We start from the raw sequence: 140,070 nt of genomic DNA, 5'->3' as shown, positions 1-140,070 counted from the left end.
AATTTTGTTTAAAAATAGTTCAATCAGTATCAGAAACATCCGTAACAGAATTGCTAAAAACAGCTTCTATTTTAAAAAGAACTCCAAAACAAAGATTGAACTAAAATCTCTCAGTGAAGATTTTCTCATGAAATAAGTGTTGTCTATACCATTGTTCCGCATATAACAATATAATAAATAAGGACGACTTATACCTCAGAAGGCTGCTAGATATAGGGGTGTGCAAAAACCGAATCAAATTGAATAACCGAATAGAACTGACAAATTCGGTGCCATTCAGTTTGATTTTATAAAACAATCTGGCTTTTCGATATAGTTTGGTTTTGAAAGTAAAAGATATTCAATTCCCTTTAGGTACAAACTAAAGACAATATCGAAAAGCCAGACTTTCGGTTTGAAATATTTTAAAATTTTATAAATTTCATTTGATTCAATTAAAGAAAAGGTTGAATGGGGTCAAAAAGAACTTTTTCGACTTTTTAGAAATATATCCAAACCTTTCAAAAGTTGTAAACCTATCCAAATTTGACAAATTGTTTGTAAATCTATCAATTTTTCCAAATTTGATTTAATTGTGTCTACGATTACAATAGATAGCATTTGAGCGCGTGAATTTTATTTAAAATTAAAGAGAAAAAAATTGTCAATTGGGATGCCACATAGATTGGATATATCAATTTTGAGAAATATCAAATCGATTTTAAAAAATGGATAGATTTCGAACGAAATAGCCAAATTGTAATAGATTTGTAACGTTTGAAAGGTTTTGATATATTTCTAAAAAATCAAAAGGGTTTGGTTTTCTAATACTAAAAATAAAATTTCAGAATTTCGGTTCGGATCGGATCGGTTTGAGCTGAATATGCACTCCTAGATATAATAAGTTCATATTGAAATACATACTAGACCTAGTAAATAACATTCAGTCTATTCAAATCACAATATCTATAGATATAAAAAAAGAGTGAATTTGGTAGAGAAGATGAAATTAACCTGGAGTTTTTCCCAAGTGTCGAAAACAGTAAGCGGGCCGTGTTCTTTGACAATGTCAAAAATTGCTCTTGTTATTGTCTGCGTCTGCTCTGGTGGCGATTTCAGCTCTATTGGTTTCATTTTTGGCTTTGGTTTTGTTGAGAAGTATCTAATCGCAGCTTTAAACATGTTGAAGGATATTGGCAGGAACTGCCGTCGGTGGTTTCCGGAAATGCTAAACTGGAATTTCAGTCACAAGCACAGTGGTTATGAATTCTCTGTTTATTTTCCCCAATTTGGATTTATAACGACATGCCGTTTAGTATTTATCTGAAATATAGTCTGAAACAATAAAATCATTTGATTATTGATAATGTCATTCATTCTAGATAGGGGTGAACCGAGCTGCCAGTGAGCAGTTCGATGTTCGGCTCATAAGAGCTCAGTTCGTGTTTGTTCGTATTGTAAACGAACCGAGCTCGAACTTGATTTTATGTTCGTTAATTTAAATGAGTCGAATATGAACATAGTGGGTTCTGCTCGTTTAAGTTCACGAACAATTCTATTAGTGGTTCCTGAACAAGCTCAAAGAAAGAGTTCACAAACAAGTTAGTGAACGAGTTTGAATAAGAGTTCGTGAACAAACTTGTTTATAAACTCGGTCAGGTGTTCGCAAACTGACCGGTAAATAAATTATTTTATACAAATATCCTATATTATTATAAAATTACATAGGTTTAATAAAACTATAATTTTAATGTAATACATCAAAATTATGTAATTTTGATATAAAAAATTGACGTAGTTTTGTGCTTGCGAATTTTATATGTTTTAGTTGTTAAACGAACGGGCTCGTGAATGGACTCTCGATTGAGCTTATTTGGTACTTATTGAGCTTGTTCGTGAGCTCGTTCGCGAGCTTGTTCATTTAACAGTTAAACGAACGAACACGAGCCGAACATGAACACTATAAATCTAAATGAACAAAACATGAACACCCTGTTTAAAGTTCGAATGAACATGAACTAAATGAACCGAGTATGAACACTCTAAAACTCGGCTCAACTCGATTCATTTACACCCCTAATTTTAGAGCGTCCCAGATCTCATCATAAAGGACACAATAATTTAACTCGATTGTGGGTTCAAATTCCCTCATAAGCACTCTTCCATTTTCAATTATCATTTTTAACTCGATTAATTAAATAAAAAAAATAAGTATCACCAGTTTATGCCAGTGATAAAATTATTAGTTTAATTTTCTCAAAAATTAAATAAATTGTTAGTTTTGATAAAATGATAAGATAATTTAGTTTTTTTGGCGTTTTTTTCTATCATTTTCGAAGTCTACATTTTGTTTGCTGCAGCAACTTGATTTCAGTTTTTCAGAAAACAGTTTTATGTTTCCTTTTTATGTTAACATTTTTCTACTTATGAAACTAGTCCTTGGTAGGTAATGCTTTCTCTTATTTTGAGGGCTCTAAAGTGAGTTGATACATTTTATTATATGGTGTAATTATTTGAGGAGCCAAACATCAACTTGATTCTCTCTATTCAAATAATCCTATACAAATCATTCAATACAAGAATGTATTTTCTGAATTACATGAAGACATTAAGCAAACAGAAAATCCATGAGTATTTGAACCCGAATATTCAGAAAAAAGTAGAATATATAATGGCAGCAAGCACTAGTTTGACTTGGGGAGGTGGTAATTTAGTGGGAGTGGGTTATGAAGCTTAACTTTCAAAATTGGTACCCAACAAAAGTTCCTCATACTCTGAACATAACATCTTCTAAAAGTACAATCAAGAATCAACATAATGCATTTCATACCTTGCATGCAAGCTTCTCCAGTTTCTCTTGCTCAATTTTCTGCAATGTTAAAACAACTAGAAATCGTTACAAAAACAATGAAATAAAAGCAAATGCACACTCACAAGAGAAGTGCCACATGGCAGTTATGCATGATTTCGGCAGACAAACCAAAAATAATACAAGTATATGCACATCTTGACAGATGCTATATCGCATGCCACCAGTGAGAACGACGTACAATAGCTCGAATATCATGGAAAAGTTTGTGATCGAACTTATATACATCACAATAAACAAGGTCTATTAGGAGACCATAATGATAGAACCACCGTCCGACTCTTTAGTTTCTGTGACGCGCACTGATCCTATAGATGAAAAAAATATAAAGAATTGAAGCACACGCCAATACTAATATCTAATTTTGATCTAAATATGTAAGTCTGTCTCTACTTCTCCTCCACATATTACAAATGAGACTTCATGCTAGCAGAAATAACACCTGCAGCATACATAGTTTCTGTGCAAAAACACTAAGAAGAAGAAAGAGAGATTCGTGCAATCATAACCAAGTTGAATGAAATAATTTTGGCTTACCACAGACATAAAAACTACTAGCATCTCTATCATTAGGTTTCTTAATATTGACCAAAAAAACAACAAAAAATCCCGTCCATGGGCAGATAGCCAGATATTATTACTAGAGTGATTACAAATAAACTGTTATTTTCTTTACCATGGTAGCACAAGCATAATTAGCAGATGATATATCTAAAACAATGCCAGTTCGAAGGATTAAAATCTCGCATCTCAGAACTCATAAACATCAAAAGTTAAAGTAAAATTGTAATAAATGTAGCTGAAACTACTTCTATTACCTTGATGTAAATATTTTCAGCAGCTTTCTCCTCCTCACTAAGCATCCGGCCACCACTTGAGAACCTTCTAGAAACATATCTAACAGCCATCCTTGTCGCCATGGTCAAACAGAAATAATAATCACTGGAAAAAAAACAATCATCAATAATTAAAATTAGAGATTAATTAAATCTTATGATTTGTATCACCTAACATGCAAACTCCGATTTCAGCAGCAAATAGTTTTTTTTTATTTGCTTACTCATTTTATCAACAATAAAACCTAAAATGAGCACAATAAAAGCGTGAAAAAGAGACAGAAAATCGTAAAATTATTGCTAATTAGAAGTAAGAATCAAAAAAACCAGCAAATGTGAAATTAAAGAGCAAAGCATTGGAGATTGAAATCGCTTACCGAGTGAAATTGACGAAGGAGAAATAAACGCAGTGAATGAGATTTTAAGAGAAAGAACGGGGAGAGAGTGAGGTTTCTTGATGGGCCCTCAATGGGTCCAGCCCAACTGACTATTCAAGTCCATATTAAAACTCTGCCGAGTTTTCTTCTTCTTCTTCATCATCTCTTCTCCAAACCCTAAACCACCCGAGCCTTCCTCCTCCGACGGTTGCCCCAGCTGCAGCCACCTCAGTTTAGCTAAAAGAATATGGTAACCTATCAAATTATTTTCTCTTTATTCATTCACTTTCCGAGAAAAAAATAATTAACTAACGTTTATTGAAATTTTTATTTTTTGTTGCAGGCACCAAAGAAGGAGAAGGCCCCACCTCCGTCGTCGAAGCCAGCAAAATCCGGTGGAGGGAAGCAGAAGAAGAAGGTGACATTTTTTAACCTAAGTTCTTATTTATTTATTTAGTTTAAGTGGATTTAGTTTATGGTGTAGTTAACTAAGCATTAATTTCTTTTCTGAATGAATGTGTAGAAATGGAGCAAGGGTAAGCAAAAGGAGAAGGTGAACAACAGTGTTTTGTTTGACCAAGCTACTTATGACAAGCTTCTCTCGGAAGTTCCTAAGTTCAAGCTCATCACTCCTTCTATCTTGTCTGATAGATTGAGGGTAATTATGTCAACTTTATCATATCTTCATTAGCCATTATCATAATGAGTGGAATAGAACTACAAATCCAATCCCGGATGGTCGAAGTATTAGTTAATTATAAGACGGGGACTTCTATACTTTATTTTGTTAGTTTGATGAACTTTGCAGAAATTTCATCCTTCAGTCCCATGTTGAAATTTGTTTAATGGCTGAGTAGAATTTGGGGTGTAATGTGCCCATGTTGTCATTAATTCGTATTCTTATGTTGTTTAGTTACTTGAGACATGGAGAAATTATACTTGAAATTTTGTGCATGATGATTTATTATATTGTTCAGGGAGATATATTAAAGTATTAAATCCAAATAGAATTGAGAAAGTATAATAGGAATGCTTGCTCATTGATTTCCTTATTTTATTCGAGTTGAGTGCGTGTAGCTAAATGTGGGAGAAAAGAAAATACCACACCGCAAGAAAGTTCAGATTAAATAGTTTCAATTCTCGTTTCTCTTTGTTTTATTTTCTGTCCAATTTGGGGAGATTTGGAGGAAAATTATATCCATTTTTCCTTTCTTCAGAGTTTGCTTTTTCCTTACTAGAAATGGTGATTGTCCATCCATTCCTTTCTAATCTTCTTCTTCTCCTAACTTCTGGTTAAATAGGCATTTACCTTATGAAGCTTGATTTCTTTAAACATCGCATATATGTCCTGTGATTGCTCACAGCACAGCCGCTGCATATGTACAGCCAATAGATGCTAAGTATGCTAACTTTTTTGACTGTTTCTACGATAACGATTCATAGTTTTTCTCGTCCACGATCTGCTTATAAGTATAGACAGATAGTGTTTGGTGGATAATTTGATTATATAGGATAAATTGATGTGTTGTAATAATCTCTCTCTTGCAACAGGTGGTGCATTGGCAGTCGAGAAACTTTGATTTTGATTATGTGTGTAGACAAATTGTTATTTTACATTTTACTCATGGAGTTTTTTTTTTTTTTCCTCTTGTTTTCTACAGATCAACGGATCTCTGGCTCGCCATGCAATCAAGGATTTAATGGCAAGAGGCTCTATCAGGATGATATCTGCTCATGCTAGTCAGCTGATCTACACCAGAGCCACCTATACTTAGAATGAAATTAATTAGTCAGCATTTTCTTACCATCCATAGGGTCTTTGCTACCGTATGGTAACTGCATTTTGTTCTTTATTTTATTAATTCTTCCTTTTGAGGTTTTTGAATGGAGAATTCGAAGTTTTTGCTGCCAACTCAATCGAGATATTACAATATGTTTCATCCTGCAGCTTCCCTCTTCGTAGGGTGTTTTATTCACTTTTTACTGTAGAATTTAATACCGATCTGCAATTTGTTAACGGAATTTTTCAAATCCCGATTCTTTTGATTTTCCAGTTTTATCAAAGCGTAAAGTGTACGCATCTGCTCCCAAAAAAAAAAGTTTACAATGCTAATAATTTGCCCCATCTTTTATCATTGAACCTCCTGATTCCTTGTTAAAATGGAATAGGGAGAATCAAGTTTTGTAAAATGTTTGGCTCCTCAAAAAATTGCACAATATTATAGAAGGCTTAACCCATATAGAGGTCCTTGTACTTTACACATTTTTTTCCGTAGGTCCTTATACTTTATTTTTGTATTATTTGGTCCCTCTACTTACCTATTTTTGATTTTCAGGTCCTTTATGAGTATTTTCTAGTCCTTTTGTGTGGCTGGAGGAAACAAAAATTGTAAGTAGAGGGACTGGAGGAAACAAAAATTGTAAGTAGAGGGACTGGAAAAAACTCACAAAGGACCTGGAAATCAAAAATAGATAAGTAGAGGGACTAGATAATATAAAAATGAAGTATAAGGACCTACAGAAAAAAAAGTGTAAAGTAGAGGGATCTTTATATGGGTTTGGCCATTATAGAATGTGTCAACTCTCACTTTAGAGCTCTCAAAATAAGAGAGCATTACCTACCACTAGTTGTATAACTAGAAAAATGTTAACATAAACAAAAAGGATTAACACATCTATAGGTTCCTTAATTTTATATTTTTAATTTATTTGGTCTTTAAACTTCCATTTGAGTATATTTGGTCTATTAATTTTATATTTTTTAATTTATCTGGTTCTTGAAGTTTAAATTTTTTAATTTATTTTGTTTTTGAACTTCTATCCTTTTGAGGACCTGAGGAAGCAAAAAAATGAAAATTCAGGGACCAAATAAGATCAAATAGAAGTTCAGGAATCAAATAAATTAAAAATGTAAAATTTAGAGATCAAATAAGACTTTATACAAGTTTAGAGGCTGGATAAATTAAAAAAAAAGTTCAAGAATTTTAAAATATGTTAATCCTAAAAAAAAATTAAACTTTTTTTTTTGTGGTAATTTCCTGAAATACATGTTTCGGTAACTTATTTACATTTTTACTTGTCAAATTTGGACTTTTCTTTTCTGGCTTTTTTATTTATGAAAAAATATCTTTTTTTTTTAATTTCACAAACACCTTCTTCGGTTTCCAGTTTTGGTTTTCGGTTTTTTCGGTTCAGTCGACCGAACCGACCGATTGCACAGCCATAGGTTATCATTAAGTGAAGTTTAGGGGTTTAGCGGGAAAAAATTTATTTAAGAGGTCTTAGTTAGTAGAATGCTTAAGTTGGAGTGTCATAGGTGATTATAAGCCCTAGAATAATAACATTAGCAATAATCAATACGCCTAATTTACTAGGCACCACATGTAAAAATCATCATTTTACCTTTTAGTTAAAAAAAATCTTAACTAAAAAAATCAGCGTTTTTTTTTCAATTTTTTTTAAACAATAAACGTAAAAATGCAAAACCGATCACTTATCCGAGGTTTCCGTCCTCTATTTCGGCATTTTTATTATAAATCGTTATATTCGTCCTTCAGGTTTTGAATGAGTTGAGAGGATTTGATTTTTAATTTTTTAATTTGAAATAGAGTTAAGGGTATTTAGGTAATAATAAGGGTGGTGTCTAATAATTTAGGGGTGGTGTTTAGTAGTACACTAATCAAATGATTTTATTATTTCAGACTACAATATTTCAGATAAATACTAAAAGGCTTGTCGTCATAAATCGAAATTGGGGAAAATAAACAGAAGATTATTAGCACTGTGTTTTGACTGATCGCTAGTTTAGCATTCCCGGCCGCCACAGACGGAAGCTCCGGGTAATATTCTTCAATATGTATATGTTTAAAGCTGCGGTTAAATACTTTTCAACAAAACCAAAGCCAAAAATGAAACCAATAGAGCTGAAATCGCCACCAGAGCAGACGCAGACAATAACAAGAGCAATCTTCGACATCGTCAAAGAACACGGCCCACTTACTGTTTCCGACACTTGGGAAAAACTCCAGGCATCTTCTCTACCAAATTCACTGTTTTTTATTGTTAAAGTTTGTGTTTTTTAGCTTTATTCTCGTGTTTATATCTATAAAGATTGTGATTTGAATAGATTGAGTGCTGATTTACTAGGTCTGGTATGTATTTAAATATGAAGCACGGTTATAATTTATTGTATCTGCTGTATGCTGCTATGTGATTGTGTCTTTGTAGTTTTCATTTTATGTGATGCTACTGTGTACATAGGTGCTTAGATATGCTATCTGCTATTAACTTTATGCTGCATCGAAACGGCAACGGAAACGGACACCGGGAAGTTGCGGCCAATACCCTTCAATATGTTTTTAGCAAAATTTTGATAGTATGTGAATTATGGGTGTTTCTGATATTGATTGAATTATTTCTCAACGAAATTTCAGCAAGTTGGCCTGAGAGAATTGAACGGAAAAAACCATATGAAAATAGTATTGAGATGGATGAGACAAAGACAGAAGCTGAGACTTATATGCAATCACATAGGGCCTCACAAGCAATTTCTTTACACAACTTGGTTCACAAAACCCACCTTCAAGAATGCTAAAGCCAAGAATTATCCTTCATCGCCAAAGTTCCCTTGAGATTGTAGAATTTCTACTGCCCTGAGGAGCTTGTACAGCATAGGAAGAATGATCTTTTACGGGCAGTCTGTTAGAATTATGGAAGCACTTATGCGGAACAAGAGCGAGCTGCTTCACGGGACTTTTTTATTATGCCAATGGAGCAGGTACAGTTTGCTTGGTTATCTGCCTGTCGTCCAGTTTTGTTCAAACTTGAAAATAATGGAATCTGTCTAGCTCTCGGAGGTGAAGAGTCCTCGCTTTCTTTTCTTAGGAAGGTGAGTTCCAACGTTGTTAAAATATGTACATAACTGAATATATGTTTGTCTTGTCTTGTCTGCACCGGTTGATCATATGTAGATGAGTTCCACATAAGCCAGTGCACCATAAGGTTAGAATTTAGACAAAATTAAAATCAATGCAATAATTTATTTGCTAATCATTGTGCAGTTCTAGAGTTTTATAATTATTTTTTAACTTTAAATAGTTTAGAATAGAATGAATGTGAGGAAGTATAAACATCTGTTTGTTTCTTTTAGAAAATAAGCCTATTGCTATTTGTTGCTGAGACAAAAGCTGTTTACTAATTTTGGATTCCTATAGCATCAAAAGTTGAATATTAGCAAGCGTTTATTCAAGTGCCGTAACTATGTGGTATGCTGCTTAGTATTTATTTTTCTAAGTGACATGAGCTAATAGAATGATTGAAATTAAATTGCTCAAGTTTTTATATATTTTTCCAAGTGACATGAGCTAACAGAATGACTGAAATTAAATTATGTTCAGTAATGTCTTATTACATACATAGATATATCATTTTCTTGTAAGAGCTGTAGTATAAATTTGTGCTTGGAAATTTTTCCGAGCGATCAATACTCTCGTCTCGTGTCGACGGATGAACCCAAGTTAATTAAAGGAGCTAAGATATCTTGCCCCTCCTGGCGTCATAGTTAATGGGGGGAAGACATTTTTTCTTTCAATTGTGGTCTCATTTTACCACAACATTCTCCTGTGCTGAGATGTTATAACCTTAAAGTTACACAACTGCAGCAAAGCAAAGTTGAAAAGTGTCGCTGGTTAGTTAAAAAAAAACGTCGGTTACTTGATTGTTGAAAAATAACTCAAAACATTAGGGCTGCAAATATAATCAAATTAATTGATCGAATCAAACTGAAATTTAATTTGGTTTGTGTTTCGATTAGTTCTGTTCAACTTTGATCTTGAGTTCCCGTCAAAAAGAGTAGTTGAGGCTATCATAGTCTTCGTTCATCGAGTTCATTTATTTGGGATCATATCCCGAATAAAGAACCTATTCAATGACTTTGGCACTGGATGTTCCCAAAATAAAATGGGTGCTCTCGGGTCGGCTGAATTTAATAATAGAAGGTAAGGTCTGTGCTTGCTTCTAGGCTTCTTTCTTCTAGTCGAGGTGAAAGCTTTCAGAGAGCTGAGTCGTACCCTCTTCACAAGAGTTTGTGAAAGACTCTATTTCCAAGTGGATCTTGAAGAAAGTTTAGATAGACTTGATCCCCTCGCCTACTTCCATGCTCTCTCTATTCGGTCTCTTTTCTTGTAGTCAAATGCCTAATGTTACACTTAGTTTGCTTAGATTTGATTCGGTGATCGAAACAATTAATTGTTGAATCACTTGATCCAAAATGTAAAAACCTGATGCATTATTATTTGCAGAAGGTTTAATCACTCAAGAACGTCCTGTTTTTTAATTTATTCTTTTCGTTTATGAGCCAAATAATTTTAATCTATTTTTTAATTTTCAGTTTCACTTGTAGTTGTTTGTTTAAATTGGAATATAAAAAATTCCATATATATCATTCATATTGCTTAGCATTTGAATTTATGATGATAAAAATATAAATTGGAACAGAAGTAAAAAAGAAGGGACGTTTGAACTTTTTTCAGTTCAATTTGTACAAATGGCTTCGTTGAAACTGAATTTTAAAAAATGGGCTAAAATTTAAAAAAAAAAGCTTAATGCCTTAAAAAAATCCCGAACTTTCATTCCCTTTTCAATCCTACCCTGACGTTGAAAAATTGTCAATTTTACCCAGTTTGCATTTTTTCATTTAAATTGTACCCTAAAGTATAAAATTGACCTTTATTTATTTGATAAAACTTCAATAATATTTTTTAAAAATAGTCAATTTAATATAAAAAGTTAATCTAATGAAAAAAGAGTCAATTTAGATAATTTTTGCCAAATAAAAAACGATTAATTTTATGCTTTAGGGTACAATTGAAATGAAAAAAATGCAAAATAGGGTAAAATTGACAGATTTGCAACGTCAGGATATGATTGAAAAGGGAATGAAATGTCAGAGTTTTTTAAGACATTAAGCCAAAAAAAAATCATAAACAAAAACAGTAGAAAAGATGGAGTATTTTTTATGATTAGGAGGAATAAAGACCAAAGTTTTGTATATTAAACAGTTTTTTACAACAGATTTGTGCTGACCCGTTTGCAAAGTAAGTCTGTCTCCATGGTAAAATGGCCTGCCCGCAATGTAGCAGTACTACTAACTTCAGCAAATCGGAACTACATCTGAAATTTTATCAAATAAAAATGAAGTAAAAAGAAGAGAGCAAACATTCTTTCAAAATGTATTGTGATTGTTGAGAACTGTCTATTTGAAGGCACAACACAAGACTGTAGCTGTTACGGTCTTAATGAGGCAGACAATCCTTTGATTGAGTTATTACAAAATTTGAAGAGTTCGTATCCACATCCTAATGAATATGTGGATACGAACTCTCCAAACGTGTCAGTATGATACTTGGAGGAAAAAGAAGGGTTATAAAATACTTTTTCGTTTTTTAAATTTTTATAAAAGTTGTGGCATGTGTCTTCCGTTTTCATCTCGCTTCATCTTCTCTTAGGGTTTATAACTCATTTTGAATTTTTGATAGTGTATCAAATACAAGTCATGATTACTCTTTTCTCTCTATTTAGCTCTTATTTAAGCCTTCTCTTCTTTATTTTTAAGGATTTTACTCTTTTTCAATTTTTTTTCCTATTTCTACTCTTTCGGCCATTGTCGGCTTATAAAAATCAATTTTTCTTAAATAAAATTAGCTTGATAGAAAGCAATAATATAAGACTAATTAAAACATAGTATAAACTAATTACTGTAAAAAAATAAAGGACACGTCAGTTTTTAGTGGTTCAACAACCGCTTACATCTCATCTTTGAGTATTCCACTATGAGTTCTTATTTCAGGCTAGAAACAAAATCTTTGAAATACAACACTAAAAACTATCCTATTTAACATGAATTTCCCTACTTTGATTTTTTCAAGAACCGGAAACTTTACAACTAGCAAACCCACAAATCAAAGAATTATTGTCCGGTAAGCGAAGTAGAAAAAGTATCACCTAAATATTTACAAAACCTTTCACAAACAGATTGTTCTTTTAGTGCATCTCATATGGTATCCAGGCGTAGAGGAACCATACCAATCCATAAAAGAACCTCACTAGTATATATATGCTAGTAGGTATTATGAGTTTAAAAAAATACTAATGAATGAAGCTCAATAAACCAATGAATAAATGATTCAGTATAAAACTCTCACTTGTAGATTTTCTCTCAAAATGTCACTTAAAAGAATAGACAAAAAGTTGTAATCTTTATAAACCAATAGGATATTTTCTCAAAAGATTATGTTCAATCCACGTTTACTGTGCTACAAGATAAACCAAAACATTTTAATAACATTTCAAAAATGAGGCTAATAATCACCCATGGCCCCTTAACTTTGGGGATACGGGCGCTAAACCCCCTATTGTTTAAAAACGGGCGCTAAACCCCCTGATCTTTGTGGCGGCGCTCACAAAAGCCCTTTTGCTTCAAATATGACGAAAATACCCCTGGCGCCGTTTTTTCAGTCAATTGTCATTCTTAAAAAAAAAATCTGACACTGTCATATCATCTGACACGTCAGAAATATACCTTAAAAATTTCAAAAACCTAAAATACCCTCAATTTAATTTAGAAAAAGACAAAATAAATAAATCAACCCAATCTAAATTAAAAGATGAACCCAACACCCGACCGGACCACACCCACCCGACCACCCGACCACCACCGAAAAATTTTCCGGTCATCTTCTCTATTGAAGATGACCGGAAAATTTTTCCGGCCATCTTCCGAATCTGTTCCTCAAGAACAGATCCGTCGCGGATCTGTTCTTGAGGAACAGATCGTGCGATCTGTTCCTCAAGAGGAACAGATCTGCTGATCCGTTCCTTTTGGTGACCGGAAAATTTTCCGGTCATCATTCACTCGGAGAAGATGACCGGAAAATTTTCCGGTGGTGGTCGGGTGGCGGCGATGGTTAGATCAGTGATGGGTTGGTTTTGAATGGGTGGTTGGGTTTTGAATGAGTGGTTGGGTTTTTTTATTTTATCAGATATTATATTTAGGGGTGTTTTGGGTATTTTTTTTTTTTTTTGTCTTTTGATGACGTGTCAACTGACACTTGGTGCTGTCAATTTTTTTTTTCTGTTTTAAAAGACAGCCGCCAAACAAAAGACGGCGACAGTGGTATTTTCGTTCAAAAGGGCTTTTGTGAGCGCCGCCACAAAGATCAAGGGGTTTAGCGCCCGTTTTTAAACATCAGGGGGTTTAGCGCCCGTACCCCCAAAGTTAAGGGGCCATGAGTGATTATTAGTCCAAAAATGAATAGGAGAAGAAACCATGAGGAAAAACTGTTATTAATTTTTTTGTTAAAAATAGTTTCTTGTTGTTTTGGGTTTTTCTTCCCTTTGTCATTTTTCTCCTTAATGATTGTATTTTTGCTGCTGCTTTTTCTATTTACAAACCTTCTAAATTTTTCAGGTTTTATCATTCTTTCAAGAGTTAATAACATATAAAACAACCATCTTTACACGAAACTTCAAAAATAACACGACCTTTAAAACGTGTCAATTCAGTGCATCACATTTTATTTTATTTTTTCAAAAACAGCATGAGCACATTTTTAGATAAAATCTCGCTGACTTGAATACCCAGGGAGTGCCACGTGTATTGCCACGTCGGCAAAAATGCCACTAAAAATACCGATGTTTTTGAAAATAAATGAAAGGTGGTGTCCTGAATTAACACGTTTTAAAAAGTCGTGTTATTTTTGAGATTTCATATATAGATGGTAATTTTATTATGTAATTAGCCCTTCTTTCAATCTCTATTTTCAAATCCTATGCATTCTTAAGTGTCATGTTTTTGCTAGTCATGAAACTCGCAAAATCTCTTGGTGGCCTACTTTTATATAGGTGACCAGTTCATATTCATGGCATTTTTTTTATCCACATCGAGCCTCGTTCATGTGGTGAGAATGGTGTGTAACGCCTTTTCTCGTATTTTTGATACGACCGATATCTCTAATTGCGCTCTTAGCAGGAGTGCATTTCTTCATTCTTCAGGCGATGCTTCTTATTCACCTCTCTTGTTTACTTCCTTAGCTTTAGATACTTTATCTTGGATAGCTCTGTCCTTTATCGAGCTCACAATACTTTTAAACGATGCCCGTAAGTTTGAGGATGTAGCTGGCTTATACATCCACAGCTTGTCAAATAACTTGCCTGACCTAATTCCCTTCATAAAGGCTTTTAGCGGTTTGGCCTAGTATATTGGTTAAATACCTGGCTAAAAACTTGTTAAAAGTACAGTTTTTAATTGAACCTGGTTTAACCATTGAACCATTTTGGCACAGTGCTGATAATAATGCACATGATAGCTTTTAGCAGGTTGAGTAGCCTCATGGTTCATAAATCAAGAGACATTGTCTCTCGACTTACAACGTTCGCAAAATGGAAGCTTCATGTTAGAGGGGATGGTTTCCGCCATTATTTCTACTGTTAGGAGGGCGATCTGTTAGCTTCAGCTCTTTTATGTCTAGCCTTGCCTTGAATTTCTTCAATGAGCATGTTATTTTTTTTTTTCAATTCTTCTCTGCCTCATACATTGCTTTCCTTCTGTGGAAAAATTCAAACTCTCCTTTTTCCTTTGGGTTCTTCACCGTTGCAGTTTTCTTAAATGCCTAGAAGATACAACCTGATTTAGTTTTGCCGGAGGTACTCTCTTTGTATGCCTGCTTTTCTAGTGTTTCTCCTTCACTAATAGGCTCGTTGCATATTCGGATTTTGAGTGTTGTTCTTTTTGTTGTTTGTTGGTTACCTCTATATTGATCCAGAATCATCTTGTTCTCTTATTCTGATCTTGGGGTGGAATCACATATTCTTATCTTTAGATGTTGATGCTTTCCAGGTACGGACTAATGGCGTTTTTGGCCTCATAAGCCATCTAATCCAAATTCATCTGGAATTGTTATATCACCTTCATCAAGGCTTTACACTACATGGCGAGAAAACTATTACCGGAGCAAGTTTGTCGGATTCCTCAAGGAACGAAAAATCAATCGGATTTTTAACTGTGGTCTACTCAGTTTTATGATTACGGTGAGTGTCGGTATTGAAATTAATACATGAGTTGACGGCAACAGTCATGTTCTCTTTCAAACTAGAAGATCCAACACCAATTGGCAATTATGCTAGTGGGTGGATCAAGGCGGTGTCCTTTCAAATGCTTCGATCGACTGGTCATTATTCTGGATGATCCCATCAAAGCTTATGATCTTTCAATAGAGTTTGTTGGTTCACAATAAGCTTCCAATCGTAGCTTGGCAAACGTTTCCATAATAGATGGAGTCTAACTTCTTGACGAGGACCTTCAAAACAATGAGGTTAGAACATTAATCAGAGGATGGTTGACTAATAATTACTCCAATGGTAGTCAGACCAGACGTTACTCGCACCTTAAGAGCTTGTAGAATTATAATGATATTGTGTTCTAAATAAGCATACCTTAAACTTTTTATGTACTAGTAAGTCTAGAGCATACACCAGTAATAGCCTATGGCTAAGGCGTTTCCAAATACCGCATGAGATCGTGAGTTGCAACTAACATCTAACAATTAAGACTCTAATAATTGAAACCTTATCTATGTAAAAAAAAAAAATCTAAAGTAGAGCCTAAATACGAAGAGAAACTTACAGAAGTATATAATAATATAGTTTACTTTACATAAATGCTAACAAACTCCATTTTTACGCGTGTACCAAAAAATATGAAAAGTTTACATTTGTGCTCTACCAATAATATATTGACAGTTCATTTTATAAATAAGTATGGGTACATGCTGACGCGCTCAACATGTGTCAGTTCGCTGACGCACGTGTCAGCCTCACTCTTCTTATTTTCTTTGCCAGCTCCCTCTTTCTATTCACATGCTTGTTTTGTTGTTTTTGGCATAATCTACTAGCCTATTAGGTCTCAAAATAATAGTAAAAATAAATTCTTATAATCTTTCCTCTATTTTTAATTTACTTTATTTATTTTATTATTCAACATATAAATATTTTTTATTTCATTTATTTGATAAATATTTATTCAAATAATTTCAAATTTAAATTATTTGAAAACAATATCGTTAAAATATAATAATTATTGATAAATAAATAAAATAATAATTATTATAAATTTTCATTTTATAAAATTATTGAAATCTGATTTTGTTTTTAAAAAATAGATAAAAAAACTTAATATATATATATATATATGTATGTATGTATGTATGTACATACATATATATACATACATACATACATACATACATATATATATATATACATACATACATACATACATATATATTTGATGTGTGTATATAACATTATATAAAATGAACAAATATACATATTTAATAATTATTGATCTTTATAAAATAGACAAATTATGTATATATGATGCATTGATCATACATTATAAATTAAAAAAGATGTATTTACCATATATAAATAGTGTATCAATGATGTCTCCGTAAAAAAAGGTTACAAAATGTCTCAATCACGTTTCATAAATTAATATATAAAAGATGTATATAATATTTTAATATATATTAATTTTTCTATCTGTTACGCATTAAAAGATATTATATTTATATTTCAAAATAAATTTATAGTGTTTTTCATATTAGAAGTATTATGTGTAACATGATTTAAAACATATAAATTATATAAAAAAGATGTATCTAACATGTATTATAATTTGACACTTATTTATTTTAAACAAAATAAACATGTACAAAATTGATTATTTTATATAAACAAATAACATTTTAAAGATAATAAAAATATATGTAGAAAGACATTCCATGAACATCTTTTGTATGTATATCTAAAAAGGTATGTATATCTTAAGTCAGAATGTATCATATTCTCAAAAAAATGTATCATTTATGTATCAAAGACGTATCTAACATGAATTATAATTTGACAATTATTTATTTAAAAAAAAAATTTGTAAACAACATTTAAAGCAGCTAAAAAGTATTCATAGCATATATAAAATTAAAATATTTGTGGTATATGCTTATAAAATGTTTGCATTATATATTGAAGATGTATATAATTTGTATTATAACTTCACACTTTTGTTTTTAGAAAATATATACATATACATTTTAATTATTTCATATAAAGGAAATCAAATACAAAAAAAAACAATTCAAATATATTTTAAAACATATTATATATTTTTTATAAAATTAAATATATAGTCGAAAAAGATTTATCTAAAATATTTGTAAAATGTATCAATGATGTATCCGAAATGTATTTGATGTATATCATATATTTATCAGAGATGTATGAATGATGTATTCGAAATGTATTTGATGTGTATCATAAATTTATTGGAGATGAATCAGATATCATTTATTTATCAGAGATGTATTTCGACCTATGAACTTCTAAGGAAAACATCCCAATAAGTGGTGATACGCGTAACGCGTGTACGATATGAAATAATATAAAACAATTCGGGTAGTCATGACTCAATTCCATGAGTTGAGATCGGCGATAGAGAATCGGCTTCGAAAACCGTAACAATCCTAAATCCTCTATAAATTTTTTCCTTTTCAAATCGTATGTATATAAAAAATACTCCCTCCGTCCCAAAAGAATTGTCCAATTTGAAAAAAAAAACTGTCATAAAACTCTTGTCCACTTTTAAAAAGTAACTAATTTTAACACTCAATTTTCCTATATCACTCTTATTTAAAATCCATCAATGAGTAAATTGAAAGTAAATTGCAAGTAAACCCTATATTATATAGTGCTATGACAAGAAAAGTAAAGAAAATTTTACAAAATACATAAACAACACTCCCTCCATTTTTTTTAGTTGTCCATCTAGAAAAAATTACACATACCAAGACAATGCTCATTTTGTCTTAAATTAAAAAGAAAAATACTAATATAACCCCACTAGTTAATAAATGCTTTCTAAAGTAAAATGTAGAGTCATTTATTAGGCATGAGTAAATTTGAAAAATAAAGATTAAAATCATCTTGAATCTTTAAATGGACAACTATTGGTGGAAAAATACATTTGCCTAAAGTGATAACTAAAAAAAATGAAGCAAGTAATTGTTTTTCTTAAACTGCGTGATAAAATCAAAGTGCACAACTCGATTGGGACGGAAGGAGTACATTTTTAGAAACTCTTTTAAATACATAACAATAGTTATAGAAATCATATTCTAAAAATTCGTTACTACGTGCATAAATTAATATTTTAAAAAGATATATTAAAAATTAAGATTTCATTGTAAATAAAATAATTAAATCAATTATTAATTTATATTAAAAATCATTTATATTACTTCTATTATCTAAGTAATTTATTAATTCTAATCTATACATTTAATTTATTTTTAATATACTGAACTTTTTATATTCCAAAATAAAAATTAAATTAATAATTTTTTTTATTTTTTTTTGCATTTCTATAATATATTTACTATCAACATCCCAATATATACTAAAATTTAATTCTTAAATTATTAATTTATGAAGTATATAAGTATATTATTAATTATTATCATTATAATAAAAAAATAAAAGGTATGTAATAATGTGGTCCCAACAAAAAAAGGAAAGTACTTTGATTTGACATTACTATGATAAAAAGAAAGAATGATTATTATTACCTCTTTTTTTCCCGCCTAATTAAGCCTCGGACAAAGATAAATATTTGTCATTTGTCACTGACGCATTGACGCGCGTCAGATAAGTCAAATGTACCAACTATAATAAAGACATGTGGCGTTATTTCATTGGATACATAAAGTGTGTAAAGCCAAAAAGGTATGCCCTGAAAAGATTTTAAATACTTAGCATTACTGAAAAGATTATCCGTTTTTTGTATTATTCCGTAATTTTTCCAAATACGAATACGTTTCCAAACCCATTTTTTCCAATCTTATTTTATAGAGTATTTATAGTTCGGGTAAGATACCATCATGTCTTCCAAGTTAATAGAAGCGTCTTTAAATAATCATTATCCTTTTCACATTGGACCTCCTTCCAGATAACCATTAGGACATTGAATCCTTATTCGGATAAGATCAAGCTTTTCTAAACCAAGCTGAACTCTATGGCAAATCTTAAGTAGTCCGGCAAAAGTTGGGCAAAACCTTGAGATTTGGTCTTCAATCCGGACTTCTTTAGGAGTCGGTTTCTATTATATGGATGACAGGTTTCGAATCTCAAGATCCGGTATCCATTACGAGCCAGCAGTGGAGAAATGACAGCCTAAGTATTCTAAGAATGCAAACTAACTGAACTTATTATCCAGTGTCCTACTGCCCTTAGTCAAAAAAATTAATTTCGGTTTCAAATGATAGAAAACGGAGGAAACAGGAAAGACATCTTAAAGGAGAAATTTAAAAAGGTCAATAGCATGGAGAATACGAAGAATGAATAAAAAACGATATACGTATTAATATATACTTGCCCTTAACTACATAACCCAGAAAGATAGGGCAAAACTAAAAGAATTGAATGAGCAAAAGCAAAACAAATATGCCCATCTCTCAATAAGAGAGACAAAATTGCAGAAGAGGGCGAAAGAAAACATACATTTGCTTCAAGCAAAGAGCTAACTATGGTTTTACTAGAACCTGCATTCTAAATTTGCAATTTTGTAGATCTCAAAAATACATTTGACCTGTCAGTGGTTTTGTCAGCAATTCCAATTGTGTGGTGTTTTCAAGAAACATGATGCCCGTTCTTCTGTTGCCGTGAAGATGGTAGACTTTGTGAACCACTGCATACTACTTCTTCCTTTGATCGTTTATTCGGAATAGATTGTGGCAATCTGAAAGTTGAAAAACAACCAGATTTATAAAATGAAAGCAACCAAGACAATTATTGATTTCAATATAAAATTGGCTAAACCCGTTTTAAGGTCCTTAAACTTTTATTTTTTGGTTCATCAAGTCCTTCAACTTTTATTTGGCTTTCTCAAATCCTTAAACTTTCATTTTTTGGTTCATTAGGTCCCTCAACTTCTATTTGACTTTCTCGGGTCCTTAAACTTTTGTTTTTTTGGTTCTTTAGGTCCTTAAACGTTAAGGACCCAATGAACCAAAAAATAAACAATTAGGGACTTGAGAAAGGCAAATAAAAGTAGGACCTGATGAACCAGAAAATAAAAGTTTAAGGACCCGAAGAAGTCAAATAGAAGTTAAGGGACCTCATGAACCAAAAATGTAAAGTTTAGGGACCTCAAAATAGGTTTAGCCTATAAAATTCTGCACAATTCACACCATAATATAGGTCTCGGAAACAAGCTGGAAAATATAATAATTTATAAGATGTCTTGGTACGTTATGACCTTGGACACCAATCCAAAAATAATAATTAACCCGCACTAATAAAAAAAATAAGATGTCTGACAGAAAATTCACACTATCCAAAAATTCCAAAACCGTCTAATATCAACAAACTGTTTTAAGACCTTCGATTTAAATGCAATAAATGAGATAGTACTCATTAATTGCTGAGAAGAGCAGAATGAAACAAAAAATGAAAAGAACCTTTCTTGTTACCTAGGGGAGTTGGCACGTTTCCGCTGTCGCTGATTCATGGAGCTTGAAGAAGTGATTCCAGGTTCAATTTCTGTGTCCTGTAAATCATTTTTGAACCATGCAACAGATTAAAACTCTAGCATTTCATGCAAATACAGCTTCTGGTATCCTACAGATCTAGAGAAAAAAAGGGGGTGTAACAAATTTCTCTTTCAAATATACATGTTTTGTATAATTCTCCCAATTTCATTCTAGGTAATTAAACAAAATAAATTTGCAAAGTACTAAAAACTAACATGACAAACCAACTCTTGCAGAAAGATAAAAAGAAAAAAGAAAGTGCTAATTCAACATAGGAATACTTGGATAATGGGTAGAAACTAGGGTCTGACCACCAAGTCCTTACCTTTAAAACAGGAATAAATGGAGACTGCATAGCGCAGCAATAGCAGACATGAAGCCAGCTCACTCCCTTCACTATTTAGCTTCCACATCTTGGTGCATTGCAAAATCCACAAAAGGAGTGGTTTCTCTCCGGATAACCACTACCCCTCAACGGGAAATTTCTTGCCCACATACCCGTTATCCAAGCATCACCTATGTTTTTGAACAAATAAATCAAATTAAGTAATGAGAGCATCATCAAAATATCCCCACCTCAGGAGAACGTTCTTTAGTTAATCCATCTTCTGATACTGCTTCACTTGATTCGGGATGGACAATGTCCCATAGGAATCCATTCTCATTCCCGCAGGTCAGCTTATCGAAATCATGGTCAACTGCTCCAGAATTAGGTGGAATATATGACACATACTTATCTGCAAACAAATATGTTGAACATCAACAAACATGTTTCATTTCAAACTACACACAGAACAATAAACCATTTCTCTTCAATGTATACATAGAGAAGGTCATGAATAATGCCAGAAAATAAACTGAAGAAAAATCTTACCTGCCAAGCAGCGAAGTGCATTATCAGCTGCTTGCTGATGTGCATCCTTCCTAGTCTTGCCCATCCCAACACCTATCTTTTCACCCGTGAACAGAACCTTCATTCATTTAAGTAAAAAGTGAGATTATTGAAGAGTAGAATAGCACAGTAATCCAAGCTACAGGCAAAGGGGGCAGAGAAACATGGATGCCATTTATAGCAGATGTCGACAAAAAATAAATTGAAAAGAGAAACAATTATTTTACAAAATGTGGTCTTCCTTTGGTCAAATTTAAATGCAGAAGTAAGCAGCAGTCCTACAATTAATCGTCAATCATATCGATACAACAAACAAGACCGTAGTTCCATCACATGGTATCATCTGACTACGACATTATAAACAACAAAATCATGCCAAAACAAATTCGATAACAATAAGTAAAAAGAACAAGATTTTAGGAAATCATTCTAGCCATAAAGTCTGAATGTGAAACGCATGGACAAAATTGTCCAGCTAACAAACAAAGATGGTATGACTCCCGACTCTAAAACTCGCAAATCACAAGTTGCATTAGTAACTTTTAATAACTATACAAAAATAATTACATTACTTTGGGCAATTAAAACTTGGTCATTATCTAATCCATGCAAAATGAGCATTTCACAAGTTTAAGCACCAAGCTCACAAGAAAATATACGATATTCAGCAACAGATAGAGATATTTAGAGCATTCTATAATGTAATTAAAAAATGATTACCAAGCCAAAATTGTAGAGAATTAACAATTGGAGGCGAAAAAATATTGTAGAAATATAGCATCAAAAGCATTTTCTACTGACCTCGACAGAAAATTGCAAATCCTTACTGGTGCTTACAACAGACCTAAACTCAACCTGCAGCCAGCAAAACCATTGATAAACCTCAGAAAAAAAAACACAAGGAATCATTATCAAGGCCTTGACCATAATTACCTTTGAGTTACATCTTCGTCCAATTTCTTGAAGAGCTCCAATAGACAATGGGGATGGCAGAAGATTCAATTTTAAAGCTTCAGTTTGAGACTCTCTGCTATTAGAGGAAACAAGATTCTGCGGGACACCAACATCTACAAGAAATTGGAGCAAACAATTAGCATGGAAGTTGGTATCTACTGCCCAATAAAATGCCTCACAGTATTTTAAGGATTTTTTCATATTTCAATTTCAGTAAAGTGCCATTTAAGAAGTTGTACAGACGAAAGAGTTCATCAACGACAGAGCCATCAAATGAAAGCGTTTAAACACACCCCTCAATAGTTTTAGTTAATTTTATGCTCCCTTCGAACTCTTCATTCGTTCAATCAGGCCTTCTAAATTCTCATATTAATTGAGATTAAGTCCTTCCACAGTTTGATCACAATCAATCCAATTGAACTGACATGGCCATCCAAAAATCTTTCCACTAGGGACTTGATTGGCTAGACTGATGCTGGATTAAGAACCTTACATAAGAGGGTTTGCACTTGGCTTAAGAGATCATTGTGACAGCAGCTGGCTTACTGGTAGGACTGCTGTTTCCTCTTCATCTATATTTGGTGTTTTCAAGCAGGTGGCTAACTGTCTTTCTACTGCTTTCAAATGACAGCAGCTATTGCACCCCTGGTCCCTTGATCATTCAGGTAACACTTGTTACGTGTACTTTCTCTTACTTAATATTCCTACTGCTCTCCTCTCCTCTCCTCTCTTGCTATCCATTCTCTCATTTGTCTCAGTTATCCACCTATTATTTATTTACTTACACTTGTTTTCTTTTATCTCTCTTGTTTAGTCATTCTTTCTCCCTCTGTCTAGCCATCTCTCTCTCTCTACGATATTTTGACAAATCTCATTCTCACTTTAGCAAACTCTACATTTGTTATTAAGCTGACTACTCTATTTCAATTTAAAAATAAAAACAAATATATTAGTTGAAAGTTATTCATGTAAGACCAGGTTTATATATTTGGACTACTGAACCACATACACAAAATAAATATCTGAGAAATGTAGTGGATGCTGCAACTATCAAACTATTCCATCCATCCCATAATTACAAGTCCTATTTGCCATTTTCGTCCCAAATCATAGTCCATTTTAGCATAATTATTTTTTTTCTTTCCTATTATACCCTCATTTTAATATAAAATATTCACTACAGCACCATTTCTCGAAAAAAGACTTCATCCATGCAACCTTAGCACCATAAATGATTGCACCAACGTACTAATCCAGTTGTCTGGGTTTTGAAATGAAAAATACCATAGTAACTGACAGCTCCATACCTGCTAAATTGCTTCCAGGAAGAAGATTTTGTTTCTGCAAGTCATGTCCAGCAAATACCTGCATTCGGCAAAATCTCACTAATTTATCATGCTCAAAGAAATCTATCAACTTTGAATCTAAAAACTATTTTCCAATTAAATCAACTGGCTTCTAAAAAAACCTCTTCATTCTTCATTTGAGGAGCCTGCAAGACAGAACCTGTGGAACTAGATGCTGTGCTATGAGCAAATGGATTAACATGTGTTCTCAGCTTATCAGATTTCAGTGAATCGCTTTCCTGAGAAAATCCTGAAGATCGAAGGTTTATTTGTGCTCTGCTGGTATCCTCTTCCACCAACCAGCCTCCTTGTGGCTGTATAGATGATGATGACGGCAATGGCGCGGGTACCCTGGCCAGAAGAGGAGGTTGACCTGAAGTTTGATTCCTTAAATCTCGTCTCACAGGAGGACCAAGCAAACTAGGTTCTGAAAGACAAATATACTGATTATTAAAACCTTTAACAAATTATTATAATATCACATATAAAGCCATCAACGTCAAGAATGAGTAAAGAAAATCTCATTATTCATACTTTGTGAAGGAATTAGTGGAGTGGAAAATACTGCTGGTCCAACAACATTTGGAAGTATGGCGACAGGCGGCTGGATGATTTCAGATCTCAACTCGGGGCTATTTGTCATGGAATGACTAGCTGAATCAGTACCATTCTTCTCATCCTGATGCACATACAAATTAAGGACAGCACAATAGATATATTAAATTTCTATTAATGCAGAAAATGTAACAGAGACAGAAAACATTTAAAACTTCTAAGCAAAGGTATAATATGTTTTTTTGTCCACCAATTAGTTAGAAGCAGAAGATGAAATAACATTTAGCCTTTATGACTCCCCAAACAAAGTAAGTGAGCCTTTAGTGATTAGGATCCAGTGCATAAACTTACATATTGGTTGTTCAGCCTCCGCTCAACTTCAGCACCACTCATTCCTTCATTAAAATGACCATTACCATTGGGTACAAAACCAGCATCCTACATGTCAGAAACACAAACTGTATAAAAATTTATATTTGTATGTGTATATATATGTATGTATGTATGTATACGTGTGTGTGAGTGTGTGTCGCGCGCGTGTGTATGTATATATATATATATGTATGTATATAAAAAGCATGACCTATATTATTGAAGGAGAAGATACCTCAGACATCATGTAATTGCTCACATCTGGAGCAGGAGGCAATGTAACAACCTCATCTTCATAAAAGACTCCAGAGATCCTTCGTAATAAACTCTCATCAAACTCCCTACAAAATATAAAGCATCAGAAATAAGAAAGCAATAAGGGAAAATAAATTATATATTTTTAGATAAACAATTTGATCTAAGGAAGTTGAAAGCACTTACTTGAAAAAACAACCTCTGACGTTGCATGCAACATTTCTCGCCACACAGAGGACTGGGACAGCATTTGCTGTCTGCACATACAATAGAGAGAGAGAAAAAAATAAATGGAGAATCTTGAAAGAAAAATAAATATAAAAAAACGAGTCAATTAATAAGTTCACGCATGCTAAATTCCATAATTCCCGCACCTCTGCTTGAGGAGCATAGTAAGGTGTGAAAGCTGGAACTACATGAACTCGCGGTTGATCCTTGTCTTCCCAAACCTTTGACCTATCATCAATTACCATTGCCATTTTTGGATGGCACGTGCCATCTTGAAAGACATTTGTCAAAGATTTCCTGGAACCTGTCAGAAACAGTAGAAGAAGTTAAATTTGGCATCAAGTAGAAAGAAAATGGGTGACATGATCCAATAGCAAAACTAAAAAAAAAACTTCTCTTGACTGCAGGTTGTTTAATGTGTTATACAAATTCAAATTGATAACTTCTTTGATGATCAACCAGACACTTCCGTATAAGAAAATAAATGAACTAGAGGATACCAAAACCTAATTTCAGCAAATTAACTCATAATAAATATCTAATTTCATTTTGATAATGAACAGTATAATATAATATAAAACAAAAATCAAATAATATTCAAAATTGTATATATTCTTCACTTGCCTGATTTAACACAAACAACACGATCCTGCAGTTGCTTTGACTCTATCAAGTGCGACCCTGGGTCAAGAAGCCTCCACATTTCAAAGGCATAATCTCTTTCAGCCATCGTACAGACATAAACTTCAAATCTTTTGCGTCCTTTGGCAGTTAAATAACTTCGTAAATCCTCCCAGGCAGGCCTCAACCTCACAAGCACACTAGTATCACGAATCTATACAAAGAAATGAGCAATAAACATAAGAAATCCACATGCACATGGCTAACAATTAGTTAAGTGGAATATAGCTGTTCAACTTGTTGAGATAAAGCCATTGAAAACGAGCAAGAACTTAAGGAATTCAGTGTCTTTGCGAGTATAAGCCTACAAAGCTAAAATATGTTAAGGAGAAACAAACGCAATAGACAAGGCTCTTTATGATCCAAAGTAACTCTGTCAAAGTCAATGATCAAGCACCTACAATAACTTCCAAGATCAATTTTAGAGCTACCCACAAACATGCAAAACTTACCTGCTCAACAAGTTTATAACAAAAACGAAAAATGTACGACTTATAAACTGCCTACTCTAGAAATTTATAGCCCGGCACAGATCAAAAGAGCAAATGGAATCCTGCAAAAAAACCACCTTACTTTGAAAAGTCAGCAAAAAGAAGCCAACACAGGCCAGAAATCACTAATTAGTCTTATTAAATCTTGACACTTTTATGGTTATTCTAAGGGTTAATGTTAAAAAAAGTCACGAACTTTACACGTTTTCTCATTTTAATCACGCAGTTTAAATTTTCTTATTTTCATGCACAAAGTACCTTTTTTCTCAAATTCATTCATTGGTGTGAAATGACCTCCACATCAGCAAATTACACCAATGTAGTCGTGACACCTCAGCAACGTGTATGAATTTGAGAAACAGCGGTAGTTCGTGCATGAAAATGAGAAAATTTAAACTGCGTGATTAAAATGAGAAAACGTGTAAAGTTGGTGAATTTTTATGACATTAACCCTTATTCTAATATATTCAAGGACATGTATCCACTCTCTAGGACATAAAAACAAATCAGAAAAATGGGAAACATTGTTGCATGGTTCAAAGCAAGCTACATGGCACTGTATCAGCACAAGATTATGTGGCACTATATCAGCACATGTTGCCAGATTTTGATTTTATTTTGACCAGATGTTAAAATTGGAGAAAGAAAATCAAAATACAGAGTTCAATTTTAAAAGAACTGGATTTAATTGAATGTTCAGGATTTTTCTCAGCATTTCGGCCAAAAAAAATGATGAGTTTCTGTAGCTGAGAATGTTTGACTAACTACCCAGAGCTGTCTGAAGTATATAATGCTAATTTAACATTATAAAATGATAGAAATCCATAACCAGATATCCGATTAAGATGCAAATTGCAAGGGGAGGATGTAGCCTCTTCTAATAACACTAGGTTGTTAAAGTAAGTGTAGGACAATGATCAAACTAAACACTTTTATTCACTTAAGTAAAGATGAAATCAAGTGACAGTAACACTATAACAAACAGCTCAAAAATTAAAGAATTTTAAGGTATACAATGTAATTCATGCTACAACTCGTAATTCTTTCTAAGAATTGTTCTTAGACACACCCAACCTTAAATTTTCATTTCACTAGAATACCTTTCAGGTAATCAGACTACTAATGCTATCATTAAAGTTTCCACAAAAGGAATCAAATGCAAAAAAATCACAAGCAAACATAAATAAGTCGATCTGTACCTCGGGATTGATACGAGTGAGAACAATGTTTTTATCTTGCAATCTAATCACAGGTCTAGCACGTCTCTCCTGAGTTTCAGACGATAACGGAACCTCCTCAAATTGAACTTTCAACATTTTCCCATTATCCATAACATAATCACTCTCAGTATACTGCTTCAACAACATCCTATCATCCATATACCTTTTCAACTCAGCCGACATTCCAGAAATCCGCATAGGATCAGTCTCGCGAGCAATCCAAGCCCTAATAGCCTCAATTCTATCTTCAAAAGACTTCATAGTATTGGCAACAATTAAAGTCTCATCAAGATCAAACACAATAGACAAACACCGCAAATTAAGCATTCCTAAACACGAATCGTAAAGACCTAAAGGTACAGGAAAGCACCAAAAACACGGAAACTTCTTCTGCTTACTCGGCATTGCTACTAAATGTATCTCCTCGTTTCCAATCAACACCACCGCAGTCTGCAATCAACAAAATCAAACATACTTCAAATATTTAATTAAATAAGCTCAAATTATAAACAAAAAAACATCGAAAATCGCGATAAAATCGACCTTTGATTCGTAAAAGCAACACGAGTGAAGTTTGATTAAATTCGGCTGTTCAATTGGAAATGACGATTCGAGTTTACATCTAACGGAATAAGAAGAAATCGTCTGTAAAATTGAAAGCGGCGGACACCGCTCGCCGCTTTGAGAAATCCGATGGATTCGTATCTCGTTGTTTGGGAACTGGAAATTCATGTCCGTTGCAGGAATAACATCTAATTCTCCTAATAATAGGTCTCCGTCGAACACCTTGGATTTAAACCCTAACCGGTTCATTTCCGTCAGAGGAATTTGAATCAAGAACGCCGGAAAATTTCGGAGAGAAAAAAGAATTGCAGCGGAAGATTTAAGAGATGATGAAATGTGAAGAAATTTAAGTGTGTTTTTTTTTTGCTTGTTTTATTTCTGGCGTTTTAACATCACTCGCTCGCTGCTCTTCTTTTTCTCTTTCTTGTTTTTTTTTTTTTCTCCCTCGCTATTTGGTCTGAGGTTTTAAATGGGGAGGTGGGGGTGGGTATTTATAGGCGGAGTGGTGGTGGAGGAATTGCCATTGAATTTGGTATGATTTACTAAAATACCTGATCGTATGGATTATTTGGTTTGGACAAGGAGGAGATGAGATGTAGGCCATTCCGTCGTCCGCGTGGCGGTTGATGCTGTGAAGGAAAGGAGGGGGAGCAGCTTTGAGCCGCATCAGCCTTACCCGATTTTTGTTTGAACAAAGGGTCAACGCCCCTCCTGAACTTGTGACACGGGGTCAGCTAACCCAATTTATACTTTTTTGAACAACTAACCGCGAAACTCTTCATTTTTAATCGAATAACCCCATAATTTATATTTTTATTTTAAAAAATAAATTTAAGATAGTTATATCGCAACAATTAGAGAAGTATTTCATTACTTTTTTACATCACTCATCTCCGATTTTGTATTTTACGCGTTTTAAAAATACAATTATGGGGTTATTTGACCCAAAAATAAAAAGTTTCGGGGTTAATTGCTCAAAAAAGTATAAATTAGGTTAGATGACCCTGTGTCACAAGTTGGGACACGTTGACCCTTTGTTCATTTTTGTTTTTTCCTTTTATGAAATATCGGCAAAACAAATCCTAACGTTTCACTTTTTTTTCGATTTAAGCTTAACGTTTAAAATTTTACGAAACAAAATATATTCTTTTAAATTTTTGCTAATTATAGTTTAAGCCGTTTTTCAGCTATCATTTGCTTATGTGGCAGCCATATTATTGATATATTAAATCTCAACCTTTAAAATTTTGCAAATAAAATTCCAAAGTTTCGTATTTTTACAACTTTTAGCCTAAAAAGATGACAAATTGGCTGGAATTAAAATTTAGGCTACAATTTACAAAAATTGAAAAGGTTAAGATTTGTTTCGTAAAGTTTTAAACGTTAAACTTAAATCGCTAAAAAATGAAACTTTGGGATTTGTTTCGCCAATATCCTTTTTATTAAAAGTTAAGCTATATTAAAAAGAACAATAAATAAAGTAATCAAAATACAAAATACAAATGAGCTATTGCTACAATAATATAAATGTTTAACGGCAATTTTTTAGGTAGTGAATTTTGTTCTTTCCCACCAGCGCTCATCTTTTCAATTGTCAAAAAGATTAAAAATCAAAAATCTGTTGAATTTTATAAAAAAATAAACAATTTAAAATTATAGAAAAGCATTTGAACGGTGAAATATCCAAATAAATTTGTCCAGATAACAAACTTGTGGTCCTCTTGTTGGATTCAAGTTAGTTAAAATCTGTGTGCAATTGTAAAATTTGAAGGATTAAAACATGAATTAGTCGTAACTAGTATATACAAATCCAAAGAAATTGTGATTTAAGTATAAAAAAATTGGAATAATTATAATATTTTAGAAGTTTTTTGGCCAATTTGCAAGTTTGACTGACTAAATTGACTATACACAAATCCATAGGGTCTTATAAATTCTTTTTAACACTTTTAAACACCAAAAACAACTTTTAGCCACTTTTTATGTGGCATACCTTATTAATTCTGAATTTTAACTAATAAATCAATAAGATAAATATAAAAATTAATCCTAATCCTAAGGGGTTCCTATTGCTTCCTCTGTAAAGAAGACTCATGACCTTCGCGATAAGAAAAGACAAGGGTCTGCCAAGCATTTGAGAAAGAACCGGGTTGCATGTCCCAACACTACTAGAGATTGGTTGGAGCAACACGTGGATAATTTGATTGTAACCTCTCCCGAAGTTTCGTCTTTGTTCTCTCAATTCGTTTAGTTTTCTCGGGATATGGAGGCTTGGAAAGGTTTTCCATATGATGATGTTTGTGACAAGATCGACTATTTGTTACAGGTTTGTCATGAGTCATATCTCATCTCCTTTATTTGACTTGCTTTATCTTGGTTTCTAACTCCTGGCCTATTCTTTTCCTGCTAGCTTATGCAAGGGAATGTTCTGGTTCGTTATCGGAGGAATGAGATGGCGTTGGTGACGCAGAAGCATGGGAAATAGATGGCGTCTCTCCGGGCCACTACGTCTATGGAGATGGTCAAGTTATCGAAACTGAACCAGACGGCTATGGATCGTATCAAAATATTGGAGAAGAAGATTACTAATTGCGAAGACGGCCTTCTGCAGCTTAGGTCATCACATGATAAATTGTCCCAACATGTAATACCCCAAAATATTTTAAGGTAATTAAGTCGTGCCACGTGTCAAGATTTCCGATAAATTAAATTTAAGGGGAATTTAATTTATATCGGAAATTTAGAATAATTTTTATTATGAAAATTAAGAATATAACTTCGGAAATTAATATAAAATAAAATATAAATCCCGTAACGGAATTTAGTTCGCCAAAGTCCGCGAAATATTTTACAGTATTTGTGGTAAAAGTTTCGAGTCAATCGGAGACCGTTTAAAATTTGGATGCGGATAGATTTTAGATTAAATTGAAAATTTTGAAAAGTTTCAAGGATCAAAGTGCAAATTAGCCAGTTTATATATATATATATATATATATATATATATATATATAATCCTCACAGATGAAGGATCCAGACCTTCATCAGTTCTTTCTTTCATTCTTTGTTCATAAACGGCGATCGATTACGGTTCGTCGCGCGGTTTCTGTTTCTTGTCCGTTTCTGACGTTCTATAACTCAAAATGATCGTATTTCGACGAGTAATCACGGTAAGCTTGACGTTTTATCGTTTAAACAAATATATTTTGAGTTATATCGATTCAAAGTTTTAGGCCACGAAACGATTTTATCGTTTTATCGATTATAGGATTGATATATAGCGTTTTGAGCTTAGAATACGCGTTTTGGTTGAGTTTGGAACGTTTTTACGTATGTAGCAGGTCGGAAACCCCGGAAATCGATTCCGGGGGATCGTGCACAACATATGGTGCACGAACGTGCACCTACACATGGTGCACGATCATGCACCCCCATGCACGAACGTGCACCCCCCCGACCCTCGCACCCCGATCTTCGTATCTCGATTGAATTAGTTGTATACGCGCGTCGAGGTTGGAAATCGATTGAAAACGATGGGGTATCGATTAACGTGAATAGTTAACCTAATGAGGTTAAACGAGAATTGAATTAGAAATGATATACAATCCGTAAACAAGTTAGATATCGTTTAATGGGATATGCGTGAGAAGCACGACGGTTAATGAAAATATAAAGTATCGTGTCTTGAGTCTAGAGTCAATCTTAGAATAGGATTCTGATATGAATCAAATATTTTAAAATTGTTTTAGATCCAGCAGGGCAAGAAGCAGCTGGACCAGTAGTTCGGGAAGCTTGACATTCCTAAGCCCCGACGTATTTTTGGATAAGCATTTTCAGTGAATTTATACAATTTGCTTTTAAAGTATTTATTCAAGCAATTACTTTATATTGCTTTATGTTTGAATTGCATGTTTATAATGCGAACTTTTTATATGAACTGCGCATACGCTTGATTTGAAACCAGTATTGATCCGATGGAACGTGCTACCTATTAAGTGGCAATAGGACTGTGTGATCACCGGTTTTGATTTGATACAGCAGTGAATTGATTATGATTATGAAATTTAAGATTTGGTGTATGATTTCGATACGAGTGGGCACTCGGTTACGGTGTAACCTGGAGTCCCCGTATCTAGTGTGTTGGACCCACCAGTGAGTTGGACTCACAATTTGAGATTAATGATTGAGTTGTTTGATTGATGATTAGTATGTTTGAGGATTAAGGTTTCAATCGGATCTCGTACTTGACTGCATATGATTGAATATCGTTTTATGTTTTATTTGAATACTTATTACTAAATATATGAACTCAGTTAGTATATTCCCATATACTGACCCCTCACATATACTGACCCCTCACAGATTTCCTTTCAGGTTAAAGACGCTTTGAAGTTTTGGACTTCTATCCTACTTCCAGAAGTCTGTATTTCTGAAAGTATATAAAGAAACGATACTTTACTCTTAGAGCCGCAGTAAATAAGTGTTTTGCAAGTCAGCTTGTAATGTATAATTTTCTGTAAATATAGCTTTAATGTTTTAAAGTTTTTAAATGTTTTACGCTAGTTACGTTTTGATATATGAGACTGTCAGAGGATATGTATGCCTGGCATGTGTTCCTTAACATGATACGTATTTATGCATATCATGCATGACGTTTATATTTGCGAAAAATTATTTTACGTTTTTAGGCTTGCTACGGGTTTCAGAGCAACTACTACCATTCCTTAGCGCTGGTCTCGGCCCATGAGATTGGGTCGTGACACAAGAACAGCGGAGCAGCAAGAAAGATGTGAATGTGTATATGAGTGGCTGTTTGACTGACATTTTCTCAACTGTTATAAAGATTGTCCGTTCAGATTATCCGGAGTATGACATCAATAAGTTCTTATCCATTGATCTTCGAGCACTGGGTCAACGTGTTGCGGTTAAGGTTGCTGCCAAAAAAACGGGATTACCCGTCTCTCCTGTTCTTCCTTCGGATGCCGTGAGCAATGGTATGATAGCTGCCATAGAGTTTGAGGTCGACAAAGAAGATGCTGCCAAGGGTACTGGTGTTTTAATGATGGTGATCTCAGCTAAACTCCAACCTGTTAAGATAAAATAGGTTAGAAGGATACGAGCCGATGTTTGGCTCGAACACTCTCTGATGCCTAAGTCAGATCCCGGATGGAGTCTTGAAAAAATAGTAAAAAGTGAATATGAATTGTACCTGACTTAGACATTTATTTATATAATCTTTTAGTAACTGTGTTATAGTGTAAGTCTTCCTTTAGATTTGAATTTATCTTATAATTGTGATTGATTCGAGTGTAACCATATCCCTGATTTGATGGGATATTGGTATTATCTGGTTATTTTAGCTGCTTGCGCTGATAATTAATCGTACTGGGTCGGGACTCGTTAGGTGTGACCTCTGGGTCAGTGTTCTGCTTCTCTTGTGTGAGTCTGATACTTATGTTGTCTCCATCATTAGTCCCTCCCAACATAAATATATTTTGCCAAGCATTTATGCTTGTTCTTGTGACTTTATCTTGGGCTGAGTCTCTGATCCATTGTTTTGGGTCTGGTGATGGGATGTGCCTTCTTTTTCTATTTCTGGGCTGGGCTTTAGTGATTTCATCCGTTGTGACTCTTCCTTTTTGCCTCTTTAGTTTTTATTTTTAAAATTCAAATTTTTTGAATTTTCCCAAAACTTGTCCCCTTACCAGAAGCCACGTTTCGTGTTGGTAACCGCTTAACGGTTTTTAGATATTTCCTTTAAATGATCTTTCTCTTCATTTCTTTCCTCTTTTTTATTTATGATCTCTTCTCTCCCATTCTCTCTGATCTCAACTTGCCTTGCTTCTTTTATTGCTTTTGGGTATTTCCTCCTTGTTCTCTCCAGGTAACTTCCTTTTCTTTCCTTAATTGTAGTTTAGTTATCCTTATGCCTCGAACTAGATCTCCTTGAGTTCTTTTACTTCTAATGTTGATAGAGATAATTTGAATGAATTTCGTGAGGAGTATGGTATCCCTCTTATTTACTCTCTTTCTGTGTGTGGTTCTTGTGTTGTTGCGAATGCTATTGTTGGTGAAGGAAAAATTATTGTGTATATGGAACAGTTACGTTGTGGCCTGTGTTTTCCCTTAGACCCATTAATCAAAGACTTCGTTCTAAACTATCAAGTTCCTTTGGGTCAAATCCATCCGAATGTTATTCGCATTCTCTGTTGTTTTATCGAGTTGTATCATAATAGGGACTTGGTGCCTTCCCTGAGTCTTTTCAATGAACTCTTCTTCGTCACTCGTAGGAACAATGAATTTTATTACCGTTTGCCTGCTCATAAGGGTAGGCGATTGGTATAGGGTCTTCTTAAGATCACCAAATGTTGGCAACAGTCCTTTTTTATTGTTAGTCATGAGGATGCTTAGACAAAATATTCCACTACAACTAGGACACCAACCCAAATTATATAAACCTCCATTTTTATCAATCCTAAAATAATCACTAGATATTCTTCCACTAATAATAAATCTCATTGAACTCTCTTTATCTTCTTCACCAATATTACTTCATCCACCGAATTTCCAACATTTTTTAACACCTGCAAATTCAATTTTCAAATCCCTTCCCTCTGTGATTACACTTTCACCGCTAGCTGGCGGCGTGAAGATGACCGGAAGTAGAGGGTAGGAAAAAAAACTGGTCAAACCGATTAACCGAATTAAAACCGGAAAACCAAACTAAAAAATGTGGTTAACCGGTCCAACGGTTTAGATTTAGGTTTTAATTTTTAATTTTCATGGTTAACAATTTAGGTTTAGGTTTTGAATTTTTAAAAACTGCGGTTAACCGGTTAACCAGTTTATATAATATATATTCATATGTTTTTTAATAATAAATAAAATACACTTTATAATCTGTAAAAACAATATGAATTTTATAATATACACACAATAAAATATAAACATAAGAATATATGACACATATTTTATTTAGTAACATTTATATATTTTAGAAGAATTTATATATGAAAAATATTTTAAAATAAATTTTCCTTATTAAAATACTTACTTAACAGAACTAGAAATATTTAAGATTATAAATAGTAGAAAGTGGGCGTGAACAACACCACAAACAATTCAAAAAATACAAACCTAGCTTTAATAATACTCATAAATTATTGGTAAGTAATAATTTATTAACATTTTCTCGGCAATACTCTTCCAATTCATTCATTTGAAGTAAGCTTCAGTTTACGTTCATTTTTCTGAACAATAATTTTTTTTTATGACATTTTCACATGTATTCCATTTTTTTTAATTTTTTTAATGGTTATTTGGTTAAAAACTGCAAAACCAACAAACCGAATTGTTTTTTATGGTTAACCGTTTAAAATTTTAGGTTTAGGTTTTTAATTTCAAAAGTCGTACTACAATAGACCGGTTTACAAATTACTCTAATGGACCGGTTAACCGGTCCATGCCCACCCCTAATCGGAAGCCAGTTGTTGCGACCATGAGAATTTTTTCTTGAACCACGTAATACAGTCTGATCAGAACCCACACTCCATCATTTTCGATTCAGAATAAAACTCACATTCACTGGCACAAAATAAGTCCAGTCAAGGAAAAAAAATCTAGACCCTGTAAGGCAACACCAAGAATTGCAACACTTTGAACCGGAGTATGAAAAAAGCTTTAGACATAAGGAGGAAGAATTTAGAAAAGGATGGGGAATTAAAAATAGAGATTGGGATAAAATAAAATCAACTATCAACAACATAAAAGCAATTATCAACATAAAAAAATAAAATTACAATAATTAAAAAAAACTTGTTGTAGTCTAATTAATTTTATATTTTTCATGACTAAATCAATTTAAATAACCTAAAAATATAAATTCAATTTAATATAATTATTTTTTTATTTTTCATTTTATTTCTATATATTAATTTAAGAGAACGTCATAACATTATTAGAATTAGTAGATTTATATTGGATATTTTAGTTTGTTTTTGAAAGATAAAAATTTAGGTGGTGTTTGGTTTAGCAAAATAACGTCCAGTAATAGGTTGTCCATACAATTTGTTTTTTTTTTCAAACCGGAGCTTTATATTGAGCTCAGGAATAGCAAAATAAAGCACAGAATCCTAAAATTACCACCCTTACTAACAAGAGAGAAATGACTTCTTTTATTGTTGCTTGGCATTACTCCGCCACTTCTTCCGCCACTACCGTCGCTGCTCCATTACTGTCACTGCTTTTTCTCAGGTACGCACTTTTTATGACTTAATTTGAGCTGCTTGGTGTTAATGAAGACGAAGAATAGTTTGCATTCTGTTTTAAAAAGGAAACATTACTATCAGAATCGATTAATGCCAAAGTACATTGAACAAATTACTAGAATTCAATTCTTTGAAGAAGAAAAAAGTACATTGAAAAAGAAAAGTAATCAATCATTGATTTTGCAGGAATTGAATTAAATTGAATTCTTCTCAAATAATTCTTGTGATAAAATTCATGGTAAACACTCAAATATCTTACTGGTTATTGTAGCTCATACATACGTTGATTTTATATATGTTGAGGCATTTATTACATAATTGATATGATTTTCAAGCCTTTTCTTTTTATTAATCCTTTTAAAATTTGTGTTATATTTAGGTTCTTCAAAATTGAACTGATTATTGGCTTTGCTTGTGCTTTTTAGTAGTGTTATTTTATGCATTCATTCTTATATTCAAGAAAATCAAAACTATTGAAGTGATTGTAATGTCTTGAAGTGATGAGAGTGACAATAAACCCATTTTTGTTTGCTTCCTTTGTGAATTTAAAGGTATTTCTTTAATTGCATCATCAATTGTTTTATGATTTTTTTTACTTTTTTATGTGCATAATGCAAGCTATGCAAAATCAAAGTTTGTGTATAACTTGATTGATTTGTTAATATGTTAATTAATATTTCTAAACTGGTCAGTTTTGTTTTCTACTGCCCATATTGTCCCTCTGCTGTCAGCACCAAGGATAAATATGGTACTCCTCGAATTATGACACATTCTATTTATTTTTAAAGTGCCTGACAATTAATTGGACTGCAGTTCAATTTGATTTTTAAGTTTTTTAGGAAGTTTTAGCCACCTAATTCCTCTCTCTTTCTTTCTTTTAGGAAAAAAAATCATATTGTGTTTTTTGTTGGTCGACTTTCGGGTCTGTATGCAACATGGAAAGAGTGTAAGGCTCATATTTTTAAGTATTCAAATGCTACATACCGTGTATTTGACTCCGAAGATGAGCTTTGACAGCCTATATTAGATTTTTTGAAGAATGCTTATGGTACAAGAATGTAAGCTTTCTTCTGCATTATTCTTTTTCTAATAATATTTTGATGTGTTAAAATATTATACCCAAAATATTATTTTTTATGGAATCTGTGTCAAATATGTCATACTAGTCAAAGTTTACTTGCAAATTACAATCAACATCTCAAATCAAAAAGAAAATGTTGGACAATATTATTACAGTTGTCAAATTAAAGTAAATGCAATTCATATTATAGTGTAATATTTTATTTATTATGTAGTACTAATTTTTAGTCATTTGTTGAGTTTAAGAGATGTAGATATTTGCGATGAGTAAATCATGCCATGATGAAGCACCGTGAACCACGCAAGGTGATTGTACCTTTTAATTTTCTTTGATTTTAAAAAATTGTTATGTTTTTTTGAATTTTTGATTTTTTTGTTACTAGGTTGGTGAGAGAGCTAGTAGCTATAATTCTTCAATAAGTGAAACTCTAATAAATGAGCTTCAAACTGTTCAACATGAAAGAGATGGTGCAATCATGAAGTTGAAGGACAAATAAATTATGTAAGAGATCTTACAACAAGTTAAAACTATTTTATTTAAATTTGAATAAATTAGATAAATAACATGATTATATGTGCTTTTTTTAAATTCCGATGTAAATTAGTACTCGCATTATTGCTTCCAAAATTTTGCTTGATAATAAATATTATAATTCGTAATTTCTTACTTTTTAATTAAAGAAAATAATAGATGAGAAGAAGAAATTATTTTTACGAAATGAGGAAGAAAGAAGAAGGTCATTAGGATTTAGTGTATTTATTTTTTTTACAGGCAGAAGGTACAAAAAAGCCCCTCAAGTATTCTAAAAGGAACACAACCTTTTTTTATTTCTGGACCACTTGAGCCCTCTAAATTTTTAAAATATTGCAAATATACCCCGCATTAGACTCTGTACGCAAAGAACCGTTAATTTGCTTATGTGTCAATGACTAATTAAAACTTATAATCCATATCACCATCTTCTTTGTTCTTCTCTTAATGAACTCGAGAAAATCATTGAAAAGAAAGAAAATCAAATTTTGACATAAGTAATATATAAAAATATCAATATTTGTTTTTGTTGTTTGCAAATCATTCAATGTTTTTGAAATTGAATAAATTGTCGATATTATTATTGATCATTTATTTCCTGGCTAACGCTTACACCTCACCCTTTTAAAACATACCCCACTGGCAACACTTTCCACTTATTTTGTAGAAAATATTCTTGTAGCTCACTCTAATGACCTCAAAACCTTGGAGTTTTTCATTTTTTTTTGTCGTTCACATCATGTTCCACTATTTTTAGTGGAAAATTATTGAAAATTAAACCAGGTGTGTGAGGGTCTTACTAAAGATGAAAGAACTGCATTTTAAAGAGAAAGTAGATTTAACAAATTTGTAAATTTTTGTGGATGTCGGATGTGGATAAAAAATCACAGCCATGTAGATTTTTGTGATATTATTCCACTTATTATTTAAGGTAACTATTCTTACTTTTATTATATCTATTGGTTATTGCTTAGTTGTTAATGTTGGATTAGTCATGGTTGGCTAAACCCCTTGTTTAAGGGTTATTAATGAAGGCATGTTAGTTGAATAGAGAATAGGATTGTGCTTTGGCTTGTGGTATGTTGTGGTTATGAGTTCTTAATGCCTAGGTTATTAGTCTAGGATCGTGGAATTAATTAGGCGAAGGTCATTTAATTAGACGAATGTGACTAACCATGAATCTAGTACCTAATCACGCGAGGACGGTTTAGAAATTAGATGGTCCTTAAGGTTTGCTTGTTTGATTATAATTTATTAGCTTAGTCGACATCTAATTACACTAGGGCGATTTAGATGTCGATTAGTTATTCTATTGCAAATTTTTCTAGTTCTTGACTCGAGAGAGCGGAATTTAAGGTTTTTAAATAGTTTGAACCAAAACCGGCGCCTCTTAGAAATCCCGACTCCTAGGATACTAGCGGCCTAGTTAGCAACCCATGAACGTTTTTACCTCTTGTTTTAAATCCATTTTAGTTAATCGTTTGTTTTATTATTTAATTGTTAAAGTTTAGTCATTGTTTATTTGAGTTATTTTTATTTAATTGTGATCCAAAATTCATGCTATTTGTGTGCTAAAGGAATTGAGTGACAGCTAAACTCATTTTCATCATAACTCTACATTCCTTGTGGATATGACAATCCAGACTTAAAGTCCATTATATTACGAGTTCGAATCAATACACTTGCATGTTTTTTATTTATCAACAATAGCATCATAGTAGAACAAAAGTCATGGCAAATTAGCTTAAAAAATGAGATGCTAATAAAAATTATTTAGTTTAAAAAAACAAATGAAATGTTAATCAAATTTATCGAGAAAAAAGTCTTTATTATTATTATTATTACCAATTTATTCTTCTAGACCGATCGCTATAATTTTGACATTTGGGACTTTAGCAGACCATAAGTGGCCGAACTTATAAATGACATGGAATATTTGACAGAAGTATATGGACTTGAACTATAAATTATCGTAATGAGTTGATGGATAAAAATAGCAAACTTAAAAAGAAAAGATCAAGAATTTTGAAGAAACTATGTTAAAAATTAATTGAATGTTTAAAATAAAATAATACAATTTAATATTAATATAATTATTATTCATTGTCTTTTGTTAAAATAATTGTATCTCCGAATCATCAAGAGGGTCGTTTACTAGTTTACTGATAAAAATCAAAAGAAATCATGTCAACATACTCAACACTCTATCTTTCAACTTATGTTGGCATCAAGTAGATTAGCAGTGTCACGACCTGATTTCACGGATCGTGAACCGCGCTAGGAATGTGACAGATAGATTTGAAATCTGTAGCAAGTCAACAAATATTCAACACAAATCAAACAAATAGTGATAACGCGTATACATCCATATATAAACAATGTCATTTAGCGAACCTATCATCGCTCAAGACATAAAAGTTCAAGCTTCGATCTTAAATAGTACACAATAATAAATTCAACATGCAGTTCCATAAACCAAATGCTTTAATAAGCATACAATATCGAGTTCATACATTAACATATTTATCACATCAATCTAAATCCATATACGAAAGATTCAACATACTTAAACTAAATTATAACACACATTGATAAATTCTTCATTTTACTGACCCCATAAAAATTATCTAATTATTTGATTGATATGATGACAAAGAGCTTTTGGAATAATGAAGTACATCATCGCAAAAATATGAATAACCGTAGCAACAACTTTAATTAGAACTTCTTTACTAGTAGAAAAAAATGAAAACTTGTTTTTATCCATAAAATTTAGAGGCAATTTGGAAAACAATCCCAGAGAAAGTTATATTTTTAGATCGAAAATTTGAAAAGGAAGACCTAAGTATTTACCTTGTACAGTATGACGGAGAATACCCATAAAAATATGAGTATAATTGATGCTTATGGTCATCAACATCTCAACTAAAAAATACAGAAAATTTACTAAAATTGGTATACTGACCACTCATTAAGTCATATGACAAATATATTTGATGAATTTAAGAAATGGTCAGAAGAGTAACTTTTGAAATATAATAGTATCATCTACAAATAATAAATGGGTAATAGTAGGGTAATTCTGGTTAATTGTGATGCATGAAAGACATTTGAATAAGACATCTACTTGTAAAACCAACTCAAACTTAATATCAAATCTAACCAAATACAAATTGACAAATGATTAGTTTACCACCTGAACTTGTGTCATAGTCTATATTATCTATAAAAGTACGGGGGAAGGGGGATACTTACGTTATTATTAATGGCAGATTAAATATGCACTAATCTATCTTCGAATTTTATCTGTCTAGCCTTTACAATTTTTAATTACTATTAGTTTTTCATGTTTAGAGACTCCAAAAAAAAATTACTATCAATTTAAAACATTTAAAAACCTCCCTTCCCACTCTCACCCTAGAGAGTGAGACACACTCTCCTGTATTTGAAGGTATTTTTTTGTCAAATTGGTATTTGATGGTAAAAAAATTTAAAATGGTCCTAAATATATTTAATTTTTTAAACTAACACATAATAATTAAAGAAAAAACAACTTAATCCTTTTAATTTTAAAACTTTACATATTAAATTAATATTAGCTATTGCTCCTCACAAAAACGAGGAGCAAATCGTTCCTCGTTGAAGAACAAACCGAGGAGCTATTGCTCTTGCTCGCCTGAAACTGACAAAAAAATTAATTTTTTCTAAAAAAATATTCAAAAAGGTCCCTAATCTGATTAGTTAAATTATAATTAATTAGCATTTAATTATGATTAATTAGAGTAAATTATGATTTTTATGCAATTTACTCTCCAATTAATGTGACACGTCAGCAAAAGAGGTTTTTTGATATGGTTTTGACAAGTCTGGGGTATAAATGATACGGCTTTCCAGCTTTTGAACTTTTTTTTATAACTATGACATAAGTTAGGGGAGTAAATTGATCCTTTGTTCTATACAAATTATAGGACCAACCCAAATTGAAAAATCGAACTAGACCGAATTGAAAATATGAATTTGGTTCGATTTTAAAAATTTTCATTTCGGTTTCGGTTTCGGTTTCTGCTCGACAAAGTTTGCAGTTGCGAAGCGTCACTGGCGGAAGCAATTCGATAGTCGATTTCTTGAGCTTTCTGTTTGGCTCCTTCACTGCCGTTATCAGTAGTAGCAAGCTAAAAACTTTTAATCCACAGAGGAATTTCGTCGAGCAAATGGTGTGCACTTTTTAACTCAATGTTCTATACAACCAGCTACACTTCCGCATCAGTTCTGCTTGACCTGGTAAAAGAAAGCAGGCAGTAGAACGATGCCTCTATTTATTCCCGTGTTAGAATGCCGAATCCCAAGCTATTAAGAAGCTTCTTCCTCGTTAATTACATCACTAACAATCACACAAAACCCTCCACTTCCTTCTTCTCTCGCCGCCTTTTCTCCAACTACGCTGCTGAGCAGTTCTCTGACGATGAGTATGAGTGCGATTTCGAGACCCACAAGGTTTAATTTTGCCCTTATTTAAATTTATCTTTTTATTTTAGGTTGGAAACTAATTTCTGATAAGTATGGATTGTTATTTTCAGGCTTCTTCTTCCGTGGCCAATATTGACGAGTGGAAATGGAAGCTCAGCTTGCTATTGCGCAGCGAAACTGACCAGGAAATTGTGTCCAGAGATAGGAAGGATAGAAGGGATTATGAGCAGATTTCTAATCTTGCTAAAAGGATGGGACTTTACAGGTAATGTTGCTGGAAGTGAAAGAATTACCAATTGGAATGAGTTTTATTTAGTCAATTGTTGTGTTTGGAAGTTTTTAATTGTGAAAACTCGATTCTTTCAACTCTGGAAAAGCCAAAAATTTAAAGAAAATAATATAAAGAAATGAAACCATGCCAAAGTTTTCATGTTTTTGTAAAACTTCAGTTCAATTGAATTCTTGCACATGAGTTATTGTTTGCATTGATATATCATACACTACCTCTGATATTCTGGTTGCTCTCTCCGCTAGTGAAATGTATGGAAAAGTGGTGGTTGCTTGCAAGGTTCCACTTCCTAACTACAGGCCAGATTTGGATGACAAGCGGCCTCAAAGAGAGGTGAGTTAATAATTTCTCGAACATTTTGGTGCATTTGTATCTTTTCTCATTATCTAGTTTCTGTTTTATTTTGGTCTTGTTAGATTTACTTAGTTGTTTGTTTTTTTGTCAAGGTGGTCATTCCGCTAAGCTTACAGAGGAGGGTAGAGAGTTTACTTCAGGAACATCTTGACAGAGCTCGACTTAATTGTGGAGAAGTTGCTGATGGTGCACCTGATGCTACAGTTGTTGATAAAGCTGAAGAGGTTGATCGAGATGAAAATTCAGAGTCTTTCTTAGATGGCTCTGTTATGGAGAAGGTTCTTCAGAGAAGGAGTTTGAAGATGCGTAATATGCAGAGAGCTTGGCAGGTTCACTTTTTTCAGTCTTAAGATGATTTACTAATGCTTGTTTCTAATTTTCGTTTCTAAATTTAAGTAACCCATGGATCAATCCTCAAGATTTCTAAGACATTTACAGAGTGAATGCATGCAATAAAAAGAAAAAAGAAAAAAAAACAAATTCTTCCGGGCTTCACCACTCTTCTCTCGTATTTCCATTTTTAAATTTTTTGGTGAGGCCAAAAGGAAAATCTGCTGATTCCTTGATCTATTTTCTGCATTTTGATCCTTGATTTCTTCAGTAAATAATATCTTTTCCGACTAAGTTCTTCTAAACCTATTCATTGCAATTATAAAACATTATTTAAGCAAGAAGTATATCACTATTTATCCTGGAATTGAATGAAGTGAAACTAAAAGCAACTCTCTTTGTATTTCTTTCGGCTGCTTCCTTAACATCTTACTTGATTTATTTCCAAAGTATGATGAACATTCTGGTTAATTTGGAAATGTGGTTTGGATTTTCTTCAGCGGAACTTCCTATGTAAAACAAGATGCAATTGTAGGTCTATCTGTTTTATAGAAAGCTAGAGTTCCTGGGCATTGGTGCCAACAGTCATGGAACTATAGGTTTGGTAACTGGTTCCTCTCTAAGCCAACTGAGTTTATATTATGGGGTGGAAAGTGGAACTGAGATTGGGTCTCTTCTTAATATTGTATCCATAATGTTCCCCAACTTTTTTTATCTAGGGATCCCTGCTAAGGATCTTTCTTCTCATATTCATTTATGCAGACATATAGTATTTGAATATGTGGAGTTGGTAAAGAAACAACTGTAATCATTAGGACTTTTCCTGAATGAATTGCTCGTTTTACAGGAGTCTCCTGAAGGCCGGAGGTTGACGGACTTCCGCAAATCTCTACCAGCATTTAAGGAAAGGGACAAACTGCTCCAAGCAATTGCCAGGAATCAGGTTGGACTGTAAAACTAATAGGTCCATCTTTAGCTAAGATGTCAGTGGTGCTGCATATGTGGAAGAAAGAAATTATCTTTCTCAAATTTAATTTTTAAATGGCTTGGTCTCTCCTCTTTGATAGTCACTCTGTGATGATCTGATGAGTAAGTTTTAGTATATATTTGATTTGACTTAGTTTCTAAGTATCTTGGAAGTAGTTTGAGGGTAGCTAAGGAGGGTAGAACTGATGGTGTTATTATTTTTCATAATGATGCAAAGTTATTTGAAAAATATGAGTGTTTAGAAAATAATCAAATGAAATAAGCAATAAAAATCACAGCTAATGCCTAGATAATATTTTTCACCCATTCAATGTTAACTCTGGCATGACAGTTTGATTTTCTTTCAACATTTTTTGATTGAGAATTATCTTTTTTGACAATTATGATTGAGAATCATCGCAGGGACTATATTTTGAAATTCTGGATGAGTTTTGTACTTGGATAACATATTAACTTGGTAGAGATTAGCTTGATATACACAGTTTTTTGTTGGAGTTTTATATCGAGCTGATATTTCGTCTAAATAATAGTTTAAAGTCTTAAAGAGTAATAGAGGGAGTAAAAGTCTGAAGTGTGTGGCTAATATTGAAGTGAATATATATTAATGAAAAGTGCTCATGATGCAAACATCGGAAAGAAACTAGTTGTGTGAAATTTTGAATATATATCTTTAGACAAAACTATTTCATGGTAGTATTAGGGTTTATTTAAGCATGTGGTAACTGCTTCAAGTTCCTAGAATTAGTTTTTGTGGGATTTTTTCCTTTAGCAGAGGACACCTGACATGTTGATGGATCAGCCAGTTTATAGTAGCACTACTTGCTTGGCTGGTTTTGTATGCATCTTGGAAATTTCTAAGCATTAATGCTTCTTGATCTTATTGGTTGTTTTACAAAGCATGGGTGCAAAGTCTTGGTGCTCTATCATAGGAAAACTAGATATTGTTTAGGGATGAAAACCAATAGGCGGTGGTTAAGAATTGATGCATTTTCTTGGAGGCTGATAAACAATCTATGATGCCATGTGTCCAATTAGTATTTTCTAATTCTATATGGTTTCTAAGAGTGGTATCCTAATGGTATGTTAGGGCCAGTCTGCATTTAATTGAAGTGTTGCAAGCAATTGGATAAAAATATGGAAAGATGATGCAAAGTGCTTCAGTGTCTCACCTATGCCATTGCCTCAAATGAAGTAGGGTAGAGTTGAAGTTCTTTGTTTCTAGGCGAATTAATGATGAGATAAAGCTGTGAAAATAGGATTCCTGGAAGTTGTTATGCTGTTCTTTTTAGATGCACAGTTTGTGAAACTGAGACAAAATAGCAAAATAGGATAAAGTATAACTGAAAAGTGAAAACTAGTGCAGTAAATCTAAAAAAAAGAAGAAAAAGGAAATAGTTGTTCCGTAGGGGAAAAGATATAAATAAACAAGAGAAACTCAATAGTGAATTGCCATGTAAATCGAAACACAAAGCGTTATTTAAACATTTTGAATCATGGAACTTATTGTTTTTAGATATCATATGTTTTGGTTGCTATAACTAATAGACATTACACAGTTCCTTTAATATAATGCTCTTAACATATTACTGTGTTGGTAGGTTATAGTAGTATCCGGGGAGACTGGATGTGGCAAAACAACTCAACTTCCTCAATTTATTTTGGAGTCAGAAATAGAATCTGGGCGTGGGGCATTCTGCAGTATTATTTGCACACAGCCTCGAAGAATATCTGCCATGGCTGTTGCAGACAGGGTGTCTGCAGAGAGAGGAGAGCCTCTTGGAGAAACGGTAAGTGTTAATTCTCTCAAAGCAAAAACACTACTAGCACAGAGAAATACTCTTGATTCTTCTGCTAAAAATATTACAATTGAAAGCCTCTTTATCTTTCTGCTATACGACAACAGATAATTTTTTGTTAGGTTGGATACAAAGTTCGACTGGAGGGTATGAAAGGAAAAAACACGCATTTACTTTTCTGTACCAGTGGAATTTTACTTAGACGGATGCTAAGTGATAGAAACTTGAGTGGTATAACCCATGTTTTTGTCGATGAAATTCATGAGCGAGGCATGAATGAAGGTAGAGCCCTAATTATTTATTTCTTGTTTGTTTTCTTTCAGAAGCAGCTTAATTTAGTCTTGAATTATTTTTCATTCATCAACTTCTTTGTAACAGACTTTCTATTGATTGTACTCAAGGATCTTCTTCCACGCCGTCAGGATTTGAGACTGATTCTAATGAGTGCCACTTTGAATGCGGAACTGTTTTCCAACTATTTTGGCGATGCACCAAAAATTCATATTCCTGTAAGCTAGAAGTTAGATGCATTTATTGTACATATATGTTAGAGATAATAAAATCACAGTTGGAATCTCACCGAATAGTTTAAGCTTTTGGGTGAATTGGCTATCTGATGTAGTATCATAGCCTCTTTAATCGAAAGAGTTTGATTCTTGGCAACCTCCATTTTATTAATTAAATATTTGAGCACAAGTAAGATGGTTCTGTATTTGTTCATGAAAACAAGTTTAATTGGCATTACGTGTAGAGGTGTGTTAAAGATTATAAAACCATAGTTGAAGTTTCACTTAATAGCTTAAGCTTTTGGGGAATTCGTTATTTGATAATATAATAACTTTCCTGTTGTCCATGGAGAAGTGAATTGGACCTGTCGATCATTGAGTAGATAATTATTATTCTGGGAAGGTTCCTGGACACAAGTTTCCATTTTTTAGCTCATTAATTTCCTAGTTGAGGGGCATAAAAGGGTTAAAATGAGCTGAAAATACCAAGTTGCATGCTAAATTGACCGAAGAGAATCTATAGGCTGATTTGATCGACTATCATAATTTTGAGGGCCAAATTGCACCATGTACCTTTCATGTTTTTGATCGACTCTCATTGACTATGGTTTTCATCTCTAGGTAGTAATTGCATTTGTTCTTCAAGTGTCATTGTTGTTGGCTTAGCTTGGTGATTTTTAATCAACTCAAAGACACAAGAGATGCTATGCGGGGGCCATGGTGAAAATCTGCATATGAGAATATATCTTATGTGCTTAGAAATGTTTTAAATTCACAATTGAACTATGTCTTGTGGCTTCAATATGCAAGGAAAGTTGGATAGTTAATTTTTCATGTGCCAATTTCCTTAAAATTGCTTGAAGTGAAGGTTCATTCTTGATTTTATCCCATGAAGAAACAGACATATATTGGTAAAACGAAAAAATGTACATTTCTCCAATCATATCATCTAGTTATTTCCATGCAGAGGCAATTACATGCTTTGGATTTGCATTGCACGGTTGCACCATTGTTGTGGTTCTTAAGCACATTTCTGTATTGTTCAGGGATTTACATATCCAGTGAGGTCGCATTTTTTAGAAGATGTGCTGGAAATGACTGGTTATAAGTTAACATCATTTAATCAGATTGATGATTATGGACAAGACAAAATGTGGAAAACACAGAGGCAGCTTGCACCACGAAAAAGGAAAAACCAGATTACTACTCTTGTTGAGGTATGACATTGACAACTGGTTACTTCTAGACAGTTCGTGCTTTAGTATGGTTGGATTTCTTCTAAGATTTCAAATGAGTGTTTTGATTTTCTTCAGTATCTGTGTTATGGTTTTCTTTTCATTACTATTTTTCAAAGAAGATATATTTATGTGATTGTAATCATAAACCTTTTACTACTGAATGTTATAATGTGCATGCTTCTTGTATGAAGGATTTGAAAAATTTGTTTCCCCATGAACTTTTATCCCTTCAACATGTAGCATTGTCAGATCGCTCGCAAGATTATTTTTAGTTACCTTTTATTTATTACTTCCTTGCACTTGTCAGAAACATATTTTTCTATAGAACATGCATACTCTAGTTCTGAAGGTCTTGCTGAAATAAGCTGACTTTTTGGCCGTACAGGATGCTCTAAATAAATCAAGTTTTGAGAGTTATAGCTCCAAGGCACGTGATTCATTGGCATGCTGGATGCCTGATTGCATAGGATTTAACCTTATTGAGGCAGTTCTCTGCCAAATATGTAGGAAGGAACGGCCTGGTGCTGTCTTGGTATTCATGACTGGTTGGGAGGATATTAGCTGTTTGAGGGATCAACTTAAAGCTCATCCTCTTTTGGGAGATCCTAACAGGGTTCTGCTTTTAACATGTCATGGTTCTATGGCAACCTCTGAACAGGTAAGACTGCTTATGTTTGATCTGCCGTTTTTTTGGCTTGTTTATTATGCTTGTAATTAAGTTGTCTAAGGGTTGAGGATTTGCCTTGTGCATATTAAGCTTATGATTTAAAGGACATTGATGAGGTGCTCGGTTGTTTGAAAAGACCCAGCCAACTGATCGACATTTATGTAATTATGAATCTTGATACACTGAGCCCAACTACTATTAAGTAATACATTGTAAAATCTATTTCATATTCTATATTATGTTGGCACTAGTTTCCTTTAATGTCATTTTGCAGTTGCAATACCACTTTTAGTAAACTAATTAAATGCTGTGACATTGAAATAATCGAAAGCAACAAATCCACCAGGTAGAAAAGGTCAGAGAATAGCTCAAAGCTGTTGCTATGAATTTAGGTTGTTTTCTCGTTCTGATTTCAGGTGCTTTTTTATCATGTTTCTGCACTTGGTTTAATTTTTACCTTAATGTGATGAGTTTTACTTCCTCAATCCACCTGAATGATAAGGTCTGAATCCTGTGGATGACATGGGTTCTCCAACTTAACAAAGAACTACATGCTAGAACAACAGAACATGCTAAAAAAAGCAGTGCTAATCAACTTGGATAACATAAACAGAACCCTCAAAAGCTTTGGAATCATATACCCACATATAGGTCAAAATACTACTTTGGCATACAGCAAATCCATTTGTCAAAAAATCTGATTTTTTGAAACTGAATGAGTTAATTGATCATAAAAGAAGCAGTCGCCCTAAATTTTCCTCTCATATATGTAGTGTCCTATAAAATATTATATTACTTGTCGTGGTCTCACTATAATTAATTGCATACACGCAATTGAAAAAATTATAATTTGCACTGTCGTATGTTAACATCATTTGGGGTGATGACTTATTTTCATATTATTTCACTGCTTCTGTCATTGCTTTTGTGTAGAAACTCATATTTGAGAGACCTTCTTCCAATGTACGTAAAATAGTTCTTGCCACAAATATGGCAGAGGCAAGCATCACAATAAATGACGTAGTCTTTGTGGTTGATTGTGGAAAAGCAAAAGAGACCACTTATGATGCTTTGAACAATACACCTTGTCTGCTGCCATCATGGATATCACAAGCCTCTGCTCGACAAGTGAGTTTTCTTCTAGCATGTGTTAACTAAACTTGGACTTTATTCGTGAATTTTTCAATTGAATGCTTCAAATCATGATTGGAACCTTATAACTTTTTTGGTTTACAACTGTAATTTTTTGTACAAGGTGTCTGGCATTAGATCCCAAACTAGTAACGTTGAAAGAAATTTGGACTTAAATGCTAGTATGCCCTATGAAGTAATTGAATATCATGGTTAATCAGCTGAAAAAGAACTCTCTGAACCGTTTAGTTCATAAGCTTATCCATTTATTTTGGTCAATTATCCCCAATTTAATATTGTTGTAGTATAATTTCGAATATTATAGAATATGAAGTAATTAGGCCTAATGTCTTAAAAAACCCCGACCTTTTAGTCCTTTTTCAATCATACCCTGACGTTGAAAATTTATCAATTTTACCCTATTTTGCATTTTTGTGTTTCAATTGTACCCTGAAAAATTAAATTAACGTCTTTTGCGTTTGAAAATTTGTTTAAAACATTCTCCATGTCTCGCATATATTAATTGTATATTTTTAAAATTTATTTAAATTTAGTTAAATTAATTAAGAATTTAAATTAGTGTTAATTTGATTATGGTTTTTAGTTAGTTTTTAAAAATAAAGGACTTATTTGTACTTTTTTGAATAAAAAAGAATTTAATTTCATGTTTAGACTTAATTAATTGAACGATTTCATCATTTAAGTAAAAAAATTAACGAAAATTAAAATATTGGGGTACAATTGAAAACGGAAAATTCAAAAGTGGGTAAAATTGATAAATTTTCAACATCGGGGTGGAATTGAAAAAAAGTTTAAAGGTGAGGGGTTTTTGAGTGATTAGGCCAAGTAATTAATAGAAGGTTATAGAAACAAGAAGGTAGTTAATTATAGATGATTCTAGAGATTAGAAAGCTCTCCTATGAATTGTATATATATATATATTTCTCTATGTTCAATTTCATAAGACAGCAATTCTTCTTTAATCTTTACTTACAACAATTAGCTAATTGACCTAAAGTGTTTAATTAACCAAAATGAATAAGTTAATGTATTAATTGGGCTTAAAAGTTAATTTCTGCGTTGATTGACCATGACCTACAAGTTCATGGGACAATTAGTATTCTAGTCAATTAATTTGTAACTTCATATATCCATCCATATTGATTATGTGATAATGCATAACCCATATCTGAATTCAATCCTTCCTACTCATACTTGTTTGTACTGCCAGCTTTACAATAATGCATGTGTGCTGGGGGGGCTTCTGTGATCTGCGATAGTCTCACATAAGTGTAGGTGTTTGCTTATAGGTTACATAGATCAGTTTTAAAGTTATAATTTTGTTGGCAAAGTAACAGCAGCTTAGCTTGTATGGAATGATTAGATTTAATTGACATTTTTAATGGCATTTAAGTATTTCTTGTTCATTTACCCTTTTTTTCGCCCCATAAACCATTACATCTATTTACTGTTTGTGATATACTTGGTTTGCAGAGAAGAGGCAGAGCTGGTCGAGTGCAGCCAGGTGAATGTTATCATCTCTACCCTAAATGTGTATATGAAGCTTTTGCTGAATATCAACTCCCTGAACTTCTGAGAACTCCCTTGAACTCTCTTTGCTTGCAAATAAAAAGTTTACAGGTTAAAAGTATAGCAGAATTCTTGTCAGCTGCTCTCCAGCCACCTGAACCATTGACGGTAAGTCAATATATGTCTATATGACGTAGCGGAAGTAAACTATTTGAGACCTAAATATCGCCTAATTCGCACACTTTTATATTCTGGCAGATTTATTGAAAATTCCATGATTTGGATTGTCGATCTGTTTTTTCCATAATTCCAAATCCACATCACTATAGCTAGAAGTTTATCTTGTTGGCATAGGTGTAAGTGTAGGGTTTGAATATATAGATAAAAAATTTAAATTATTATTGATACAAATTAAGTTGATCAAATTAACACAAACAAGGATCACAATGTTGAAAATAATTTAACATTAAATATTCGTTGTTTTATTTGAATTAAGAGCTAGTAAATTATAATTTGAAATAGTTCTGTTTCATTTATGAATATTTTATTAGATTTAGATGTTTGTTTGTTATGTATTGCCTATAAAAGATTATGTTATGTTGTTATATATCAATAAGATAATTCATCAATTTCCTCCATCTTCATGTTTCTTTCTAAATTCCCCAACACACAATGCCAATGTTTTCAAGATGCATAGATGACAAGATTTCGTGTGCTAACCTGTAATAGACAATACTTTCAACAAGCTTCTCTTTATTCAGGCACCAAACTGATAATGTCTCTAGCTTGTCCACATGAATCGTCGCAATCAAAAATGCTAGTTTGAGCTACTCTTGATCTTGACAATTCTTTGTCTTGACCCTTCTTGTCTTGACAAAAAGAACTCCTTAGCTTATGTGATGGTGGTTGAATCCAACTTCTTAAACGTCCAACTTCCAATGATGCTTATGTTAACCTTTGCTGTCTGTAAAACAATATGTGTATCTCTTTACATTCACTCTATTACTTACCACGTTATCCTAACCTGCAGAATTAGATGAAGAATAAACTCTTAAAATCCAATTTTTCTCTCAATAAACTTTTAGGTACCGTTTAGATTGAGGGATTTTGGAGGAACAAAATCCATGGATTTCACCGAAAACAATCGTTTAGTACGAAAAAAGGTCATAAGAGTCCATGGATTGTGGAAATCCCTCATCCATCAAAACCCCTTGTTTAAAATCCCACCTCCTAGGTGGGAAAGTCGAAATCCATCATTTTTAATGAATGACAAATTGTGTTTAAAATTTAAATATTTCAAATATATCCCTATAAATCCATGAATTTTAAATTCAATCCAAATAGCAAATTCATAAATCCATCGATTTCACATTCCATGGATTTAGTAAAAGCCATGAATTTAAAAAACCCTCAATTCAAACTGTGCCTTAGTATAGTAAGTTCCACCACATGCTGCAAACCTACGAATACATGGTCATAAGAAGTACCAAAATCACCTATGCACAATAACCGTGTCACTTTAAGTCAAAGGACTATATACACAATTATGATCTAGATGATGATATGTTGACATTATACCATGATATACATCATAGTATAACACATCCATCACATGAATGTCCACATATGTATTCTGACATCTCATGTCAAGTAGCCTGTCACTCACTACCTCCGTATGTTAGTATCTCATACTGATCGAAAGAATAAATAGAGGTGGTGGTCTTCCGATATGTGATGCCCTTTCACATATCTAATTACCAAGCAGCCTGAAAGTATTTATACCAAAGGAATTCGTCAATTATATTCTTAACAATTGAAAATGGATCCCTTAACAAAATATTTAAGAACATATAATAATATTGAATTATTTGACATTAAAACATACATTTATATTGTCAAAAGGGATGTTTATTTAGAAGATCACATGACATGTCTCGGGTATTGTAAATGAAAGATCTTATTTTATTCTCTCATTCATTTGCATGTACTGCGAATGATTTGAGACTTATTTTTAAAGACTTCTTTCTATAATGTCATGTTTTGATATACTTTGCTACCTCAGTTGTCAGTCAGTAATACATATTAAAATTTTGATGGGTTACAGGTCCAAAATGCCATTGATTTTCTGAAGATGATCGGTGCATTAGATGAGAAAGAAAATTTGACTAATCTTGGTGAGTGTACTCAGTTTTGCTGGCAAGAACTTCACAAGCTTCACTTGCTATAATTTTGTGTACGCTAATTTTTTATTCTCACCTATGTTTAATCAGGGAAATACTTATCAATGCTACCAGTAGATCCCAAGCTTGGGAAAATGCTAATCATGGGTGCTATCTTTCGTTGCTTTGACCCTGTATTGACAATAGTATCTGGTCTAAGTGTCCGGGATCCTTTCCTTCTTCCTCAAGAGAAAAAAGATGTAAGTATAGTTTGCAAGGTTTAATTGTTTCTTCATAGTTGTACTTGTAGTACTTATTAAGGCCATTATGGAACTGTTTTGAAAAAATATTCAAGCACCATTTTATCTATGCATTTGGGTAAGATGCTTGTTGTTTGTTTAAAATTTATTAGTTTGTGCTATAATTTCGACTTCTGGGTCCTCAGAAGATGTACAACTTGCTGCAGAAATGAAAATAAACTAAAAACCTGCAATGCGGCTGTATTTTCCTTATTTTATTTGCTAGTTCCCGGGTTATATGACATCTATATTTTCTTTATGTAAGGAGTCTGAAGTGATTTAACAGTTTTGTTTGCTAGCAATTCATTATTTCATGATATTTGAAGAGATTTCCGCATGAATTGCTTTGCATTTTTGTTTTTCAACTAAAAAGAGTGTAATTTAGGTGAGTGAAACAATTGTTTGTTCGAAAATACTCCATCCAATCTTTCAATATTTTGGAGTCTGACCGTGTTATATGCTAAAATTATCCCATCGAAAATTGCTGAGTAAATATCTGATGTTATAGGCATATGACAACTGAAATGGACTTTTTGGGAGAAAAGATTTTCCTTGGATGCAACGCTGAAAACTATGTTTGAGAGAAACATAATTTAATTTAGAATGGATGTTAAATATTTAACTGCAACCTTGGAGCCAAGACTTCGGAAGAAATATTCTTGCATTCATTGTTACTGCTCTGTTTATTCTGGTTTATATTGCCTTTTATGTAAAACAGCTAGTCGAAGTGATTATTGGATATGAAGATTTGGTTTTAGATTATGTTTCAATAAGTGTGCTTTTCTTTTCTCCTTGATTTAGTTGGCTGGAACGGCAAAGTCTAGATTTTCTGCAAAGGATTACAGCGATCACATGGCTCTCGTCCGTGCATATGAGGGATGGAAAGATGCAGAAAGAGAAGGGTCAGCATATGAATACTGCTGGAGAAATTTTCTCTCAGCACAAACTCTTCAAGCAATCCATTCTCTAAGGAAGCAGTTTAATTTCATTTTAAAAGATGCTGGGTTAGTAGATGCCGATGCTGGCATCAACAACAAATTAAGTCACAACCAGTCATTGGTTCGTGCAATCATATGCTCTGGCCTCTATCCCGGCATAGCATCAGTAGTGGTAAGCAATGGCTACTTAAAAGTTGCTTCCTTTTCTCAATCCTGAAATTTGTTAGATGACATTTTTATTTTTTATTTTCTTGTGCAGCACCGAGAAACATCTATGTCTTTCAAGACTATGGGTGATGGTCAAGTTCTACTATACGCGGTAAGTATAAACAAAGGAATCAAAGAGCATGGGTTTGCATAATAGTAAACTAATTTGCCTGCACCCCTGTATCCCACATCAAAAGACGATGAATTCACATAGTGGTGATTATAAGGTTACTCCATCTTTCTAAAAGTCAGCTAGCCTTCTGTAGTGTCTATAATGGGTTAAGCCTCATATGCGCTTTATTGGGCCTTTGCCTTGGATGTATGAATTGGTTTCCTTTATATATGGCAGGAAAAAAAAATTCAAATCTCAGATTTCTGCTTGGTTGGTCTTTTTTTTTTGCTGTGCATATGCATGTAAATTTAGAAATGTTGAATTTTAATCGTGATTTTAAGCATGTCCAATTTTATTGGGATCTCCTCTGACTTTGACATGATACTGAAATTCATATTGCAGAGATTTCACATGTCATTGCCTTCCATGTGTATTTTACAATTCAAGTTGAATTCAAAGGAGTTTAGATTAGAATGGTGTGGTTGCATGTGTGTGGGTGAGAGAGAGTCCTACCTCTGTAATTCTAAATAATCCCATTTAAGACTCTGCTTTTGGTGTTGCTGACATTGTTCTTACTGATTATGCATTTTTTAAATCTAGATTGTAATATTTGCTCAAGGGTTTCATCAGTTTGCTGAATTGTTCATTACCTATAAGAGCATAAAAACAAGAATTTATGCTTCATATTACAGTCTCTTAATTTGTAAACATGAAAGCTTTGTTAGTTGAGCAGTTCCTGAAATGTAGAAACTGAAAAATATAAGATCAGAAATTGGAGATATTCTTTGCAAGGATATAGTTACATCCTACCTTACATGTACATGTGTGTCTTCGTTGATGTGGTGTGTGTTCTATTTGTTTATCATTTTTTTGCTTGTTAATGGAATTTTATGTATGATTTCATATTATGTTATGATAAGGACTTTATTTCTTCATCAGAATTCTGTGAATGCACGCTATCCAACGATTCCTTACCCATGGCTGGTCTTTGGTGAAAAAGTCAAAGTTAATACAGTTTTTATACGTGATTCAACTGGTGTATCTGATTCAATACTGATCCTTTTCGGCGGCGCTCTTAGTTGTGGTGCACAGGTGATTACATTTCCTGATAGATATTTAGAATGCTGTAAATTCCTTGACTTTTGGATTTGTAGTCATTAAAATTTTCTTTTGCAGGCTGGGCATTTGAAAATGTTGGACGGTTATGTTGATTTTTTCATGGATCCTAATTTGGCCGAGTGCTATTTAAACCTAAAAGAAGAACTGGATAAGGTCATTCAAAGGAAGGTGAGTTAGCAATCAGGAATGGAAATAAATATAAAGCTTATCAGCCTTTTTATTAACTTTCGGTTCTTTTAGGTGATTAAATGGAATCCGTGCTAAGAAAATAATCAGTATGTCTTAAAAGCTGATCTGCTTTTATGTTTGTTTAATATATTGCATGTCGTATGTGAAACATTTGTTCATAATTTTTTTTTTTAAAGCTATCTATGATGGACATGAACATGCGATCTACATGCTGATTGTTCATAAAAGTAATGTTTCTGAACTTGTAGAAGAACAATATTTGCAGCAGGACAATTATGATTAACTATCAAACTGTGATTTTCACTTATCCTGGTTGTCAAAAGCTTCATTTTCTCCAGGCTTCAGCAGGCTTAAGTTTGGCATTCGTATTTCAAACCTTTTTGCGCTAAAAGCCCTGTTAAGATTTACCAAGTAGAGGGTTTTTTTTGTTATTGATATACTGTGTTCAACTCAGTTCTTTTTCATCAATTTATGCACATTCTAATGTAGCATTTTGGTTTATAAATGTTGTCTTTAAGTGATATAACCTTGCAATGTTGCAGCTGCAAGATCCTAACCTTGACATTCTCAAGGAAGCCAAGTATGTGATGCTTGCTGTTCAAGAGCTGGTATCGGGGGATCAATGCGAAGGGAGATTTGTGTTTAGACGTGAAAGCAAGAAGCCTAAGGAGTCGAATGAAAGCAGATTCAGCAAAGACGGAACAAATCCAAAAAGCTTGCTGCAAACTCTTTTGATGAGAGCTGGACACTCCCCTCCAAAGTACAAAACAAAACACCTCAAGACAAATGAGTTTCGGGCATTGGTCGAGTTCAAGGGAATGCAGTTTGTCGGTAAACCCAAGAGGAACAAACAATTGGCCGAGAGAGATGCTGCGATTGAGGCACTCGCCTGGTTGACTCACACCAATGACCGTGACGACACCTCCCATCCTGATGTCACTGAAAACATGTTAAAACTTCTTGGAAAACGTCCAAGATGTAAGCGTAACAGCGGTTAATCAACATATATGACTCTTCAGAAATAGTTAGTGCAATGAAGATTTCAGCTCACTATGGACCTGCATAAGTTATGGGCAACAAAAACTCAAAATTATAGAGTTTTATTGATCTCAAATTTTGCAGGCAGTGAATTAGAAATGCAGGTCTACATAATTATACTTTTGTTGATGTCAATTTAGTATGTAAAATATCCATTTTAGTCTCTGTATTTGTAATCTATGAGCTTTTTATTTTTTATTTTTTACATTTTAATTTTAATCAATAAGATTATTATCTCATTTTTTTTACAGTTATCTAAATAAAATTGTAAAACATATTACTTTTTTTACTCAACTAGTTAATCAGTTGTATATTCTTTTAATTATGCATTAAAGTTATTAAAATTCAATAGTTGTATCTATATTATTTTGATTTAAATTCTTTGATTACAACTTTAATGAACAGATTAGGTTTCTTTTAATCACTTTCATTCTTATTTCAAAAAAAAAAAAATCAACTACACTATAAATTTAAAAATTATTTATGTTCATGATTTTCTTATGTAATCAATATATAACTTAGAGAAAGGTATAAAAATGACTAATTTTTCCACCTATGTTCAAAAATGACCTTTAATAATTATGAAATGCAAAAAATGACTTCAACATTTCTAAAATCTAGATTCTTTTGCCCTGTGCTTAAACAGGGTTGAATCATAGGGAAAGTTACTCAGCATGCTACAACACTGGTTCTTTTAGATATCAGCCATCATTGACAAAAAAAATCAACAAGGCGTGCTGCAAAATTAAAAAAAAAACACAAGAAAAAAAACAAAATACAATAAATTACAGATTTAAAACAATATAATTCAAGAAATTCACAATCATCATTATAACAAAAACAGCAACGGAAACGGATGATAAGGAAACGGATGATAAGAACAATAGACGAAAACGGCAACGGCGACGACATCAACGACTATAAAAATGATGATCAATATTTTGACGTTGATGAGAGATAAAATTTTGAAGATCTGAAAAAAAAGAAGAAAAAAAAAGAGGAAGAAAGAAGTATAGGTTAGAAAAGTAAAATTAACAGGTATTTTTGTTAGTTTTGAGAACTCATTAAAGCATAGATTATTTTTTAAAGTTATTCAAATGTTAATTAGTTATAAAAAAAATCCCTTAAAGCAATGATCCACCGGCCAGTTCCTAAATTCATCAAAATTGTAACTAATATGCTGGAGAAGGATTCTTTCTCATGGTCTAATGTAGCTCAACCACCTTTTAAAAATGTTAAACATATTGCAACTCACGAATTATTATACTAGTTGTTACTAAATTGAGGCATTACTTGGAATCCAAACCTTTTATTTTCAAACAAAATATCGTAAGTCTTGAATATCTCTTACAACTATTCAGCAGCGTGGTATGGTATGTCTAAATTGGTGGGACTCAACCTCTCAATTCAGTGCAAGGGATTGAGAATGTTTGTTGTTTAATTTGAATTAGACATAGGGTGGACGGCCAATCCCGTACCGCCGGTCATCGGTCATTTTTGATTGCCTCTTCTCCTTTCATTTTTTAGGTCCACCACCACTGATGGTGGCGGAGGAATTACTCCTTCAGATGGATTTTCATATGAGCCAAGGTGCTGGCAACTCCACTTCTCATTAAAAAAAACCAAGTTCTATGAATAGCTAATCAAAGACCGGTTCGAGTTCAACACAGATTTCATACGAAACAGTCTAGAAGTAGCTAAATTGAAGGATCTGATTACAAACCATCAAAATATAGTGTCCTGATATGCAACATAACCATCATATAAACAGAAGAAAATGCATCATATAAAAAAATGTAACTAGATTTGGCAGAATTTGGATTAAGATTCATTCTTATTAAGAAAATAGCACTGACCAACCAATACATAGACCAATTACAAGCATAACTTGAGAGACAAGTAATGCAAATTAATATAACCAATATTAAGTAGATAGAAGACGGCAGAAAAAGGCAAGCAGTACACAGATTGTGACATAACAATTTTTTCAAATGAACAGAATTCAACCTTCGAACGGAATCCACTTGCATTATTAGCCAAATGTAGTAAACAATCATGAAACTAGAAGAGGTACTTACTCAATTCCGTTTTCTTGGCGAAAAATCCTGAAATGATTATGTTTACATGTCGGATTGATACAATCAACCTTATTCCTAATCAACCCTTGGTCATTCTTTCAACGAAAACCTTATTTTTTCCCATGAACACAGTTGAGGAAGAATACAGGCATGAGGGTGTAAGAATTAACTAGCTAGGAAACTGCAGAATTTTCCTAAATTTTGACTATTTGGTAAAAAAAAGTTAAAAAGTCAAAAAGAAAAACATTTTCTGCAAGGAACTAGACAGGCATCACCTGGGAAGCATCCGTGTTACACTCTGAGTACTATCTAACTCGGTAGAGCTTACAAGATGATTTACCGATTGCTTGCCTTTTTTCTTCTGCGAAGATGATGTGTTATCTGAACTACCACCACCTGAATGATGAGTAGATTTGTTCCTGTATATCCCTGGTTCTGTTAGTGCCTTGTCGTTAAGATTGACATTTCTGGAAAGCATCTCCACTACTTGCTTCATTGTCGGTCTTTGGTGCGCAGCTGCTTGCGTACAAAATAATGCAACTTTTATGAAGCGTTGTACTTCATCCTCCGGATATTCTACCAGTTCAGGATCAACAAGATCCAGGAGCCTTTCTTCCTTCTTTAGTTTCCATGTCTGCAACAGCATTCAAATCCATATAACTACATATTCATGCTCTCACAAGAACGTCTACGAGCTTGAAATGTAATTGTAATATAAAGCATCTCGACAACCAACCAGTCTCAAAATCTTAAAGAAACTGTCTAATTTCCCTAGACAATCAAATAATGGCATATTAAGAGTATAATAAGTGAGTGATGAGTCTAGTTCTAGAAGTAAGTTCAATTAAAAGCACAAGTTAATTATCTCCATTTATTGTCAGAAAATTCCGTATGAAGCTATGTAAAAACCATAACAGATGGTATAAAATGGAAAGGAAGTGTAAATGGAATGACAAGCTAGATTACTATGTTGAATGGCTGAACTATCTAGCAGCACTGTGAGATTCGACGATTGAATATATGCTGAACTGCTTTTCCGAGTGTGGTCAGGTCTTTCGTGTCAGTAAAGCAAACAATATATGAATATCACAGACATTTCACAACCCAAGAATCAAAATTTGTCAAGCAGAAGATGCTAGTGCAAAGTTTAAATGTGTTCACCCTGAAAATTTTGATAATAGTAACAGGATGAATTTCATAAGATGTGATAAATATCTCTCACTAAAATGCACTGTTCGTGGTAATGAATTATCAAGATTGAGAGAGTCATTCTAGCACCTGAAACAAAATAGCAGCAGTAGAAGACAAGAAAATTTAGCCACTGCATACGGTAACTGATAAAAATATGCCAAAAAAAAAAAATTAAAAATAATGTTTCCATGTGCATGCCTTTTTTTCTGGTTTGTTAGTGAACATGGAAATAAAAGTCAGCATTTAACCAAACTGATCATTTAAGTTGAACAAGATACCCATTCAACCAAAATCAACAGATCCTCTCCAAATGCTGCCTTATTGCTACTTCTCCCGCTAATTATTTCGAGTATGAGCACACCAAAACTATACACATCAGCCTTTTTCGTAAGCTGTCCTAGTAGCGCATACTCTGGGGCCAGATATCCTCTGCACAAACATAAAATGACTATTAGTGATAGAAATGGAAAAATTAGAACAGACAGAAGGGAGAAAACAACTCCATACGAGATCAATCATACATATATAAATATAACACTTCACTAGCAATGTCTTTGACAAAGAAATGCTCTATGTTTCCTCTTTACATAATAGTGTGACCAGTAAAATAATTCATGAAGCTCTAGAGAGAAGCATTAGTGGCTAACTTGACAAGCCCAGAACATTTATGACCTTATCTTAAAAATATATCTTGCCAACTTTGGTGATGATAAAGATTGGCATAGCTGATAAATAAATGAAACGCTTAATAAGTTGCTTACACTGTTCCTGCCACTCGAGTAGTAACATGGGTGACATTGTCTGGAAAAAGTTTTGCCAGCCCAAAATCCCCTATTTTCGGCTGTAATTTACCGTCAAGAAGTATGTTACTAGCCTTAATATCTCTATGCACTATATGTGGCTCAACTTCATCATGAAGAAATGTAAGACCAGTAGCGGTACCAAGGCAAATAGCAGCTCTCTTAGACCAGTCCATTGCAATATGTTTACCTTTCGAACCTGCTCCATTGATTGCTAGATGTTAGCACAAATACACACATACCACTGAGAGAGGGAAAATGAGAAATGTAGCAAGGATAACAGCTAAAAAAATTCAAGAAGAATTAAAAATAGCATGTCACGAACATTTCAAATTTGGCGGAACATTTCAAGTATATTGAAGAATGTATTAACATATACAAATCCAAAACGGCCATACTAAAAATAATACTTTAAGATCTAATGTACTCAAACATACATATATAATAGATGTAATAAGCAATTCGCCATGCACAAGTATACTATAATATTTTTGTCGATAACTGTATAATAGTAAGTAAAAAGGTGATTTTGCGTCATTTTACGGTCCCTAGTTCAAGATGTGGAAGATTCATAGGCCATACCTAAAATTATAGCCAAGGTCATAGGAGGGCCATGTTGTCAAGCTAGTGTAGTGAGAGAATTTAAGAGCGCTGTAGAAGCATGAAGGAAATTATGGGCTACATGATTTACATCAGATACTTTGGAGATCTATATAAATTTGGGTTTGCCTAATGGCAATTTTTTTAGGGGGAAAGTTTATATAAGGCATATTACAATTTTGATACACTTAACAAAATGAGTTCTCTCTAGTGCATGAAAATTTGGTACCTAATAAAGAAGCAGTCAGGCTGTTGTTCTCCATGTATTCATACACCAGTATTCGGTTATTGTCCTCAATGCAGCAGCCAATGAGCTCAACAAGATTCGGGTGCCGTATTTTTGATATCACTCTAATCTCTGTCATGAACTCATGTTTTCCCTGCTTTGACTCAGCAGAAAGACATTTGATAGCTACTTGAGTACCATCCCTTAACATTCCCTGCAAATACGAAAGGAAAGGCTGCTTAGTTGGAAAGCAATAGTATGCACAACTGCGTGCCTGGAGGAGGAATAATTAAATGTCCGCCCTCTCTCACTAATCCACATCCCTCCCCTCTAGAAGAATTGCTTATAAGACAACTAAAACGACAAAGTGAGCATCTATTTTGACCAATTTAACAAATAATGAAAAACATGCACCTAGAATAATACGACCAATAAATATGTTATCTCAACTCTCTTCCCTTATCCAGCGGAGAGAACAAGTACAGCTAATATAAGCGAAGGACATTTGGCTCACCCTATAAACAACTCCAAACCCGCCTCCACCAATTCTGTTAGATGGGTGGAAATTCGCTGTTGCTGATCGCAGTGAATTAAAAGAGAAGACCTTCACATTGTTGGTGTCAATCTCTAGTCATGCACAAATGAAAAGAGACAGGCATGCAAGAACCTAGTGAGGTCAAATACCAATAGGGACAAATACAATATCAAATTGAAAGGAAAGAATAGACATTCATAGCTCCGAACACACAACATGACCGTATATTACATGTAATTGATAATTATGTATGTAACAGGAACGGATAATATACAGGACTCAAAAATACAAATTTGCATAATGAATTTTGCTTATCTTCCAAATTTTTATCACAAACGAAATCTAGGGGCACCGATGTAGAACGGTCAATAAAATTTGGATTGCAAGCAACAAATTTGGAGCTCAAGTCAAAGTTTGACCATGTAACCAGCCGGTCCAAAGAGGGAGGCTTTTGATGTGGCCAAAAACTTGACTGTACAACTGCTAAATTCTCTCACAGATCATGTTTGTATATAACTTCTCAGCTTGACAGGATGCTAGGTTCATGGTTCGTGAACAACGAATATTGATACTAAACCAATTAAGTGAAATGCATCATAATCTCCAATGAGGAAAACATATACAACCAGTAAACGCAAGCAACAACTATAATGTCCACTTTTATTATAAATCAAACATAGTACGCCTAGACTTGGTTAAGTGCTTTTGGATTCTGCCTTATTGATTGGTAAATTTATTCCATATAAAGGTGACTCTATCCATATTTCTAATAGGCATACATTCAATGCTTCAAAAGAACTGCATATCCTTTTAATCAGAGGAATAACATAACATAACATTCAAACTTCACTTAGCATTTTGATTTCATGACACCAAATCATCAAAAAAAATCTTCTTACCTTCCAGCTGTTGATGGCCGGGACGATTCTTCCTCAAACTAAAGCAAGAATTTGATTTATTAAAGCAGGTATAACCCATTGCAGTACAGCTTGAAATCTCTACTCTACACTGCAAAGCCCTGAAGCCACATCTCCTGTGCAATCCTGAGTTATACAAGAATCACAAAAATAAGAAAACACCCCAACTAACTTTGCTAAAACAACTAACTTTTTTGTCTTTTAAGAAATCAAAATTAACTGAAAACAAACCCCACAAATATATCAAATCAAATAATAAAAAGAATGCAACTCAACCACAAATAAGACAAGATATTGATAACTAAACTTAAATAAGAAAGTGATGTCAAATAACCTATTCAACAAAAAAAAACAATAAACAAAGTATTATAGTAACCAATGACCTCTAAGTATAAACGCCAGACAGCAAACTGCTACGTCGTGGGTTCAATTCTCCCACAAGACCTCCCAAATTGTCAAAAAAAAAAAGTATTATAGTATCAAGTTGCCAATAACCAAACTCTAAACTTTCAATAGGCATCAATTGACCCAAAATTTCAAACTTTTAGGTGAAACTCCAACAATACCACATGAACTAACAACTACACCGATATTCAAATAGTATAAGCGCCAAGCAGCATTCTGCTAAAGTCGTGAGTCCAATTTCTCTCACCAAAACTTCTCTTTTCATCATTAAAAAAAACATCAATCACAACCCAATAAGCATTGGCAAGAAAAGAACACATAAAACACGAGAAAAAGAGTAAAAAAATACTAACCTGGGAGAAAAGATATTTTGAAAAGATGAAGTATAATTCAAGGAAGTAGAGAGATGAAACCAATAGTAAAAATGGGAAATATGAAGTGGGTAATTGAAGAACATTGCTCAGTACACGCTATTTATATAAGCAGCGTGCAATTATAAAGGGGTAAAGAAAAAAAGTTGCATCTTCTGGAGAGGGAAAAGGTGAAAATGACAAATATTTTTGGCCAAATGTTGCAAAAAGGCCAGACCTTTCACAAAAGTTCCACAAAAGTCCTGACCTTTCAATTTCGTCAATTTTGGCCAATAATCGATTATTTTGTTTCAATTGTGTCCCAGGTTCAATTGGCACGCGATTTGGTCTACCTGGCGCCTACGTGTCATCCTGGCTGAAGACACATCACGTTATTCGATTTGCCATGTCATATGTGAACTGAACCGCCACTCAGATCCAACTCTTAGATTTCGATTCGATTTAACTTATTTTTCAACCCATTTCACAAACAAAACTCTGCGTTTTGTTAAGACTATCATCTTCTTTATCTCAACCCCGCCATTCACAACCCAAAAAGGCCTTGATTTTTTCTCATTGAAGATGTCACAGACTGAAATGTCTCAAACAGCTACGTCTTCTGGTACATCCTCTCAAACGACAATGTCTCAAACGATTAAGATGGCGGAAACACAAATGAATGTTCGTCAAGAGTGGATTAATCTTCCTCCAACAACTGTGCCTGGAAGATGCAGCCATGGACGTTTGTATTGTTACACGTCGTGGACAAAATCAAATCCTGGCAGGAGATTCTGGAGATGTCCCGCATCTAAGGTTAGTAAATCGATTTAGTTTTTTTTTACATTGAAATTAGGGTTTGTGACATTGGGGTTTCTTGTACTGCTGAAATTAGGTCTTTCTCATATTACGGGATATACATCATTATTCAAGTTAGGGATTGTATAATAAATTGGGCATTTTTTGGTTGATGGTAGAAATGCATAAAAACTTCAAATACAATGATTATGGATAGAATGATTTCTTTTCTTTATTTTTTGTAGCTTCATGTAATAACTCTTAACAAATAAATTGGGATACTTTTGTTACTTTTTTTGTTGCTTGGATTATGGATAGAATGATTTGTTTTCTGTGTTTTTCTAACTTCTGTAAGTCTCACTAATTTTCTGTTTGCATGTTTAATTGGATAGAATGATGACTGTGGAGCTTTCCGTTGGTTCGATGGAGAAGTATCATCTATTGACAAACTGAAGTACGGAGTGCTGCTCGATAAGATCAAAGTCCTAGAGGACCAAGTCTTAGAGAATGTTCATACTTTGGCCGACATGAATAAGCAAGTAGAGCGAATGGTCGAGATAGTAGACGAAAAGCAGCAAGAGATTGATGGGCTGAAGCTGGTGATGAAAGACTTGATCGAGGATAACGATAGTCTGAGGGTGGCCAGTGAAGAAACAAAAAAGAAATTTAGGTTGTGCAAGCTATTACTGATTAGCTTGATTTGTTTTAATAGTTTAGTTGTACTAATGTTAATGTTCGGTGATAGCAACGATAACGAGTTGTTTTAACTTGGAGGAGGTTACTTACCATGTATTTTGTGTTGTAGGTCATGCTGAAAGTGTAGTAGCCGACTTGCCTGAAGTTGGGACTAATTAGTAGGGTTAAAACTGATGTAACTTTATTTTGACAACTTTGACTAGTATGTATGGTTAAAGTGTTTGAAATGTTGTAAGCTTAATAGTTAAGTATCTGGAGCTTATTAGTTAAGCTTATTTGACAATTGTTATGTTAAACTATTAACATTAGGATTATTGTAAAATTATGGATGTTGCTACTACGTAAGGATTATGAATGTTGCTACTTTGTTTATACTCGAATGGTTTTCAGTGGTAGTTAAATGTGGTTCCTGCATCAAACTAACAACAGATGTAACAAATAGGCCTACACAAATTGTAACAGTATATAACATAAAGTTTAATAGATTAGCAAAAGGAGTTTATACACTTAAGCAGCGATGTAAAAAACGTAAACCTGTTTTAGCTCACGTAATTGAGCAACTAGCAAAAAAAAGCACGAGTTGCTTTGGCTCATACATTTGAGCTACCAAAAAACCTACATGCTTTAGCTCACACTTGAGCATAAAGACCTAAACCTAAGCTGCTTCTGTTCATGTAATTGAGCAACTAGCAAAAAAAAGCACGAGTTGCTTTGGCTCATACATTTGAGCTACCAAAAAACCTAATGTTGCTTGTGTTCACATATTAGCAACATACAACCATTGTATCTATAAATTATAAACCTGGTTGTACAAAACTAGCAAAAAAACCTAAAGTTCCTTATATTCAATTTCTTGAGCTTCTTGGTGCCGCTTGTTGACTTGCAGTGGACTTGTACTTCACCGACGTTAGAGGAATGTTGCTTGATGAGTCCTGCGAACAAACAACAGGTGGTTGTGATGCCGTTGTAGGCTGACTTTCTTGGATACAAGTGGCTGAGTTTTTCCTCTTCCGAGCAGGGTTACTAGCTCTCGCAGCTGCAGCAGTTGATGCACTCCCGCTAACATATTTCACTCCAACTTGTGGCCCCTACACAGAACCGAGAACATTAATAACAAAATTAACAAAATACAACCGACAACATCAAGGCATATACTTAATTATTCTAATTAACAAAATTAACAAAATACAACCGACAACATCAAGGCATATACTTAATTATTCTAATTAACAAAATTAACAAAATATAACCGAGAACATTAATGACATCAAGGCATATACTTAATAATTATGCAGTTCATTATTTACTTATTAATAAAGGTATTACCCGTAAGAAGACTAGTCCGGATTCAGTTGCAATTGTCGTAGCTGCTGGTTCATGAATGGTGTTAGTTGCTTCGACTTGTGACTGCGGTGCTGAGTTTGTAGCAGGAGCTGATTGTGGTGTTGAGGTGCTAGCTTCAGTGTAAGGTGTTTTCCTTGGCCTACCAGTTCGGTTCTGCACACAGTTGGTCACACATTAAGTCTTCAAAAAATAAAATAACAAAATGACATATTTTATACCTTAGGAGGACGTTCAGTTGGAGGATTGTCCTTATTAGGACATGCCCTCTTGTTGTGACCCACACCAAGACAATGTGAACAGGTCATATGCAAACCACCCCTCCGAAGTCTTGTCAATGATTTAGGTTCCTCCTCTCTAGCCTTCTTTCTGTTTTTCTTGGGTCGGCCGGGCTGCTTCTTGTACGGTGGTGGCAAAATTGGATAACCAGGGACGTCGGGCCACATCGGACTACCATTGATAGGCTGCAATCCGTCGTTGTATGCCTTGAAATACTTGTCCTTCTTGTAATATACATCAATGAAATCCATTGCATTGTACTTCATGTAATGAATCCCCGACAGGCCATGAGCACATGGTATTCCAGTCAATTGCCATTCCTGACATGAACAACTCCTTGTTCGTAGGTTGACAATGAATGAATGCTTGCCCCAACTAACTTGAAAATTCCCTCCCAAAGCTGGTTTAGCCAAACAGAACCTTGAATACAGTTGGTTCTTTTCCACCTTCTTTACAATTCTTTCACCGACATCGTAAGGGTTTTTCTCCATCATTTTATGCTTCTGGAACATCCTCTCCATGAGTGACATCCTAATTTCCTCTAGCATTTGAACAGCTGGCATTTGTCTAGCCTTGCATATGTACCCATTGAAAGTCTCTGCCATGTTGCTTGTGATTGCATCGCAACATGGCAATGTTCTGATGAATGCTTTGCAAAAAACCCGCGGTCCTTGGCGCTTGAAGTCATCATGAGCCGGTAGGCTCACTTTCATCATATCTTCCATGTGTCTATTAAAGGCTGCCTCGTACGTGGAATTCACAGCCAGCCAAAAAAGTCTTTTCAGCTCCGGGTCCTTATGCATTTTCTTCCAATTGGCAAAAATATGTCTTGCACAATTTCTGTGCTCTGCATTAGGCACCAAAACCCTAATAGCATTGGCCAGGCCCTACAAGTACAAAAGAAATAATAAAGCAATTACAATAAAATTATAAGTATGCTTAAAAATGCAAAAAATAGTAAAAACAGAAATTGTCGGTATGGTTGAATAACATTCCGAATAACATGAATGAACACAGAGTCAGAAAGTTATTACCTTCTGTTGATCACTAACAATGGTAATTTTCGCACCATCCATCATATTTAGATCAGTAAGCAGAATTTCCAAAAACCAGGTCCATGTTGCCTCATTCTCCCCTTCCACTAATGCCCAAGCGACCGGGAACATTTGGTCATTACCGTCTCGACCAACAGCACTCAATAGTACCCCTTGACACAAAGTCTTCAGGAAGCAGCCATCGACACATAAGATGGGTCTACAACCTTCCATAAACCCTTTCCTGAGAGCTGAAAACCCAACATAATACCTTTGGAACATAGGGGCACCGGTTTCTGGTTCTGGGATAGTGTACATCAGAAAAACACCTTCTCGATCAACTCGTTTCAATTCTGCATCATACGCTCTAAACTTTGCGTAATGCTCCTCAATCGAACCTCTGATTATCTTCTTGGCCAAATACCTTGCTCTATAACAGGAAGACTTCATAATCTTAAGCCCTCCATATTTGAGCTCCACATCAGCTTGCATATCTCCGACCTGATACAACGGGTTTCTCCTAAATTTTTGGAGAAATTCATTGGCCATCCACTTCACTGTCGCCTGTTTGTTGTAGACCTTCCTGTAGCAAGTATGTTTGCTCTCATATATGCGCAATTCATACGCCCGATCCAAAGGCCTTCTAGCAGCATAAAACCTCCAGGTGCATTCTTTATCACATATACATTCCATCCTCTCTTCATTGCTCCTTACCCAAGTTATATTGTGGCCGTTAATAATAGCCCACTGTTGTACCCCCTCTTTCAATTGCACACGACTCACAAACAACGTCCCTAATTTAAACTGAAATCCTTCTACTATATTCCTAGAATTAAACCATACTTCTCCTGTCTTCTTCTTTCTTCCAAGAGTCATGTCATCATCGCTTTCACCAGGCGTGAGAAGACCTTGATCACTGTCTGAGTATTCACTATTCTCCCCATCGACATCAGAAACTTCAATTTCAGCTACATTTAGACCCCTAAAAGTGTCAAACTCTGCTACCCTAAAACTCTTTTTATTAATTCTGCCCTCCACATATTCCTCATCAGAATCATCCCCTCCTGCATCACTGTCATCGGTGTCGACATGGTCCATGTCATAATGGATACGTACATCAACATGTTGTGGCATTTCACCCCCGTCATCCATTTCTGCAATATAAGAAATAGCAAACAAAAATGAGTAAATGACAGTAAACAATAGGGATTAGAGAATATCAGTTTTACTTTCATTCAATAGAATAAAAATATAAAAAAATTAAATCGCACAGCTACATGAAAAATTGAATAGAAGACATCTATAGGAAATTTTATGATTAAGAATTCATAGTTCAAGCTATTTAAGTTCAAAAGCTTTGGTAAATAGAGATTAGAGAATGACTACGCTACAATAGAGAAGAGCAGCTCTTACTCTAACAAAATTTGCACATGCCCATATTTGAACACTTCATAGTTATAAGCAGTAGATACTTCAACACTTCATAGTTTAATAACACAAGTTATAATCTACAAATAGCTCGCACTCATATCATCCATTTTTTACATTATCACTTAGGACATTCCACATACAAATTAACACTAATTTTAGCAAAACATAAGTGGTTTAGGTCTAATTTCATAAAACCCTAATTTTAGAAAACCCTAATTTCAGAAAACCTTAAATGCAGAACACCCAAATTTCAAAAAATCCCAATTGCAGTAAACCCTAATTGTTGTAACAAAATTGTTTTTTTAATCAAATAACATATTTAAACCTAAAACTTACCTCGAATGCGCCAGTTTCGTCAATAAAAAATTGCTCCAGTCTCAGCTTTGTCGTTGCTTCGTCGATTGCGGCAGACAGAAAACGGTGTGAAAGATTATTTTAGGTTAAACTTCTCTTCTATGTCGGGGCTGAGGGAGAAATATGAATAGGGTCAGGATATAATATTTTGGATAGAGTCTTAACAAAACGCAGAGTTTTGTTGTGAAATGGGTTGAAAAAATAAGTTAAATCGAATCGAAATCTAAGAGTTGGATCTGAATGGCGGTTCGGTTCACATATGACATGGCAAATCGAATAACGTGATGTGTCTTCAGCCAGGATGACACGTAGGCGCCAGGTAGACCAAATCGCGTGCCAATTGAACCTGGGACACAATTGAAACAAAATAATCGATTTTTGGCCAAAATTGACGAAATTGAAAGGTCAGGACTTTTGTGGAACTTTTGTGAAAGGTCTGGCCTTTTTGCAACATTTGGCCAATATTTTTTGAGTGTTGGATTGTCAGACTCTATACAGTGAATACGAGGATGAGAGAATTATGGGAGTTTGGTCAATTTGTTTTATTACCGCCAATCTTTAATTTGACTTGACTCATTAACCAAGTCTTATAAACAAACATTATACTAGTATTTGGTATATTTTACTACAATTTATTTATAAATTAGATACTTGAGTCACAACAACGTTACTAGTTCATCATTAAAAATAATAAATTTATAAGTTATTAGTGTTGCATAAAAAGTATTGACAAAAAATACATGTATCTTAGACATGTATGTATAAAAATATGAATGGCATTCAATAATTTTTTTTTAATTTAAGATTTTATTATTTGCCCTAAATATCATCGCGGATGCAAAGAGGCCGACCAAATTCAGTTCCATGCATAAGATCTAGAGTTGCCCATAGGTCGGTTCAGCCCGTGAACCGGTTCAGTCTAATATGGTATGAAATTGTGCAAATTCAGAACCACACAGAGCCATATAAAAATAAGTTTCCAACCGATTTTATATTTTTCCTCGATTTCGGCTTAGACACGACAGTTGAAAGGGTCGAATCCATAAAATTAAAAATTATATTAATATGGATTACAAACAGTACTTTTGTGGCTGTTTGCACTATATTATACTAATATCTATAAGTATATTAACCCTTCAAACGCAAAGTGCAAACAAACAGCCTGTTTGCGATCCATTTACAAAGATCAATTGCACACATTGAAAATGTTCACAAAAAGTAACCGTTTGCATACTACATTGCTAAGCAGTACAATGTAAATTTTAACATTACAAAATATTTTTCTTTCAAAAATATAAAATAAGAAAACATTATAACATATTTTTAATTAATATCTTTTTAACTAATGTAATATTAAGTATTAAAAGTAAATTTAAGTTTTTTATTATAACATCTTTAAATCAATGAATACATTTTTAATATTGATGAATTTTATTTTATTCTTAAATCATTTTTACTATTTAAATTTTATATTAATTTTTATCCGAACCGTCAGAAACCGGTACCGGCCCTTGAGCAGTTTAAGATTGATTTCTGAAATCTCAAATACTACCTTAGAGGGGGGTGAATAAGATTATTTTAAAAATTAAAAATTGATTAGTGTTTGGTTTAGAGTTCTAGAAGTAGAAGAAAGAACACAAGCAAATTAGAGTGGTTCGAATCACAAACCGTTCTACTCCACTAGTCAATTAAACATTGAGATTTGTAATAAATCCACTAATGGGTGTTCTAAACTTAAAACTAACTATTACAAACAAACAGTATTTTTCTAGAGCTCAACACAAACTCACAAAGTGATTTTCTAAAGCTAATCACATACCTACTAACACTAATGATAAATCAAAATTGATAATCAACAACAAAGAAAAGAAATCAATTAATTAATGATGTACAATTTAATAAGAGAGAGAGAGAGAGAGAGAGAGAGAGAGAGTATAATTGAATGTTTATAGTTATTAATGTAGGAGTGTCTAACCACATAAATATGGTGGTTGTAAGGTATTTGTAACCCCAACAACCTTCCTCCAAGTCTTCCAAAAGAAGACTCTACTTTTCAGCAATGTCGCGCCTGCGACATAACCGTTATCTTGAAACTTTCAATGGGACTTTGCCAACTGTCAACTAAAGAGAGAAGCCAGTCGTTGGACTCCAACATATACAAAAATCGCGCTCGTGACTGATTGTAGGCACGCCCGCGACATTTGGCATTTGAAAGGCATGATAAATTTTCTGGATGTCGCGCCCAAGATTCTTATGTTGCGCCCGTGACTCTAGGATGTCGCGGGCGCGATTTTGCTACTGGAACTCAAATAATTAAAATTTATGTTTCTCGTTAGAAACTTCTGAATCACTTCACGATGATTTTAATAGGTTTTTACACACTAATAAACAATATTAGAACCTTTAAATTGATTGTCAAAAGTTAAAATTGAAGAGATGAAAAGGACTTGATCCAACAGTTTCAATTTTTATTAGACTGTAAACCAGTAGTTTTGGTTTTTGAATCGTGATAATCTCTAATAAAGGGCAGTTCAACTCTTTTATGAATAATATTTATATTAAAAATTATGAAAAGTGGCAAAAAAATCCAAATTATAAGTTTTTGCATAAAAAGTGAAACACAAAGGAACACACTGGAGACTACAACTTTAAGTAAAGGGCAATTACAAGCGCATTTCAACTCTTTCCATACACTTCAATTAAAACTTGTTAAATGTCCGAGTGATATCTAAACTTTACTAAGTAATTTAGATTAGTGCTCGAACTTTAATTTGTATATGTCGATAGAATACCTTTAATTTTTATTTCGTGTGAAAATATTTAAACATTTCCCGATTAATTATAATTGTACTTCACAAATTTAATAATTAATTTTAATTAAATGTTCCATCATATTTTATCTATCAATTTTAATTATATAATTTTAATTTAAGAATAATTATTATTAAAATGAAAAAAATTATTTTTCTTCATATAAAATAATTATTCTATATATTTTTAAGTTGGTCAATTATAATTATGTTTTACATAATGATATTTTAAAAATAGTTTATATAAATATTTTATCATATTTTCTTATAAAATTAATTATTTTTAATTTAAATAATTATATTTATTAAAATTAAAAAATCCGGTCGAATTCGGTTGAACCGGTCCAACCGTGAACCCCCGATGAATCCGGTTTGCTCTCCGGTCCGGTTATAAAAATATTGGTGGTGGTAAAAAGTTTAAAAATTAAGGAGCGTGAATGATTTTAAGTTGAATATAAATTTGGAAAAACTGTATCCATTTTATTATTATTTTAGCATAAAAATTTCATGTAATGGAAACCCTTTTTAATTCCATCACTCCTCTCATAATTAAAAAAGCAAATTATTATGACATCCTTCATATTTGACTTAATTTACATTTTATTTTTTCTTATTTAAAAATCAAACAATATAATCTTTATTTTCATCAATAATTTGATTTTTCTGTTCATTTTTAATATTAGTCAAAAAAATCAACGAAGTTCCCCACTTTTATTTTTAATGATTTTATCTTCAGTTTTATTTTTGTCAACGATTTCGTCTTTCATATTTGAAAAATTATAATTTACTCCTAAATTCTTTAATTTCATTGACCAACACCAAAAATAAACGAGATATCAAAATAATGTACAGAAATAAAAATGAGAACCATATTATTTAATTTTTAAATAGAAAGGATTAAAATGTGAATTATGTCAAATATAAATTCCTCATAGTAATTTGCTCTAATTAAAATAGAGTTCTTATCTGCCTTGTTCTTTCAAGGTCAGATCAGAGAAGATATCAAGTGGCGAACTCCAATCTAAGATAAAAAGAAATAATTAAAATAAAGTTATAATTAGTTTAAAATATTTGTATAGATCCCCCATCACCAATTCTGTCAGTTTCTGAAGCTTTATATTTTGTCTTATGATTCTGAGTCGACCAAAATGCCATCCCGCGTTACTCTGTTATTATAATTTACATATATGAAATAAGCAGTTAGATCATGTATTCGTCACAGTTACTATTAATATAAAAGAAAATTATTCCAATATCATTAAACAAATCAAACTAATTAATTTTTTGCTTATTTAAATTATTTCTAACGGAAAACATTTATAACAGTTGTTATTTAATGAAAACCTGACATAATTCTAATTAAAAAAAAATGATAATTTTAGCTTTAAAATCATTCAATGCACCTGAATGCATATGTGGCACATCCATAAACATCATTTATCACGTAACTGATACGTGGCATTAATTCAAATTGCACCATTTTTCTTTGAGCAAATTATGTTAAAGTCCCTAAAATATATCATAATTAACAATTTGATATTTTTTATTTTAAAAATTAATTTAATGATCCTTCAGTTTTAATTTCATTAACTGAGAGACCATTTCGTTAATTTGAGGACTAAATCGTTTAACATAATTAAAAATGAGGGATCAAATCGTTTAAAATTGAGATACCAAATCATTTATCAAATTAAAAATGAGGGATCAAACCGTTCACAAAATTACATGCAAATCATTTGAAAGTCGGAATTAACAGAGGAGGCCTAATAGTTAATAGAACTAAAACTGAGAGAACATTAAATAGACTTTTAAAACAAAAAATTTAAAACTGTTAATTATGATATAATTTAGCGATCTCAAAATAATATGCTCTTTTCCTTTCACAAAAAATGATACCCTTTTTACTATATTATTGCAATTAAAATTTAATTTGGTTAAAAAATTATTTTTCTTTAACAAAAGTTTATAAAAGTAGAAAAATCATAAAAATATAAAAACCATAATGTATGGGGAATACTATACTTCTTTTAAAAATAACTACAAAAGTTTAAATCATAAATTGCTACTTATATTTGGTATTCAATTTTATAAAATATTACAAAATAATTTTTTACCCAGCATTTTCACCATAAATACACTATAGTACACTATATAAACATTATAAATACACCATAAAATACACTGTTACTATAACATAAAAAAACCAATAAAAATAAAAACATACACCAGAAATGATATTTTTAAAATTAAAAAGATACGCGATGTAATTATTTTTAAAAATTAGATACCGTTGTAATTAAAATTTTAAAAAGGTGCTATGAGAAATTTTTCCTAATGTATTATGCTTATGTTTATTTTTATTTCATCTCAGAAAATCTTTTTATCATTATTATTAAAGAAGATTATAAATGTAATTTATTTATATATATATATATAAAATAAAATATAAATTAATTTGTAAATTTATTTGAATTTCTCTAATTTTATGAATTTAAAAAGAATAAGAGATCAAATTAAATTTTATTTTTAATTGTTTAGCCAAGTTAACTAACATAATTAATTGACAAAATGGGTAGTAGGGAATTTGATCGAATGTCAAAAAAAGAAGTATTCGATTTAATAATTGAAATTTATTTAATTTGATCTAAATTTAGAAAAATAAAATAATTGAACATTAAATAAACATTAAACTAAATTATTATGCTCTCTTTGATCTTTTAAATATTTTAAATCAAATTAGAAAAGACTTAAGTGGCAATTTACCACTCAACTAGTAATTGTCACATAAATTTAACTTTGTGGATAAGTCGGTCAAATATTTGGTGATTAATTCGTTTTAGCAAATTAGCTTATAAGTTGAGGAACAAATTGCGAATTGAGAAACAATTAACAATTAGTTTATAAGTTGAGAAGATAAATCGTCAAAATTAATGGAGTTAATTAATATCATATTCACCAAATTTGTGATTGAGTTGTCTATATAATTAAATTATTTATTGATTATCTATTATTTACAAGTTGAAAGTACTATTTAAGTCAATTAGAAAACAATGTAGTTTTTTCTCGACAAGTTATTAAATATCGATATACTTTTATAATAGAAAGAACCAACGAAACCCTTATTGATTCTCAGCAAATAGAATTTTCTCATTATTTATCACCAAATAGAGCATTCTCATTAGTTCTCAGTTTCCACTTTTTTTAAATTATATTTATTTTAATAAATATTTTAATCTATATTAACTTCTAATCTCTACACAACATAGTGTTCTAATATATATTAACTTTTAATTTCTATAAATTATTTATTTCATTGAATATTTTTTAAAATAAAATTAACTATATATATTTCTTAATAAATTTATTAATTAAATAAATATTAATTTGATTCCGCTTAAATACGCGGAAATTAAGCCTAGTTTAATATGTATATTACACAGAATAAAATGCGAGGTGACTGGGACTTCTATTGTGTGAACAGGAAGAATGATTCAAACTTCAGATAGTAATTTTTTTTTGAGAGGAAATCTTCAAATTGAATTATAGAAGTGACAAAAGCTTAAAAAGAAAATAAAGTAAAAGCCTTAATGCTAAATAGGTGAAAAACAGATTCAACTCTCTTATTTAAATAAGTTCTCATTTATTATGAGGTAGCCAAATAAATTTAGTACTAACTATATATATTATACAAAAAAAATTCTGATTTTTTCCCAAAAATACATAACAATCCTTTAACTTTTTTGGACACAAAAAAACTCTCGTTATTTTTAAATTAAAAAAAAAAATTCTTATGTCCATGACTTTGATTGACGGTCCTTAACTTGCTGACGCGGTAATAAAAAAAGTTTCAAAAATATTCTTAATTTTTAAAATACTTACAAATTTTATATTTATAATTTTTTAAGCATTATTTCACCATTTTTTTCCTAATTAACTCTAATTAATTTTTTTTATTAAAATCAATTAAAACATAAACCAGTGTCACCTGATCCTCCCGGAACAAACGCCAGCGCGCCATATTAGCTTTTTTTCTTTATAATTAAACAAATAAAAAAAACAGAGCTTCGTCTTTTCTCAGATTTGGTCGACTTTTTCTAGATAGTGGTAAAAATTAGTTAGTAACTAAAAGCGCCTTTTAGCAGAAAATGACAGGAAAAAATAAATTGATGTTAATGTGTCATTTCCAATTAGGCCAGTTAATTTTTTTAACTTTTTCATACTTATAACCGTAATCGAATTATATTTAGCCAAATTGTGATTAAACTGAACCAACATAATTATCTCCATAAAAATTAATATTTTAAAATATAAAAAATTAATTCTAGTTTTAATTTTTAATATTTAGACAACTCAATCACGAATAGATAATCAATAAATAATTTAATTATTTAGGATAATTTTTTAATTTTTATAGGAGCTAGATATTAGTCTACCTTCTAAAGGAAAAAAGAGTTTCAACTAGTCTATAGTTGGAGAGGGGATAAGAGATGGTCGATTCCTGGGGGTGGCCGCGCACCATGCCTGCCCCCTCTCTAGTTCCACACATGGTTCTAACCTGTATGCAACACATGTTTCATATCTATATTTTTAACACTGTAGTTCAGCATTGAATTTGCAGACAAATGCATAAGCTGAAGGAGCTCTTCAGAACAGCTTCTAGTAGTACAATACAAAAAATGTTCCCTATTACAGCAGAACAGTTCAAATGGATGACCTACAAAAGGCGGCTCATATAATATTACACCAATAATTAAAAGGATCTTGGAAATATATATGCAATATGCACCTTCATTCTTTGAGGCAAACTTCAAAGAAATGCAAATTGCATATCTGCTATCAATTCCTTTTAAATACTGAGCGGAATCAGCTTCCGCATTTAGACACAGTGTGGACAGATTTAAGGGTGCAGTAATAATTTCATCCCGATCACTTACCTGACTGACTAGTAGGAGACCAGTTTCCTCTCTCACTGCCGAAGTCGTTAATTTCCATATCTATCCCATCAGCTAAAATGAAACTATTGTTCACACTTGGCTCGGAGCTAGTGTTGCTGCTTGTGGCTAGAGGAGAATCCAAGACACTATTTGTCTTGCTTTTTGTAGATCCTCCTGACCTTACGCTGTATACAGAGGAAGCCGGAATGCTGGTCAGCGGGCGCAGATCACCTGAAATGCTTCGCCTGATAACCTGCTCAGAAGTAAAATAAACATAGAATTACAAATCAAATACACACAATACATAAAAAAATACATCTTGTGCGCATCATGTTGAAGAAATTTATACAATTCACATAGAGAAAATGCATGGTAATTCATGCATACCATATGCCTCATAGCCATGTCCAGGGATTTCTTTGAGAGTGTTCTACCAAAGCCTGAGCTATCAAGGCAGGATGTCTTTCCGGCTGAATTATTATGTGTAGAGTGATAATCATCTAGTTTTGATGGTGCAAGCTTCCTCATATTTACTACTCTTTCGACCATTTTCGTGCCCATCATTACTGGGTTCACATCATCACTGCCATTGTTTGATGCTCTACTCTTAGCAGGATTGGAGATACGGCTACCATTTCCACTACCGGTTAAAGACCTTCCTCTTGCAGGAGAGCAGGATTGTTGTCTTGGTCTTGTTTTAGAACCAGCCTCGGTAGAAGCTGATCGGGTACCCTCACCAGCTGGCCTACCCCTTGAGGCTGAAGCTGGTCTTTCTGGCAATGATGTTCTTAAATTTGGTGGTGCATCAAGAGAGAAACCTGGCATTTCATTAGGCTTCCAAGGCCTAGACTTTACAGTAGGTGAACTGCCACGCGATGGCACTGGATTTTTCAATGTTGTGGAAACAGACTTGACCATTATAGAAGACCGAACACCAGGAGCAGCTGCACTTGGTGCACTTGAAGGGGTTGACATTGGGCGAGTTGGAGTTGCTGACCTGGAATTTGACTTGGAAGCTGGTACCGAGCTTCTTGTAGTTGGTGTTGAAGAGCGTGGAAAGGTTCTAGTAGGAGTTGAAGATCGTAATGCAGGGCCCGTAGGCTTTGATGAAGGCATGGTGGCCCTTGAAGTAGGAGTTGAAGCTCTTGAAGGTTTTATAGTGGCAGGCAATGTTGACCTTCCAGTTGGTGTTGCAGCTCTGGTAGCAGATGTTGGTCCCCCAGATGATGAGGGCCTTCTGTTATTGGTATGCGAAGAGTTTGTTTGAGACGGCAAAGTTGTGCGCTTTGAAGCTACATTAGTTCTTGAAGTAGGTTCTTCCTGAATATTTGTCAGCTGCAACACCAAGGATACATGAATTGGCATACAACAAAATATGCATTGTGGACAATCCTAAATAATTAGGGGGAAGAGAATGCTGAAAAGTGTAAACTAAAATAAATCCCGCAGATAGAAGGAAAACACCATAATTTATTGATCAATGGAGCTCATGCAAAAGGTTGATCACACCAGTTGACTGAGGGCTCAAAAGCATTAAATACCAACATGATATTATTCTTACCCTTGACTTCAGAGCAGTGACGCAAGTATTAGAGGTCCGATTCTGATTCACTGCATTTTTCTGCGAGTCCATACCCCAAGAAGGGAAAAGTGGAGTCCCGGGAGGTGTAAGAAGCCTGAACGCATAATATTTCTTTTTAATGCAAGGAAAAGATTTTATCTACCAGACCACATAACAGCTAATGCAAATTTGGCATACAAAAATTTAAAATGTCTGATGCATCTTCTTGTATATATGCCTATGATTTCTGACAGAATGAATTAAGCTCAAAACTCACAAACCAGATTTATCTACCAGACCACATTACAATAGCCAATGCAAATTTGGCATACAAATCAAAATATCTGATGCATCTTCTTGTATAAATGCGTATTATTTCTGACAGAATGAATTAAGCTCAAAACTCAGAAACCAATTTTATCACCCATGACTATGACATTGATTCCAATGGTTTATATACATCAACCAACAAGATTGCAAGTTTCTGTTCTATGTCGTATTATTTCTGACACAATGAATTAAGCTCAAAACTCAGAAACCGATTTTATCACCCATGACTATGACATTGATTCCAATATCAACCAACAAGATTGCAAGTTTCTGTTCTATGTCAAATATTTCATACTAAGGACAGCTGTTTTGTTTTAAGTGAGAACATTATACAAGATCTTACAGTAAGATATACACTTATACTAATAACCGCTTGATTAGATCACAAAAAGAACGCGAAAAAATTGGAAAGATAATTACAAAGGACAGACCCAGAAAGTCAATTCTGGATGAGGGTTTAAATCAAGGAAATTTTGAAAGATGTTGAGGTTTAAAACATAAAATTTTAAAATATGAAAATTCCAAACTCACAAAGTAGGATCAAATCGCCGCCCAAACTAACATAGTTTGGAGAACTTTTATAATGGAAGATTACATCAGCAATGATTATGCGTTGCTTCAGCGATTAACAGAGAAGATTGCATCTAAGAACTAAGGGTTTCTATTAAATATAACAACGACCACTGTGTTGACTAATGTAGGAAATGGAAGCTAACATCATTTGCACAAGCTTCTTTTTATAGGTATTGATAACGTAGTTGCTCCGCCCCTATGACGTGTTACCACTATGTTATCAGGTATGAAGTAGTATAGTTTAACTAGTTACAGCCTGATTTAAATCACGCAACAAAAATGAAAACAAAGTTCAAAATATATGTATAGTTACAAAGATGGAGCCACAAAGAGAGATGGTTCAAAGTCAAGGAATTTTTGAAAGATTTCAAGACATATTAAGACAAAAAAAGAAACATGAATTTGAAACTGAAACCAATATTGAGAGAACTTGTGTATATCAGTAATGTAAATAGCCAAGGGCAGTAATTAAGGCTGTAAAGTGAAAATCTTCTTTAGCAAAAAGAAGAAAAGCAATGACACTTCTAAAAGATATTCATTTATCTGTAAATCTTGAGCATCAATGATCCACTAATTAATAACAAGAAACACTTGCTTCCAGCTTACACAAAATCATAAATGATGAGTAATTTATCCTACACGTCACTTAAATTGCTTATAAGTTATAACTCCTCTTTATTTCATTTTTTTCAAAAACAAATTTGAACTTTCGAAAACAGCTCAAAATACAGTAAACGGTTCATTGAATGCAGCAAACTTACTTACACTTCACAACTCTGTTTTAACATAAAATATAAACCACTAATTTCCAATAAATAAACTTGAAAATTAATTTAATCACAGTTGAGAGAAGTGTAAGTAAGATTACCAATCATAATCAGATTTTTCATTCTCCGAATCCAAAAATTTATCAGCAGCCGTTCTCCGAACCGGAACAGAGGAAACTAGTTTAGAAACAGATGAACTCAGTACCGCACTATTATTCTTATTATTACTTCCTGCAGAATCAATCAAAACAAAAAACTCATGAGCAACATACAATAATCAGTTAATCAGCTAATAATAGAAAAACAAAGTACAAATATTATACCTAGTAATGGAGGATCAAGATGGAGAAGAAGATTATTATTAGCTAGTTTATCTTTCTCTCGTCTCCTCATCTCAAGAAACAGCGCCAGTTCTTCGTCCTTCTCTTTAGTCACCATTCTTATATATATATGTATTGCTTGAGGTTCGCTCAGTTTTAGTTGTTGATGATCAACGGCTAGATATAGATCTGTAACTGTTTCAAGAAATTAGAAGCTCAGCTGGAAATGGAAATGGCGGAATCAAGAGGGAGCAGGTGAAGGAGTTTGTAGTCGTTATTTGATTCCTTTGAGTTTGACGAGAGGAGCTTTCACTATTGTTTTTATTTTATTTTATTTTCAAATACATAAAATAATTATTTTATGGTATAGACGTGGAGATAAAGGACGTAATGTAATAGTGTTCATCAACTCACGAGGATGCCATTCCATCTTGTTCTGAACAATAAATATTATTTTAATTTATAACAAAACTAAACATTTGAATTTGAACCCCAAGGCGTAGGTGAGTTGATAAGGCGCTCTTCTAATTTAAGTGAGGTCGCGGGTTCGAACCGTACTCAGATTTAAAGGTGTCGCCTCATAGTTGAAACCCGTTCAGAAAATCTTATGAACTCTGTACCAAAAAAAATGAATTATAAATTATAAATTTAATCATCCAAAAATACCTTATTTTTTCAACTTTTTTTTTGTTTATAGCTTCGCCTTTTAGAATTCTCAGTTTTAGCTAATTTCTTAATTTTTAGTTCAATTATAAAAAATTCGACTATATTTTTTATGTTGCTTCAAATTTAAAAAACAATTAGGATAAAAATTAAAATTAAAATAATATACAACAATATAAAAGATATATTTGAACATATAGTTCTAATTGAAACTGAAAATTAAAAAAATAATTTTTTCTGAAAATTTAAAAAGTAGAGTATAAACAAAATAAAAATAAAAAAGTGAGATACTTTTAGATAATTAAGAATAAATTAACATGTTTCATAATTATAATACGAATTCTAAACCTTGATAATGTCATACAAGAATTTTCTTTTTTTATAATTCGAAACATCGAGTAATATTTTGAATAAAATTAGCGACGTGGGTGCCCGAACAATACATATGTTATGGTGTTTATATTACTATTTTAAATTATAAAAAATAATAATTAAAATTTGATATTATCAAAATTTAAAGTTTATTTTGTAACCGTAAAATAAGTTATAATTCATAATTTATTTTACATTTAACTCTATAATTATAATAGTTTATATTAATTCTTAAAATATACATATACTCTATAATATTAAGAAGGGTATAATTATAATAGTTTATATTATTTCTAAATCGGCTAGAATTGGTACAAAAAAGAATTAAGAAGGGTATAATTGTATTTTAGGGAAACAATCGGGGCATTCCGTAGAAAAATAAAAATTAAAGGGAAAGACATTCTGATCATGGAGCACATACAATCAGAGGGCATCACTCGCAAACTAAGTAGCACGGAAACGGAAACGGAAAACGGAAACGATACGAAACGGACACGGGGAAACGAAAATTTTTCAAAATGAAGGACACGAAACGTGGGGGAAACGTGTAAATAACAAAAATTTAGGGATATATTTATAAAAATATTATTTAAATATTTATGATAATTAACAAAATAATTCAATTTAATGTACTAAATATTTAAAATTTTATAAATATATAAAAAATATAATACAATTCAACACGAATAAGTATATTTGTTGTATTGTGGGCAATGCGAATGTAAAATTTATGGGTAACTAGTTAGATTTTTTATTTGTGGGTAATAATTTTAAATTTTTTACAAATTTTAATTTTTATTATTTACAGAAACGGCCCGAAACGTTTCGTACGGGTGTCCAAGAGTTTCCGGTTTCCGAAACGTTTCCGAAACGGGAAACGCAACTTTATCGAAGTTTCCGTGCTTCTTAGCTCGCAAACTAAATAACGGCCAAAAAGTTTTATAGTTGGGTTGGGTGTGCAAGCATTCAAAAATTGAGGGATCAAAAAGAAATCACAAATTTAAACGTGAACCGTTGGATTTCTTGTGATATGTCAGACTCCATCTAACGGCCATAAATAGTCTCACATTAAATCAGAGCCAAAGTTTGAAATCGCCTGAAGGTGGACCCACCTCGAGACTCGTGTGTGTTTTAAATTTGGTCTCTATTTGGTTCCTTTCATTGGGCGGAACCCACATATTCAGTCAGTCTTATTTCTTTACCGTAACTTTATTTCTTTTCTTTTTTTGACAAAAAAAAAACCTTTATTTTCTTTTTAGTAATTTTTTAGAAAACACATACTACAAAATAAAGATAAAAATGTTAAAATGCCATAAACAAAGTATTTTTTTTCCCAAAGATATAATTTCATTCATAGATGAAAATTCGACTACAAAAGTCTCAGTTCTAACAGTAATAAACGGATCAGAAATTACAATCATTAAGGTTACTCGACAACAACTGTGTCACCCAAAATACAATTCCACAAAAACTAGATCTAAAAATAAATATAGATAAAATGGGAACAATTTACAAATATAAAATTACAACAAAATTTATAACAAGTATAAGGATATATCATTAAAGCCGTAAAATTAATTTGTAAACTAATCTTTCAAATGAGATGCAAGAAATTTCGAGTTTCAGCAATACCTGTTCTGGCCGATTTCTAGACGAAAGACCACCAAGTAATTTTGGAATGTGAAACATCGGAATAAAAAATCTTGCACAGTTCTCTATAAAAAGAAGAAGAAAACCCATAGAGGGTAGAAATCAAACAAGGCAAAAATTATTATAATAACTAATAATTTATAAATTATTTATTTAAAATAGAAGTAGAGAAAATGGAAGATAGGGAGGTGATCTTGGCCAAAAATTGGCCAAGATCACCTCCCAATTAAGATGAGCGGCGCTGGATTTAGCAAGAGAGGTTAGGGCAATAGGCTCAATCCCATAAACAAATATGGCTCATAGCAAATCAAGACCTACTCGTCGAGTACATACCTTACTAGACGAGCAGGCTGTATTTTGTAGTCTTGATAGGTTTTGTGAGTATAAAATGAAGACTGATCAACACTTTCTTTTTAAAAACGATAGAATACTTGACCAAACCATTTTATTTTGAATCCTTATGGTTAAGTATAAATCTCTGATATTGTAAACATGAAAAAATTCAAGAGGTTTCAAGAGTATGGAAAAGGTAATTAAAGATTAAAATTTGAGGATGAACATAACAAAATAAAGATACACAACTAAAGTTGAGGAAAAAGGCAATTGTGGGGGAAAACCTCCACAAAATACAAGGAAAGCCATGAAAGTGTAATATAGAGCTATGCAACGTAAAAAACGATTTTTCCAAAAGAATGAAGCACCAAATTGGATAATTGAGATTTAAGATGCTGAAAACTTTATCCACAAATTTAAGGGTACTGCTAGAAGTTTGAAGAGGTTTCAACCGCCATTATAATCACTAATAGAAGAACACATCAAACATTGAAGTCGCCGACCAATTGTACAAAAAACACCGTCCAACGACAAATACGTTTACAAGCACTTATATTTTTTTTTATTTTCAATCTTATAAATATATTCACGAGTTGAATTCAATTATAGCATTCACTTTTAGCATTTTAATTCTCGATTAGTTTGGTATATTTTGGAGTATTTATTATAAATTTAACCAAGTTCACAATCGTTTGTTCGAAGTCAAGTTTACACGCTTGCAATCGGAATTCGCTTCGTAGCATTGCCCGCAATTCGCACATTTACTATAGTGCCAAAAAAGAAAGACGATAACAATTTTGATACGTCCAATGAGACAGTTGAATTAGAACTCAAAATGAAAAAGGAAAAGATGTGATTGTATCTCAGGATACAGTTGATGATCCTACTTTCTGCTAATGTAGGACATGAAAATTATGTGAATCACATGATTAAAAATTAAAAAACAATAGTGGTAAATAACATTAAAATAAAAAGTAAAAGTTTTTTTTAATATTATACTATAATATATTTTACAAGGAAAGTTAATTATATACTCTCTTCATTTCAAAAAAATTGTCTACTATATCATTTTCATACAATTTTGAAAAACATAATTAATATTCTAAATTGATAAATGTATTTTTTTATTATGCTTTTATTAAATGCTATGACTAATTCACTTTTTTAAGCTAGTGTCAATAAACAGTAGACTTTAAATAAAAATAATATAAAAAATTAGTGATTTTAATTTTGATTTACTAGAAATATTGATAAATATTTAGGACAAGAGAAAAAAACGGACTTTTATTTTAAAATAGAGAGAGTACTATTATTGTGTTAATTCATCTTTTTTTTCTTCAGGGAAGATAATTTTGCTTAATTATTGCTATTTAATTAGTATTTATTGTTACCTTCTTTTTGATTTAATTTTTTTCATTCAACTTACGAGAAATTCTTAAGTAGACTCAGTCCACCACGTCATCTGTGAACTAAACCAATCATATTATAACACCTCATTAAAATGAGTATAATATCATTATTCAAAAGTGTATGCAAATAACAAATAAAATTATAAGAATACTATCATTTTAATGAGGTGTTATGATATGATTGGTTTAGTCCACGGATAACGTGGTAGACTAAGTCTATATAAAAATTTCTCCTTACGTACATATATCATGAGTTTTCCGAATTTATTTACTCAGCCAAAAGGAGCATAATTTTTTTTTTTTTCAAATTTAAAATACAAAATAATTTTTGGTCATATTTCTACATTCTAGAAAGACAGTCATGGATCCATAAATTAAGAAACATTTATTACTTTTAGATTTTTAATGAGTATTGTTTTAATATCAAATTATAAATATTTCATAGATAACTAATATACAGTAGACACAAACATTAAATTGAAAATACACATATAAAAATAAAAAATTTAGTCAAATGAACAAATATTTAATACAATTCAAATAATTTTATTTATATAATCGATTATTTTTAATTCTAATGAAAATCCAATAAATCATTATAATGAACTACTACTAGTTGCCAATGACCTCTAACTCAGTTGGCTAAATAGTGAGGCATCAAGTCTAAAGAGGCGTGGTTCGAATCCCCTCATGAACAAAAGAAGATGAAGATATTGGAGAATATTTGGTGGAAGGCTTGAAATGTCAGAAGCAAGCGGCTGCGGCATCGTCCGCCATGTTTGGCGAGATCGGAATAGCGATGTATTCAACGTAAACGATGTGGATGGCGTGAATGCCGTTCATATTTGTAAATAGTAGTATATCTATAGTTTGTGATACTGTAATTCTATCTCTGAAAAAAAAAAAAACTACTAGTTGGAACAGATAGGGGCCAACAAGGAACAATAATATCACTGACATACCCACCAAAATTCAGGAGAAACAGTAAGAGGATAATTAAAGTTGCAATCTCAAAAGACATGATGTTTGTTGCATGGGCTTATTTGCATTCACTTTCTTAAAAACTGTCAATTGAGTAAATTCTGTATAATTTGGTGTTGATTGTAATATGAACATAATTACAATTTAGTTCAATTCATAAAAAAAATTACTACAATTTAGTTCATTTGAAATCCCACTTTTTGCATTGGTTTGTTAGAACATGTGCTAAATTTATGTTCCATAGTCCCACATCACATCACACCCACCAATCTATTAATGTTAGGCCATGTTTGGTTCATGGAATATGTGCGGAATGGAATAGCAATTCCGTATAGAATGAAAATTCTTTGCTTTGGTTCATGGAATAAGTATTCCACGGAATTGCTATTCCATGATTTTGTGGAATAAGTACTCCTCTCAAAAACTAAATAATGGCTATTCCATTCCTTATGAAATAGCTATTCTATTTCATGCTATTCCATTCCATGAACCAAACATGGCCTGATAGAGATGCTCATTTCATTAGCTTACAATTCCAATTAAAAATCTACCGAATCAAGCATTTATTTCTAAGTGAATTAGTCTATTTGGCTGATCAATCCGACTTTTATAAATACTGAATTTGTAATTTCAATCTACAAAATAAGTTAAGATGGAGTTGATTAAAACATGTGTTGATGCCTAAAAAAACATGTGTACTGATAGATATGATTTCTTATGCACAAAATATGATGCTCTAAGTAATAAACTTTTCAAAGATTACATAAGTCATATATAATTATTTTGTAGAATGCTGTACAATATGAGAAAAAATTAGTAGAAGGCTAATGAAAAAAAAAACAGTTAATTGGTGATCATTTTAGAGATTAGAAAGTTCTCGATTAGAAAGCTCTCCTGTGTTGAATACACGATACAATAAATCTTTAATAATACTTGCTTACAACAATTATCAAAAAAAAAAAACTTACTTACAACCAGTTTAGGACTTCAATTATACTTTCTGCACTTGGTGGTTGATGATTATTTAGTCATCAAAAACGTCATTCTATTTTTTTTCTTGTTGTTTTTGTTGCTGTTTGAAGTGATATTAAAATTTACACCTGTCACGGTTATGAATGTCTAAAATCACTCAACATAAGCTTAATAGATCTATTTTTATTTCTTAGAATATAACTATTTAAGTTTATTTGAGAGGTATTGAAAAAGATGGTCATCTGACTGATGATACTACAATAATGGTTGAGGGATTATGTTCTTATCATTTTGCATTTTTGGAGTTCTATTGATAGTGAAATACTTCTTGATCATTGTAAGTATGTTAAAGAATTGATGAAATTTGGCAAAGGACATATTTCACAAATCTATTTTGATGCTTGTCAAAAAATTCATCATTCTAAGAGTTCAGCAACTACTCCGATTGAATTATTTGGTCCCGAGCAATATAATCAAACTCGTATAACATATCTTATGAATTTCAAACACATATATGGACAACTTAATGTCTTGTTGCCTTTAATTGCTGACATGTAACCGAGTCAGAAAAATCAGATAAGCTGTAACTGTAATGAGCTTCCTTGCCGGTCTTCATCCAAAACTTGAAATAGCAAAGTCTCAAATTCTCACTAGTCCAGGAATTCCATCATTACAAGACTGTTTTACATGGATTCTTTGCACTTCTTGTCATATGTCTCACCTGGCTCAACCTAGGAGTGCTCTCATAAGTCATATTAACGACCTTGGACGTTCTTCCAGTAACACAAAATCTAAAATATATAGAAAATCCACAATAGGTCATTGTATTTTTGTTGGAGCAAATATGATATTATAGGGGAGTAAGAAGGAACATGTCGTTTCGCCATTAAGTGCTGAATCGTAATATAGAGCAATAATTCTAGATTATTTTTGAAATAATATGGACATACCAACTTTAGATCAATTAGGTCTTAAAACTTTAATACCGGCAGAATTATTGTGATAATCAAACCGCTCTTCATATTACATCTAAACCGATTTTTTTGGAGTATATAAAGACCAATAGATCATTTAGAAGATATTTTCACAAAAGTCATAAATAAAAATCGAATTATTATGTCTATAATAAGTAAGGCATTGACAGATATTTGTGCTCCATCTTAAGGGGTAGTATTGTAGAATATGAGAAGTAACTAGGAGAAGATTATAGAAAGAAAAAAAAGTTAATAATGAGATTATCCTAGAGATTAAAAAGTTATAGCTCTCTAATGAATTGTATATATTTATTTCTCTATGTCCAATGCACAATGCACAATACAACATTTCTTCTTTAATATTCACTTGCAGCAATTTACAAGTAATACTGGACTCAATTGATTGTTATAAGAGTAACATCTCATTCAGAAGATTTCTTGCCTAGACTGGGTCTTGATAAATAGACTGATATGAAACTGGAACCCCATGAATCCGGTTTAGGCAAGAAATTCCCGATCCAATACTGCAGTCGCTACTTGAAGGTACACATGTTGATTGTATCTATACTACTATACCATGAACAGATATCAGTACACCAGTTATTAATCCTGACATACAATATGAATGCCTAGTTAAGAACGAGTATTCAACAATGATAAATACATATTCAACTCCACAGGAAGCTAACATTCTCCAACTCTGTTAGCAGAATAACTTTAGGATACAAAAATAAAAGTATGAGAAATTCTGGAAAAAGAAGAAGCACGAAGCTGCATTCATTGATTCCCCATTGCAACAAACACAAATTGCTTGTGCATAAGCAAATGAATCGGGATTAGGATAAAAAAATTAGATGTCTAATGCTACTTGTAAATAAATGAACAATTCTGGAAAAAGAAGAAGCATGAAGCTGCATTCAATGATTCCCCATTGCAACAAATGCAAATTGCTTGTGCATAAGTGAATAAATCGGGATCAGGAGAAAAAAAAAGTCTAATGCTACTTGTAAATAAATGAACCTAAAAGCAGCAAAAATGGAAGTCACCCGGCATGAAAAAACAATGCCGAAAGAAGAACATGTACAGTTATGTAAATGATTCTAGATTGCATAGTCAATCAAAGATCATCATCGCTTTCCTCAATAGCATGAGCTTCTGGGGCGATCATGTAGTTGCTTCCATCAGGACCCAAAACCTTAAACCTGTTCGAAACGATAATCTCAAACTCACAATAAAAACATTGATATAACCACCATCAGAGATTAATTCTCACCTCTCAAGGATGAATTTTCCTTGCTTATACCTCTGTGACTTCTCATGTGCATACAACTGAAATAGCGAAGCAGGGCAATATGTCAAGGATAGAATTTAAGAAACTGATAACAATCAAAGAGTTCAACAAAACCAAAATCTTACATATTTCCATCCTGCAATTGAACCGCAACCAACACAGAATATGTCAACAACAGTGTGCAATCCTGTCATCATCATTCGATCCTCTGGTTCTCCTTCCATGACATTTACACTAATCATTGGAGAAGCGAACTATATTAGAAAGACATCGATGATCACACAATTCAAATGACATTCTGCATTCACAAAAGTAGGCAATGCGTGAGAGCGTTAAGTTAGTCAAACGAATAAGATGCATATACTACAGATGATATGTTACTTCAACGAGAGAAGGCAATGAGATTGTCCATACACAAACTCCTGCAGCACTAATCCAGAAAACAAACAAGCAATATCAGTCTTATTTCATTCCCACTAACAAACGTTCGATTCATAATGGAAAACATAATCTTCCATTCTTTCAAAGGACTTGGATATGCATTTAGAATGCAAACAATGAGAAATTATTATAATAGTCTATCGTTCGCTATGAAACAACAGACGGCCATCGCAGCAACAAACCAACCATTCGGAAGAGAAACAATGATACATTTAGATTCAGCTGATTAGTAATGATGACCAAAATCGAAAAACACTTACACATCTTCAAAGAGATAAGCCTTCCCATTTCTGCAGTGAAAGGTCTGGAACAATCGTAAAAAAAAGGATTAGAACGAATAACGGTGGCAATTAATCTTAACGAAAATATTCATAGTAATCCAATAGCATCTACTGAACACACCAAAACACAAGAAGTAAATATGGAATTTCATTTCAAACCACCACAAGAAGAAACATTTGCTAATCAGCACTGTAAAACAAAAGGCATCATAGATACCAAATTCGACGACAATTTTTACGTCAGACAATAATCAAACACCTTCCAGGAATGAATTAATCACCAAAACAAAACCAAAGCAATGTAGCCTAAAATTCATTCAATTTAAACAAGAAACAACTGTAACTTTAAATTTCTTCTTCCATAACTTAGAATAATCTGTAATGGGATTTAGACAATCACCTTAATTATTTCTATCTAATACACACAAAACCAGCTTACCATAAAGAGCAAAAATAATTAAATATATAGCAGAAATCATGTAAAACAAATAATATAAGATCAATGCATTCACAAAACTATAGAATAAGTTAAAAAACCTTAGAGAGAATGTCATCAACAAGAGCAAAATGGGCTTTACAGTATTTGCAACTGTAGAAGTTGCCTTCAAGAGTGATCATAAATACCCTTCCCATTATTACCCAAATCTATCACTTTATTTCTTTATTACCCTTCAAAAAAACAAGAAAAAACCAACTCAATATCAGATTAATACAGAACGTACACAACCAAAACAAAATACATAAATTTATTATTTTCGGGAATAATAATGCAATGACTGTGTATGGTGATCATCATCTTGAGTGTAAAATCAGAGATCGGAAATGGAAAAAATGAGGAAAAGAATTTGGGTTTTTGTTTACCAGCAGTTGTAGAGAGAGAGCATGAAATGAAATGAAATGAAATGGTTTCATCAACGTTTCTACATCTATTTATAGAATTACCCAAATTTTCCAAATATTTTCGGAAATATTTCACAAATACCTGAAAAATACAAATACCAATTTCATTTTAAACTCAACCTCTTGCTAAAAGCTGGTGATAAGCTCTTATAGTTATTGTTGTTTCATTTCAATCTTTATAGTTATTAAAAATAGTATAAAAAAGACGTGACCATTAATTTTATTCATTTATTTAAAATAAAAAATACTGATAAATTTTTATGGTAAAAATTTGGAATAAATAACTCTTTATAGTTTTTAACAGGAATACAATGACTGTGTATGATGATCATGATGAGTGTAAATTTATTTTGAACTTTTTTATTATTAAAATTTATATGTAATTATTTAGTATATTGTTTTACTTATAGAAAGTAAAATTTATTTTAATTGCTTACAATATATTTTTGTTTAACTAAAGTAAATAGAATATAATCTATTATTTAATTATACTATATTAAAAATTATTATAATATCTTAGTACAATTTTTATTTGATTACACTAAGACATTATAGTAAATGTTTTGTATTGTGATATTAAATAAAAAACAATATTAAAAAATTATTACATTAAGACATTATAGTAAATGTTTCATATTATGTATATAAAATAAAAATTATTAAATTAAAAGTTTACCATTTAATATAGCAATATACATTGAAGTTCAAATTAAAAATTTATGCTATATTTAACATTTTACTATATTTTATGTTAAAAATAGGATTACATATAACATATGCAACGAGATGCTCTTAATATTTTTTGCCAAACAGTTATATTCACTACTCAAATTCACATGAAATCAAACTCACATCGTAAAGAACTACTCATTTTTCTCTCTTTCTAAAAAATAAATTCCTCTCACTTCTTCCTAAACTACAACCCAACACTCATAGCTTTCTCTACTTTATTTTTTCATTTTCAGTTTTAGTTGGCTTTTATCGCCAATAATTACTTTTTAAATGGAGTTTTTTGTGTTATTGTTAGTGCATTTTAGAAACTTTTTAAAAAATCTTGTCTTTTTAAGATTTTTTATTTGCATGTTATAGATCTATGATCCGGACAAGACTTATTGAAGTCTTTTGGTTTGCATGTCAATTTTTTTTTATGTAGATGATGATCCATAAATTTTTAAATATTGAATTTTTTTCAATATTATATTTTATTTATTTGTTTTTAATTAATATATATTTTTTGTAGTTGGTGATTTTCTATCTATTTGATTCACTTTGAAGAACATGTCTAAAATGTTTGAAGCTTTAAAAAAATTCAAACAGTTTATCGGTATAGTCGAACGACATTCAAGTTAAGACCCTCGTACCTAGGGGTGTAACCGAGTCGAGCTGAGTCGAGTACTAAGAAGATTGAGATTGACTCGTTTAATTTCGAGTCGAGTTTTGAGTTAATTTATCGAGTATTTATCGAGTTTATCGAAAGCTCGCGAGCTTAACGAGTTTAATCGAGTCTTATTATTATTTAATAAATTTCAATAAAAATTTAATAAATTTAATAAAAATTTAAATACTACATTTCTTTTTATATATAAATAAATTTATATTACCTATTTTATGCATATTTCTTAACGAAATATATATGAATTAGATATTTAAGGTTCAAAATTAAAATAACATCATGTCAAATTAGCATAAAAATATATAAACGAGCTTACTCGCGAGTTTTCGAGTCGAGTATCACTGAGATTGAGATTGACTCGTTTATTAAACGAGCCTTAAAAATTCGAGTTCGAGTAAGCTTTATCGAGTCGGGTTTCGAGTAGCTCGCGAGCGAGATTGACTCAGTTACACCCCTACTCGTACCAACAGGACTTTGTTCATCGTTGTGCTTCACATCTTAGTAGAATTTAGGCTTAATTTTTCCTTTTCGATTATTATCTTTTATTTGTATCTTTTATTGTTTCATTTTTAATTGTTGGATTAAAGTTTTTGAAAGATCATATATTTATTTATTGTTATATGACTTTGACGTTGTACCTTGACCTTTTCTTCAATGAATCTATCTCGGTTAAAAAAAATCACATTAACATTTATATTAATTTTACCATTTTCATTTCACCAACACGTATTTTATTTTTCTTTTTTCCTTTCTAAATTTTTTTGTTTCCTTTTAATTATTTTCATCATCTCTTCATTACCATTGCCAATAACATTTATACCTCTTCTTTTTGTTTATTCATCAAAGAGATAATATTGATAATCAACCACAACAAAACATGCAGAAAACATAGGAACAACAACTACAACCAAATGGCTAAATCAGTTCCTTTAAGCCTATTCTGCAGCTTAGCTAAAATAGAAATTTGAATCCTATTGAAGACATTTTCTTGATATGGACTCCCTACTACAAACATGACTCGGTTCCAAAGCAAGCATTTCCCTCTATTTTTCCTACAAGGCTAGCTGACTTCTCTTCCATCTTAGAGAAGATCTAGAAACACAACCGGGAGCAACAACTTTTCTCCAAATCATATCAAAGAAATATATAATCAAAAAAACATATAATGAACACTTTCCCTTCACACACCATAAAGAACACATGTTGGATTATCAATGGCTCCTCAAATGTGAAGTTTCACTACTAGAAAACTGCATTTTAGCGACGGAAAAAGGCTGAAATCCGTCGGTCCATTAAGTTTTCCGTTGGTAAAACGCTAAAATCCGTCGTTAAATCAAAAATATTCTATCGCTAATTCTCTGTTTTCTAGTAGTGTTTGTTCTTAGTGAGAAGACCCTTATACAGAGCCAACCAAGCAATAAAATGGTGTCTAGCAGTCGCACCGTGCCCGTCGGTCCGTCTTGAATGCCGCGAAGGCATATAGGAGTTAACTTGAGTTGACCTTATTCAGCTACTAAATTAACTTGAGTTGACCTTATTGAGCTAGTGGATTATGCTTGAAAGCTAATTTGAGCTAGTTGACTACGAGGTGGTATCAAACCGACTCGAGTGTTTTGTGATGTGCCAGGCCTGGAAAAGAAGGGGGTGCTGATGAACCACAACACTTGGGTACAGCCTGGGACTGAACTTTAGGTTAGTCGCGATGAGAATGTTGCAAATTTAAGGGGGAGTTACATCCCATATTGAAAATGTGAGGATGGTTTGAATAGCTTATAATTTTTTATATTCAACTACTAAATTAATTGGATTGGCCATTTTGGGCTAGTGGATTACTACCTGAAAGTTAGGTTGGGCTAGTTGAGTTCGTTCGAAGTGTTACAAATAAACGGATTTTTTGTATGTTTGTATATTAATTTGATGGTGTTTCACCATTGTACAAATTGATTAACATATTTTCAATGGATTTTGACTCCACCATATATAATAAATAATGACAACGTCCGAGCATCGAAGCGTTACCATTTTAGGCGAGGTGTGATGAATTGAAGAGAAAAGAATTATGGGGACTTAAATCAATAGTTTTTAAGTTCTGATGCTTACGTACCAAAATATCGGAATTAAAGTCTATGTAGTTCACAATTTTGATAGTTTTGGAAATCGATTTGGAGTATTAAATAAAAGATACAGAAATTTGGAAAAGCGAATAAAGATCAAGGAAAAGTGAATTTGATTTTGGCGTTTGTTGTACCGAGAGACCTACGTACCTGATGAACAAGATTAAAGTCTGTATAATTCAAAATTGTAAGTTAAAACAATATTAAATCAAGAAGCCTAATTTAGTGATGACCGGTCCATGCCCAACCCTAGCGATGACTAAGCTTAAGAGGTAGACATTTCATCTCTAGCAGTAGCTACGACTAAATTAATAAATAATTTTTTTTTACATTCAATCAAAAAGCCTAATTTAGCCAATTACTAGAAGCGATTAGTTGTCTGATAGCTATTAAAATATTAAAAAAATTGTATAACTATAATTTTTAAAAATATTATTGATTAATTTTTTAAAAACTATTTATATTTAATGACATATAAATATTTTTCTCAAAAAAAGAAAACTTATAAATAGTCATAGTATGTTAACTCCTACTCCATCCGGTTCATAAATATTTTTCGCATTTGAATTTTTTTTTAATAATATTTGTCACTTTAGAGTTTTAAGAAAATATTAATTGCTATTTTTTTCAATATATTCTAGCAATAAACAACTTAGTAAGATTAAGAAAAACTAGTCAAATATAAGACTAGTGATAATTAATATGGGTAATTTAATATAAGTATATACAAATCAAAACATATTTATTAGTTTCTTAATTTATATGAAATGGCTAAATGCGCCAAATATTATGAACTGGATGAAGTATAAGTTTTCACTTTTCATATTTCATCATTTATAAATATAAATTTAATTAATAAGTATAAATTCATTTGGCAATTTTTAGTCAATGCTTTGTCAAAATATCCATGCTTAATATAAATTATTATATTAATGAGTAATGCAATAATATAGCACTAGTATAATTCATCAAGTAAATAGTAATCCTGTTATAAATGAGAGTTCTATTTGTTAGAAAATTATCTTATAAGTACGTAAAGCAGAAGCTTATAACAAACTGGGAAAGACTATATACACTCTAAAAATAACTTTTTATACTCTCCTATAAATTATAGGCCTAATCACTCAAAACCCCCTCACCTTTAAACTTTTTTTCAATTCTACCCCGACGTTAAAAATTTGTCAATTTTACCCACTTTTGAATTTTCCATTTTCAATTGTACCCCAATATTTTAATTTTTGTTAATTTTTTTACTTAAATGATTAAATCGTTCAATTAATTAAGTCTAAACATGAAATTAAATTCTTTTTTATTCAAAAAAGTACAAATAAGTCCTTTATTTTTAAAAACTAACTAAAAACCATAATCAAATTAACACTAATTTAAATTCTTAATTAATTTAACTAAATTTAAATAAATTTTAAAAATATACAATTAATATATGCGAGACATGTATAATATTTTAAACAAATTTCCAAACGCAAAAGACGTTAATTTAATTTTTCAGGGTACAATTGAAACACAAAAATGTAAAATAGGGTAAAATTGACAAATTTGCAACGTCGGGGTATGATTGAAAAGGGGCTAAAAGGTCGGGGTTTTTTAAGATATTAGGCCTAAATTATAATGTATTTTCCATCTTTTGTTAACACATGAAAGAAGCCTTTTCTGGAGTGTCTTTAGTTGCTATCATCATCACTTGGTTCAAGAGCCTGAGCTTCTCCGTCGATAATGTAGTTGCTTCCAACCTTAAACCTGCTCAACAACGATAGTCGATCTCAAATTCATAATTTAAAAATTGATATAATTACCATTAAACATTAATTCTCACCTCTCAAGGATGAACTTTCCTTGCTTGTACCTTTGTGACTTCTCATGTGCATACAGCGTGTAGCAGGACAATGTCAAGGGTAGAATCTAAGGAACCGAATTAACATTCACTAAATAGAAAACCGAGCATTAACAGTCAAATAATTCAACAAAACCAAATCTTACATATGTCCATCCTGCAGTTGAACCACAACCAACACAGAAAATGTCAGCAACATCCTGTCATCATCATGCGATCCTCTGGTTCTCCTTCCATGACATTTACACTAACCATTGAAGCAGAGAACTATATTAGAAAGACATTCATGATCCCATAATTCAAATGACATTCTACATTCGTGAAATATGTATGAACGCGTTTAGTTAGTCGAACGAATAAGATGCATATAATGCAGATGAAATGTTACATTGAGGAGAAAGGGCATGCGATTGTCCATGCACAGACTCCTGCAGCACTAATCCATAAAACGAACAAGTAATATCAGTCGCATTTCATTCCCACTAAACAAACTTTTGATTCATAAGGTAAACATTCATCTCATCTTTCAAGGGACTTTGATATGCAATTAGAATGCAAATATTGAGAAATTATTATAATAGTCATCATCCATTATGAAACAACAACATTCTAAACCCAAGTCTGAGACACAATCAAACATTTGGATTCAGCAATCATATGATAGATATAATAAAAAAGGACTCTATAGTAACAACTGAATTGATAAAAAAAAAACTCAAGTCTTAATTAGTAATAATGACCAAAATCAAAAAACACTTACACATTTTCAAAGAGATAAGCCTCTCCATTTCTGCAGCGAAAGGTCTGGAGCAATCAAAAAAAGATAAAGAAGAAAAAATAGTCACTATGGTTCAATAGCATCTATTGAACACGCATGGAATAACATAACAAGAAAGCATAAGGTTGTATTGATAATCAGCACTGTAAAACAAAGGCATCATAGGTACAAAATCCGACAATATCAAACTGTTTCTTTATTGCACAAACGAAATTGAAAAAAAGTTAATTAAGGTCCAAATTGAAAATTACACTAAACATGAAGGTTCAATATGTATATTTAACCACAATCATCCGAATTGAAATTTGCTTGGTGCTTTATACTGTTACTTTGTGCTCTTAACACCATTAGATAATTATTATTGTTTTCATGTCACAGTATAATTAACAGAGATATAACTGTAGAAAAAGTCATTTGCCTTCTATCTACAACAAAATAAATTATTCGATAATTATATATATTTAAAATTTAATTAATAGTAATTAATATAAATAATTATAGCTCAAATTCTATAACTTTAATTGAGGTTATTATCATAATTTTTTGGCTCTTTTTTTCAGATTTTATATCTATTGTTATTTTGCTAATATAATAGAATAATTAGTTTTCTCATTTATTATTTATGTGATTATACTTATATAAAAAATTAAAGTTTAATTCAAATAATAAAATTATTAATTAATAATATAATAAATTATATGCAAAATTATAATAATCAAATTTATACAAAATATTGTTATAGTTATAAAAATATTTAGTTTCAAATCGAATTATAAATAATTATAAAACCATTAAATTACAAAATTGCAAAGTCAAATCTTGATTGCAAAAGCAATCTATATTAAATTAAATTGAGTTTGTCAAATTTCATTTTTTTTAATTTATCGCATTCTATTCGAAATGACGATAACAAATTGGACTTTTCTATTTGATTATATGATTTTATATAATGACTCAATGGCTGCTTATTAAGTTGCTTGTTAATGACTAAGAATTGATTTACAATTAACAATGTTTTATGAGTTTGATAAGAGACGACTTGCATATTTGCAATAGCTCCACAGGAATTCTGTCATAACAATATCTGTAAAGTCAGAAAATTATCTTTTCAGATTATGGAGTTATCTTCGAATTACGCGATATTCTTTTTCATACTATATAATTTGGCAATATTTTTACCGTTGTTTTCTTCGTCTATAAAGCTCCGTTGCCACGACGACGAGAGGTCTGCATTGCTGCAATTCAGAGATAGTTTTTTGAGTACCAACAGTTGTTTTTCCAATTCTGATTATTCAAAAGTTGAGTCATGGAAATTGGTCAGATCAGGTGATTGCTGTTTATGGGAAGGTGCAGGGTGTGAGAATAAAACTGATCATGTCATTAGCTTGGATCTTAGTAACAGTTGCATATCTGCTTCTATCAACTCCAACTCTACCCTCTTCGCCCTCGTTCACCTTCGAACACTTAACTTAGCCTGTAATAACTTTCAATCGTCGGAAATTCCATCGCGAATAGGCGAGCTCTCGAGTCTAACTTATGTCAACCTCTCGTATTCATACTTTTCTGGCCAAATCCCACCACAGCTCTCGAATCTGTTTGACTTGGTTTCTCTCGACCTATCTAATAACTATGAGCTAAACCTCCAAAAGCCTAGTTTCGGAGATATTGTTCGACAGTTGACCGATTTGAAGGAACTTCATCTCTCAACTGTGAACATTGATTCAAGTGTTCCGGAGCTCCTGTCGAATTTTTCGTCTTTAGAATCTCTCCTTCTTGATTCTTGTGGTTTGACAGGTGAATTTCCTGTTGCTATCTTCCAACTCCCGAATCTGAAAATACTTGATCTGACTATCAACCCGTATCTTAAAATTGACTTGCCGAATTTCCAGTTCGGGAAACCACTAAAGTCATTAAAGCTTTCCGGAACAAATTCCCTTTCCGAGAGGAATTCTACTGCACATATACCTGTTTCAATTGGAAACCTTATCTACTTGGAAGAACTAGAGTTATCCGACTGTAATTTCATCCCCTCCTCCGTTGAAAACCTTGTCCATTTGAAAAATCTCGACATCACAGATTGCGTCTTCACCGATCAGATTCCGCCCTCATTCAGTAATTTTACCAAGCTTGTGTATTTGGACCTCTCCTATAATCACTTCAACATTCACACTTCTTCATTCGCTTGGATCGGTAAGCTCCCCAAGCTCACTCAATTGTTCTTGAACAGAATCAACATGAAAGGTGAGATCCCATCTTGGCTCATGAACCTCACTCAACTTTCTCATCTTAATATGTATGATAGTCAACTCACTGGTCCAATCCCATCAATCCTTATGAACCTCACCCAACTTAAGGTCATAGATTTATCATCCAACCAATTATCTGGACAATTTTCCTTTCAGATTAGCCATCTTGCATTGTTATCACAGTTGGATCTTTCATTTAACAAATTGGAAGGCCAAATTCCGACCAATTTATCTAACCTCGACAATCTTGAAATGCTTGACCTTAGTTCAAATAAGTTGAGTGGTACATTGGAGTTTTCTGTATTCTCCCAGCTAAAAAACTTGCACACTTTGTCTTTATCAAATAATTACAATTTATCATTGATCACCAAAACTCAGTCAAACGTCAGCTTCCAAAATATAAATCTCTTAGGATTGGGATCCTGCAATTTATCCGAGTTCCCTAGCTTCTTACATAACCGATTAGATTGGTTGACATTTCTAGACCTTTCCTCCAACAATATTCACGGCCAAATCCCCTTCTGGGCGGGTCTAAAATCCTTGGAAAATTTGAATCTTTCGCATAATCATTTAACTGGTTTTGATAATGATTCAAATATACTTCAATGGGATCAACTACGTACTCTAGACCTTCGGTATAATATGCTGCAAGGATCTCTTCCTATGCCTCCAACGTCAACTTCTTTCTATCTAGTTTCTCGCAACAAAATGTCGGGTGAAATCTCACCTTCGATTTGCAATTTAAATTCCCTTGTAATGCTTGATTTGTCCTTCAACAATTTTAGCGGCGAGCTTCCCCGGTGTCTAGGATATCTGAGTGATTCCTTAAAACTGTTGGATCTCAAAAAGAATAGCTTTCAGGGAATCATTCCGTCAATGTGGAGAAATGGATTTAAGATAAAAATGATTAGCATGAGCCACAATCAATTACAAGGTCCACTACCAAGATCCTTACTGAATTGTTCATCGTTGGAGATGGTTGATTTTGGCAGAAATCAAATTATTGATGCTTTTCCTTCTTGGTTAGGCAGTCTTCCCGATTTGAGAATTCTGATTTTAAGGTCTAATGGTTTTTACGGGACAATGGAAAATTTAGTTGCAACTGGATTCACCAACCTCCGAGTCATCGACTTGTCCAATAATCATTTCAGCGGAAAGATTCCGTCAGAATTCCTTCAGATTTGGAATGTCATGAAAGTCAGAAACACAAGCCACATGACATACATGCAGGATAATATGCGCCCAAATTCTTCTTTTGTTTATTCTTATTTTGGGTTCTATGATTACTCAATGACATTGTATAACAAAGGCTTGGAATTGAATTATATGAAGATTCCTGATATACTGGTGGCCATTGATTTCTCCAACAATAAATTCCAAGGAGAGATTCCGGATATTATGAGAAATCTTAAAGGCCTTCAATTGCTAAACCTGTCGAGAAACATTCTTCAAGGTCCCATACCATCTTCTCTAGCAGATTTGACAGCCCTGGAATGTTTGGATCTTTCTCAGAACCAGCTCTCAGGACAGATTCCGACAAAGCTGACAGAAATCACTGCTCTTTCGTCATTCGATGTGTCGTTCAACCAACTTTCAGGGCCTATACCACAAGGAAATCAATTTTGTACTTTTGAAGAGAGTTCATATGAAGGAAATCCAGGGTTGTGGGTGGAAACTTGGACGAAGCAATGTGGAAATGCTAGATCAACGCCGGTGGTAGTTCCTCCGACATTTATGGAAGATGAAGATTCTGAATCTGCAGAGGGAGTTAATTGGTTGGTCGTTTTAATGGGGTATGCAAGTGGACTTGTAGTTGGAGTGGTTGCTGGGAACATGTTCATCAGAAGAAAACAAGATTGGTTTTCCAATAAGTTTGGAAGGAAACAATGGAGGCGGCCAATCAGACCGAGGAGAAACTAACTGTAACATGTAAAATTGAAATAAATTGGCTAATCCAGCTTTTATTATTCTAGTGCATTGTCCTTCTTCACGTTTAGTCAACTTAAATACGGTATCCTTGACAATTTGACCCAAAAGTATTTTGCAAGGCTTATCTATACTTACTGTCCCTGACTTATTGGCTTTCTATCACAAAAGTCCATCAATTTCAGTTTCAGTTCATAAACCTCTTTTCGGAAAATATAAAATTAATTGATTATATATTAACTAGAATTTTTTTGATGAATATATTAACTAGAATTAATCTAGTATTCGTTAATTCGTTATATTTAGTATTATCATGTGCCACCACACGATACGATGTGTATCCTTCCGGTATACGACAAGCATAATTTTATTATAACTGTTTTAGTACATGTTGTCGTATTTCCAACATAACCTCAAACTAAATTACTGTTAATATATTCAGTATTATTGACAAAAGTGTGCGATGTAATTTCCTCTTGATTAAATTCATATGGTGACCGCGCTGTTGACCTGAAATTTTTCAGTCAAATTCAGGCAAAATTCCAGAGACTAGTCATCGGACTCTAGCATCATTTTGTCGGTGTTTCAAGTGTTTTTTTTAAATGCAGTATTATTATAAATAAAAATTGAAGTAACGTAAAAAGTACTAATAAATTGGTAAAGTATGAGTGTAATTTTTAAATCTTTTCAGTATTTTTATAAATAAATTTAACAAGATAGTAAATAGCGTACTTTTCTCAATAAAATAAGATGAAATTATAGTTGAATTCTAAGACAAACTAAATACCAAAATCATATATTTCTAGAAGGAATTCGTTTAAAACCAAACAAAATGTTGAACTTTTAGAACTCTTGCCTTGCTAAAAGACATTGGAACAGCAATCTAGAGCTGTGCAATAAGACTGAATGGAGATTACCTAAATGCCAATTACTTAATATTTGAGATTTTCATTTTAGAAAATAATTTAATTAAAAATAATTGAATTTATGTTTTTGCTTTAAAATGCAGCCTAATTATTGTTTTACACGAAGTTATACAATTGGGGTTTAAACTGAAATTTTTATTGATCATGCACAAAATCTATTGCAATTTAAATAGAATCCAATGACAACCGAAATTTAAACAGAATCGAATTACACCAAACTGAAATTTTATGATTAGTTGAATTTAGCTTCATTCGGATCCATTAACGAGTCGAAAGAAAACCGATGGATTTGAAAATTTTAGTAACGAACCAATCGATGCTCAGATGTAGCATTATCATTGATTTTGATTTATAGTCAAACTAAACCATGGAGATAAGAAAATGTATCACCTGTAGCCAATAAAAGAATGTTACAAGCATAATTCAACCTTGTGCTCCCCCAAAAAAAAAGGAGATCCACTGTTGAATCTCAATCAGGAAGAAGAAACTCTTGTATGAGGGATTTTTTTCTCGACTTCTCCGATTCTTTGCGGAGGCCATATTATATGAGTAACTCTTCCATTAATCAACCCGAGAGGAACCTGTCATGGAAAACTTTCTTTATATCTGGATAAACCAATAAAACTCCAATAACGAATAAAGAGAAGACAAAATTTGTTGCATTATACTATAATATGATTCACAATTAGAGAAAATATCGTCTGCAGTTCTAACTTGAAAGTTCAATGGAAAAGGGAAATGAAACTGGAATCATGCTAAATTTTGTAATACCGGGCCAAAAGACCTTGAATCCATGCTAGAAACCAAGTTGTCACCTTCAACCCAGCAATGTCCTTCTGGAATCTTTACCACATCATATGCATCGGGAGTTCCAATCCAGTCGCCCGGTAAGCCAATAATTCTCTTTATAAGTTTCTCCTTGTGATCACTTGGAGACCTACAAAAAATTGCAAGAGATACCAAATAGTCTTCACCAATATCATTCCATGTAATGTTGTTCATCTTGTTAATTCCAATTATATGCTATAAACTGTTTGGTGAGACTCTTAACTTGATACAACATATAGAAAGAGGATATCACACGACATATAAAAAATTGCAGACAGGATACTAGAACAATTCAGAGATAAGAAACTATCATTAAACACATGTTTGGTTTAATGCCTCAATGTAATGCCACTTGCTATCTCTTTGAAAACGAAATTTAAATTGCCGATAAAGATTGAGCTGTAATGGAATCGAGTTACTTTTTGTTGACTAACCTATCTTTCATTTCTTTAAAATAAAATGAGAATTTCTATCTAACACAGAATAAGGAGACGGTGATCGCTAAAGCAATAATGCGATCCAAATAATGTGCTAATGCATAGATAAAGACATACCGAAAAACTACGACATCACCATGCGAAAACTTGTACTTCTCAAGGCAAAACTTCTCGATAAGGACATGGTCGTCTGCAGCCAAACCAATGATTCAAATATATATATAAAACAAAATTTACTTTCCGAAGAAAAAAAGTTGCATCAAATTATCACAAAAGTGAAAGAATACCAATAGATGATCCCCAGAATGTGCTAGTTTCGGGATTAAAAACAGGGGACATAGAGGCGCCTCGCACATGAACAATACTGGCATATCTGTCTGTGATGGTGATCCCTATAAGCCCAACGGTTAAATACTTCTTGGCCAAACTCCATAAAAAATTACTAGAACCCATTCTGCAACTAATAGATGCATGTCAAATGGAGTATTGCAGCCATATCTGCACCAACAATCTATCTACAGCAGCATCAAAGTGAAGTTATGCAACACAATTTTGAATAAAAAATGCATATACAAATGCCCAGTTGGGCAAATAATCAAACACCTTGTGTACAATAGAAATGCTACAGCATATAGTTCAGGAGTCCCAGTTGGGAAAATAATCAAACAGCTTGTGTGCAATATAAATGCTACAGCATAAAGTACAAGAATTGATAAAATGTAAAAGAACAAAGTTTAATGTATTGATGGGAACTTACGTTCTTTTCTATTGCAGTTGTAATTTGTTTTATTTCTTTTTCTCCTTTGCTTTTTAATTGCCCACGGCCTCCACCACAACTGAGTCTGTAGCTAGGAAAGGTTTTGAGAACTATTTTTTGCACTGTGATGGGGAGGCAAAGTAAAACCAGACCGGGAATTGAACCAACGTTATAGAGGGTTTATGGTTCAACCAGTACAACCGGATTAGCTCGGATTACAACCTTCTGTGGAACTTAGGCACTAAATTATTAACGGAATTAAAGTGAGGTACCAAATCGTTTGAAAATAAGATATTAAATCGTTAATATAATTGAAACTGAGGTATCAAATCGTTTGAAAATAAGGTATTAAATCGTTAATATAATTGAAAATGAGATACCAAATTATTAACGAAATTAACAGAGACCGCTAATTGTTAACGGAATTGAAAGTGAGGTACCAAATTATTTGATTTTTCAAATAAAAAATACCAAACTGCTAATTATGACAATTGAGGACAAAAAGGGATTTACAGTAATTTGCTCTAAATTTTATCTATCTCAACTTAAAATATTCTACACCACGTCAGTTAATACAATAATATAAAATTCATCAACATTTACGGATATCACTGGATAATCTGCCACCAAAAACCCAAGAAAAACTAGACTCTCATCATGATTTTTGGTGATTTTTTTAAAATAGGACAAATGACTAAAAAGTGTCAAATCTTTTATGAAAGTTTTATAAAAAGCCAAACCTTTCAATTTTATCCAATTTGTTTTGAAATGCATAATTTTTGTTTTAATTTTATCCAACTACGTAATTTTGCTTATGTGGCGCTGATGTGTGGCATGCCACATCAGCGCCATGTAGGCGCCACATGAGTAAAATTACACAATTGGACAAAATTAAAACGAAATCATGCGTTTTAGAATAAATTGGATAAAATTGAAATATTTGAATTTTTGTGAAACTTTCATAAAAGGTTTGGCATTTTTTGGTTATTTATCCTTTAAAATATAGTACTATTACAATACTTTGAATATTTTTAAATTATTTTTCGTAGCAATAGATTTATAATTATTCTAAAAATTATATAAATTTGTAAAAATCAAATATAATAAAGCTTTGATAGTGTGAATTTCTTTTTAAAAAAGAAACAAGAGATATTTAAAATAATGTTTATAAACAATATTTATCTTCTATTTATATATGTTATTTTTATGTACTACATTGTTTGTTATTTTTGATAATTTTGTTTTGTTCTTTTTGTGTGAAAGGTTTGTTATTTTTTTTAAAGTTTATTTTTTTTTAATTATTTTTTTTTAGTGATGGTTGTACTTGTATCTGAAATCATGACTGTAGTTTCTGATTTCAAAAATCAGTTTGCGGGTGATGGAGAAGGTTAATCGAAAAATGCACTTTATTGGCAAAAAAATTAGATAATTTATTTTTTTATTTTTATAAGTAGATTTGCGAATCAGACAGTATATTGTATGTTTCATGTAAGATTATTAGGTTTAGTTTTTTCGGATTTCTTACAAAATGTAATTATTTCATATTTGATTTAATGAAATTTGATAAATAAAAAAAAACGATTAAAATAACAGTTTTGATTCAAATTCAATAAATGAATTGAGTCGGAAGAATAAGGGTATAAGTGAATGGTTACTTGTCTAATCGGAAGTAGCAGATTGTCCTCTTATCTCTTTCAATAATATTTTTCGGTTTTAATGGTTCCATCTAGACCTGATCGCGTGCCTGGACATCCGTCTGGATTTACCCCCCTTAGTCCTTACACGGTTAATTTTTTTTGTCAAATTGGGTTCGAACTCGAGCCTGTAACAAATTTGATTCAAATGAGCAAATGACTTTCATTATTATATAATTTTCATGTAGACTCGTAATAACTCGGCACGAGCCCGTATAAATTTGAGGTCCGAACCCGGCTCTGGCTAGGCTCGGACTTGTATTAAAAATAGTCAGGCCCTATAAGGGCCCAGCAGAGTATGCTCAATCTGGCCCATAAACAGTTCTAAGTTTGATTATGTTCGCTATTGCATTCACCAACATTGTTAATTATCAAAAGCTATAGTACACAAGCAGTGAATAGGCAGAATTTTGTTGCTAAATATGATAATAAATCTTTACAAGAAGCACATACAAGAAGAGTATTATAATTAACAATCTACTGAACCATTCTTCTCAGGGCAAAACAACCCAAATAAGCAGATTAGCAGAGTAGTAAAGTTGTTTACTTAAGAGCTCAAATTGTCAATAATGGTGGTGTGAAGAGGGTCACTCAAGTGAGTAGCCCAGTTGTTGAGTGGTCCTTTTCCAGTAACCGCAGCTTGAACCGCGAACCCAAGGAACCCAACCATGGCTAGCCGAGCGTGCTTAATCTCAGCCAGTTGAAGTACGGCCTTCTTCTCGGGGTCTTCTGCTAACCCTAATGGGTCAAAAAACTTTCCTCCCGGGTACAACCTCTTCTCTGGCTCTAACTCGGCGTTTCTTTGAAACTCAATGTACCCGATCACCAATACCTCTATCCAGATTAGGGTTGTAATTGAGAATGGCAGTGGCTGTCCGAGGTACGATGATCCATCTACTAGCTCCACCTGAAAATACACAATATAATCTTTAATATATGTTTCTACTATGCATAAAATTGTTTTGTGAAATTCGGATTCATGAACTTTTTATTTATAGTATGACACATGACGTGATTTAATTAAATTAAAATAACTAAAAAAGTTAATTGATCACAAATTTGGTCTCCATTGATTGAAAACTTTAATTTAATTACATCAAGTATCGCTATATAAGTAAAAAATTATAATCCTATTAGAAGTTATGGACAAAACAAGCATAGACTAGTTGGACTTAAGGTAGAAAAATAAAAAAGATTTAAATGAGCTTATTTGACTATATAGAATTGAAAATTACAGTATACATTAATTGCGCGATATATATGTGATTAATAGATTGTTTAAAATTCTACTCTAAGTTCATGCAAGAAAAAACCATGAAAAAATTCAGACTTTGACACCATATTTTAGAAATCGTCTCAAAATCAATTGGCATTAATAGATCTAGTAAAAATTGGAGTTCACCAATAAGAGTGATCCATTATTGATCACACTAGGGCAAGATTTTTCATGAACTCCATAGCATTGTCTAATAATAATCAGCTACGTAGCATATGAAAACGTAGAAACAATATTTTTTATGAGAATATATTTTAAATAGTATTAAGTTTCAGAATTTATACCTTTCCAGCATCTTGCCAGGTGACTCCGGTGAGCCACTCAACAGTAAGAGCACCGAGAGTAGCCAACATAGCCCACCGTCCATGAATAAGCTCACATTCCCGAAACCTCTGAAGTCCAAACACCTCACTGTACGGCTGAAACGGCGTCGACTTAACATCATCAAACTCCGTCCTAGTCCCAATAACATCACCAGCTAAATTCTTCGCCAAGTTCTGGTCCAACGAGTCCAACTCATACTGCAAGTACTCCGCTGGTTTCCCCAACCCAAAAGGGTCAAACCCGTAATCCCCCACCAAGGTTCCGTCGAGCCATTCCGGCGCCTTAGCTCCAGGAAACCACAACGGCCTGTCATTGGTAGGTTTGATCGACTTCTTTGGCGCTGCTTTCTTGCGTCCGAAGCCAAATCTAGCTTGGACCCGGCCTGAGTTAGAGTAGATATCAGGGACACGTGTTCCCATGAAGGATGAAGCAGCAGCAGCTGTGGAGGCGGCCATTGTTGGAGTGTGATTGAAAGAAAGCTGAAGCTTTGGAAATGGTGATCTGGTCTGTGTGAAGTGTGTTGTGTTATAATACGAGGTGATGTTTTAATGAATTTGTAATGGGTTTATCCATGAAGATGAGCGTCGGCCGTTGGATCAAGTTGAGTATCCATCTGATGGATGTGGAAGTATCGGCCTTATCTTTGCGTTATCTGGTTGTGGGGTCTAATGGAGCTGCCTGTGTAGTTGTGTTTATGTGGTTCATGTTGCTGGGACAATATCTACTTCGATTTTCTTTAGATAACCTTTGCTTTCATTAAAAAAATTCTCTTACTGCTGTCTAATTCTCACACCTGAGTAAATCTGTTCTTCGCCGGGCTTGGGCCGGACTTTGTAGGCTTTATGTAAGCCCAAGTCCGGTCTGGGCTTCATATATGCTAAATATAATGACCTCTTTAAATAAATACCAAAAAAAGATAAAATATTCTCAAGAATACCAGCTCAAAGTTTTTTTTTGAAAAATACAATATGTATTTTTTTTTTGCAAAAATAACTTTTATTATTCTCAAAAATATTTTTTTAATCTCAAGAATACGATTTTGGTTACCCAGCGGTATACCAACACCGTTGGTTAACCAACAAAAAAAACTATTTCAAATTCAAACCTCCATTTTTATTAAACTAGTTGAAAATTCTACTACAAACCCCTTCCCTTCATCACTTCAAGAGCAACTGTCAAATAAAACGTAAATCGTCTTTTTTAAAATCTAAAATTATTGATTCACCATTTGTTAACCAACATGGTTCTAAAAAAACAAGGTCATTGGTGTACCATTAGTACACCATTGGTTAACTAGCAACAAACATAAAATTCAGCAACTGTTTGCTAACAATTTTATTAATCATATATTCAAAATAAAAATTACAGGTTACCTAACGATTTACCAAATGTTAACCATTGGTTACCCAACATCCAAAAATATTACAATTCTCACAAACATTTCTTCAAACACCTAGAGTGCAACATGCTGTGTAACACAAAAAAATCAAACCACAAACATAAAATTCAGCAACTATTTACGAACGATTTTATTAATAATATATTCAAAATAAAATTACCTGACGGTTTGCCCAATGTTAACCATTGGTTATCCAACACCCAAAACATTACAATTCTCATAAGCATTTCTTCAAACACCTAGAGTGCAGACTGTGCAACCATAAATCATATATTAGATAGTCTTATAAATCACTATCTGAACTTATACATAGCAACAAGTTCAGAAAAAAAAAATTGGAAGGAGATTAGAAACCAAACATCTAAGGTCCAATTTTTATCCTTTGATCAGCAATCAAGATTTCTATGGCAGCGGAGGTTCATGGCTCTTCATCGTTGACAGCGGAGGATTTGCGGCTTCTTAACTAACAACGACTTTGGTGATTTCTTCGGCAGCGGTGACAAGGACGTTATGGCCGGGACAACCTCTGGCTCTATCTTCTCCGGCACAACGTTGATGGAGGATGTCGGCTATTGAAAAGGCGTCGTCGTCCTTGACCTAAGAGCAAAGTGAAAAGATTTCAATTCTCCAATCCCTAATCTTTGGTGGCTATTATTTCAGTGAGCAGCCCGTATTTTTCTAGAAGGAAAAGGTTAAAATTAAAAAAGAAAAAGTTAACATTGTATTTATCAAAAATGAAACTTTGCATCGTGTTTTTCTAATTATTTTTGGGTTAAGTCCGTATTTCATCTAAAAAAGTCAAATATAATCATCATTTATTGAAAAAAAATGAAAACTTATGAAAGTTGAGTTCCATAACTTTTAAATATTTCATAAAATTTAAGTTTCGTTTTAATTTATAAACAATCACATATGTGATTATCAAGAGAAATTCTTAGATAGACTCAATCCACCACGTCATCTATGGACTAAGCCTATCACGTAATGACACGTCATTAAAATGATGACAATCTTGTAAATTTATTTATTACTTATTTACACATTTGAATAGTAATATTACAAGATTGCCATTATTTTAATGACGTGTCATTATGTGATAGGCTTAGTCCATGGATGATATGATGAACTGAGTTTATCTAAGAATTTCTCGATTATCTAATATTTAAGTTACTTTCAAATTACAATACTTTTGTAGAGTACCTTCTATATATGTGATAGGCTTAGTACATGGATGACGTGGTGAAATTAGTCTATCTAAGAATTTCTCGATTATCAAATATTTAAGTTACTTTCAAACTACAATACTTTTGTAGAGTACCTTCAATTTCTTTCCCGAGTATTTTTTTTGAAGAAATAACATAAATAATGAAAGAAAAATATAAATATCCGATGATACTTATAATATACAACTAAATTGTGAAATCAAATATTATAAATTTATTTTTCAATTTTAAACTTGATTAACTAAAATAATTATATATAAATATGAACAAATTACTCTAAGACCCCTCACGTTTGTCACAATTCACAGTTTGGTATCCGTTATTTGAAAATCAAACGATTTGATACCTCAGTTTTGATTTTATAAACTATAAGACCCTTCTGTTAGTTCCGTTAATAATTTGAAATTTACTTTCAAACGATTTGGTACCTCAGTTATAAACAATTTGGTACCTCATTTTCAAATGATTCGGTACCTCACATTTCATTTCATTAATGATTTAGTACCTATATTTAACAGAAGGGTTTTATAGTTTACAAAATCAAAACTGAAGTATTAAATCCTTTAATTTTCAAATAAGAGATACCAAACTGTAAATTATGACAAATGTGAGGCGTCTTAGAGTAATTTGCTCCACAAATATTCAAAGCTCATAATATAACCAATCCAATAGTGCCCAAACATAATTCATTTACATTCAATAATTGTTTTGCACAAGTATTAACACAAATAAATAAAATTATCTTTGAATTTGTATAATATCATTATGATATATAATATAACTATAAATTTAAAATATATTTAGTATGAATAAATAATTATAAATATAACAAGACCTTTACATAAATTCAAAATTTGAATTTATTATTGTTAAATTATTGTTTTTAAAATTCGTCTAAATAATTTTTTTAATTATCTAATTCAAAATTGAATAATTTCGTTAATAAAATAGAAAATGTAATCATCCAAAATACATGATCTCTGAAAAATAATAATGGAAAAATAAATCTAGAATTCCAAAAAAAAATTATTATATAAAGACAAAATGAAAAAGAAAATTATAGATATTCAATTTTATAAAATGACCAATTATTAAAATTAAATTACGTCGGAATCGAAATGAACAAGAACAAATTTTAAAATTAATTTATTAGTTTTATAGATCACGAATTTTTTATTTGTCTTTTCATATCAAATTTTATGCATTAATTAACGTTGTATTAGTAATATGCACCAAAATAATCAAATGCTATTCATATGAGAATTCGAAGCTATATCTAATATAATATATTTTTAACTTAAATAATGAAAAGATCTAATAAAAAAATTATATTGATTCTGCACAGTTACGCGGGCATAGAACTAGCGATAAACTAATCAGCAAAACTTGCATATTTTATGAGTATTTATTACTTGTTATATTTAGTTTTTTACATTAACTAAAACAGTTGATAATTTTGGTAGAAACAAAATTCAGGAGTTAGATTATTGGCCGAAGGTACAAAAAACCCATCGTGTTTTTTCAATTGGTACAAATAATCCATCGTACTAAAAAAAGTACAGATAAACACCCGAATTCAATTTTTTTGGACGAATTACCACCTCGCTAACAGAGGCCTCTAACACCGTCAACTTTTTGCCACATGAGCAGTCAGTTGTGGTCTTCTTAACATCCATGTCACCCATTTAAAATCCCAATTTCCTTTAACGTAAATAAGCTGGACAAGAAATGCGGTGATGAAAATCCCAACCATCCACCACCGCCGCCGCCAGTCTCAACCTCTGCATCGCAAAGGAGCAGAAGAAGATAAAGACCCATTCGAGCCCCGCCGCCAGCCTCAACCTCCGCATCGTCAAGGAGCAGAAGAAGATAAAGACCCATTCGAGCCCACCGGCTTCATCACCGCATTTTTAGAAACTTGAAGAGTAAGAGTCTAAATCAGTAACCTGCAAAACTCCTCCATTTTCTTATGAAAATGCATTGGTTTCAATGATTGTCTCAACAAAAACGCCAAAGTAAACGGGAACCCAAAAGCCGCAAAGCTTTGAATTGAAGCGTCTATTGGATTTTCTTTTGTAATATAAAAATCCAACCTCCGACTCCAAATTGAACTAATCTAAGCACAACTATAACCTTACTAATACCATAAATATTCATCATTTTTCCAGTATTTCTCTAGTTTCATTGGCTAAAGGTGACAAATCTCTTAGGTCCTTCTATTTCTTGGTGCTTGAAATTAGGGATTTTGCTTGGATACTCACTTGGGTCCTAATCTGAGCTTGAAAAATATCTGGGTTTTTGATTCATGATGTGGGTTTGCTTCAAATTGGTGATAATGATCAAAGATCGGGGCCTTTTGAGATTATGATTTGTGGGTTGCAAAATAGAGATGTGATGACAAATGGGGTTTAAGAGTTTTGATTGTTGAGAGGAACCATAATCTCAATAATAATAATAAGCAGAAGATTCAAAATTTGGGTTTTGGGTTTATGGGTGATGAAGTGAGGGTTTTATGAGCTTAGAAGAAAATCTGTGAGAAATTAACATATACATCATTCTTAGTGAAATTGAGAATTAAAGTTTATAAAAGTTGATTAGGAAGATTCATGTGAGCACATCACTCAAATGAACAAACCAATCTAATAATGGAATAAGAGTTACAATTCAGAACAGAGCTTTCCTATGACATAGCTCATGTCCACCTTTGAAGGTTAAAGGAGATTGAGATTTTAGATGGGTGACATGGACGTTCTTGGGTGACATGGATATTAAAGAGAACTAACAGCTCACATGGAAAAAAATTGACAGAGTTAGAAGCCTCCGTTAGCCAGGTAGTAATTTGTCCAAAAAAATTGAGTCCGGGTATTTATATGTACATTTTTTAATACGATAGGTTATTTGTACCAATTGAAAAAACACGATGGATTTTTTGTACCTTCTGCCTAGATTATTTGTACAAACAAAACAAATCTAAAATTTGAATAAGATTTGTATTATCTCAAAAGTAAAAGCAATCAATAATGATGTTATTATTCTCCTCTCACATTGACAACCGGCTATAACCCGTAAAACGTACGCTGACTCATCACTTAGCAAAGCTGTCAGGACTTAAACATTACCTGGTATTCCGGTCAGTCGTCTTAATTTATTCGATTCCAATCTAAGTCTGAGGTAGCATCAAATTCTCTGTTTTCGAGTGTTTGTGTTTGTCAACTCTGTTTCTTCGTTCGAAGTTCAAACACATCGCCGCTTTACTCTCTTCTCCTGTTTTTCACTTCTCAGGTAATTTTTTTTTTCTTCAAAATTTCTGAGATCTGTTTTTCTTCATTTTTCTTAAATTTATTTTGTTTCATTTTATGTTTGGTAAACACTAGTTTAGTTAATTTTGTGTGTGTTATATATGTTTTTCTTTTCTGTTTTGTTTTGTTATGGTATTTAATTGTGATCAATATGGACACTATTAGAGATGCAGCTAGGGCGGGGCAAGGTGGGGCGATTGCCCTAACCGGTTTCGAAATGTTAGAGATTAATGAGTATCTAATAATTACTTTATAGAGTATTAAATAATATCTTTGAAAATTTTGAGCCAAATGACAATATTTTTTTTTCTAAAAACTAAAAAAAAAGTCGAATAATAGATAGTTCGGTCTACAAAAATATATTGTTTAGTCTATTTTTTTTAAAAAAAAATCAATCAATGTAACTTGCTACAAAATTTAGATTTTAGTTTTTTTATAACTCAACACAAGTAAAGCCATTCTTTTAGTTCTTGAATCCATTTTTGTGGTGGTTATGATTGGAAAAATGTTTTTCTTTTGGAGAATTGAATTGTTGTCTGCTTAATTTAGTTGTTTGAACTTGATACAGTTACTTAATCTAAACAATGAAGACCGCCAAGGGCAAAGGTGCAGCCGATGATAGGTTAGTTTTACTGTTCTATTATGTGTTTTATTTGACAATTGTATCATTTTATTGTTCTATTTTTTGGGCTGCCATGATTCTTGAAAAGGATGTTCTTAAACGGAATTAAAATGTATTGGTTTGGTGGGTTTAGTAAGTTATATCTCATGTCTGATGTTATTTTTATACTATCTGATGGTGGATACAGCGATTTCCGGAATGTTATTCTGATGGGTCGTATATGAACTCTATCATTTTCAGAGTGGTTGGAAAGAGGAAAGCGGCTGGAGCTGTTGACCACAGTAGTAAACTAAAAGCTAAGAAGGACAAAAAGGCCAAGAAAGACCCTAACAAACCAAAGAGGGCTCCTAGTGCTTTCTTCGTCTTCCTGTATGTTTCATAGTGAAATTTGTTAAACGTTAGACTTGCATTTGTGGAGTTGTTCTCAAGTTATTTCATGCCGTATTTTAACAGTGAAGATTTCCGGAAGACTTTTAAGAAAGAAAATCCTCATATTTCATCTGTAGCAGCTGTAAGAATTAACTTAACCATCTGTTGTTGTATGTTAATCTGTTATCGATATCCCGATACGGTTGACTTATTGACCTGATTGTTGATTGCAGGTTGGAAAAGCAGGAGGAGCGAAGTGGAAATCGTTGTCTGCTTCTGTAAGTACTGAAATGTCTAGCTATAAATGCCGTCATTTGCTTATTAATTGGTGTAAGGTCTATTGGTTCTGAACTTTTGACATATCATTCCAAAGAGATTGGAAATTCTTCTAGCCGCTTTAGACATATTTGGATAACACCTAGTCACATTCTCTACGGAGACGTGGAAATTTAAACTATAATATAGTGAAATAACTGTTGATAATTTGCAACATTTCCTTCTTGGTTTGGCAGGAAAAAGCTCCTTATGAAGAAAAAGCTGCCAAAAAGAAGGACGAGTACAATAAACTTATGAATGCTTATATCAGGAAGCAAGTGAGTGTATTGCATCAACCATTATGGGATCAAAAGATTGTTGTGATTGTTAATTGGATTCATGGATTGTAAGTTTGTAACTTGTGTCTATTATGCTAACAGGATAGCGCAGCTAATGATAATGAAGAGTCAGATAGGTCAAAATCTGAGGTGAATGATGAAGACGATGAAGCAACAGGAGAGGTGGGCTTATTTCTTTTATTAACATTGAAGTCGTTATTCTTAGTAACACAATAGCATCACTCTTCAAAAGGCTTATTATGATATTGCGTTGCATATTGCATGGCATTCTTGAGAGTGTTTAAATGAGATTAAATTAATTGGAGAATTTAGAAGTCCAAATTAGCTACTGAACTAATTGCTTACAAGGTCACTATTAATAGCATGAATAAATTGCTTATATTATGTGGTGCAGCAAATTTGGTTGATGATTGCGCAGTTAAGTGTGTCGAAGTAGGTAGTAGTTAAGAGACATCTTTGGCGGATTCAAGTTTTCATGGGATAATACATAAAATTCGATTGGTTTGTAGCATTTGTAGTTTCTTTCTAAGCAGACTAGAGATTGTAGAAATCTATCTCAAATAATTTTTATAATATGAAATGGTTGACAAGATGTTGCTTATCTCGTATTTGTGCTGCTTTTTTGGTCTTCAAAGCTATGTCAATCACTGATATATTATGGCATTCTTTTTTCAGGAAGCCCAAGAGGAAGAAGAGGAAGAAGAGGATGACGAAGATGAAGACGACTACTAAATTTGGACGGTTTTATATTTGGGCGCTGTGTGATGTAGGAGAAAAGCCGTTTTCAGTCTTGTAGATGGCATATCATTAGGAAACCATTTTCTGCTTCTGGCAAAAGATTTGAAGCAGAAAATTATGTTCCTTGTCTTACTTCCATCCCATGATGCCTTTGTTAGTTACTTGGATACTAAATGTGAGCTATGTCATGCTTTTTAGCTAAATACAAAATCTCTAATATCTTTGTTTTTCAATAGTTTAAGTTGCAATTTTCTTAACTTGGCTGTTGTGGATCCATCATTTTTCCTTACATTCTAATGTCATAACTTTTTTTTTTTTAGAATCAAAATTCCACTTTATTGATTACGAACCACGATTAACAAGTTCACAAACCGGATACAGAATGTTACCATCAAAAATACAATCTTTGCCAAAAAAGACGCCCCACTTAGCAAGAGAGCGAGCCACTTGAGTGCCCGCTCTATAAATGTGCTTGAAGCTAACATCTCGACCATTGCAATTGGCAGACAATCTTCAATGATAAGTTGGACGTTATCAATTGCACCGCCTTCATCACCTCTCAACAGCTTATTCACTACAAGGGCAGCGTCCGACTCAAATGAGCTTCGAAAAACGGAGAGGAGCAGCCAGAAGTAGTCCAAACCTGACAACATATGCTTCAGCTAATTCTGCACTCAGAGCAGCCAGAAGTAGTCCAAACCTGACAACATATGCTTCAGCTAATTCTGCACTCAGAACACCATGCAGAATAGTAACTCCGCATCGCAGGACAGCCCCTGTGGAGTCACGAAAGACCGCACTAGCTACGGACAGCTTGCAATCTACTGAAACTGCTGCATCAGAATTCACCTTGAGGACCTGGTTAGGGGGCAACGACCATGCTGTCACAGGCGAGCTGATATCACCACCATCTTGCCGAGGCTGATTATTTCCAGTCCCAATCATACTCTGAAGACACTTGAACAGCTGCGTAGGAGGGGGTCTGCTATTTCCAAAAATAAAACCGTCATAACTTAGGAGTTGGATTTTGAACAAGAATAATTGTGAAGCAAAAGTTCATATCTTCAAATGATTTTCATTTCATTTTGAACCTGATTGTTCTCAGCAATAATATAGGGTACCGGAAATCTCAACAACTCAGCGCAAGTTAAGAGCATCTCCAACAATGCTCTCTATTTTAAAAAGCATCTTTAACTTAATAGAGAGCATCTTTAATAATAAAGAGTGTAAATTTATATCATTTCCAATAGACTCTTTAGATTTATCCATTTTTTATTATTTGAATTCTTTTCTTTTTTTAAGTTTACTATTTTTACTTTCCCTCTTCTATTGTATATATGTTGTCCATTTTCTTCTTCTATAGCAGAACTTCAACAAACATAACACATACTAAAGCAAAATCGAATATTTTGTAATCACAAGCAGCCAAAAAATTATATAATTGTTCATATCCATAAATATTCCTGTTAACTTCAAATTATGTGTTTGTAGCATTTCAAATCCACATTAAAAGGATACTTTTGGTGATATTCATGAATAAAATAAAATGAAGAGATCTATATAATATCAAATGAAAGCTTCTAAAATAACGAACTGTTGGCAAAGTTAATAATCAATGAACTGATCTAAATTATTAAGTCTCAATCATGTTCCTCCTAATGAGTGCTCATATGCTAAATAAATGATTACCAATATTCCGTTGATTCATATTTGAAGCACTATGAAGATAAGTAAACTTTGCTGGTGAATAAATTGCATCTATTTTGCATTAAAAAGCTTTAATTGTTAGATTATGATCTAGTGCCTCAAAATCGCTACGGCTACTACAACAGGTGATCTCTGCTCCATTGAATTGATCTTTGCGCTTATAAAAACTTGCATCAATACAACAAAATCATAAAAAATAAATAGCAAATTTATTGATTATATATATATATATATATATATATATATATATATATATATATATATATATTTGATTATATCCAACATGAATGCTACAATTGAGACCAAAAGCTGCGATGACGATTGACGACGATGATGATGAAGATTTGTTCTTAAATTTATTTAATAGTAATAAAGTAATGAAGAAAAAAATGGAGTGATGCAGATCATTTTTCAATCCAACGTGTGTAAAAACAAACGCTCCATTCTTTTATATTACTTTGTCTGTATTCTTCAATCTGAGCATTTGATTATAATGACACTTTTATCTTCATTTTTGTAGTAATTGACAAACACACCATTGATAAACATTGAACCCCGTTGTTAAAACTAGTCAAACATTGATCTTCCATTTTGAATTTATTAAAATAGAGGATCCCTTTTTCAAATAAAATTTCTACATAATCATCATCAATATCTAAATAATCCCTTAAATCAATGAACACGTCTAAATCATCAACATTTTTTTCTTGTTGTTCTTCTAATTCAAGACATGTTTCATTGTCTTGCCAAAAACAAATCAGAGATTGATCCATATTCTCCATGATAAGCCAGAAAAAGAGAAAGTAGAGGTCTGAAAATTGTAACAAGAACAAAAATAGACGAAATATACAGGAATGTTGTTTTTTAAAAATTAATGAAGTAGTGGAGTAGTGGAAAGACATAATTAACACGTCATTTTTTTCAGAATAGAGAGTTGGTTTGGCTCTCTAGATGTGGAGAGCCAAACAAACTCTTCATTTTTATTTTTAAAGATAAAGAGACCATTGGAGTAGTATTTTATGATTACACTCTTTAAAATAAAGAGTTTTATAACAATAGAGAGTCCATTGTGGATGCTCTAATATCTTTTAGCAAACTTTCAAGTTCAGTTAAGTTACGGACATGTTATATTAGGTCAAACAAATAAAATAAATAAGTAATCTTGAATCGTGAGTAATATGTATTTACAATTCTAAAACCTGATCTTGAGGAATAACTGAACAACAATGATTTACATTACAATCAGCAACTATATATACAAAACCCTCCAACCCTGCAGGATGCTCTCGCTCCTTGTAGTCATCGGTAATGAGCATCATATGCAGCAAACAACGTCGGATCGGGAACAATGAGGGGCAATTTATCTATGTACATGAACAATCTCTTCAAATTTTCCCGAGTGATCGACGACAAAGCTATGATATCATTCTTGCTCGTGTAGATCCAAAGGTCAGCTGAGTTCACTCGCTTAAGACTGTCCCTACAAAAAGGACACGACTGGGATCGCGTACGCCTAATTAGACATCACAACATTTGAGTCAGCTATATTGTTCGCATTTGAAAACAACAAAGTGTGTGTATGTAAGCTAGTTGATACCAAACATGGCGACTTCTGATATTTATAAAACCTCTACTAACACAGACCGGATCTAGGAATAGAAATACTTGTGTAATATGACGAGCAACAGAAGCTATTTGTAAACTACGTATTTAACTAGTACACAACAAAGTTTCTACATAATTCTTGCACTTAAAATTAAATTCTGAACATCTACTCTACTCGCATAACGACTGAAGCAAGAAGCTAAATTCTAAACTGCCATCCGAAGTGTGTCAAACACAAGGTTATCTCATTCAGGAATGTGGTCACCAAATTTATGCATAATTTACTTTTATATCAACTAAAAGTTTCTCGATCAAGTAAATTTGGCTGTCATTTTTTCATTATATACAGACATCATTATATGAAAAATTTGTGTCCGCAGTTAGCTTACCAGTTCCGATAGCACTTCAAACACATAGAATGATTGCATTTGGGCAACACAACCTTGCTGTTTAACTCTAAGCAAATTCCACATTCTTCTTCTCTCTCTAAATCAATTTCAGAGAGCTTTCCTCGGTCCATCTCATCTTTCTTCTTGTACTTCGAACAAATCTCTCTCTGTTTCCTCTCATCGATATCATTGATTCCGATTTGAAGTTGCAATAAAGAGGGAAATATCACCCCTGTCAATGATCCAAGCTCATTAAAATTGGATAAAATTGTTGCTGATCAACTCTTTTACAAAACATATCGATCGCATAGACCAATACGTAGAAGGACGTAACAGCCATAACACACTCACCATAGAACTCCCTTAAACTAGCTTTTCTTTCATGAACAGACATGGTTGTTTTTCCATCCTCATAAGCCTGTGATACAACATCATAAAATTACACCCTTGACATTACGAAAAAGGCGGCATTATGTCAGCACAGGCAGAGGGGACCTAACAATTAGGACCCTGTTAGGTTCATCTTTTAATTTCAACCGTTTAAGCAATTTCCAACTCGACCTCTAAACCAAACATGGCCCTAGATGCTAATTTCAAGAGGAAATTTAAAGAATGAACTCAAAAAGTAAAAAAAAATATCACCTTGTATATTAGTATTCTAAGCAATCCCAAAGCACCGGCAAGGTGGCAATCAGTCCACTGAACCAAAAACAGCAAAAATTGAGCTGCTGGACTGTAAGATAATCTCATCTGAAGACAAGCACCATCATATTCTCTAGGATATGCAGAAGCCCTGTATCACAACCACATATATTTCAACCACATTCAATCTATATATAACAAGCCAAATCAAGAAAATCTCAAAGCCATAAAATTGTTTAAAGTAGACATTTTTGCAATTTTATTGATAAGCAGGAAGTCATAAGAACAACATTGAAAACGGAACATTTAGACACTTACACGATTGAATGTTGTTATATTAAGGTTTCCTATGTGAAAAATGAAATTCCGTGTCCAAAACGCCATGTTTTTAACACGCCTTTATCTCATAGACATAAAATTTGTTTAAAGTGGACATTTCTGCAATTTTCTTGATAACCAGGAATTCATCAGAACTAACACCGGAAATGGGACACATCGACATGGTGAAATGGTGTTTTTTAAGGTTTCCTATGTGAAAAAATTGATGTTTTGTGTCCAAAATGTCAAGTTTCGGACACGTTTCCAAAACGGAAATGAAATGTCCGTGTCTAGGTAGCACGGACACAAGAAACGGGACATTTGGACACAGATACAGTGAAACGGTGTTATTTTAACATTTCCTATGCACTTAAAAAATTGTGTCCGAAACGTCAAGTCCGAAACGGGACATGTTGATTGAATGAAGTGTCCGTGGTACCAAGCTCCGTGCCAATTAGTCTATTTCTATAGGTGCAATCTGTACTGAACAGATAACCAAAGATTTAAACTTTTTAAAAATCCTCAATAATGCATAAAGAAGAAAATTCCAAAAAGATTGAAACTACTTTATATCCACTACAAAAACCAACAAACAAAACCGCCCAGAACTCAAGTGACATAAATGCCCTTATAAGGCAAAAGCAATGCAGTACAGCCAAACCCCAATAACAGGATTGTGAAGAAAAGGACCAATTTTTTTCCTTTCATAAAATTTTACAATCTGCAATTCCTTAAATTAGAACATACAATAGAGAGAATAAGTAAAGGTTTATCTTATCCACCACATGTGTATAATATAATGAAGCTAAATAAACTAAAAGTTTCACAATTACCATATAATGATCAGCTATATAAACTTCTATTAAACAATCAAAACAAACTCAGCATCAAATCAATTAAAAAGAACTGTTAAAAAAACCATGAATAAAACAAAAAAACTGCAACTTTGATCTTCGTCTAAAACAAAAATCCAAAATTTTTTACATCTTCATTGAAAATACAATGAATTAGCCAAAGCCCAGAAACGAATCATTCAACAACAAACAGAAAATTATCATAATTTAGAAAAAAAATGAAGAACAGAGAGGAGAGAAATTTACAGAGTATTGGCAAACTGTATATCAGCTTCTAGAGCTTTAAGCGAATCTTTAAATGATTTCCTCATTTTTAATTTCCCTTTTGAAATAAATCACTCATCAAACCAAATAAAAAACTCTCAACAACCCTTAAGATACAGAATCAAAATATAAAAAAGAACTAAGAATAGATCAAAGAAAAAAAATTAGAATTTAAGAATAAGCAAAAGGAAGAAGTGTGAAGCTAAGCAGTAGTACTAAATTTAATACATAAAAAAACTATAGTAGTTGTTTGTGTCTTTTCTTTTATTTTGCTTGGAACACACGTAATTGTATCTCTCGAGTATACAAATTAATATATCTTCAAATAAAATATAAATAGTTTTTTTAACAAATTATTATCGACACCTAAAGAGCAGTAAGTGTACATTTATTATAGAAGATTGAAGAAGAAGAGGGGATATAGTAATAATATTTCAACACCTTCATTTACCTAAATACCCCTCTATAATATTTTCTCTAAGACTTTTCTATTTTATATTAAAGGCCTAATCATTCAAAAACCCCTCATCTTTAAACTTTTTTTCAATTTCACCCCGACGTTAAAAATTTGTCAATTTTACCCACTTTTAAATTTTCCGTTTTCAATTGTACCCCAATATTTTAATTTTTGTTATTTTTTTTACTTAAATTATGAAATCATTCAATTAATTAAGTATAAACATGAAATTAAATTCTTTTTTATTCAAAAAAGTACAAATAAGTCCTTTATTTTTAAAAACTAACTAAAAACCATAATCAAATTAACACTAATTTAAATTCTTAATTAATTTAACTAAATTTAAATAAATTTTAAAAATATACAATCAATATATGCGAGACATGGAGAATGTTTTAAACAAATTTCCAAATGCAAAAGACGTTAATTTAATTTTTCAGGGTACAATTGAAATACAAAAATGCAAAATAGGGTAAAATTGACAAATTTTCAACGTCAGGGTATGATTGAAAAGGGGCTAAAAGGTCGGGGTTTTTTTAAGACATTAGGCCTATATTAAAATACTATCGTAATCAAATTTAAATATTTTAAATACGTTGATGTATTCTTTAACTTTTTTAATTAAATGTGAGTTAAATTATTAGAAAGATGATATTCATAATATCATATTTAATTCACCTATTTTAATTAGGGTTTTTTAAATTTTGTTGTTTGTGTTTTGATCTATACTTGATAATTGATGATAAAATAAAAAATTTAAAACAAAAAGAAAAAGAAACTCACCTATGATTTTTCGGCTTCTATGTATTCTTAATTATACTACAAATTTATTTTTGTTCTTTAAAAACACACATGGTTTGTATTAAGGATAGTTCACCCTTGACTAATGTTATTAATGAATTATAGAGTAAAAGGTTAAATCAGTTTATGAATTTATAATTCAATATTGATAATCTAGTTTTTTGATATTTTAATCCGTTAAAAATAGTAATATTTTTTTATTTTTAAATCAAATAAAACATTAATTATTAATATTTTGGTCAATTAAAGTTAAATTGGGTTACTTTAATTTTTGAATTTGTGTCTATCATATAATTTTATTTTCATTGATTTGAAAGTATAAAATATTATTTTTAATTAATTAAATTAACTAAAAATACATTTTTTGATTTTAAATTATAAATTTTTAAAGTGATTTTTTATTTATAACTCCAATTGTACGTGCGCTTAATAATTCTCACAAACATGATTTTTTTGGTTCGACAGAATCTAATTAGATTAATCAATAGTGCTGATATTGGATTCAATTAGCTAAAACAATAAGTTGTATTGAAATTTAAAAATGCATTTTAAGAGCATAATCATATGAACAAGGCCACCGGCAAATATCCTCTTCTTTTAAAAAATAAAGGCCTAATCACTCAAAAATCCCTCAACTTTAAACTTTTTTTCAATTCCACCCTGACGTTGAAAATTTGTCAATTTTACCCACTTTTGAATTTTCCGTTTTCAATTGTACCCCAATATTTTAATTTTTGTTAATTTTTTTATTTAAATGATGAAATCATTCAATTAATTAAGTATAAACATGAAATTAAATTCTTTTTTATTCAAAAAAGTACAAATAAGTCCTTTATTTTTAAAAACTAACTAAAAACCATAATCAAATTAACACTAATTTAAATTCTTAATTAATTTAACTAAATTTAAATAAATTTTAAAAATATACAATTAATATATGCGAGACATGGAGAATGTTTTAAACAAATTTCCAAATACAAAAGACATTAATTTAATTTTTCAGGGTACAATTGAAACAAAAAAATGCAAAATAGGGTAAAATTGACAAATTTTTAACGTCGGGGTATGATTGAAAAGGAGCTAAAAGGTCGGGGTTTTTTAAGACATTAGGCCAAAAATAAAAAAATCTTATACATTAGTTATTCAATCTAAATAAATTTGTTATCAAAACTTTTTCTGATCACATATCAGTGACGTGATTACGTAACGGTGGATCCCCATTGGTGGTAATTGTAGAGACAAGGCAGTACAATTACTGAGTTAGGTGTTATCTTGAGTGACAATAGAATATTTTTTTTTTTTGCCAAAGGTGACAATAGAATATTGCCTCTCGTTTTGCTTGCGTCGAATACATTTGAGTGTTCGTATTAGGTGACGCGTGGACGCCATGCATGATTTTGATCTCACCCTTCATTTGACGGTCCCACTCTTTTTGGATGGCTGATTAGAGAGCTAAGCGTTTTAATTGTTTGGTTTGGTGAATTAGATTAGATAGGGCCCTGTTTGTAAATTATAAAAAAAATTATTGCACACAACCGTCATTCGTGCAACAAACCAATTATGCGTTAACCATGTGGAAAATTGAATGCTAAAAAAAATAAGTAATAATTAAAAAATTCCCTATCGCAAATACTCATTGGCTTGATGTAAAAATAACGTGGCGTAACGGTTGCATAAAATAAACACTCAATTATAATTGTCTGCCATCTAAAACTAAACTTAATTCGGAATAGTTTGCAGAAATAGATTAATGGCAACTATATTTATGCGATGTAAACGAGTCGAGCCGGATTCAATTTAAGAGCGTTATATAGTCTTGATCTTGAATTTGCACTCAGATAAGCTTATAAATTCAAAAATAATATTCGAACTATTCAAACTATTCGAGTCCTATAAAAATTAGCATAGTTGATGTATCTTAGTTTTTTCACTATAAAATATATAATTTAATTAATTTAAATAATATATATTTAATTTTAAATACATAAAAAGTTAATATAATAAAGGTTTAGTGTCTTAAAAAAACCTTTACCTTTCATTCCTTTTTCAATTCTACCCTAACGTGGTAAATCAATCAATTTTATCATATTTTGCATTTTTTTTCATTTCAATTGCACCATAAAGCATAAAATCGACCTTTTTTTATTTAGCAAAAATTCTCTAAATTGACCCTTTTTGCATTAGATTAACTTTTTATATTAAATTGACTATTTTTTTTAAAAAAATTGAACTTTTGTCAAATAAATAAAGGTCAATTTTATACTTCACGGTACAATTAAAATGAAAAAATACAAAATGGGATAAAATTGATAAATTCTCAACGTCAGGGTAAATTGAAAAGGAGATGAAAGATTGTGGTTTTTTAAGACATTAAGCCTATAATAAAATATAGATTATTGTTTTAGTTGTACAAGATATATGATTAGACTCGTTTCGATTTACAAATAAAGTAAAAAATAAATTATAATTTTATGTGTACAAGAGACATGTTTAGACTCGTTTAGCCTCGTGATCACAGACCTTTGTAGTTCATATTCGAACTTAAACTCAGCTTGAATTTTCCCCAAACCAATTTAATTTTTCTTTTTCAAGTCAATATCGAGTAATTCACGAATAGTTGAACTTCTTTACAACCCTAATCAAAACCAAAATCACACGAAGGAGCAAAAATTAGTTCAATTTGTTTCATTTTCTGTCTTTAACTAAATACATATATGATTTAAAAAACAAAAAATTAACACAAAAAATTTAAATGTAGACTATTTGCTAATAAGTAATATATTATATCTTATAATCACTTAAACACATAGAATTTTTTTATAAGTTTGAAAAATTATATCCTACATATATTATTTGATTTTTTTCAAAATGAATTTCAAAATTAAAAATAGAATAGAGTCAAAATATCTAAAAGAACTTATAATGAGTAAACTGAATAGATTATATTTAATTTGATATGATTTAACTTTTTAAAATATAACGTCACAAAACGGCACAGTTTTAGCTCCCAACAAATTTTTTCTATTTATATACGAAGTGATACACAATAGCTCTAATTGTTTTTCATTCCTTTATCTCAAAATTTAACTAAAATTCTAAATAAATTGCAATTGTTTTAAAAATTAAAAATGTTAATACTCCCTCCGTTCTTTTTTAGTTGTCCATTTAGTAAAATATATTTATCTCTAATTAGTTGTACATTTAGGATTTCAATGTGATTTTAGCTATTATCTTCCAAATTTACCCATCCCTAATAAATGACTCTATGTTTTAACTTAAAAGGTATTTATTAACTAATAGGGTTATATTAATATTTCTCTTTATAAATCAAGACAAAAGGAGCACTATCTTGGTATGTGCAATATTGGCTAAATGGACAACTAAAAAAGAATGAAAGGAGTATCTTTTATTTTGGAGGAGTAAATAATTTCTTTTAATTTGTTTGGACCAACCAAAATGTTGTTTGGTATAATTTTTATTTAAAAATAGCGAAACAACATATCATTCTGATCTTTTTAAAAAAATTGAATGACCAAAAAGATGCTCCCCAGTAATAAATTTTTAGCTTCGCCACTAATTCACTTTGATGCATTACCCTACTATAGAAATTCATGTCATAAGTGTCAATATTTTAAGAAAATACATCAACTTTGGTACAGTGACTCAGAAACTTTCAAGTGAGTATTAAATAAAGTTGGAATTAACCTTACCATTAAATCTCAAAAGCATGGTATTAAATAGCATGTTGTCCAAAGCAGTTACTTATTGATCCTAAAATAAAAACATGTCTGTATTGTGAATATGAAGGTAAATTAAACTAAATTATGAAATAAATAAATTGTTTAAAACGTTACGATTGCTTAACTTGTTAAAATGTCAAAATCTTTGCTTAATTATGGGTCACATATCATTTAGTATAAACGATTAATTGAGTGGGACATTTCATTATATTTATAGGACTCCAACTGCATATAATCTTTTTCTTTAATTTGAAAAAGAACTTTCATATGTCCGGTTTTCTTTTAATGGGGGAATTACATTATTAAATTTAAGAATTTATATTTATTAATACTTGAATTTAAGGGTAAAAAATTTATAAATATTAAAATTTAAAATAACAAAAATGTTGGATGAGAAGAAGCATATAATATATGCGAGAGTACATTGATAACGATTAGAATGAGAATCATATAATTATGGATCAAACATCACATCACATCAAATTCAAAATAATAAATAAAAATGAATTAGATAGTCCATTTTATTTATATGTTTCCCATTTTATTCATTTTCTAATGTGGGAACAATAACACTCAATATTTAACAATTTTCTCTTTAAGTGTGTTACATTTTTATATTGGGTCGTTCAATTTCACTCGTATTTAAGTTCCAATCCAACCTCGCTGTAGATTTGAAGTCAACAAGTTCCATCCAGCTAAATCAGACTTCGGTATCAACTGTTGGTCCAGAATGAGGTAATATATAAAATAGTACATTTATGAGGATTAGAATGGAAACCACATAACTGTAAGCCGGACACTACATCAAATTCAAAACTCTAAAACAATTGATTATGTGGTCCATTTTTTATATATATATTTCTCATGCTACGCATATCTAAAAAATAATAAATAAAAAATTTATTACATAAACTTCAAAATAAAACAACAATATTTACAAAACTTTATTGCAATCCATCCTCATGGAGTTTCCATTTTCACTATAAACATAAAGGCTAATAAAATAAAGGGTTGATATCATCATATACCACAACCTTTTGCATGTTTTTTTTGATTTAAACACAAACTACAAAACATCTCATCTAATAGTACAATCTTCATTATGTGACATATAAATCATAAATGTCTAAAACAATATTATTTTTTCATCCACACGATAAAAACGACATTATTTTTATAAAAAATAAAACATAAAATACATAGTGGGTTATTGAATAAAAAGTTTAAAAAGATTGTGTAAAAGGACGAGACAAATTGTATTATGCTTAAAATAAAAAAATGCATAAAATTGTGCTATACTGTGACAATAATGCTTTTTAGAAGCACAAAATGAGGCCTGCTTTATTTCTATAACAAAAAAAAAGCAAAACTGGTTCACTATCTAAGATTGAGAATTTTTTATTAATGGCGTAACACCTAATTAAATTTACATATCTAATAAGTTTTTTTTTTGATAATTAACCATTTAATAAGTTAATTTTGATTTAAAGAACACTTAATAATTCTAATTAAAGAGACACCAATTGATGTGTCATATAATTGGAGTACTAGACATGAATATGTATTTGGATTTTGGGTGAAAAAATTAGCCATTTCTTTTCTCAGGCTTTATTCATTGGCAGCTAGGCATTTCAGAACCTTGAAAAAATAGAGCTGAATTTTCTAAAAGACAATATGTTGCCAAAATTAACATGAGGCTCAAAAACTGTCTATTTCATCAATGGAGATTTCCCTCGGAACCTTCAGATTTATTTGACGAGTATTCCATCCAGCCAACTTCAATTGCTGCATGAAATCTTCAAAGCCAACTTCCATCTCCCGTAAACTTTGCGCAAGCTGATCCGATGCATTTGTAGAGCTTCCCCAGTTCTCATGTAGCCAATAAGTCTGCCATACACTTCGTAAGACTGACATACTCGTAGCGCCAACCTGCATCGGACTTTCAAGGATAAAGTTCAAGCACGCCGAAAACACTAACTATCCAAATAATCATTTCTTTTTTCACCTTGAATGAGACAAAGACCTCAAAGTCTTTTTTACGTCGGTTTACCACGAGAAAATACTTCTCCTTTTTATATAATTTTACAAGTATCTTCACCTGTTCAAAATGGAGAAGAGAATTAAGAAAAGAGAGCAAATCATAGTAATTCGGACTTGAACATCCACAGGTTACTTGTTAATGTTCTTGCCAACTATCAAGAAAGAAAATATTACTTTCTTTTCTGCTTGTTATTTACCAAACACTCTTCATCAATAAGAGTGTGTGGTGAATTAGTTTTAATATTTAAAACTCATCTATTGCGTCTTTCAGTTTAATACGCAATCTTAAATGTGTAAGTAACTCGGATTTGTATTACAACATGTATTATGTTAATTATAATTAAAAAGTAATTAAATTGACTATAGCATACATGATTAAGCAAAAACATCACTTAGAAATTACACCTATCAAAACCCAAAAAAATTACATGTTCCATCATTATTAAACTATGCAAATAAATTTTAGCATTTTTCATCCATATATAGATTAGTTTCCAAAGATGAACATTCACCTGAGCAACAGATCTCTCACTACCAATCATCTCCTCTAACGGCACGCAAAAAGTGATCCGTGGCTTCGTAAACGTTTCTAATGATAAAATATTTTCCTCTCTATTGCAATCCACACATCCTGAAACAAAAATATAAACATAAACGATATAATATATAGTCATTTTCATGAATAGATTAAAAGGAATATAAATTACCCAAAACAGATGAGCGCAAAACATGTGATTTCACCAGTAAACGAGCACGCTTGAGATTTATCTGTATAAGAAGTCCAACAGAATGACATCAGCGCTTCAAAAATAAAAATATCATCTCCTCTCCTCTTCCTCCTCTTTCTCCCAGTCCTTTTTTTTTTTGCTCAGAAGAGGTTCTCCAAGTAACAAAAAATATAACAGTCTTACTGTGTCAAACTTTAGAACCGAAAGTGATAGATAACGCAACCAAAGGTGAAGGAGCCGCATGCTCATCCATGTCAGTCCCAATGTTGGAAAAGATTTTACTATACCGGGTGTGTCCTGCATTTATCGTTTCCATTTGCAATCAGCAACAAGCTCTTTGTCAAACAATTAATATTACTTTTAAGAGGAAAAGGAAAACCATCCAAGAAACTGTAAGACATACTAGGATCAATATGCCCAAAGCAAGGCCAAACCACTGAGCACCTACTTCCCAAACTTCCTCCTGACAAAATCGATGAACAAGTTATCAGGTAAGCCTCTTTTGGGATACATAAGGTGAGCATTTTTGATTGCAGAAGAACAAATAAAAAAAATGTATGCAAATACTACTCGGACAAATTCAGTTTAGGTGCAACCTGTTTACATCTTTATATTTTTCTCATGCGAAGAAAGAAGGCAAATTAGTATGATAGTTTCAAGTTTCAAATCAATTTAGATTAATCGAACTTGACTGGCCAGACTAACAAAGAGATAAATGCTTCGAAACTACAATGATACTACCAAAAGAGTCATGACCATAAGAATTGCAAAAAAGACAGCATAGGCTTTTACCAAATTTGAGACCAAGGCCAAAATTTCATAAATACAGAGAATAATAGGAACAAAAAAAATCATCTTGCGACAGTAAATAAGGATTAGACCTATTAATCAACCAACGAAAACTAGAAACAGAGAGAATCTTGCACTATACCTTTGCCGCTACCTCTCCCATATTTCCAGAGATTGCAAAATGGTTTTGAATTACACGGGATGAAGGGTCTTTTAGTCCTCTCGCTACGGCCTATTTCAATTTCAATCCAATAAATCAAGTAAATACTTGAATATTAAACGTCGCAGCTAGTTGCACCAATACATCATTGATAATGGAGGATGCACAACAAATGTACAAAAAGAATAAAACAATGGGATTGTGGAATGTATATCCCCAGGTTAATCAAGTGAACCATAAGTGGCACAGAGAATTGCTGAACAGATACATATAGAGTACATTTGCTCTAATAAAGGGTACATTAATAAAAAAAATTGCTCTATGAGCTCACTCAAAATAAAAGAAGCAACTAAAGGAGAACAGTTTGTAACTGGCATAGTTATTTAATAATATGATTCTTCTATTTTCTTAGTATGCTCCCAGATAATTAGGCTGATAGCAGCCTACACTATCATTAGCTTTGCATAGATCATAACTTCCTTGGTTTGACTGATTTTAGGGAATAAGAATAACTTGCATGCACACAGCTTTCTTCCCCTATCATTTTTTTGTTGTAAAATGACATTATTTTCTAATTAACCAAAACATGGACATTTTCTTGCCAAATAATTTATTTCTTTGTTATTTGAATCTGATTGAAATCCATGATTGGATTATGTTTTCACGCTATGAAGCATATCATAATACATGCATTCACCATTGACTGAAAAAAGCATTCTGTCCACTCTCGACACACTCTTCTCTACTATTAGGTTTTTGTGATACATTGGACTAAAGCATGAGTGCATAAGGAATTATATGTAAAAAAGATATAAGGAAATTGTATGATCAAGCAGGATGAAACAATTTAAAATATTATGAATGCGAGTACTAATAAAGTTCTTAAAAAAAACACCTTGGTAAGATTTCCAAGAGAAGCCAATGGTAAGAAATAGGTAGGATACACTTGGGTGATTAAATCAAAGATGCTGCAAGACAGAATTAGAAACCACGAGTGATCTTCAACATTCAGATTTAATTTAGAAAAAGAACCAACTTTGAGCTCTCAACTTCTTGACTTTTGACTCGAGTATTTTTTGATGTGACATTTCTTTTATCTGAATTCCGTAGTTTCAATAAATTTACGGATACAAATAACCATAGCTAAACTGTGAAAGGAAGGAAGTCCATCATAAGCTTTAAGAAATTTAAAAAATCCATAAAAATATCAAACACTTTTGACATTATAGGCACCTCAGAGAATTAGTAGCTGTGAATTTTGAAGTTTTAGTCTCAATAAATAGTGCAGAGGCATAGCAAAACAACTTTTGACTTGGGTGGATTAATTGTGCAAAGTTAAAAAGTTTAAGGGATTTCACCACTTTTTTTATTTACTTGGACATTCTGCAAATTCATACAAAATGCTTGTAATACATACCTTCCAGCACTGCCAATGAAGTCTGCATACATTCGCCATTGTTTTGGATCACCATCGAAAAGACTTCCGAACCGACCACCTAGAAAACTGAAACAGTTACTAAATAATTTCACTGTGGACCTTTTTCTTTGTCTTTATTTATCTTTAATTTATTTTCAGACCAATGAATAAGCGCCCTAGAGCTCCAATGCCATCTTTTGAAACCCATCTATAGAAGCAATCATAAAATGTCAAAACCTAACACTTAATCTTATAAAAAAAATATATAGAAAAGAAAATAACCAGAAATTACAAATAAAAGTTAGCTTGATATATAGCTATAGAATAAACAAATAGGATAATAGTGGACCTGATGGCAGCAGCAGAAGCGGCTGCTGTCGAGCCTGTGAAAGAGCCAACACCAACAGCCTGCATGGGGAGTGAAGATAAATGATAAGAATATGCATATCTTTCAAGAAAATTTATAAGAAATTGAAGAATATCTGAAAATAACTTGAGAAAGTTCATTAGGACCACATTGTATTTAAACAGTCAGCGAATAGTATCTACTAATGCAGGTCTATACATACCCAAAAAAATTAATGTCCTGAGTTAGATTGACATGCCTTGAGGAGACTTGATGTGACCAACGTATGACAGATCCATCCAGTTATGTTGGTTGGGAATTGCAATAACATGTATTGCAGGTAGTCATCTGAAACAGATCCTGCATTTAGAGCGAAAAAAAAATGCATATTTCACTCATACCAAAGATACAGCAGTGTAAAGATGGTTGAAAACCTAAGGATTAGATTGATAAAAACGCAAGGATTAGACATAGCATACAAAAGAAAGGTTTGTTAAGAACATATACAATGAAATTTAAAAATTGTGCAATACGTTACAAAAAACTGATAAAAGGCCTAAAATGGTCAGTGTACAATTGAGCTTTCAATAAAGAATAAGATAAGAACAATTAAATGGTATTCACCTGGGAAACCTGCAGGTAGAATAAAATCTTTGACAGTATATGGAAGCCAAGATAATGTCACGTCTGACATATGTGACTCTCTCTTTATATCATCCTTCTCCTCGGGAAAACTCTTCAACTGCGAATCATCATCTAACACATACCTAATCACAAAATCATGGTTCAGAGGAAGCAATTTAGAAACAAAGACAAATACATGACACTTTCTTTGGTTCAATTCAACTCTACAGTATTCATTTCATTTGCAGATGAATTCATTTAGTAATTCAACACACACATATCCAATTCTAAAAAACTTAAAAATAATAGAGTTACTTAGGGCCTGTTTGGATCAATTCTAGTGTAGAATTCATTTGTAAATGAATTCTACATGAAAATCATTTGAAAAATGAAGTTTTGTATTTGATTTTCCGAATTTTAAATATAAAAATAATATTAAATTAAGTGAAATAAATTGAATATTGTATTTCGAGTATAAATATAAATTTAAATTGTAAAAATTCATTTGAACCAAACACATATCTTGTAGAAATTCAATTGAATTCCATAAACATTGTGAAATTCATTTGAACCAAACAGACCCATGAATTTCTAAGTAAAGCAATCACAACTATATTAACTTGCAAATGAATTTCATAATCTGAACTAAATGCAGTGTACAGCTTAAGCTAATGGCATAAATTTATAATAAAGTGTGTGAATGACCTTCTGGAAGTTCCATTGCCGTATCTCTCCACCAAAATCGCATTCCTGTAGTACATAAAAATCAGAATTAAAGTAATTTGAACAATTTGTATAGAAAAATAGATATGAATGAAGTAATACCTGCAATTGTTGTTGTTCGCCTCATTTTCTCCGTCTTCAACAGTAGAAGACTGAAGAGGAAAACACAAAATTCTTTGAAGACGACGACATTTCCTGTTTCTACTCGATGATTCAAAAGCTGGCGAAGCTGCAGGAAACGAGAGGTGCAGAGAGGAACACATTTTTTCTGATAAATTTGGCAGCAAGCAAAGCTGGAGATTAAGCTGTAACAGACTGCATCACCACCTCCTTTATTTTGACATCCAACCAACTTATATGGTACGCATTACATTACCCCGGTTTGGTTTGGTCGCAAGGCCAAGATCCATAGAAGATCTAAGCCAATCGTATATAATTAGTTTTTGTTGTTATTAAATTATTATTGTTTTTTTTTAAATTACATTTTTTCTTCCAACATTGATCAAAATTCATTAGTCTCATTTTACCACTAGAAATGTCTAATTGTTACAATAAAATTCAATTCAACTTCTTAACTTATTGATCTAAAAAAAGGTGACGCTATAGTTAGAGCAACATTTAATAATTTTAAATAACGGAGTTAATTTATCAACCACAACATTTATATTAATAAAAACACAATTTTTACCAATAAGCTTTAGCTCAAATGGTATATTTGAGGTATAAGCGCTGCTGGGCAGTAAACTGTTAGGTCATGGCAGTAAACTGTTAGGTCATGGGTTCGTTTCCTCCCACAAGCGCTCCCCCTTCCAAATTATCAAAAATAAAACACTAACTTTTTTTAAATAATAGCCAATTTGTGGATTTATTTGATTGCACGATAGCATGTCAATTTCAATACTTGACTAGATTTTCAATGGACAGGCAAGAAAAAATCTCAGTAACAGAAATCACTACTTTTCACACTATCATATTCCTGTCCGTTAGCTGAGGAAGAAACTACAACTAAATCTAGCACAAACAATAAATAACAGAAGCTCCACAACCTGAAAAGTTCTGGTAATGTTTGGATTAATGCTTGCTGTTATTAGAAGTTGATCTAATCGTATAAATAAAAAGCTCCAAAATTAAACTATTACTGCAACCGAGCCAAACAGACTCTCCGCTCAGCTTTCATACTCCTGTCAACTCAACTAGCAAAGAGACTACAAACAGGCTCCGTCAAATAAAAAGTTTCAGAAATCGGCGCTTACCCGAATTAAGAAGAGAATAAGAAAGAATTAGACTTAATACAACAAATGATTGTTTTACAAAATCAATCGCCCCAGGAACAGGACGAATATTCTGCTAAAGATTCTCATATATCATACAAGTACAAAATTGATGGCACCAGGGCATAGTTCCTACACTATCTAGCAGAATAACGCCCACCCAACAAAATTGGGCGCAAAACAATGGCCAAAACCAAAATAATGATGTTACCATGTCAGGAATGTTTATATATTGGCATTCTGCCCGTGTTTCTTGCGGTTTTCCTCCACAATTTTCTGAAACTCTCTTTCACTTGTTGCAATTAGACGTTTCACCATGTCAAAGGTGGTAAGCCTAATGCTGCAGCAGAAAAGGAAGCAAAAAAATTCAATCATTAGAGGAAGAATATCTTTTCAGAAGACAGGATATTGACCTTTTCTTTTAAAGTAGGTTACTGTCAGCAGTCTCTTATATGTACAGAGAATTAGATAAGCTAAATGGACATATTGGGATATCAGTGTAGACATTTTGGACATTTTAGTTGGCACAGATTCATCCCCAGAAAGACAAATGAAGATAAAATAAGAGTATCAAAAGACTTGCAAGAAGAGTATGAATTTCCCTAAATCAATACATGCAAGACATAACATAACAAGAAATGTGTGTACTTCCACCCACGTCCTCATTATTCTTCAAATACACATCCATGTTTTTGAACAGTAATTCCTTGTTTTCCAAATGTTTGACAAGTAGCGTAATTTAAAGATGGAAAGCACAAAGCTATTTGGTTTGGATAATATCATAGATCTTTGAATGAATATCAAATATAAAAGTACAGATGCAAACCTGCTATTTGGTAGGTTCTTTAATGCATTTGGCACAAAACCCCTATACAGGCCAATAACTCCATCCCGTTGTATGATTCCTGCATTATAAGATAAACTTATATAGCAATTTATACATGAGCGGAAGTTAAGAAATAGCTATTAACACGCAAGTGTTATAAAGATGCTTGAGAGACAAGAAGGAATCTAAGTTGAGAAGCAAGGTTTAATGTGGGGAAAAAAATATTAATTAGGCTTAGCATAGATGAATTAGACTTTCCTAGTCACGATATTTTTCATAAGCTATTTAAACATAAAGTTAATAACAGCTTATCATGCACTGTAAGTTTCACCGATGCTTTGTCCACTTGAACATGTATATTACACATCATTTGGCACTAGCTCAACTGCCAAAGGCTGAGGTGTTATGGTATGGTCTATGGTGTGGATCATATCATCATAGGTTGGTTACTTGAGAATTAATAGATGTGCATCAACATGAAAATGTAAGGCAGATAAGCGGAACATGATGATTGAAGATGTTCTTCTTGGGCTAACTATAAACCATCAATTGTAATAATTTGGGCTATTTTGTGCATGTGAATGATTTGCAATACATAGTCGCAAACACTCCTTATGATCCCTTAAGGAATCACGCTAGTTCCCTTATATCTACATTCCTTACAATACAAGCAAATAATTTAATGTGTTCTCAGACCTGATATGACTCAAGTGCTTTTAACTCTATATATAGCAACTTAGCAAGTTTACTACAGATGTGTCGAATTACCAGGAAAGGCATCCAAAACAGACTTGTATGGCGTTCCCTTCATTTGCATTTGTCTTCTAATAGTGTCCAAAGGATAACATGTGAGAGTTGCAACAGCAGCAGATGCCACAGCTGTTAGTAGAGATGCCTGAGCTGTTTTTTGATATTTCTCCGGCAAAGACTTTTTAACCCTGCAAAGGGGTCAATATGTAAGATACAAACTGATTTCTCCTTTAATAAAATGTTGAGGGATTAAAGAGCTTACAAATCAAAAATGCAAAAATTGACAGCAATATAAGGAGCGATGCTGATGAGAGAAGGCCCGAGACCATAATAAAAGGATGCAACTCCTTCCTCCCGTAACATGTTTAAGGCAATCTGCAGCAATTCTAAAAACGACCATTGAAAAAACAGAGCATCTAGTCATTAAAAAAAATAATCAAAGGGTCAACCATACCTCAGACATAGTCCGGTACCCTGGCTCAACTGCTAACCGCAATCTAAGAACATCCAGAGGGTATGTTACCTAGACATATAGAAGGGGAGAAAATAAGGATTTAAATAAACATGCAATTACATGTAAAACTGATATTTAAGAATCGAAAAAAAAGGTAAAAGAAAAAAAAATAAGATGACCAACAGACCAAGCACAAAGTAAACTTGAAAGCATAAGAGAATCCACACATTATCTTGGAATACAAATACTATCATTATGGACACCCAATTGCAGCCCAGAGATTACAATTTCACGGAAAATATTTTTTCATCCCAATCTACTAACTTACAAAAGTGGATGTCATGCCTGCACAAGCCCCTGCAGCGAGTCTCCCAATAACAGAGAGATTACCATCCTTTCCGGAAAAAAGTTTCTACAAGATCGACAAAGACAAGTCAAAACATCTTAAACAATGATAAATCCGGGTGCATAAAATATTGTTCTCAGAATTATTTAGAGACAATTTTGCTATTACCTTGTAAGTTTCATAAGCTAAGAGCTGGACAGCACTATAAGGTATAATCCGAATCACCTAAGATAAACAAAACATTTCAAAATTGGAAACTACATCATGGGTACATCTATAATGGAAAAATGAACAAATTTCAAGTACCGAAAACTAAAAAACAATGAAAGGAACCTGAGGAAGGTTTCCTTTCCAGTACCCTTTTAACCCTTCTTCTTTCCCTATCAATGTTGTGGCCTGCAATTCATCATACAAATTGGCACACACCATTAAAGAAACACTAACTATGCATTTGGATAAAACAGTTTCAAATTGAAAAAGCAAGGATTATATTTGATTCTTTAAATTCGCAAATGATTGTTCACGAAATTTGAATAAACTTTCCATTCCACCTTGGAAACTGAATTTTGTGAATAATAAAAATTCAATTAAATTTCTGCAAAACTATGTCACATCGGCATTATTCATTTCTTTCAAAAAGCCTACATGCCTTGATTTTTAAATATTTCTGGAAGTTGAAAGACTTGAATTCTAGAAACTGACTTTTTCCAAGCAGTAGAATTGACCATGTAAAACTCAATTTAATTCAATTATTCAAATACTTTTGAAACAAACACAATGCTAGTAAATCAAATTAATAAACTGGTATTTACCTCAATAAAACCAATTGCCTTGTTAGCACTTTCTTGCCCAATCCTCACTCCATGGGTCTGTATAATTGTCACATCAAAATCATGAAGTAAAATAACTAAACAATTCTATAAACACCTAATAGCAGGACACAGACACAAAAAAAGGGGACACTTGGACACATACGCGGCCAAATGATGTTATTTTAAGGTTCCTAATTTGTAAAAAAAATGAAGTTTCGTATCCGAAATGTTTCAAAAACAAGACCGCTAATTGAATGAAGTGTCTGTACTACCTAGAAAAACACCAAACCGCTGCATTTTTTGTAACGCCAAAGAAAAAGTCAAAATACATAACAAAAATAAAAACACCTGCATAAGCAGCTTGATACGGTCAAGCGGAGCCGTAACAGTTTTAGCCGCGGCGCCAGCAATAGCGCCGGCCAAGAAAATAGCAGCATCTCTCGGAACATAATAACTCAACATAGCCAAAGGATGTTTCAACAGCTGAGCCGAGGTAGGCGCAAACAATTCAACAACACCTTCGTCTCCGACAGGTGGCATAGACATAGAAACAGTTTTCTGGTCTCCCTTCTCTGCCATTGAGACAGATGCAAAATTACCAGAATTGCCATTACGGCGACGATAAATAACTCCGGTTATACAACTGGGAGAGCATGCCAGGTGTGCGGTGTCGGAGAAGAGAGGGCCGCCGTGGGTGCCATCGATGAGAGTGTAGAGTGAGGATTTGAGATTGGATTTGGTTTGAAAGGAAGGGAAAATGATGGATGTGTCTGGTTGTGACATGTTTTAACAGTTTTGAATAAAGGAAAAAGAAGAGAAGGGAAAAGATAAGGTGGAAAAATATTTAGAATCGAAAGGGAAAGGGAAATTGAGCAAACTAATCAAAGGTATCTGCAAAAAAAAACTTTTAGATCTAATCATCTAATTATTAAGAATAATTATAAATTTAGTGTTTGAATTTGTTCAAAAATAATAATTTAATATTGTTTAAATTTAAATCAACTAAAATAATAATAAATGAACTTTTATTATTATTTTAATATTAGGTTGCAAGTTATAAAAAGGTCAAACTCATCCTCAGTTCTCTTTACTCTTCACTTTTTTTCAATA

General features: G+C 32.4%; 16 protein-coding genes and 1 pseudogene across 29 annotated transcripts in view; 5 read left to right on the top strand and 12 right to left on the bottom strand.

Moving 5' to 3' along the window:
- The window catches only part of LOC126669870 (uncharacterized), a 4,719-nt gene extending 568 nt beyond the window's left edge, over positions 1-4,151 (bottom strand). The window contains exons 1-4 of one of the 2 annotated variants that reach the window (XM_050363475.1): positions 4,062-4,151; positions 3,667-3,790; positions 2,810-2,848; positions 994-1,212 (exon numbers count right to left, since the gene is read on the bottom strand). In XM_050363475.1, the coding sequence (XP_050219432.1) occupies positions 994-1,212; positions 2,810-2,848; positions 3,667-3,768 (360 nt within the window). In that variant the 5' untranslated portion in view covers positions 3,769-3,790; positions 4,062-4,151. Of the gene's footprint in view, positions 1-993; positions 1,213-2,809; positions 2,849-3,666; positions 3,791-3,985; positions 4,034-4,061 lie in introns of those variants that run through there. The other variant, XM_050363464.2, reaches the window with a different exon arrangement.
- A 42-nt stretch (positions 4,152-4,193) lies between these two features.
- LOC126669890 (40S ribosomal protein S25-3-like) lies at positions 4,194-6,008 on the top strand. The gene is made up of 4 exons (XM_050363532.2): positions 4,194-4,311; positions 4,405-4,479; positions 4,585-4,719; positions 5,723-6,008. Exons 1-4 carry the CDS (start codon positions 4,309-4,311, stop codon positions 5,834-5,836), a joined length of 327 nt encoding a protein of 108 aa, XP_050219489.1. The 5' UTR covers positions 4,194-4,308; the 3' UTR covers positions 5,837-6,008.
- Positions 6,009-7,792: 1,784 nt separating this feature from the next.
- Positions 7,793-9,110, top strand: LOC126665391 (uncharacterized). Its single transcript, XM_050358181.2, has 2 exons — positions 7,793-8,089; positions 8,495-9,110. The coding sequence occupies exons 1-2, from the start codon at positions 7,916-7,918 to the stop codon at positions 8,690-8,692; spliced, it is 372 nt and encodes a 123-aa protein (XP_050214138.1). The 5' UTR covers positions 7,793-7,915; the 3' UTR covers positions 8,693-9,110.
- Positions 9,111-19,492: 10,382 nt separating this feature from the next.
- On the bottom strand, positions 19,493-28,879 carry LOC126653884 (RNA polymerase II C-terminal domain phosphatase-like 2). Of its 2 annotated transcripts, none has more exons than XM_050347878.2 (16): positions 28,239-28,877; positions 27,675-28,145; positions 25,928-26,138; positions 25,450-25,607; positions 25,262-25,332; positions 25,056-25,161; positions 24,800-24,886; positions 24,428-24,572; positions 24,016-24,320; positions 23,855-23,912; positions 22,527-22,660; positions 22,395-22,448; positions 21,576-21,672; positions 21,278-21,438; positions 20,642-20,718; positions 19,493-19,908 (listed from the first exon to the last, which is right to left on the bottom strand). In XM_050347878.2, the coding sequence occupies exons 1-16, from the start codon at positions 28,506-28,508 to the stop codon at positions 19,800-19,802; spliced, it is 2,514 nt and encodes an 837-aa protein (XP_050203835.1). In that variant the 5' UTR covers positions 28,509-28,877; the 3' UTR covers positions 19,493-19,799. The 2 variants fall into 2 exon arrangements, 1 of the variants encoding a protein (XP_050203835.1); XR_007632348.2 differs by having other exon boundaries at positions 19,855-19,908; positions 21,027-21,438; positions 28,239-28,879.
- A 13,286-nt stretch (positions 28,880-42,165) lies between these two features.
- Positions 42,166-57,688, top strand: LOC126654657 (DExH-box ATP-dependent RNA helicase DExH3). The gene is made up of 19 exons (XM_050348593.2): positions 42,166-42,629; positions 42,713-42,867; positions 43,137-43,224; positions 43,338-43,574; positions 44,423-44,518; positions 46,161-46,349; positions 46,481-46,640; positions 46,737-46,867; positions 47,911-48,081; positions 48,488-48,760; positions 49,703-49,897; positions 51,395-51,598; positions 53,535-53,604; positions 53,701-53,849; positions 54,690-54,998; positions 55,086-55,145; positions 56,085-56,237; positions 56,322-56,432; positions 56,996-57,688. Exons 1-19 carry the CDS (start codon positions 42,468-42,470, stop codon positions 57,449-57,451), a joined length of 3,369 nt encoding a protein of 1,122 aa, XP_050204550.1. The 5' UTR covers positions 42,166-42,467; the 3' UTR covers positions 57,452-57,688.
- A 1,624-nt stretch (positions 57,689-59,312) lies between these two features.
- LOC126666087 (putative serine/threonine-protein kinase) lies at positions 59,313-64,729 on the bottom strand. Of its 3 annotated transcripts, XM_050359046.2 has the most exons (7): positions 64,597-64,729; positions 63,821-63,964; positions 62,901-63,013; positions 62,390-62,600; positions 61,522-61,759; positions 61,039-61,189; positions 59,313-60,203 (listed from the first exon to the last, which is right to left on the bottom strand). In XM_050359046.2, the coding sequence occupies exons 2-7, from the start codon at positions 63,897-63,899 to the stop codon at positions 59,841-59,843; spliced, it is 1,155 nt and encodes a 384-aa protein (XP_050215003.1). In that variant the 5' UTR covers positions 63,900-63,964; positions 64,597-64,729; the 3' UTR covers positions 59,313-59,840. The 3 variants fall into 3 exon arrangements, with proteins under 3 accessions (XP_050215003.1, XP_050215004.1, XP_050215005.1); XM_050359047.2 differs by lacking the exon at positions 64,597-64,729 and having other exon boundaries at positions 62,901-63,053; positions 63,821-63,910; XM_050359048.2 differs by lacking the exons at positions 62,901-63,013; positions 64,597-64,729 and having other exon boundaries at positions 63,821-64,079.
- A 13,210-nt stretch (positions 64,730-77,939) lies between these two features.
- Positions 77,940-82,172, bottom strand: LOC126665455 (uncharacterized). 2 transcript variants are annotated; one of them, XM_050358278.2, is made up of 5 exons: positions 81,822-82,172; positions 81,600-81,729; positions 79,829-79,943; positions 78,655-79,602; positions 77,940-78,520 (listed from the first exon to the last, which is right to left on the bottom strand). In XM_050358278.2, the coding sequence occupies exons 1-5, from the start codon at positions 81,934-81,936 to the stop codon at positions 78,260-78,262; spliced, it is 1,569 nt and encodes a 522-aa protein (XP_050214235.1). In that variant the 5' UTR covers positions 81,937-82,172; the 3' UTR covers positions 77,940-78,259. The 2 variants fall into 2 exon arrangements, with proteins under 2 accessions (XP_050214235.1, XP_050214236.1); XM_050358279.2 differs by lacking the exons at positions 81,600-81,729; positions 81,822-82,172 and adding an exon at positions 80,690-81,119.
- A 7,886-nt stretch (positions 82,173-90,058) lies between these two features.
- On the bottom strand, positions 90,059-92,189 carry LOC126677623 (protein yippee-like). 2 transcript variants are annotated; one of them, XM_050372345.2, is made up of 6 exons: positions 92,168-92,189; positions 91,723-91,854; positions 91,165-91,208; positions 90,589-90,697; positions 90,446-90,501; positions 90,059-90,374 (listed from the first exon to the last, which is right to left on the bottom strand). In XM_050372345.2, the coding sequence occupies exons 2-6, from the start codon at positions 91,816-91,818 to the stop codon at positions 90,290-90,292; spliced, it is 390 nt and encodes a 129-aa protein (XP_050228302.1). In that variant the 5' UTR covers positions 91,819-91,854; positions 92,168-92,189; the 3' UTR covers positions 90,059-90,289. The 2 variants fall into 2 exon arrangements, with proteins under 2 accessions (XP_050228302.1, XP_050228293.1); XM_050372336.2 differs by lacking the exon at positions 92,168-92,189 and adding an exon at positions 92,047-92,150.
- A 5,185-nt stretch (positions 92,190-97,374) lies between these two features.
- On the bottom strand, positions 97,375-98,567 carry LOC126656264 (protein yippee-like At3g55890; annotated as a pseudogene).
- A 767-nt stretch (positions 98,568-99,334) lies between these two features.
- On the top strand, positions 99,335-102,385 carry LOC126656170 (receptor-like protein 7). Its single transcript, XM_050350712.1, has one exon. The coding sequence runs from the start codon at positions 99,335-99,337 to the stop codon at positions 102,383-102,385; it is 3,051 nt and encodes a 1,016-aa protein (XP_050206669.1).
- A 1,228-nt stretch (positions 102,386-103,613) lies between these two features.
- On the bottom strand, positions 103,614-106,113 carry LOC126665278 (uncharacterized). 5 transcript variants are annotated; one of them, XM_050358029.2, is made up of 5 exons: positions 105,340-106,113; positions 104,870-105,042; positions 104,700-104,772; positions 104,089-104,254; positions 103,614-103,898 (listed from the first exon to the last, which is right to left on the bottom strand). In XM_050358029.2, the coding sequence occupies exons 2-5, from the start codon at positions 105,033-105,035 to the stop codon at positions 103,791-103,793; spliced, it is 513 nt and encodes a 170-aa protein (XP_050213986.1). In that variant the 5' UTR covers positions 105,036-105,042; positions 105,340-106,113; the 3' UTR covers positions 103,614-103,790. The 5 variants fall into 5 exon arrangements, with proteins under 5 accessions (XP_050213986.1, XP_050213984.1, XP_050213985.1 ...); XM_050358027.2 differs by having other exon boundaries at positions 104,870-105,080; positions 105,340-106,111; XM_050358028.2 differs by having other exon boundaries at positions 104,870-105,036; positions 105,340-106,111.
- A 1,319-nt stretch (positions 106,114-107,432) lies between these two features.
- Positions 107,433-109,164, bottom strand: LOC126665276 (chlorophyll a-b binding protein CP29.2, chloroplastic). The gene is made up of 2 exons (XM_050358022.2): positions 108,594-109,164; positions 107,433-107,940 (listed from the first exon to the last, which is right to left on the bottom strand). The coding sequence occupies exons 1-2, from the start codon at positions 109,086-109,088 to the stop codon at positions 107,581-107,583; spliced, it is 855 nt and encodes a 284-aa protein (XP_050213979.1). The 5' UTR covers positions 109,089-109,164; the 3' UTR covers positions 107,433-107,580.
- Positions 109,165-114,402: 5,238 nt separating this feature from the next.
- On the top strand, positions 114,403-117,154 carry LOC126665279 (high mobility group B protein 1). Of its 2 annotated transcripts, none has more exons than XM_050358031.2 (8): positions 114,403-114,537; positions 115,123-115,176; positions 115,417-115,545; positions 115,630-115,687; positions 115,779-115,823; positions 116,058-116,138; positions 116,241-116,321; positions 116,835-117,154. In XM_050358031.2, exons 2-8 carry the CDS (start codon positions 115,139-115,141, stop codon positions 116,889-116,891), a joined length of 489 nt encoding a protein of 162 aa, XP_050213988.1. In that variant the 5' UTR covers positions 114,403-114,537; positions 115,123-115,138; the 3' UTR covers positions 116,892-117,154. The 2 variants fall into 2 exon arrangements, with proteins under 2 accessions (XP_050213988.1, XP_050213989.1); XM_050358032.2 differs by having other exon boundaries at positions 114,418-114,537; positions 115,364-115,545.
- Positions 117,155-117,209: 55 nt separating this feature from the next.
- On the bottom strand, positions 117,210-118,042 carry LOC126665280 (uncharacterized). The gene is made up of 2 exons (XM_050358033.1): positions 117,598-118,042; positions 117,210-117,540 (listed from the first exon to the last, which is right to left on the bottom strand). The coding sequence occupies exons 1-2, from the start codon at positions 117,605-117,607 to the stop codon at positions 117,233-117,235; spliced, it is 318 nt and encodes a 105-aa protein (XP_050213990.1). The 5' UTR covers positions 117,608-118,042; the 3' UTR covers positions 117,210-117,232.
- A 1,706-nt stretch (positions 118,043-119,748) lies between these two features.
- On the bottom strand, positions 119,749-122,903 carry LOC126665277 (E3 ubiquitin-protein ligase AIRP2). 2 transcript variants are annotated; one of them, XM_050358023.2, is made up of 5 exons: positions 122,659-122,903; positions 121,241-121,391; positions 120,950-121,016; positions 120,599-120,830; positions 119,749-120,117 (listed from the first exon to the last, which is right to left on the bottom strand). In XM_050358023.2, exons 1-5 carry the CDS (start codon positions 122,721-122,723, stop codon positions 119,904-119,906), a joined length of 729 nt encoding a protein of 242 aa, XP_050213980.1. In that variant the 5' UTR covers positions 122,724-122,903; the 3' UTR covers positions 119,749-119,903. The 2 variants fall into 2 exon arrangements, with proteins under 2 accessions (XP_050213980.1, XP_050213981.1); XM_050358024.2 differs by lacking the exon at positions 122,659-122,903 and adding an exon at positions 121,559-122,308.
- Positions 122,904-129,256: 6,353 nt separating this feature from the next.
- On the bottom strand, positions 129,257-134,909 carry LOC126665029 (protein root UVB sensitive 5). Of its 2 annotated transcripts, none has more exons than XM_050357700.2 (15): positions 134,604-134,909; positions 134,484-134,528; positions 133,779-133,921; positions 133,414-133,502; positions 133,158-133,216; positions 132,970-133,016; positions 132,809-132,887; positions 132,287-132,359; positions 131,374-131,463; positions 130,846-130,905; positions 130,626-130,739; positions 130,422-130,482; positions 130,227-130,345; positions 129,680-129,772; positions 129,257-129,603 (listed from the first exon to the last, which is right to left on the bottom strand). In XM_050357700.2, exons 1-15 carry the CDS (start codon positions 134,762-134,764, stop codon positions 129,373-129,375), a joined length of 1,464 nt encoding a protein of 487 aa, XP_050213657.1. In that variant the 5' UTR covers positions 134,765-134,909; the 3' UTR covers positions 129,257-129,372. The 2 variants fall into 2 exon arrangements, with proteins under 2 accessions (XP_050213657.1, XP_050213656.1); XM_050357699.2 differs by having other exon boundaries at positions 133,414-133,514; positions 134,604-134,908.
- Positions 134,910-135,771: 862 nt separating this feature from the next.
- LOC126665261 (probable envelope ADP,ATP carrier protein, chloroplastic) lies at positions 135,772-139,847 on the bottom strand. The gene is made up of 10 exons (XM_050357998.2): positions 139,309-139,847; positions 138,961-139,017; positions 138,482-138,544; positions 138,317-138,373; positions 138,131-138,214; positions 137,803-137,871; positions 137,611-137,723; positions 137,367-137,536; positions 136,599-136,677; positions 135,772-136,112 (listed from the first exon to the last, which is right to left on the bottom strand). The coding sequence occupies exons 1-10, from the start codon at positions 139,741-139,743 to the stop codon at positions 135,998-136,000; spliced, it is 1,242 nt and encodes a 413-aa protein (XP_050213955.1). The 5' UTR covers positions 139,744-139,847; the 3' UTR covers positions 135,772-135,997.
- Positions 139,848-140,070: the final 223 nt, after the last annotated feature.

This window comes from Mercurialis annua, linkage group LG1-X (assembly GCF_937616625.2).
Source record: "Mercurialis annua linkage group LG1-X, ddMerAnnu1.2, whole genome shotgun sequence".
Lineage (NCBI taxonomy): Eukaryota > Viridiplantae > Streptophyta > Magnoliopsida > Malpighiales > Euphorbiaceae > Mercurialis > Mercurialis annua.
Note: the sequence above shows the minus strand (reverse complement) of the source record. Positions and strands in the feature narration are given on the sequence as shown.

What these genes read in the sequence shown, in the direction of transcription:
- LOC126665029 (XM_050357699.2), bottom strand. Translation starts at nt 134,764, where the DNA reads ATGTGTTCCTCTCTGCACCTCTCGTTTCCTGCAGCTTCGCCAGCTTTT. An exon ending in GCTTCTGCTGCTGCCATCAG is followed by an intron (nt 133,017 to 133,157) that starts GTCCACTATTAT and finishes TTGCTTCTATAG; the next exon opens with ATGGGTTTCAAAAGATGGCA. An exon ending in CTCTTGGAAATCTTACCAAG is followed by an intron (nt 131,464 to 132,286) that starts GTGTTTTTTTTA and finishes AAATTGAAATAG; the next exon opens with GCCGTAGCGAGAGGACTAAA.
- LOC126665277 (XM_050358023.2), bottom strand. Translation starts at nt 122,723, where the DNA reads ATGAGGAAATCATTTAAAGATTCGCTTAAAGCTCTAGAAGCTGATATA. An exon ending in ATACAGTTTGCCAATACTCT is followed by an intron (nt 121,392 to 122,658) that starts GTAAATTTCTCT and finishes GTTGTGATACAG; the next exon opens with GGCTTCTGCATATCCTAGAG. An exon ending in TAGTTTAAGGGAGTTCTATG is followed by an intron (nt 120,831 to 120,949) that starts GTGAGTGTGTTA and finishes GATCATTGACAG; the next exon opens with GGGTGATATTTCCCTCTTTA.
- LOC126665261 (XM_050357998.2), bottom strand. Translation starts at nt 139,743, where the DNA reads ATGTCACAACCAGACACATCCATCATTTTCCCTTCCTTTCAAACCAAA. An exon ending in AGGCAATTGGTTTTATTGAG is followed by an intron (nt 138,545 to 138,960) that starts GTAAATACCAGT and finishes GATGAATTGCAG; the next exon opens with GCCACAACATTGATAGGGAA. An exon ending in TAGCTTATGAAACTTACAAG is followed by an intron (nt 138,215 to 138,316) that starts GTAATAGCAAAA and finishes TCGATCTTGTAG; the next exon opens with AAACTTTTTTCCGGAAAGGA.
- LOC126669890 (XM_050363532.2), top strand. An exon ending in GAGGGAAGCAGAAGAAGAAG is followed by an intron (nt 4,480 to 4,584) that starts GTGACATTTTTT and finishes ATGAATGTGTAG; the next exon opens with AAATGGAGCAAGGGTAAGCA. An exon ending in TCTTGTCTGATAGATTGAGG is followed by an intron (nt 4,720 to 5,722) that starts GTAATTATGTCA and finishes TGTTTTCTACAG; the next exon opens with ATCAACGGATCTCTGGCTCG.
- LOC126665279 (XM_050358031.2), top strand. Translation starts at nt 115,139, where the DNA reads ATGAAGACCGCCAAGGGCAAAGGTGCAGCCGATGATAG. An exon ending in AAAGGTGCAGCCGATGATAG is followed by an intron (nt 115,177 to 115,416) that starts GTTAGTTTTACT and finishes TATCATTTTCAG; the next exon opens with AGTGGTTGGAAAGAGGAAAG. An exon ending in ATATTTCATCTGTAGCAGCT is followed by an intron (nt 115,688 to 115,778) that starts GTAAGAATTAAC and finishes TGTTGATTGCAG; the next exon opens with GTTGGAAAAGCAGGAGGAGC.
- LOC126653884 (XM_050347878.2), bottom strand. Translation starts at nt 28,508, where the DNA reads ATGAACCGGTTAGGGTTTAAATCCAAGGTGTTCGACGGAGACCTATTA. An exon ending in GTTGCTTTTACGAATCAAAG is followed by an intron (nt 28,146 to 28,238) that starts GTCGATTTTATC and finishes TGTTGATTGCAG; the next exon opens with ACTGCGGTGGTGTTGATTGG. An exon ending in GCAATTACATGATGTCTGAG is followed by an intron (nt 24,887 to 25,055) that starts GTATCTTCTCCT and finishes TCTGACATGTAG; the next exon opens with GATGCTGGTTTTGTACCCAA.
- LOC126665278 (XM_050358029.2), bottom strand. Translation starts at nt 105,035, where the DNA reads ATGGGTTCTAGTAATTTTTTATGGAGTTTGGCCAAGAAGTATTTAACC. An exon ending in GGTGATGTCGTAGTTTTTCG is followed by an intron (nt 104,255 to 104,699) that starts GTATGTCTTTAT and finishes AATTTTTTGTAG; the next exon opens with GTCTCCAAGTGATCACAAGG. An exon ending in ATTCAAGGTCTTTTGGCCCG is followed by an intron (nt 103,899 to 104,088) that starts GTATTACAAAAT and finishes TTTCCATGACAG; the next exon opens with GTTCCTCTCGGGTTGATTAA.
- LOC126665276 (XM_050358022.2), bottom strand. Translation starts at nt 109,088, where the DNA reads ATGGCCGCCTCCACAGCTGCTGCTGCTTCATCCTTCATGGGAACACGT. An exon ending in CCTGGCAAGATGCTGGAAAG is followed by an intron (nt 107,941 to 108,593) that starts GTATAAATTCTG and finishes GTGTATTTTCAG; the next exon opens with GTGGAGCTAGTAGATGGATC.
- LOC126656170 (XM_050350712.1), top strand. Translation starts at nt 99,335, where the DNA reads ATGGAGTTATCTTCGAATTACGCGATATTCTTTTTCATACTATATAAT.
- LOC126666087 (XM_050359046.2), bottom strand. Translation starts at nt 63,899, where the DNA reads ATGGGTTATACCTGCTTTAATAAATCAAATTCTTGCTTTAGTTTGAGG. An exon ending in CGGCCATCAACAGCTGGAAG is followed by an intron (nt 63,014 to 63,820) that starts GTAAGAAGATTT and finishes GTGCATGACTAG; the next exon opens with AGATTGACACCAACAATGTG. An exon ending in ACTCGAGTGGCAGGAACAGT is followed by an intron (nt 61,190 to 61,521) that starts GTAAGCAACTTA and finishes ATGTTTGTGCAG; the next exon opens with AGGATATCTGGCCCCAGAGT.
- LOC126677623 (XM_050372345.2), bottom strand. Translation starts at nt 91,818, where the DNA reads ATGGGAAGGGTATTTATGATCACTCTTGAAGGCAACTTCTACAGTTGC. An exon ending in GCTTATCTCTTTGAAGATGT is followed by an intron (nt 90,698 to 91,164) that starts GTAAGTGTTTTT and finishes TCCAATGATTAG; the next exon opens with TGTAAATGTCATGGAAGGAG. An exon ending in CAATTGCAGGATGGAAATAT is followed by an intron (nt 90,502 to 90,588) that starts GTAAGATTTTGG and finishes TCGCTATTTCAG; the next exon opens with TTGTATGCACATGAGAAGTC.
- LOC126665455 (XM_050358278.2), bottom strand. Translation starts at nt 81,936, where the DNA reads ATGGTGACTAAAGAGAAGGACGAAGAACTGGCGCTGTTTCTTGAGATG. An exon ending in TCACTGCTCTGAAGTCAAGG is followed by an intron (nt 79,603 to 79,828) that starts GTAAGAATAATA and finishes TTGGTGTTGCAG; the next exon opens with CTGACAAATATTCAGGAAGA. An exon ending in ACATGGCTATGAGGCATATG is followed by an intron (nt 78,521 to 78,654) that starts GTATGCATGAAT and finishes ACTTCTGAGCAG; the next exon opens with GTTATCAGGCGAAGCATTTC.
- LOC126654657 (XM_050348593.2), top strand. Translation starts at nt 42,468, where the DNA reads ATGCCGAATCCCAAGCTATTAAGAAGCTTCTTCCTCGTTAATTACATC. An exon ending in AGCCACCTGAACCATTGACG is followed by an intron (nt 51,599 to 53,534) that starts GTAAGTCAATAT and finishes GATGGGTTACAG; the next exon opens with GTCCAAAATGCCATTGATTT. An exon ending in CTCTTAGTTGTGGTGCACAG is followed by an intron (nt 56,238 to 56,321) that starts GTGATTACATTT and finishes TTTCTTTTGCAG; the next exon opens with GCTGGGCATTTGAAAATGTT.
- LOC126665391 (XM_050358181.2), top strand. Translation starts at nt 7,916, where the DNA reads ATGTATATGTTTAAAGCTGCGGTTAAATACTTTTCAACAAAACCAAAG. An exon ending in ACACTTGGGAAAAACTCCAG is followed by an intron (nt 8,090 to 8,494) that starts GCATCTTCTCTA and finishes ACGAAATTTCAG; the next exon opens with CAAGTTGGCCTGAGAGAATT.